The sequence below is a fragment of the Alosa pseudoharengus genome, unplaced genomic scaffold (assembly GCF_046254945.1).
Source record: "Alosa pseudoharengus isolate Yale_2024_CS ecotype anadromous, Long Island Sound unplaced genomic scaffold, YU_APseudo_1.1 YU_APseudo_1.1_scf_3, whole genome shotgun sequence".
Lineage (NCBI taxonomy): Eukaryota > Metazoa > Chordata > Actinopteri > Clupeiformes > Clupeidae > Alosa > Alosa pseudoharengus.
In genome coordinates, this window is record NW_027468718.1 from 11515437 (window position 1) to 11659615 (window position 144179).

Below are 144179 nucleotides of genomic sequence, written 5' to 3' on the forward strand. Positions count from 1 at the left end.
AACTACTGCAGATTGACTCAGAGACTCAGTAGATTGATCAAACCTGTGAAAGTGAAAGTACAGATTGTCAACCAGTCATAACCAGAGGGAAACGTTTACTTGGATTGCATTTATTCTTTGAAAATGGCCTCTAAACTAGAAGAGGAGTTCTCTTGTCCTGTGTGCACTGAGATCTACAAGGATCCTGTCATCCTGACTTGTAGTCACAGCATCTGTAAAGTCTGTCTGCAGACGTTCTGGGACACCAAAGGATCCAGAGAATGTCCAGTCTGCAGGAATACATCGCTGAAAGATTCTCCCCTCCCAAATCTGACTTTAAAGAACCTCTGTGAGGTTTACTTACAAGAGAGAGATCATACGGACGCACTCTGCAAAGAGCACAAAAGAAAACTGGAGCTCTTCTGCCAAGATGACAAACAGCTTGTGTGCCTGGTGTGTCTGTGCTCAAAATTACACAAAAATCACAACTTCAGTCCTACTGTGGAAGCAGCCTGTGAGATGAAGGTAAGGCCTTTTGTATCAGTATAGAAGCACCTACCTACACTTTACTGTTGAGCCTTAATGAAGCACTCCCAGTTTTAACATTATGGGATGTGTGCACCTCAAGCCCATACTGTACATAGAAAAGTACATGTTTGTTATGCATCTCACAGTATCCTTACAAACACGTGTGCACATACAGTATGTGATTAATAACATGCGGTTGTTGAGTTTGATAATGGAGTGAGTTTGCTAAAGTGGTTCGTTCATTTCAGGAGGAGCTCAAGAACAAGCTGCAGCCTATACAGGAGAAGATGAAGGAGTTAGAGAAAGCTAAAGTGACCTGTGATAAAACAGCTGAGTACATTAAGGTCAGTGTTCTAGTGTCATACGAGTTCACTGTTTGTAAACATCCAAGGATTCTGTCAGTCGTTTCATAATGCCATGACCTGGAGACCATATTGTCAGGTGACATATTGCTGGTGAATCATCAGGTGCTTTGTTTCCTACCTCTCTGCCATCTCCCCCAATCATATTTAAGCTGATATATTTTTATTCAGATTCAAACCCAGAACACAGAGAAACAGATCAAGGAGGAGTTTGAGAAGCTTCACCAGTTTCTACGAGATGAAGAGGCAGCCAGGATAGCTGCACTGAGGGAGGAAGAGGAGCAGAAGAGTCAGATGATGAAGGAGAAGATTGAGAAGATGAGCAGAGAGATCTCATCTCTTTCAGACACAATCAGAGACCTAGAAGAGAAGATGGGAGCTGATGACATCATATTCCTGCAGGTAGGAACCATCCACTGTCTGTAAGGGTGTTGGATCTCAAACTCTAAGTCCAGTAATAATTTAACAATAGCACATCTGGCTGTAAGGGTGTTAGATGTCAAACTCTTAAGTCCAGTGATAATTTAACAATAGCACATCTGGCTGTAAGGGTGTTAGATCTACAAGTCTAATTCCAGTGATAATTTAACAATAGCACATCTGTTTAGTTGAGGTGACCTGCCATGTTTGCCTCAATAATCTGTTATGTGCTGTTGATATGGTGTGAGGTGATGTTCTCATTTGAGGGGATTCTAGAGAAGAGAGCAGGATCACAATAAATGGTAAGAACAGTAGAGGCCTAAATGAATAGGATTTGTTATATTGTAGTGGTAGTATTGTAGAGGATGACCTTGCAGCTGTGGGAGTGGCTACATGCAGTTGTGGGAGTGGCTACTTGCAACCATAAGGAGTACACAGATAAGTAAAGAGGACAAGATAAGGACGCCAGGATGGAACACTCTTGGGAGGAGTAGATACAGACACAGAGGAACCAGAGAGAAAGAGAGAGAGAGAGAGATAGGCAGAAAGAAAGAAAGAAAGAAAGAGATTCTCACAACACATAACAGTGACACATTCAGCCTAGCACCCTATTGTGCACACAGTTACCACAAGCCCATGTTCTAACACCCCCTTCTGTGTGACACAAGGGAGTCACTGCCAGGGAGCACATTTAAGGATGCTATGACAGAAGGTGCACCAATTCTTTTTTTTTTTTTTTTTTTTTTTAAAGTATATTTTTTTGGCCTTTTATGCCTTTAATTTACAGGACAGTAGAGAATGACAGGAAGCGAGTGGGAGAGAGAGTCAGGGTGGGATCCGGAAAGGACCACGGGGCGGGAATCGAACCCGGGTCGCCGGCGTACGGTGCAAGTGCCCCAGCCAGCCGCACCACGGCTGGGGCCATAAGGTGCACCAATTCTACTGTAGCGTAGCCGTTTCCAAGCCCCTGAGTGAGTCTGGTGATATCAGGCTGCTGTAGTTCTGTAGCCCCTGAGTGAGTCTGGTGATATCAGGCTGCTGTAGTTCTGTAGCACCTGAGTGAGTCTGGTGATATCAGGCTGCTGTAGTTCTACTGTATGTAGCACCTGAGTGAGTCTGGTGATATCAGGCTGCTGTAGTTCTGTAGCACCTGAGTGAGCTGCTGTAGTTCTGTAGCACCTGAGTGAGTCTGGTGATATCAGGCTGCTGTAGTTCTACTGTAGCACCTGAGTGAGTCTGGTGATATCAGGCTGCTGTAGTTCTGTAGCACCTGAGTGAGTCTGGTGATATCAGGCTGCTGTAGTTCTGTAGCACCTGAGTGAGTCTGGTGATATCAGGCTGCTGTAGTTCTGTAGCACCTGAGTGAGTCTGGTGATATCAGGCTGCTGTATTTTCCCCTGATGGGAGCCGTGTGGAGAAGGAGTTGAGGGGGGACTGGGCTCATGTGCAGGCACTCCGTGCTCTGTGATTGGTGGAGAAGGGTTTGGGGGGGGGGGGGGGTAAGGGGAGACCAATGTGTGTGACGTATGATGTATGAGTTTGTTTTTATTGGCTGCAGTTAGCATATTGAAACAGCAGGGGGAGCAGTAGAGGAGAATGGGCAAAAGACCTTAGACCTCATTTTAAAAATAATGTTTAACCTACTTTCTCTTTTCTTATTTTCCAGAACTACAAGAGCACAGTGGAAAGGTGAGTGATCTACCTCCTGTCTCTCTCTTCTCTGTAGTTCTGAACCCAAACCCACAGCAGCACTGACTCCTGAATGTTATTCCAGAGCCCAGTGCACACTGCAGGATCCAGAGAGGGTTTCAGGAGCTCTGATCAATGTGGCAAAGCACCTGGGCAACCTGAAGTTCAGAGTCTGGGAGAAGATGCAGGAGATTGTTCAGTACAGTGAGTAGCCTACTGTTTTTAACACACATAATCAATCTTAGGAGGGTCTTTGGGGTCCTTCGCTGATAAAACCCCTCTTCCACTCAAACAAGCAAAACAGAGCAGAACCAACTTCCAGTAATCATACGCATCCTACACACTGCCCCTGTGATACAGATGTGGAAATGGGACCTTGTGTGTGTGTGTGTGTGTGTGTGTGTGTGTGTGTGTGTGTGTGTCTGTGTGCGTGTGTGCGTGTGTGTGTGTGTGTGTGTGTGTGTGTGTGTGTATGGGCTCACACTCCTAACTCTCAATTCAGTTCAATTAAGTTTTATTGATATGGAGCCAAATTAATTGAACTACCGGTACTGTAGTCTCAAGTCCCATTGCCCAAGCCCAGAGTCTAATTACATTACAATTAAAACCGCTTGAACATTTTATTAAATGTATCATAAAACATGAGTGTCATAATTAGAATATCAATTAAACTGTTGAAAATACTTACATTTGTGCGACTCGGCATTTTGTCGTTCAGCCATTTTAAAAGTTTGATGCCGGCACTTCTGAGAAACCCAGTTGTATGTTATTCCTCTCTTTCATATGTGGTCAGTGGCAAACTTCGTTTCAAGGGCTATGTAGCCCTACGCCTTGGGCCTGGCTCTTAATCGTAATCAGAATTGAGACACCCCTTCACCTCGTGTGAACGTGCAAAACCAAGGGGAAAGGGTAAGGGGAGGGGTAAGACAGAGAATTGAGATTGGCCCTAACCCTCCCAGAGCACTAAGGTGATGGGGGAAAGGAAAACGTGCCTTTGAACAAGAAGACACCTGGAGCAGGAGTGTGTGTGGGGCCATGTGCTCAGGGCCAGCAGTGTAGAGAGAGACGGGCCAGATGAGTTCATGTGTCTGGAGAAGCAGATCAGCATACGTGCTCATGATGCACACACACATACATGATGCAACGCTGATAGTGGCTACACATGGGAACCAGCACTCAAAGTAATGGATGTAGAACAGCTTAGTGAGGGCTAACCTTACAATGTGCTCACACACACACACACACACTAGAACACCACACACACACACTCAAAGTAATGGATGTAGAACAGCTTAGTGAGGGCTAACCTTACAATGTGCTCTCACACACACACACACACTAGAACACCACACACACACACACTCAAAGTAATGGATGTAGAACAGCTTAGTGAGGGCTAACCTTACAATGTGCTCACACACACACACACACACACTAGAACAACACACACACACACACTCAAAGTAATGGATGTAGAACAGCTAAGTGAGGGCTAACCTTACAACGTGCTCACACACACACACACACACACTAGAACACCACACACACACACACTCAAAGTAATGGATGTAGAACAGCTTAGTGAGGGCTAACCTTACAATGTGCTCTCACACACACACACACACACACACACACACACACACACACACACTAGAACACCACACACACACACACTCAAAGTAATGGATGTAGAACAGCTTAGTGAGGGCTAACCTTACAATGTGCTCACACACACACACACACACACTAGAACACCACACACACACACTCAAAGTAATGGATGTAGAACAGCTTAGTGAGGGCTAACCTTACAATGTGCTCTCACACACACACACACACACTAGAACACCACACACACACACACTCAAAGTAATGGATGTAGAACAGCTTAGTGAGGGCTAACCTTACAATGTGCTCGTGAGGTTACTATTACAAGACTGAGCAGATCAAACATGTAGAAAATTACAGGGTGTCAATTATGGTACTCACTTATATTACAGGTACAAATGGATGTCACGCAGCATGTAGATTTAAAAGCATGACCAAATGGATTGGTGGTGTTGTAATCAGAGGGTATCAGCAGGTAGATCAGGTGGAAAGACTGCAGCACTAACCAACTGTGGAGACAGTGAAGAAGTAGGAGTTACACCAGCATCATCAATGCCTTAGAATAGTGTGATATAGAAACACAGAGGTAGAGGGGGAGCTCAGTATGCACTCTATCAATGCCTTAGAATAGTGTGATATAGAAACACAGAGGTAGAGGGGGGGGTTGAGTATGCACTCTATCAATGCCTTAGAACAGTGTGATATAGAAACACAGAGGTAGAGGGGGAGCTCAGTATGCACTCTATCAATGCCTTAGAACAGTGTGATATAGAAACACAGAGGTAGAGGGGGAGGTTGTCCAGCATGGTGTGTTTACAGTATAGCCAAATATTTTGCCAACTAGCAACACACACACACGCACACACACACACACACACACACACACACACACACACACACACACACACACACACACACACACACACACTCAAGCACACACTCATACACACACACACACACTAGCACACCACACACATATTAGAACACAACACACACACGCACACACACACACACACATTCATAAGCATCAAGAGAGAGATGGATGGATGGACAGATGAGATAAATTGATAGAGGGATGAAGAGAGATATAAAGATGAAGAGGGATATAAATGCATGAGAATGGTCAGTGATGATCCTCCCTTCCACTAACATCCCTCTCCTGTGAGTACACTCCTGTACAGCTGTGATCCTTCATCCTGATGACTAAAGAGCATTTCACTGTTACTACTTCTCCTGCCATTACACTTGCTAACACCACTATTAATAATGACCATCATTCACATCCTCATCACTAGTGATGCACGATATATCGGCCGCCGATATAATATCGGCCGATATGGTCATTTTTTTACACATCGGTATCGGTCCGATGTCAAAATAGGGCCGATGTGAACAGGCCGATAATCATTCCTGTGTATTTGACGTGTGTAGCGATCCAAGCGTGTTATCTGTCTACACTGAATCCGTTAAATATGCCCTTCTATTGCATCATATTTCTTATTTAAAATAGCAGGGCAACAAGACTGACAGAAAGAAGACACTGGGCATCTGACAAAAGTTCTTTCAAAACGTTGCGTTGTATCGCGCTGCTCGCGTTGCTTGCAGTCAAGTTGACGGCTGGCTTGCATGTCATGTCACGCCTAGCTACATCTCTCGCGGTAGGCTAAATATAACTGTGTATCAGGCAGAATGTAGTTATATGGTCGTAATAGGCATTTAATAGGGCTGTAATGATATGCGATTCAAAACTGAAATTGCAACACTCATATCCACAAACCTGTGTCGCGGTGTGAAAAGGCAGAACCGACACACCCTTTCTAGTGTCTAGCAGTGCTTTGCAGCTTACGCGGCCGCATAAACACACATCTCCCGCTTTACTTGGCGGTAGCCTACGTTGCTTTCATTGTAGACTTTACCAAACAGTATAAACCCCCTGTTAACCTTTCCTGCTTTGTTTCAGACCGTAGTCAGAAACGCAGGGGAGATTCGTTATTCGAGGGCCGATGTTATAAGATAGAATAACGTCGGGGTCACGGTCCCATTTCTGATGAGCAAAATACACGAGCTGAACTTTATGGAGTTTTATTTCGGACAGTAACCCCGCTCACACTGTGTACAGACTCCAACTTGAACTTTCACACTCTCTGCTCCAGTCGCATACATAGCCTACACTTCCTCACTCTATCTCCCTCCTTCCCAGCTTCTTCCCACACACACACACGGAGCTCTCTTAAAGGAGCCGCAACACCATTTTACAACACCCCTCTCTTTGCCCCGCTCTCTCTCGCTCACTCAATGGACACGCGCGACTCGGCCAACGCAATCCAAATAAAACATTACAATCGTGAAAGCAAGGACTCATAGAAGACGACTAGCTAAATTACTATTAAATCTGCTTAGCAACATTAGCATGCTGCACATATTTGTTTAAAACTCTTGGTTTCAAGTTGACTGTTCATCTCAATACCAGTGTTTCCCAAAAGTGCCTGTACCAAGGAGAACAAGTATTAGGCCTACCTTTAAACTTAAACACACATGGGGAAACTGAACAGTCCAATCAGTAGACTATGATAAGCTAGCCAACTATGCTACTATGCTACTTTGTTTACAATATTTCCAGGCTTCAACCACACAGCTGAATTAAAGAGGGAGAGTTGTAATATAAATAGTAGGTGTGCCATACCTATAGGCTAATCTGCATAAAGTGCTGTCATAAATATCAGACATTCAGTATTCTCTCTTTTTATATCAGGATATAAAATAATACAGATATATTCTATTATATTGTAATCCTCTGGTGTTCTAAGGTAGGCTATTGAAACGTTATTTAAAAAAATGCATTTTGGAAAATAGCTCTTTATTTGATTATCATAAGAATGTGTTTTCTATACAGATATATCGACATCGGTAAATATCGGTATCGGCCATAACAGCAAAATTAATATCGGTTATCGGTATCGGCCACAATTTTCACATCGGTGCATCACTACTCATCACACATCACTCAGTGTTCAGCTCATGTGTGTGTTCTTTCTCTCTGCAGCTCCTGTGACTCTGGATCCCAACACTGCAGCTGACTCTCTCCTCCTGTCTGAGGATCTGAACAGTGTGAGATGTGTTGATGAGGAGCAGCAGCTTCCTGATAACCCAGAGAGATTTGATACGTGTGCCAGTGTCCTGGGCTCTGAGGGCTTTAACTCAGGGACTCACTGCTGGGATGTGGAGGTTGGAGAGAACACATGGTGGAATGTGGGTGTGAAGGCAGAGTTGACCCCGAGGAAGGGAGACATGTACTCCAGGAGTGGACTGTGGATTGTTTGGCATAAAGATGGTAAATATGGAGCACGTGCTCCCCCACAGCCCTCCACTCGTCTAACAGTGCAGCAGAAACTCCAGAGGATCAGAGTGCAGCTGGACTGGGACAGAGGAAAGGTGTCATTCTCTGACCCTGATAATAACACACAACTACACACTCTCACACACACTTTCACTGAGAGAGTGTTTCCATACTTTAATATGGGCTGTACACTCTCTCCTCTGAGTATTGTAGCAGTGAAGGCCTCTGTGTCAGTAGAGCAGCCCAGTTAGAGCAGAAACTGTCTCTGTCTGAACAAGAGCCCACATGCAGAGATGGATGGAGACATGTGGGGTTCAGTCATGAGTCACTCACACAGTAACTGCAGTCAATCTGATATCTGACCTGTGAGGCATCGTCTTCTGGCTACTTTCATTTAGTTCAGAATTGTCTGATATGTTGAATATCCTCTAAAATAATTGCTGGTGTTTTGCCATTTATTACTCTATGCCAGTGTTTCTATGTTGCAGGTTTGTTGCATGCAGGCATTTTGATGATGGTTTTGCTGTGTTGTCCATTTATGTTTTTCTACACTGCTGCCACAAGCACATTAAAATATCACCACTGCAGTGAATACAGTATAATATCTGTTCTGTTCTGTGAGGCATCATCTTCTGGGTACTTGAATTGCATTTCTGATCTTCTGTGTTTAGAATCCTCTGAAATAATTGCTGATTTTATATCATTTATTACACTATGATGGTTTGTTATCCAGGTCTGTGTTTCTACACTGCTGCCACAAGCACATCAAAATATCAGTTCAGTAAATTATGTGGAAATTTCTGAGTCTCCCCTTCTTAGAAATACTCATTTAGAGGGTCATTTGGAACCCACACGTACACACACACACACACACATACACACACACACACACAGGTGTCATGTGGAGACTTACTGCAGTGCATATTCACACACATCACCAGGAGCTGTGTGTGACTAGGCCGTTCAGGACAGATTTCTGTTGAAGATGGGGTGACCTTAATTCAAATACACAAAGGAGAAATACAGAACATGACAGTTGAGAGAACCAGCTGTTCAGCTGTTCTTATCTGGAGTCCGTAATTCACACCTGGTGTCAGTAATTCACACCTGGGGTCAGTGGGTGTTTCAGGACTTCATCACCAGATGACCTGACTGAGGTTGGTGAGGCCCCAGCCTGTGCCCATCACATGTGTTGGATCTGTCAGTGTGAGCAGTGACCAGTGTCCATACTGCACTGTGTCCAGGTGACCAGTGACCAGTGTCCATACTGCACTGTGTCCAGGTGAGCAGTGACCATACTGCGCTGTGTCCAGGTGAGCAGTGTCCAGTGTCCATACTGCACTGTGTCCAGGTGAGCAGTGACCAGTGACCATTGATTACTAGAACACATTGCTTTGTGCACCGGGGTACAAATAGCATACATTGATAGTTGTACCAGACGGGGTACTAATAGGACACATTGCTGTGTGCACTGGGGTACAAATAGCATACATTGATATTTGTACCAGACGGGGTACTAATAGGACACATTGCTGTGTGCACCGGGGTACGAATAGAATTCACTTCTAATTGCACCAGGGTACGAATAGCATACACTGCTAATTGTACCAGGGGTGCAAATAGCCTTACCCTTCTCTTTTCTGTGATTCTGAACCCCAACCACTAGCAGCTGATGATGATGATTGGTGTTTGCAGTTTGGTTTGTTGCCTCGGCTAATGTGGCCATTGACAGTTTATGAAGTTCCTCTGTCAAAGGTAGAGAGGTTGGAAAAAATGATCAACTCCTTTGTCAGAAAATGGCTTGGAGTCCCACGCTGCTTAAGCAGTGTAGCCTTGTATAGGAAGGGTATTGTAGAGTTGCCAATATCTAGTCTGACAGAGGAATTTAAGTGTGCTAAGGCTAGATTGGAATTGACTCTTACTCAGTCCAAGGACCCAGTGGTGAGGAAAGTTGCACCCTCAGTTAATGCAGGGAGGAAGTGGAACCCAGAGCAGGCAGTTAAGCAAGCTCAATCAGCATTGAAGCATAGAGATATAATGGGCCATGTGCAGCACGGGCGGGGGGGTCTAGGGGTGGGTGCAAGTAAACCCTTGTGGAGTAAGGCTTCTGCAGGAGAAAAGAGGAAAATGGTAGTGGAGGAAATGCATAGACAGGAGGAGGCTGTAAGATGTACTAAGGCAGTGTCGCAGGCAAAACAAGGGCAGTGGGTGAACTGGGAAGGGGTGGAAAAAAGACAGATTAAATGGAAAGATCTATGGGGCATGGAAGCTAGTAAGATCAGATTTATGTTAGGTGCTACATATGATGTGCTCCCATCTCCCAAGAATTTAAGTCAATGGTTTGGTGAGGATGATAAATGCATACTTTGCTCGTGTGTGGGCAGTCTCCACCATATCCTATCAGGATGCAAGGTAAGTCTCACCCAGGGGCGGTATACGTGGCGTCATAACCAGGTATTGAAATGTGTGGCAGCGGCAATAGAGGATAAAAGAAGAGAAGTCAATTCATTAGCAGCTAGTAAAGGGGTAAGGCAAATTAACTTTGTACGTCAGGGGGATAAACCTTGTTCCGCGAAGGCCAGGTGCAAAACCGGCCAGTTGAAAAATGGGGCGGGCTGGGAAATGAAGGTTGATCTTGGCCAGCAGATGGCGGTACCTCCACATATAGTGAGTACTAAGCTACGTCCTGACGTAATTCTATGGTCGGATTCAGAGAAGATAGTTTACTTCATTGAACTCACTGTTCCTTGGGAAGACAGAGTGGAAGTGGCCAATGAGCTGAAGAGAGCTAAATATACTGAAATAGCAGAGGAGGCAGCTAAGCGAGGTTGGAGTGCACGATTAAGGCCTATTGAAATCGGTGCACGTGGGTTTGTGGCCAGATCTGCTATTGGCTTGCTGTCTGAATTGGGCATTTGTGGTCGAAGTCTAAGGCAGGTGGTTAGTAACATGTCCTTAGCAGCAGAACGGGCAAGCGAATGGTTGTGGGTAAGGAGAAGTTACCCTTCCTGGGGCGCAAGCTAAGGTAAGCTAACTGGCTCATTTGTTTTGGTCATGGGTAAGGAGAAGTTACCCTTCCTGGGGCGCAAGCTAAGGTAAGCTAACTGGCTCATTTGTTTTGGTGGTGGGTAAGGAGAAGTTACCCTTCCTGGGGCGCAAGCTAAGGTAAGCTAACTGGCTCATTTGTTTTGTGTTTGTGATGGACTGTGCCTAGGTTGATGGTACTTGGCTAAGGTTCTTTATGGTTTATGGTTCAGTCCACATCAACGGGACGGACCGACCTAGCCAACTTAAACCATGCCTAGGTTGGTTAAGGGTATTTGGATGCTTGTTGTGGTAATATGGGGCAGCATGGGGTGTAAGCTAACTGCTGGCTAATTTGTTTTGTGTTTGGGATGGGGCCTAAGATAATGGGCTAAGCTAACTGGCTAATTTGTTTTGTGTTTGTGATGGGCTGTGCCTAGGGTGATGGTACTTGGCTAAGGTTCTTTATGGTTTATGGTTCAGTCCACATCAACGGGACGGACCGACCTAGCCAACTTAGACCATGCCTGGGCTGGTTAAGAGTATTTTGAGTAGTGGATATTTCAATGTGGTAATATGGTGGTAGCATGGAGGGGAGTGTCTCCAGGACGCTGGTTTCACTGTTAAGCCTTCATGAGGTGTCGTGGGCCTAACTTAACGAAACATCGGTGAATGAGGGTGCCCACTTGATAACCCCAATGACATGCCGCATACTATATAGGCTACTGCTGTTGGATAGGCCATTTGCATTGTGCTTGTGACCATTTGTTGGCGGATTTGTGGGTAGTGTACTTTTTAAAGTTAAACTTGAGCAGGGGCTTCTGAATGTGTTTTTACCTTGGATTTTGGCACAAGGGATTTTAACATCTAATCCTGTGTATTAATGTAATTGATAATAATAATAATGATGAGTTTCTGTCTAACTTTATTTCCCAGAACTACAAGAGCACAGCGAAAAGGTGAGTGCTTCAATAATAACATCACAATAAAATAGAACTGCAAGTACAAATCCACCCTGAAGCCGAATTAAAGCCACAACAGAAAAGAAATAAACAACTAAAAAACTCCAACTGAATCCAACACATAATTCCAGACTGGAGTAGAAGAGCGCAGCACAGCTGAGTAAACAATAGGGAATGCTGAGGTGTACTTCACAGCAGTTGGGAATGCTGAGGTGTAGTTCACAGCAGTGGGGAATGCTGAGGTGTAGTTCACAGCAGTTGGGAATGCTAAGGTGTAGTTCACAGCAGTAGGGAATGCTGAGGTGTAGTTCACAGCAGTTGGGAATGCTGAGGTGTAGTTCACAGCAGGTGGGAATGCTGAGGTGTAGTTCACAGCAGTTGGGAATGCTGAGGTGTAGTTCACAGCAGTAGGGAATGCTGAGGTGTAGTTCACAGCAGTTGGGAATGCTAAGGTGTAGTTCACAGCAGTAGGGAATGCTGAGGTGTAGTTCACAGCAGTTGGGAATGCTAAGGTGTAGTTCACAGCAGTAGGGAATGCTGAGGTGTAGTTCACAGCAGTTGGGAATGCTAAGGTGTAGTTCACAGCAGTAGGGAATGCTGAGGTGTAGTTCACAGCAGTTGGGTGAGGGTCTGTATGAACACTCCATCACAAGAGTACTGTGTTGACAGCAGAGTTAAACACACACACAATATTCCTGTTCTCGCCCCAGCTAGAGTTCACTCATCCTGGGACTTTGAACCTGAGTCTGAACCACATCAAGTTCAGATAGGGCTTAGATAGGCTACTGGTTCTGTGATGAAATGTTGGGACTGACCAATCAGCGTGCACCTCCTCTACATCCCGCCCTCTAACTCACCTGTCCTGAAGGAGGAAGTGAAGCTCAGTGGCAGACGGCTGCTCTATTCTCCATTACAGCTGAACAACTACTCTGGTACGTGAGGAATTTTAGTGGAAAAGTCATTTTATAAGTACATTTATAGAGCATCATTGTTTGTGAAAACAAGTTGAAGCAGTTTAAACTTTGCACAAGAAATGTAAAAACACGGAGAGTATTCAGAGACTGACTACAATTTTCACTCTCATGAAAGTGAAAGTAAAGTCAACAAATCAGCATTAAAAGGAAAGACTTAACGCACACCAGTGCTTTGGAAACCATTAAAAGGTCAGATATCTGAAGTCAAAGCAAAGTTTTCTTTTCTTTTACTGAAGGAGAGAATGGCTTCAAGTCTAGAGGAGGATCTTACCTGTCCTGTTTGCACGGATATCTTCAAGGATCCTGTTATTCTGTCGTGTAATCACAATGTGTGTAAAGAATGTCTGCAGAATTGCTGGGAGAGCAAAGAAACCAAAGAATGTCCAGTCTGCAGGAGGAGATCATCAAAGGAGGGGACACCCCCAAATCTGGCATTAAAGAACCTGTGTGAGACCTTCTTACTAGAGAGGAGTCAGACACACGTGTCTTGCATTCTTCACAAAAGAAAACTTGAGTTCTTCTGTCAAGAGGATCAGCAGCTTGTGTGTCTTATGTGTCAAGATGAATTACACAAACATCATAAGTTCAGTCCCATTGACAAAGCAGCAGTTGATGTGAAGGTAAGTAATGTACTTTTCAAGTGCTGTTTTTGTGTTGTATTTTGTTGGTATGTGCCAATGAAGATGATATTAGGCATTTTGGTGATGTTTTACGATGTGCTGAGGACATACAAAGGGGAGGTGTGGATTCTTTTGTGCATGAGAGGTTGTATGGGGAACTCTCTGATCACGTGCACACTTTATCAGGATTGTTGTCAATCAAGATCTGCTGAAGACAGAGAAGCAATCAGGGCCGTGGAGTCCTTGTATGGATTTCTTAATTTTCTGGTTACTGCTCATGAAAATAGACAGAGAACAGAGTCTGAAAATATACACATACTTATGCCACCAACTCTAATGACTGGCCGTCAAGGCAGGCATCAATACAGTATTTCAAGACCTCAAATTCTTCACCTACTATCACTTGGAATGAATTGGCAGTCCATTATTATTTAACGGTGCCCCGGTTTAACATTAAGTTAATGTAAAATAACAACATTAATTTCCTGTAAACTAAAAGGAAACAACTGGCAGGATTTCCAGGAGCTTCCCGTTGTTTAACGGCAGACTACCATAACATTAAATTCCTGTTAAGTATATAACATAATTGTGATCCTCCACGTTAGTTACACAACAGAAGACAGAAAACAAATACATTGCATTAGGCCCGTTTAAAATGTAGACACGCTATCTAGTAGTATTTTGAAAATCGTATTTCAAAAAACAAGGAATAAAAACATTGCATTAGGCTTGTGTATCACATATGTATGTAAAATGTAGACATGTTATCTACAGTAGTACTATTTCAAAATCAAATAAGATACAGAATAATTATCACAGATATTTATCAATTATCAATATCATTGCATCGCATTGGGCTTGTGTACATGTGAGAATGAATAAACTGACAGATTATGTCCAGAAGAATTTAAAGTACAGAGATGAGTATAAATGATAATCAGGGAGGAAATCAAGTAACATTCATGAGAAATCAAGTAACATTCACTTTACTTATTAGTGATTGTTCTTAGGCTTCTTCTGGTACTTTTCTCTGTGAGAGAGAGAAAGAGAGAGAGAGCAAGAGAGAGAGAGTTACAAAAACGGATAGGGTACACTAGGATTCATGTAGAGGAAAATTGTGCCAAAGTGAATAAATCGGATGTGAATTTGTAACATTAACACACTTTCTCAAAATGAAATTAACTGACATTTATTACTTACTGTAACTGCATTTATATTTGATTTAATCAGTTGTATGAAGTAGAAGTATAGTGTTCTGTGGCCCCCCTGTGGCCCCCCCAATACATACCACACATAAAACAAATTCTGGTTCGAAAGTGTGACATGAACTTACCTCTCTGGATAATTTCAAGGGTGCACGCTGCCTCCTCCTGATATTGCAGATTCAGAATGTAGAAGGTGGAGAAACATGTCGCAAGGCCTGTTAGAAATGTGGCGAGGTTGGACCCTTCACAAACGATTAAGGATTCAATGCTGACCATCCACTTTTGATGATTACCTTGTCGTTCACCTGAAAAAAATAATTTATCATATTCAATTTAAGATATAGATCCACATGTCAACTATGATTAGATTCCTTTTAGGATTTTGTCCAAACAAAATTCAAAACAGAAAAAAAACATTTAGTGTTAAAAAGTTGATTTAAATATGTATATGTGATCATTATTACTCTAGTGAATGAAAACAAACATACCTACCGGTAGTAATATCAGGCGAGGTGTCACAGATAGGCTTGGAAGACTCAACATCAGCTTCAGTCGCACATCCCTTAGCAAAAGAAAAGAAAGGCACTCAACAACTCTTCATGATGTGTGTGTGTGTGCGTGTGTGAGAAAGTGAATGTAATCTCTGTGAGTGTGTGTGTGTATGTATGTAAGGAGTGAGTGAATGTGAGAGTTGTCTGCAAGGTGAGTATGAAAGGTGTGTGTGTGTGTGTCTGCCGTTGAATGATTAAAAGTGATGAGGCGGGTGTGATAAGATGTTTGTGTGAGGAATGTGTGTGCAAAGTGAGGGTGCTTGCTTTTGAAATTGTGTCTGTCTTATCAAAACCACATTGTTTATGGTTTCTATATATGTGCGTCTTAAGACCTAGATAGATAAATAGATAGATAGATAGATACTTTATTGATCCCCAGGGGAGACCTGCATGTCTCTTACATTTCATTTGACAATCTGGAACACAGCATGGAAGGTCTATATTGGGTATATTGTCATGCAATTTAGGTATGGCTCACATAAATAGACGTAGTGGACTGATGCCCACATATCTGACATGTAAACATCTTCCTGTTGCATGCCGCTAGCTCAAATGAACTCAGGAGGAATACCATACGCGTGTCATGCAACCACCTCTGCTATGGAGAGCTAGCTAGGCTACTAACTAGCATTAGCTTTCTAAACTGTCAACTGAAGGACTTAACACAACTTTAAGTAATTACCAGCACGGGCGAAATCCATGCATACAAGTAAACACTGAAAGCAGCAGTCAACACTGATCCGTTTGTGCCATATTGTTTATTTGGCCACTGGTTTATTAAACTGATGATGCTAAGCAGACTTAGCTAGCAAGCACGTGTTATAGCAGGTAAATCACGCGAGTTAAACTTTCAAAAACTACGCATACCCTACACATACCAATACATTTAGATGGCTTCAGATTGCAATGAAGAAACGAAAAATTTGATAACGAAAACGATAACGCATGGCTTAAAAAGGGCGAAAGCGCGGTCTTGGCTAGCTGAATAGCACTGCTACTAACTTCGTTTCAGCAGGGTAACATTCAGAGATGTTGTATTATACAACTTGTATAAACATGACGAGTGTGGTTTCAAACGTTGTATTTCTGGTCAAAGATGACAGATAAACTCACCTTATTGTGTTGATGGGTTTGGGTATGATTCCAACGTATCGTCGTCTTCTCTCAGCAGACAGCTTCCAATCACCAGAACGAAGGTAACGTTAATAGATAACAGGAAGTACTTGTGTTCCAGAATAAACATTACGGTGTTACAGTGTTGGAGCCTGATTTTACACATTTGTCTTACTAATGACCAGAAAGTCCTGTTTATTAAAGGAACCCGGTGAATAATGTTGGAATCTAGGTGTAAATTTACAGAAACTTTTTACAGTGAGAACACATCGGGCCTTTTCAGCCAATCACGTCGTGCTAAATGGCTGGCCATCCGTTTCCACTATACTCCTTCCGTTTCCACTATACTTTCTCACACACACATACATACATTCTTCTCACACATACCTACATTCTTCTCTCATATGCATATATTCTCTTTAGAGTAAAAACTATGAATGTATATGAAAGGAAGAGTAAAAATACATGTATGTGAGAGGAGAATGTATGTATGTGAGAATGAGAATACATGTATGTGAGAGGAGAACGTATGTATGTGAGAATGAGAATACATGTATGTGAGAGGAGAACGTATGTATGTGAGAATGAGAATACATGTATGTGCGAGGAGAATGTATGTATGTGAGAATGAGAATACATGTATGTGCGAGGAGAATGTATGTATGTGAGAGGAGAATGTATGTATGTGAGAGTGAGAATGTATGTATGTGAGAGGGCCAGAATGAATAATGTCTTGCACGGCCCCTCATACACACACACACACACACACACACAGAGGAAGAGAGAGACATATAGGCAAGGACACACACACACACATACAGGCACAGAGAGAGACATATAGGCAAGGACACACACACACACATACAGGCACAGAGAGAGACATATAGGCAAGGACACACACACACACATACAGGCACAGAGAGTTAGACTGTTTGTTTCTGAACTACTGCTGATACAGCTATGCTTTACTTAGATGATTAATTTATTTAATGTTGCCACCTGGAAGTATGCTCATATTACTGTCTCTCTCTGTCACACACTCTCTCTCTCTTGCTCTCTCTCTCACACACAAATACACACATTTATTTATTTTTTAATATGGATTAACAAGACGGATAGGTATCATGACAAGATCCACATGTGTCTTAAAAAGAATGTAGCACGGCTCTATTCAGGTCAGTGGTCAGTGTAATCTGAAAGAGACACAGACACATTATAGTGCTATTAATTTCAGGAGGAACTCACAGTCAAACTGCAGGACAAGCTGAAGGCTTTTCAGAAGGCTAAAGACACCTGTCATGAATCAGCTCAGTATATTAAGGTGAGTGGATTACTATAATGATGCCAAACCATATCCACATATGTCCGTGAAATGTAAGTAGAATAGGAATTAATTATTGGGTGTTTATGCCATGGTCTAGGTTGAAAAGGGTGTCATTTAAAAAGTGATATACTACACCTATAAAAAGACGTTCCATTCGAATTGCCTGATGACAGTTCTAAATCACTGCGCTGGCTCAAACACTAGTTGGTAACCAAGGCAACGGAGACTAAATACATTACAACTTATGACTTATCAACATTCCATAGCGTTGCAATAAACAGCTGAAAAAACTAACGATTTTAGCTCTAAAACTCATTTAGTATTAATAATCGATTTCATATTTATTTATTTCGTAAGTGACCATGGTATAAATGGGATAATGCCCTTTGATGCGTCCATTATCAGAAATAAATTCGTCAATTTATTTCTGATAATGGACACCTCGTCGGGCATTGTTCCTTACTTATGATTTGTTAAAGGGACACCAGGCAAGCCTGAGTGCTTTTTCTCTACGAAGCTCCCCCTAGCGTCTGTACGTGTTGATACGTGTGTGAGCTCTTTTCCTTTTCTTTGCATCTTCCGTCAAGGGTTTTCACTGCTTCTTCGCTGGCTCTGCCATACCCTGGATATCCAGAGTTCTCGCGAGTGAAATTGTCTCTGCGAGACACTCTGGCAAAGAGCAATGATGCACGTTACTTTTACCCCAACATTCCGAGGAGCCAGCTAAATGGATGAAGACAGCGCTGCAACGTTGGAGGACAGTACACATTGTTGTAGTGTTATCCGATTGCGTCAAAGTATGAAAATCATTCAGAGTAAACATGGTCTAGTGTTATTCAATTGCGTGCAGTGAGATTATTAAATGCATGCTTGTTGCTGCCCCTCGAGTTGGGCCATTACATTGTTCTTTGCCAGACCCTTAATCTTTCTAGATTATCAGGGTCTGGATTTTCCAGGCTACCATTATACACACGTTTGCAACAATTGCTAGCCGGGTTTCAATAGCCTGCCTTTGTGCTGGGGATGCAGGATGTAAACTGATCCTACTTCTCGCTATGTCTGAGACTTTGTGAGACTGAAGGTCGGCGGGTAGGATACACTGAACTTGCAAGCGGGATATTCTTCCTACAGGCAGTAAGGGCGGGCGAGAGAGCCTTCATTCGCCCTGTAATGAGTCATTTAACCATATACCGACTTACGAAGATGATTAATTAACATGAAAACGTTGCCTGGTGTCCCTTTAATGATAAGTAATGGATTATGTATACTTCAGCTGAATTCAATGATTTTAGTTTAAAAAAGAAAATTATATTAAGAAATAACCTATGCCAGTATTAATTATATATTGACTTTTTACCTTTTAATTAATCCTAATGTTAGATTGTAAAGACTGTTATTATTTACTTAATATGTGTTCTTCCATTGGGTTGCTTTATTTACTGATGCTATTTCTTATGCATAATGATGAAGACCCTAATCTTACTCATGTTGACATGCACCTTGATGTTATCCAGACTCAGGCCAAATACACAGAGACACAGATCAAGAAGCAGTTTTTGGAGCTTCACCAGTTTCTACAAGATGAAGAGGCAGCCAGGATAGCTGCACTGAGGGAGGAAGAGGAGCAGAAGAGTCAGATGATGAAGGAGAAGATTGAGAAGATGAGCAGAAATATCTCATCTCTTTCAGACACAATCAGAGACATAGAAAAGGAGATGGGAGCTGATGACATCACATTCCTGCAGGTAGGAACCATCCACTGTATGTAAGGGTCTTAGATCTCGAACTCTAAGTCCAGTGGTAATTTAACAAAAGAACATCTGGCTGTAAGGGTGTTAGATGTCTAACTCTAATTCCAGTGATAATTTAACAATAGCACATCTGGCTGTAAGGGTGTTAGATCTCTAACTCTAAGTCCACTAGTCCAGTGATAATTTAACAATAGCACATCTGGCTGTAAGGGTGTTAGATCTCTAACTCTAAGTCCAGTGATAATTTAACAATAGCACATCTGGCTGTAAGGGTGTTGAATCTCTAAGTCCAGTGATAATTTAACAATATCACATCTGGCTGTTTAGTTGAGGTGACCTGCCCATGCCATCCACCCCATTCCATTATCCTGATGTGTGATGTCATCTTTGGACTCATTCTGCCGGGTTTGTGTCAGTGGTCTCTGATTGAGTGTGCTGTTGATATGGTGTGAGATGATTCTAGAGAGGAGAGCAGGAACACAATAAGATGGGAGAAGAGTGAAACGTGTGCACACACACACACACACACACACATATAAGGCACTGCCGGGGAGCATCATTTAAGTATCAGGCCACTGTATCTTCCCCTGATGGGAGCCGTGTGAAGAAGGGGTGGAGGGACAAGGCCCAGAGTGGGTATATATACTCTTTTGATCCTGTGAGGGAAATTTGGTCTCTGCATTTATCCCAATAATAAATGGGAAATCGGGAGAATTCATGTTAGTAATCAGAGGTGTTCGTGTCAAAGTAGAAAGTAGAAACAATACAGGTGATTTCACTAATGAGCTGATCCACCTGGCTTAAGAGTTGCGCTAATTAGAATCAGCTCATTAAGTGAATGGTTGGAACAAAAATGTGAGCCGGACTTTTACACCTCGAATATAACTCAAATAATCAGCAAGACGTGGTAAAATAGAAAAAAAGTTATCTCCACTTTTTTGCTATTTCATCTTGCAAACTTGTAAAATTCAGTTGGTTCAACTTAAACATTTATTTATCTGTATCAGTTCTAGAATCCCAAAGTTCACTGGAAGAATCATCAAGTCTTTCCTTAAAGGAGAAGTTCTGTAATATTGACGTAAAGCAGTGGTCCGGCCCGCCAACTCACTTTGGGTGGCCCCCCAAAACATGTCAGTGGTAGGCTATATAGCATCTGGCCCGCACGGGAGTACGACATCGTCAAACTATAACCTCCGTAATTTCCCCATTCATTCTCTATGGCAAGTCTTAACAGTACACATGTAATACTATTTTTGTCCACTGGTGGTTGTTTTGCCACTGTTTCGCGTTTGCCATCGAAAACGGAATGAAATGTAGGCCTACCTGCAAACAATGTAAGAGGCCTATGCTGACTGCATCAGAGCTCAAAGTATTCTAAAAGTTTATCAATTATTTGTTGATAACTAACTAACTTCTATTCAAGTCATATTTCTGGGACTTTCTGGGATAATTATTTATATTTTTTATTCACACATTCAAATGTTCATACAGAGTTCAAAGTTCTCATCAGGTGAGTGAAAGTTAGAATGGTGGTCATTTCAGATGTGTTTGCCAGCACTTCATAAATTTCTCATAGTTTGATAACTTTAAATTATTTGTAGGATATTGCTTGTTAACAACTTGAACTATGTATGCAAAGAAACAGTCTTTATATTAGTATTATTTCATTTGAGCTACATTTTACACTGATATGGCATGGTGGCAACATAAACACAGCTAGCAATGGTATTAAATTGCAGTGATGATTAAATGTAATGGAATATTCAACTAAGGTAGACTGCTGTTGTTCACAGCACTAAGCTATTTATGGTTGATATACTCCGAGTCTCTGGCCCTCTCTTAGAGCCAGGCATGGTGAGCTGGCCCTCGGAAGAAAAAGTTTGGGGACCACTGACGTAAAGTGAGTGTGAACTTTTGTCTCTAGCTCATCTCGGCTATGACGAGACATTGAGAACTTTGAAAAAGCACTGGTAGTTTATTTACAAGACGATTTATACAGACAGTTCCTTCAGGAAGTTTACCGTTCGCCGCCATCTTGAATTTATTCACGATAAGTCGGGCGACGAGTACGAATGAACAGGTATGATAAGGGATCAGATTCCAAAAATAATTCCATGGAAAGGCATGGATTCCAGTTGCTTTCATCTGTCAGTTTTTTAATGCAGATGTTGACAAGATTTGCCTGCTCTGCACCACTTAGGCCATCAATGAAGAAATAGGCACATGGTACCTTCCAGGGGCCATTCACAGACACCACCATCAGCACCAAAGCATCTTTTGCTACCGGGGAAGACTCATCGTCATCCCCTCCATTCCCAATGTCGACAAAGCCAGTTCCAAGTAGCGAGTTCCGAGTAGCGAGTTCCATCCCAGGACATGTGCCTTGATAACTACCTCGTCTAACCTAAGTGAGCAAATAACTTTTCTTCCCAAATGTTCTGCTTCCTTCACCTTGGCAGCAAGGGCTAGGAAGGCTGGCTCTGTAAATCTCGGTTCTGCTGGAATTTTGCTGTATCAGCTCCTAATTTGTGATTGATGTGGAAGGGTTAGGTTAAAACAAATACATAAGCTTTTGATTAATACAACTGTAGAGTTAAAGCAAATAATTTCAAATTCTTGGTGTATTGTTTTCCTTTTTTGAGTTTTTGTAGATGAGACGCGCTTCACCAGCTCCAGCTCCAGCATGACTCATTATGCAGATATGGGCTGAATCCCAAAGTGAGCCCTGAGGACTAAGGACTCACGGACCTAATTGATCTCAGGTGCTAAGTGAGTGGCCCTATTCCAAAGTCTGGACTCACAGACTCACAAACTTTGCTGCGTGTTCTTGTGAAATTCGTAAGGGCTGTCCCAATGTCTCATTTCAAAGGGTGTGAGGGTTTGAGTACACACTGAGCCCTTTCCGTGAGTCTGCGTCAGTGCAGACTTCACCAAAGGGAATTACCCACAGTTCAAAGCGGTGTGACATTTACCGCAGAGACCATAGGGAAATCCGAAAATTACAAAGGTAAACAACTGCACGACACACAACCAGCTTGTAAAACAAGAGTTTGGAAGAATGTGGAATAAGGCAGCCGGCTCCTGTGCCCAGGTTGTGTGAAAAGCAACAAACTTAAAATGAAAACTCCCAAACCAAACGCAAAAGTGTCAGCAAAATCTTTGTTATGAAACGTCACCACGGTAACATGTGATCTTGTGAAGTGCTGTCCCAAACCCATTTATACCTATCTGAGCCCATGTGGCCTCACACACTCACTCACTTAGCACCTGAGATCAATTAAATGTGTGAGTCTTTAGTCCTTAGTGCTCAGTGCTCACTTTGGGATTCAGCACCATTGTCTCTGCTCTGTGTTTGGTGGCTTTACTGTTGAGGTCTGATAGGTTGGGGGTGAGGAGGCCAGTTATCTTGGATGCAGTGTGGGTGACACGTACAGTATGAGGTGGAGGCAGTTGGATGTAGTTATCATAATGAAGCAGCAGGGGGAGCAGTAGAGTAGAATGGGTTGGATATGATCTGGTACAGCAGTAGCAGGTGATGGGGGGCAACAGAAAGGGCTTTGAGTTTGAGACAGAAGAGAGTCTCTGCTGGCAGCATTTATGGATATCAGGGGTGTGTTGAACTAGGTGGTAGTGGTACAGTTGTTAAGGAGCTGGGCTAGTGTGCAATAGCCTTCAAATTGTCGGTTTGATTCCTGGCTTCCACCGTTGTGCCCTTAAGCAAGGCGTCCATCTTTTCATAATGCCTGCTATGCACCAACTGGTCAATCAGTAACAAAACAAAAATACTTATGTGTAGGATGTGTCCACTCTACAAAAAGACCTTATTGTACCAATAATGTTCAACCTACTCTCTTTTATTTTCCAGAACTACAAGAGCACAGTGGAAAGGTGAATGATCTGCCTCCTGTCTCTCTCTCTTCTCTGTGGTTCTGAACCCAAAACCACAGCAGCACTGACTCCTGAATGTTATTCCAGAGCCCAGTGCACACTGCAGGATCCAGAAAGGGTATCAGGAGCTCTGATCAACTTGGCAAAGCATCTGGGCAACTTGAAGTTCAGAGTCTGGGAGAAGATGCAGGAGACTGTTCAGTACAGTAAGTAGTCTACTGTTTAAAAATAAATAAACACACACAATCAATCTTAGGAGTACTTGGATAGACTGTGCTACCTAAACATATAGCACAGTAGTAGGTCTATTTGTCTAGGGGTCCTTAGCAGATAAAATCCACATCTCAAACAAACAAACAGAGCAGAACCAACTTCCATTAATCAAACACATCCTACACACTGCCCCTGTGATATAGATGTGGAAATGGGACCTTGGGAGAAAAAATGGGAGAAAAAGTCCCTTTAAACAGGAAGACACCTTGAGCAGGAGACTGGGTGGGATTATGTGCTTGGGGCCAGCATTGTAGAGAGAGATGTGCCAGATAAGTTTGTTCATGTGTCTGGAGAAGCAGATAAGCATACGTGTACATGATGCACACAAACATTTGAAATTGACAGTGAAGAACTCAAATATAACTAGATGTACCGCAGAGCGGTACAAAATATGACCGCCGCCCAGTCCAGCACATTTTTTCCACAAAAAGAAATCACGCTGAAAGGCCTATATGATTCTAACTGTCTCACTAAATTGCATTATCCACACTCAATTCTCACTGGTATCTGCTAGACAACAAGTACCAAAACATGATTAGTTCATAGATTTCACATGTAAAATGAATTTTATACTACCCCACCTCCATCTTGCCTGTTCATAATTCTGAGAAATTCTTGATTGTTTGTGTTATGTTTATGTTATGTGTGTGGGTGTGGGTGTGTGTGTGTGTGTGTGTGTGTGTGTGTGTGTGTGTGTGTGTGTGTGCGTGCTTGTGTGTGTGCCTGCGTATGTGCCTGTGCATGCAAGCGTACATATGTCTACTGTGTGAGTATGTGTCATACGTATGATTACTGTGAATGTATGTGTGTGTGTGTGTGTGTGTGTGTATCTGTTTGTGCACATGTGTGCACATGAAATGGGTAACATGACCCCTGGAGGCAAACATACGGAAAAAAATGGTCATCCTAGGCCCTACAGTTCTCAAGATATTCACAGAGAACTGTGTCTGCCCTACCCTCCTTTCGGGGGGTCCAGTCCAGCGGGGGGGGCTACAGATCAAAACGAAAAATGACGGTTCCATGCTATCCATGTGGGGGTACATGCCCACCAAGTTTTGTGTACCCCAGTCTTTCAGTGTCCCGGGAATCCTTGTTGGTGTACGTCACTAAATGTACAAATAAATTATTTTATTGTAAGGCCCCCCATGAACGAAAGTACACAAAACTTGGCATGCCTTCAGAGGGTGTCATAATGATCCTACACTTTTAATTTCGTGCAGTTTTGACCTTGTCAGCCAGAGATATTGTGATGAAAACACCTAATTTTTTGCTTTTTAATTTTTAACTAGGTGGCGCTATACATGAAATAAGTGGTAATGGGATGGGTTGACATGCCCCCTTAAGACCAACATACATAAAAAAGGTGGACCTCCTAGGCCCTACGGTTCTCGAGATATTCACAGAAAACTGTCTCCGGCCACCTACATGCCAGTTGGTGTATAGTAACATAAATTAATTTATTGTGTTTTTACAATACAATTACAATACATACAATTTCTGTATGTTTGCCTCCAGGGGTCATGTTAACCCATTCCATGTGCACACATGTGCATAAACAGATACACACGCACACGCATACATTCACAGTAATCATACGTATGACACATACTCACACAGTAGACATATGTACGCATGCATGCACATGCACAAACACACATACGCAGACAAACACACAAGCACGCACACACACACACACATAAACATAAACGTGTGCACGTACACAAGCACACAATTCAAGAATTTCTCAGAATTATGAACAGGCAAGATGGGGGTGGGGTTGTATAAAATCAATTTTACATGTGAAATCTATGAACTAATCATGTTTTGGTACTTGTTGTCTAGCAGATACCAGTGAGAATTGAGTGTGGATAATGCGTGATTTCTTTTTGTGGAAAAAATGTGCTGGACTTGCCGGCGTTCATATTTTGTACTGCTCTGCGGTACGTCTAGTTTTAACTCGCGTCTTCAGCTTCTTTACTGTTGACTTACTGTATTGATGCTTTACTGTATTGATGCTAGCCTTCTCGTGATATTTAGTAGGCCTATTTGTAGAAAATATATATTTAATTAATTTTAACTGACCCACCCGCAAATGACCCGAATATCATTAAAATATTTTGTTTATGGGCCATTCTACAGAAACGCACACTTTTCTGTCCCCTGACTTTAGAGGACTATAACATTTTTAAAACATATTACTGTTGCAATTTATTTATATTTTAAAGTAAAATAATATGTTTCCTGAACAATTACACCTTTTTGAGCCATCATTATGACAGTATTTGTTTTTAAACAATTTTATGAATTCCCAGGCACCACAAAAATGCCCGTCCCAACTGTCAAGTACAAAGGCAGAGGGCAATATTTTTAAGTCAAAAACATGATTTTTATTCAGTTAAATTGCAATAATATATACATAACTATCAAATATATTATATGCATTAGATAAAAATACAAAATGGCAATTAAATATTACAAATAAAATGATAAAAATGTATGTCCCATGGAGTCATGTCACTGGTGTTACCTCATTAGAAAAGACTATCATTTTGATATAAAAAATCAGACTGATGACATCACAGGACATCTATTTACTTCCTTCCTGAAGATCAAAGAAGACAGACACATGGTAAGACCACTGACTCTTTTCATTTTTGAGAAATATTCTCATTTATCTTAAGTTTTCCTTTGAAGCTTTTAGTTGACGTCACTGGTATGACCTATTTTATTCTTTGGAAAGTTAAAAAAAAAAAGATTACAAATGGATTAATATACATAATTTAGTGAGTATACCATGAATGACAACATGTGGTTTGATTCCCTGTAGCAGCCATTTTGTAAATTTCATTTTCCTTGAGAGTTGTCACTGGTGTTACCATCACTGGTGTTACCCTCATGTGGGTAACACCAGTGACTGTCAGTTACAATGTATGAAATTCTTGTTTACAATACTTTGTTAAATACTTTCACTTATTGTCAATGTGATTTTATTAGCCTACATGTAACAATTTGGTGTCATATACTTAATTTGAGTTGAGTAGTCAAGATCTTTGGTCACTGGTGTTACATAAATGTCACTGGTGTTACTGTGTGTTTCAGGAACATTAAGACAAATGTGTCAAATTCGACATGATAATGATTTAATATTCATTTAATTTTGCTAGACTTAAGAGATGACATTTAAACAATTGCAATATTATTTGTTTATAACTGTTTTTTATGATATTTTCATTTTTATAGAGAATACATGGTTGCGCATTTGAAATAAATTAAAATTAAAATTAAAATAAATAAAATTAAAATTAAAATAAATAAATCAATAATCTCCTGTTTTTTGCCTTATCATAATTGTACTGTAGCTCTTATTACATGTGCTAAAGAGATTGAGAGATAATATTTTTAAAAAACCTATAATTATTGCCAAAATGAGTAAGGTAACACCAGTGACAAATAGACGGTGCATGAAATCTTTAAATAAATGCTCAATAAAGGTAAAAAAATATTTAAGGTGTCCCTTAAGTGTATTCTTACAGCCAATAAGTTAAGTAATAGTGTGGTCTAAGTTTGAAGTTTTGAAAATGAAAGAAATTTTCAGACATCTTGCCATGTCAAAAGTGTGCGTTTCTGTAGAATGACCCTTATGACTCATAACCGCTGATGACCTGCAAGCTTACGAGGAGAGTTGTGGGAGATTCAGGTAGGGTTGCGACTTTTTGGACTCGCCCACTCTGTCAAAGAGACGTGAATCATGTTTTGGCCTACAAACCTTTTAAAATATCGAAAACGGATCATTGATCAGGGGGAAAAAATATCATGGATCAGGAAAAAAAAAAATTCCTCGGCCCTCCCCCCAGGCCAAAACATTTCTCCTGGGCCTTCCCCTAAAGCTTAAAAAATTCTCTTAGGCCACCCCCCCCCCCCCCCCCCACCCCTAAATGGGATTTCCCAAAGTTCTAGCGGTAAGACATATAAGATATATAATTACATGAATATATCTTACCGCTAGAACTTTGGGAAATCCCATTCAAGTCAATGGAGCGTTCTACTAGCATTGTGAAGAGCCGTATAACATATCAATTTATTGTATGGCCCCCCATGAACGGAACTGACCTGTCGCTAAGCCCCGCCCCCCATTGTTACCGTGTGAAACTCGGACAAACATACCAGACTTGATTAGAAATACACTATGGAGAATGGCAGCTGACAGTATATCAAAGCAGGCTTTGAGGACGTTTTGGTTGATTAAGGATTTATTTTCGCCAGAAGCTATCAAAAGGGACTTAATTATGCTATGGAGGAGTAAAACGTTGACCATGGTTATCCGTCAGGGTTTTTTGAGGAAATAAACTCCATAAATGACCATTAAAGGAAATGAAATGGAAAACAAGCATGGGACAATGTTTTCACAATGGAAAAATGGTTCCATGCTATCCTTATGGGGCTACATGCCCATCAAGTTTCGTGCACCCCGGTCTTTCAGTGTCACGGGAATCCTTGACGGAAAATTGCTCATGCGAAAAGAAATTTCACCATTTTTTGTGAATGAATAATGTATCATAAATAATAAACCTATGTTGAATTTCCATAGAGGCAGGCAGATTTTTATTTTTAAAGGCCAGTTATTTCATGGATCCAGGGTACTTTACATCCTGATAAATTTCCCTTGGCCTTTGGAATTAAAATAACCCCAGATCATACCCTTTACCATATGTGACCCAGCGAAACCAGTCGTTTTGGTAAAATTTACAAAATTAAGTTAATGTGCTCACATGAACGGCCATTGACTAAGCTTTCAAACGATGTGTATATCGAGGGTATTGCAAAAAGTATCGCTAAGATAACCGCATCCAAAATTGGCATGGTTCTCCTGTCGCGATACGCCAAAAGGGGAGAAAATCACCTTTTAAGTAAATTGTAACGTGCGATAGTGTGAGGACACAGCTATTATCAGCCTTACGGTAGCGTGACTTTGAAGCGGATGACTTACTATGTCCAGTTTTATCAACCGAGTGAGTGTCTTTTTCTGCCCCCTAGCTGCTAGTTAATACTTGGGACTGTCATAAGGTGCCACTATAGAATATAATTAATGTATTTCGGGTATAGCTAGGCTACAGGCCCACTTTTAAAATGTGCTACTGCTTCGACAATGGAAAACTTTTCCTAGTCTGTAAAATGACGCCAGGATATTTCTAAAACTTTGTGCTTTTGACCGTTCGTGCTCTGAAAGGCAAGTCTTTCACATTGATATTCGGTTACATCTGCCAAGAACGATAGAGAGCTTACACATTGAGTAGGCTAACGAGTAGCCTAATGAGTAGGCTTAGCTCTACCGTAAAACTTTATAGCGACGTGGACAAATGGAATGACTGCTAATGTGTTTAATCTTCACCTAAATAAAGTCAGGGTTTAACAGTCAAAACATATGTTTATCCGTGAAAATTGTTCACAATATGAAAGTGTAGACTGTATACTGTCGATTTATGAAAAAACTGAAATTCGACATTTTAACCTGTAAGTTTGTTTATCGTGGATATCCTCAAAATAGCACTGTGCGCAAGACGACAGGTTTCGCCTTGCAGGGTCACATATCTCACGATTGGCATGGGGTATTTTCCATGAGATCATCTCTCAATGCAAATCAAACCAGCTATTAGGCTAACTGAAATAAAACCATCCCAATCTCTAGGTATGTTGGTACTGTTACTACTTCTCCTGCCATTACACTTGGTAACACCACTATTAGGCTGGTAACACCACTATTAGGCTAATAATGACCATCAGCATCCTCATCACACATCAGTGTTCAGCTCATGTGTGTGTTCTTTCTCTCTGCAGCTCCTGTAACTCTGGATCCCAACACTGCACACCCACGACTCATCCTGTCTGAGAATCTGACCAGTATGAAACGCGGTGATGAGAGGCAGCAGCTTCCTGATAACCCAGAGAGATTTGATAAGTATCTCAGTGTTCTGGGCTCTGAGGGCTTTAACTCAGGGACTCACTGCTGGGACGTGGAGGTTGGGGACAGTACCTGGTGGTGGGTGGGTTTGATGACAGAGTCCCTCCAGAGGAAGGGACAATATGGCAATGTGAGTGGAAAGTGGACTCTGTTTAATAATAATGGTAAATATATAGCATGGTCTCTACCACAGCCCTCCACTCTCCTCACAGTGGAGAAGAAACCCCAGAGGATCAGAGTGCAGCTGGACTGGGACAGAGGAAAGGTGTCATTCTCTGACCCTGATAATAACACTCACATACACACTCTCACACACACTTTCACTGAGAGAGTGTTTCCATACTTTAATACTGGTGAATTTCCTCTGAGTATTGTAGCAGTGAAGGCCTCTGTGTCAGTAGAGCAGCCCCGTTAGATCTGTTAGAAACTGTCTCTGTCTGAACAAGAGCCCACATGCAGAGATGGATGGAGACATGTGGGGTTCAGTCATGAGTCACTCACACAGTAACTGCAGCCAATCTGATATCTGACCTGTGAGGCATCAGCTTCTGGCTACTTTAATTTAGTTCAGAATTGTCTGATATGTTGAATATCCCCTAAAATAATTGCTGGAGCCATTTATTACTCTATGTGTTTCTATGTTGCAGATTTGTTGCATGCAGGCATTTTGATGATGGTTTTCCATCTATGTGTTTTCTACACTGCTGCAACAAGCACATTAAAATATCACCACTGCAGTGAATCTAATATCTGTTATGTTCTGTGAGGCATCGTGTTGTGGGTACTTGAATTGAATTTCTGATGTTCTGTGTTTAGAATCCTCTGAAATAATTGCTGATTTTATATAATTTATTACACTATGATAATTTATTACACTACCAGGTCTGTGTTTCTACACTGCTGCTGTGGGATCATTTTTATGTCTCTCATTGAATGTTTAGTATACCTTACATACATGTAGTGAAATATAATTACCATCCTCTTACTCTGACTCTTGTGTCATCTGAAACCCCTATGTTGGAATGTTTTGACTTAGGAAAGCTAAGATAACCCCTGTGTCACCGAACTAGGGGTGACCCTCAGGATGAGGGGTGGTAAACATTTCTTATCTCTGTTAAAAAAACATGGTTAGGTGATCACTGGTGTGTTAAGGGTATAAGAGTTGGCTTCACCCACAGATGTGGGGGCTTGTTACTTTGACATTTCATGTGGGTAACATGCTCCCGGCGTCGTGAATAAAGCTGCAGTCTCACACCATTTGTCTTGGATTAATTTTGACCACACTGCCACAAGCACATCAAAATATCAGTTCAGTAAATTATGTGGACATTTCTGCTTTTTAGAACTTAGCTCAATTAGAGGGTAATTTGGTGGCCATTGTTGGAAGACAATGAACACTGTATACACATTGCAACAGTGACGTTTGGCTATATACATTAAAATAAAATTGTATTTTAATTTTAATTATTTGCAAATTGGTAATGTATATGTAACAACTGTGCTGTGCACACTTGTAAATAATTTCATATGAGTTACATTTAATTAAAGATGTCACTGAGAGATGAAAGCCTCTGCCATCTAGTGGTGATTGTTGTGTAACTACACTCTCCTCTCTCACCTGTGAGGTTCCCAGTAGCAGAGCAGCAACACTAGCCTGACGAGCCAGACCCACATTAAAATGTAGGGTCTGGACACTCACCGTTCGCAGTGCTCAGTCCGAGGGGCAGGATAATCAGTTGTCTTTCAAATTCCCTCTGCACGCAATAGGACAGCGGCAGCGCTATGAGTCCCATGCGTTTCACCAGCGGAGCTAGTTGGCTAGTTCAAACGTTTGCCAACTTAATAAAAGCTTAACTCGTGTCACACTGTTCGCCAGCAGCAACATCCATCTTATTTGTTTTCAAGTAGCAGGGAATTCAAGCCAAACCGTTGCAACTCTGCCATCAATCATTATGTTAAGCCCACCTAACGACTCTATACACGATTTCATTGGCCTGATTAAGTTTCGATTTCTGGAGCTCACAAGCCAACGGAGAGTTGCTAGACTAGCCCTGGCAGCAAATGTAATTCGCTGCCGCTAGGGGCGCGTCTAGATTTCTAGGCTACAGCAACACAGCACAGGTGCAGCTAATTCTGCTCCTGTCTGATCTGAGGTCAGAAATGCTGGAGATTAAACAGCACTATAGAGACTGAGAGCACTGCAGTAAACACAAACTCCTGCACCACTGAACTCTGATCATCATGCACATGAAATAAAGAGTCGTTCTGATGAGATGTAAATGTATTGTGTCATTGGTGTCTCTGTCTTTATAAGATTAAAGGTCTAATTTACAGCAGTAAGTTTTGGACTACTGAAGACAAACTTGATGAGGGAGATGAATAAACAAAAAGAGGAAGAGCTTTCACAGACACATTAAACCACACTACTGAATACAACAACTCTGATCATCAGAATTACATTAAGAGATAATTTATGGACATATAAACATAATACAATAATGATGTGTTTATTCATAATATACACTCCCTTACAAAAATTAACCATGGTTTTACTATGTTTTTTGGGGTAACCATGGTAACCATGGTTTATCACTAGTTGATAATAAAAGCATCGTGCCCCGTGTGAGGATGAAACTCACGACCTTCAGATTATGAGAGTGACACCGTACAAACTATGTTAACAAGGCTTCAGCTGCAGATGTCAGTAGGGAGAATTCATGGTTTATCACTATAGTTTTATTCTAGTTTCACTGCAGTTAAACCCTAGCATTACCATGGTCATTAACCATGGTCTTCCTCAAAAGGTATACACTGTAAAAAAAAAAAAAAACTGCTTAATTTTACATAAAAAGAAAGGGACAATGTCTCCCTGGCATGTGTTTTTTTTTATGAAAGTATTTTATAAAATGTGTATGTATGTGTATATTTTATGTATATTTTCGTGTTTCTTTTCATGCTCTCTCTTTAAAATATCACACAGTCCAGACATTTTAAGTTTGGGCATCTTAGAGAACAATTTAACTTTATTATTAAACCTTTACAATGTCAATGTATTCTCATCATCGTTTTATGCACTCATAACTATACATGGATTTCTATGCAACGTCACGAAAACATGCGTGCGCAACTAAGAGGCAGAAAGCACCATAGAACAGCATAGAGCAGTGCTCTCCATAGAACAGCATAGAGCAGTGCTCTCCATGAAAATAATAAAATGAGTTTTTGTGCTGAAAACTGCACCAATTCGAAATCACGATGGTTAGAGAATGTTTAATATGTTCAAAATCCCTAACAGAATGTATGTCTTCGCCAAAAATGACAAAATACGATGTTATATTAATAATGCAAATGAACCGCAAACTCGGTGTGTGTGTGTGTGTGTGTGTGTGTGTGTGTGTGTGTGTGTCTGAACTTTGATCCAAATCTCTTTGTTATATGGTCTGTGTGAACATCAACCACACAAGATCAGTACACAGAACATCAGAACACATTAGCATGCTCTCTAATGGAGTCATGTACACCTCAAATAAATATAATATTTGTGGCCAGAAATCTGCTATCTTATATCATGCTACATATGAATGAGTATCGGCCATTAAGAGAGTCATAAATTAGACCAGGAAATGTGCCTCCATGCCCAGTTCCTTAGATCTGCTAGAGGTGTGGCGAGGTCTGTGTAGTATCCCCACTAGACGCTCTCATGAGGAATACTTTTATAATATCCTTAGAGTAATGAGAAAAACAAGGTGATAAATGTGATAGAATACCAATGTGATAAATGTGATGTGATGAAGATATACGTGGCAGGTACAGTTCACACCCACAAATGGAATTTTAGCCTGAACGTCAGTGGAACTCAGGGAACTAGTCTGGCAAGTAAGGCTGACCAATCGGAACCCTGTTCCAGAGGAGGAAACAAAGTTGTGGGACAGGTTGGTTGTCTGTTCCTTGCTACAAGGGCTGTGGGACACTTTTATTAGAATCCAGAATCATAAAATACAGTGTTTAGACCAATACGGATAATAATTTGGGTAAAACAGGAAACTTGTGAGGCTGAACTTCTTGTGGTGAGAAGAATTCTTCAGAGAAACTGACTTGAAACTGCTGACAGTGAGAGTAAACCTGCATTCAGAGAGGAGAGAGTTTAATGTAAAGACAAAATGGCTTCTAAAATTGAAGAGGATCTCACTTGTGCTGTGTGCTGTGATATCTACAAGGATCCCCTAATTTTGACCTGTGCTCATAGTGTGTGTAAAGTCTGTCTGCAGCAGTTCTGGGAGAGCAAAGGACACAGAGAATGTCCCTACTGCAGGAGAAAGTGCTCAAAGGATTTATATCCTACTAACATGGCGTTAAGGAACCTTTGTGAGACCTTCTTACAGGAGGGAAGTCAGAGAGCTTCAGCAGGGTCTGAGGTGCTCTGCAGTCTGCACAGTGAGAAACTCAAGCTCTTCTGTCTGGAGGATAAACAGCCTGTGTGTGTGGTGTGTCGAGACTCTAGGAAACATAAAAATCACAACTTCAGCCCAATAGATGAAGCAGCACTTGACCGTAAGGTAAGGATCTTACTCTGATATATGATACTGTACTGTAGTACTCTAGATTAACAACAACAAATCTTGATATTTACCCTGGACATAAAGTAATACAGTGAGCCTATCCAGTGTGGATGATTCATGGCTACTGGTACTGCAGTTCCTTTAATATAACAGTAGATGGCGGTGTCTGCTCTTTTGTGTGTTGGGCGTTGTGGGCTTTTCCCCTGTGGGCTGGTTCCTCTGTGCTCAACACTCCCACTCTGACTCTCACTGAGAATACAGCAGCAAACTTAAGGAAGCCCTCAAATCCCTCCAAATCACCACTTCCACTCTGAATGACTCTTATAGTCATAGTCAATACCAACAAAGTGATGATGATGGTTTAATAGTGAAATTGTGTACCAACATTTTATAGGAAAATATGTAAATTTCTCCATTTATCCTCTGCCAATATCTTTATTATGGGTCTCTTCACTTGTGCAGTATCTCATCTAGAGTACACTTAGTGGTAGCCTCCATGTTACATCATGCAGTATCATCTAGAGTACACTTAGTGGTAGCCTCCATGTTACATCAGTATCTACTTCATCTAGAGTACACTTAGTGGTAGCCTCCATGTTACATCAGTATCTACTTCATCTAGAGTACACTTAGTGGTAGCCTTCATGTTACATCAGTATCTACTTCATCTAGAGTACACTTAGTGGTAGCCTCCATGTTACATCGTACAGTGTCTACTTTATCTAGACTAGAGTACACTTTGTGGTAGCCCCATGTTGATTCCATGTCTCTCAACTATGCAATATACAGTATCTGCATACCCCCCCCCCCCCACACACACACACACACACATACACACCACCCCCACTCCCAGACTAAAATGAAGCAGTGCCTAGTGTGGTGTAGGCAAGTCTAAAGTAGTGTTGTTCATTCTTTCCAGGAAGAGCTCAAGATCAAACTGCAGCCCTTACAGAAGAAACTGAAGACCTTTAAAGAAGTCAAACTCATCTGTGACCAAACGGCAGCTCATGTTAAGGTGAGAAATGCAACATCATCTAATAAAGAAGCATCATTGTCTAATTATGTTATCAGTAAATTATTTAAAGTTAAGGATCATTTCAACGTAACTGAAACATCTGCCTATAGTTAAATTGAATTAATGATTTTGTCATGTAATCTTATTTAGACTCAAAGCCAGACCACAGAGAGGCAGATCAAAAAGGTGTTTTTGGAGCTTCACCAGTTTCTACAAGATGAGGAAGCAGCCAGGATAGCTGCAATGAGGGAGGAAGAGGAGCAGAAGAGTCAGATGATGAAGAAAAAGATTGAGAAGATGAGCAGAGAGATCTCATCTCTTTCAGACACCATCAGAGCCATAGAAGAGGAGATGGGAGCTGATGACATCACATTCCTGCAGGTATGAACCATCCACTCTCTGTAAGGGTGTTAGATGTCTAACTCTAAGTCCAGTGATAATTTAACAATAGCACATCTGGCTGTAAGGGTGTTAGATCTCTAACTCTAAGTCCAGTGATTAACAATTAACAATAGCACATCTTTGTCATCTTTGGTCTCATTCTGCCGGGTTTGTGTCAGTGGTCTCAGATTGAGTGTGCTGTTGATATGATGTGAGATGATTCTAGAGAGGAGAGTAGGAACACACTAAGATGGGAGAAGAGCAGTAGAGTAGAATGGGTTGGATATGATCTGGTACAGCAGTAGCAGGTGACGGGGGGCAACAGAAAGGACTTTGAGTTTAGGGACAACAGACAGTCTCTGTTGGCAGCATTTATGGATGTCAGTGGTGTCAGGGTGTGTTCATTAGTTTATTGTCCAGGGTGAGTCTGAGGTATTTGAAACACTCCAGCATTTCAGCAGATGGTTATGAATGCAGGTGGGGTTGTGGGTGATGCAGATTGGTTATGAATGCAGGTGGGGTTGTGGGTGATGCAGATTGGCAGTGGCGCAAAAAGTGGGTATGCGCTATATGCGGCGCATTGGGGCGCCAAAGCGATGGTAATATATACACTGTGTATATATATATATATATATATATATATACAGTGTTGGGAGTAATGCGTTACAAAAGTAATGTAATTACTGTAATATATTGCTGTTTGCGGTAACGCGGTAATGTAAGGCATTACAAAAAAAAAATCGGGTAATATTTACTCGGTACAAACTTCAGTAACGCGCGTTACAATGCAGTTTAACCCAAAATTAAGCGCTTGTTTTGTTTTGATACATATTCGCAAACACCACGCGAGAACAACAGAGGAGAAAAAATCCGCGCAAAATATAATAGTAGAACGTTATCTCCTGATACTGGTTGAATATGACTGTGGCTGCAGCAGACTCGCAGGCGGACTCTATTTGCGGGATGACATAAGCCTACGCTCATTATTTTCAGCTTGTCAGAGACAAGGCTATGAAGAACATAATAGTTAGTGCACTTTGTGTGCGAAACCGAAAGATCTCTCAGCTCGCGAAATAGCACAAGTAAACATCTAAAGTAGTGCCACGCTAATCTTTTTTTATTCTTGATAAAACACAAACTATGCTGTTGTGCATGTCAGCTTTGTGCTGTGAACTTAAATTGATAAAGGGATAGAAATGCAGAAAAAGATTGTGTAGCCTGGCAGTGCCACCGCTCCCACCACGCGCATCACGCACTTTGCGTTGGTCACCAAAGGACAGAGGGGGCACCCAAATGTAACCAATGAATAGTAGCTTTACTGCAAACTGCGTTTCACTCTTCATCAATAACGTTTACAATGTCAAAATGCACTAACACGATGTTACATGCAAGTTTGATACCTTTTGGGTTCTCTCAATCACCACGTAGTACTAGAATTGGTGGGTCTTCAATCATTCGTTTTCCAAGCATTTAGGCTACATGAAGCACATGATATGCTGAGTCGACTGAAACGCATTCCATTCAGATAGCTAGGTGGATACCAGGCTCATAATTCACTTGTATTCGCAAAACGAAATGTGAAGCAACATGTCATTGCATACTTCCATTTCCAAAGCAATGAAGGTTGCTTAAAACAACTTAACATTGTGCATATTTCAAACAAATAAGGCTTGTAAACAAGAGCTGGCAAAAGGGCATTATGACAACGTAAAGATCAATGCTCTTAAAGTGACAGTGCACCATTTATAAGTAAAACAGCATTTCTTCAGAAATTAATGTTTAAAATACACAGTAATGGTCTGTAAATAATAGGCCTTTTATTTTACTTTAGGTGTTTGAGTTATCATTTAAATGTCACTCACTCAAAGCCACTCACTTAGGGCACCGAAATGGCCAGCAGGCCACCATCTTGACATGTCTTTATTAAAGGAACCGTATGTAAAAATTGTATTTCAATTAATCATAAAATTGCCCTGATATGTCACTATAGACATTAAGAAATCATGTTCATTTCAAATACTTATATCACTGACAACAGTAGTCTGGCCAGGATATTCTCATTTAAAAAGTGAAGTTGCAGCCCTCAACTGATGTTGATGTTGTCATGTTGTGTTTTGGCCTAATGCGCCACCCTCCACCTATCTACTAATCACAAAGTCAGTAGTGTTTCGTCATCCGGTTGCCAACTCTGCCAGTCAGAGGGGAGGGGAAGGGGATACACCGCTCTACAGTAATTTGAAAGTGATTGTAGTACCCGTTTTGGCCACAATCTTACATACGGTTCCTTTAAGCTTTGATTTACAATATAGTAGGCTCTCTATTGGTTTTAATGAGTAGGCTTAGGCCTTAAAGTTACAGTTTTTCTATCACAATTTACCAGACTTTGACCTTTTGTCAGTTTTTAACATTCTGACTATGATTGTCCCTTGTATTGCATTATGAGCACTGCGCCTATTGCATTCTACTGTTGCCTTAAGCCTAGCTCAGTCATTATGCTATACCACATCTCCCTCCATTGGAAGAGCAAGCTGCATTGAGCGTAATAAACTGCATTTAGAATGGCAAATCCATATTTCTAGATATTTTGGTGAAAGTAACTTAAAAGTAATGCAATAGTAGTGTAATGCCTTACAATTCAGAGACAGTAATATTATAATGTAACAAATTACTTTTAAATGACAGTAATAAGTAATGCATAGTACATTACGATTTTGAAGTAACTTGCCCAACACTGTATATATATATATATATATATATATATATTTGGTATTTTCTATATGTAGCTACTGTTGTCCGTTTCTAAATCATTTCAACATTTTATCAATGTTCTATAACATTTTAGAGGACTAACAGGCTAGAGTAGGCGCCCTATCTCATAAGATTCCATCATATAATTTTGACATAGAAGAGGGAGTGGGGGCGCCGTGAGCGCTGGGCGAGCAGATAGGCCTACGAGTAGTGAGTTGCCGTCTATGGAAAAAGATGGATACAGCAAAAAAAAGCTGTTGACGACTAAAAATAGAAAAAGAAAGAGGGAAAAGGAGATGGCATGTGAAGGGATGCAACAGCAGTTAAATAAGTGGACGGTGAAAGGCAACAGGTAGGATTTAAAGTGATGACGTCTGTACTTGGAGGCTTGCAAATATAAATGTTAACAGACTAACTAGCGTTTGTTAAGCATAATGCCGATTGAAACATAGCCTATTCCATTCAGATAGCTAGGTGGCTACCATGCTCATACTGCACTTTTAATGGCCAACTGCAAACAGAAATGTCATGCTAGCAGCAACTCATTACATGTTTCCATATCCTAACAATGAAGGCTCCTTGTAATAACTTAATATTGTGTTGTCAATGTGGTGCAAACAAACAAGGCTAGAGTGCCTATCAGCCTTATCCATTGTGAGCAATAGCTAGCAAAAGGACATTATGAAAACCGTTTAGACTCTCTTAAAGTGATGCACCATTTATCAATACTTATCAAGTATAACATTAAGTTAAACATCAAATTGGCAGCATTTCTTTAAAAACATATTCAATAGACACTAATACACAGTAATAGTGTAAATTATTGGTCTTTTGTTTTGCTTTTGTAGCACCCCTCTACTCTACTTAATAAAAAATGTACTCTAAAGTAAAAGGAGGTGCTTCTATGGGTTACTGTTAAGTTTAGGCCAGTTCTAGGTTCGGCATTAAGGGGGGAGTAAATTGACAAGGACACCAGTATGTAAAATGTTATAAATAAATAATGCAGGTTTATTAAATGCAAGAATATCTTTTCTCTATGAGAAAAGAAGAGGAAATATTAGCAAATAGAAAATAAATAGTAAATAAATACAAAACCCTATAAAATAATAAAAGAGCTCTTAAAAATGCAAAGTATCAAATCAATAGTAAAAAACTCAAATGTCCAAAAGAAAAGAAATACCCGGGTAAGGTGGTGTGAGTGTACAGTGTCAGTGTATGTGTGAAGGCTTATCTGTATCCAGGGAACAGATCCAAGGGGTTGGTTATCCAGTATGAAAGGGCAGTTCAAGGGGTTGGTTATCCAGTTGGTTATCCAGTATGAAAGGGCAGTTCAAGAGGTTGGTTATCCATTATGAAAGGGTAGAACAGTTCAATCGATCCAAGGGGACTGACTCGCCATCCAGTGTTCCAGTGTACATAAAAAACCAATCTGCATACAGCAGTTTGAGAATACAATTGAGGATATATATTCAATATCAAAGTCGTAAGATATCATTAAATTCCAATTGAACTACAATTCCAATTCAATTAAGTCCTATTAACTTGGCTAGGCACAAACTACGACGTTAGCGTCGCTGGTAATGAGAGAGAAGAGGTGCCGTTCTCACTCACACACACACACACAGGCTACTACTGTGCGCGCTCCTCTAAACATTCTAATATTAACGTCTCCTATCTCTTAGGAGTTCGTTACTACCAACTATCATATATTTAAAATCATGTAATTCAATATATTCATTAACAACTTCTCTATTACTCAAAAACATACTTAAAGACAATATTATTACAATAGCAGCACTTAAAAGAACAATAAAGTAAAAGCATCTCCGATTGGTTTTTAATTAGTTAGCTCAGTTTTCTAGCATGCTAATCATCCTATTGACTTGAATGTACTATCAGCTAACGGTGCTAATCACTCGCTAGCAGAATGCTAGCGAAATATTTTAACTCACCGGAGTTCGAGGTTCAAACAACACAGGTCTTCAACAATCAGTAGAAAAATAGGTATAAGGAAAGGTAAGATGATTCAATACGATCAATAGATTTAGAAAAGGTTAGATTAGAGTTAGATAAAGTTAGTATTAATTTTCTTAAGAGGATTATCAGTAACGTCTAATCAATTTCATTCAAGTGGAGTCTCGAGAGTGAAAAACAAACCCGTCACCTAGGAGATGACTATACCACAATAAAAGTATTTTAGAATACCTGCACTTTCAAGCAGACCAAAAAGAGAATGAAAAAGAAATACATATCATCATGTAAACTCAGCTTCTTGTTCTTGCTACTTCATATTTATTCTATTTATTCATTATTGAACTCAAACTGTTTTAAAACTAAAGTTATGGTCTTAGTAACCAAACTTTTTTTTTGGGGGGGGGGGGGGGGGGGGCGCCAATATTGTTGTTGCATACCCCCCAGGGTAGGTGCGCCCCTGCAGATTGGTTATAAATGCAGGTGGGGTTGTGGGTGATGCAAATTAGTTATGAATGCAGGTGGGGTTGTGGGTGATGCAGATTGGTTATGAATGCAGGTGGGGTTGTGGGTGATGCAAAATAGTTATGAATGCAGGGGGGGTTGTGGGTGATGCAGATTGGTTATGAATGCAGGTGGGGTTGTGGGTGATGCAAATTGGTTATGGATGCAGGTGGGGTGGTGGGTGATGCAGATTGGTTATGAATGCAGGTGGGGTTAAGTATAGTATATATACTCTTTTGATCCCGTGAGGGAAATTTGGTCTCTGCATTTATCCCAATATGTGAATTAGTGAAACACACTCAGCACACAGTGAACACACAGTGAGGTGAAGCACACACTAATCCCGCCGCAGTGAGCTGCCTGCAACAACAGCGGCGCTCGAGGAGCTACCGGAGGGACTAACTACCGGAGGGACTGCCGGTTCGAACCCCGACCGGTAGGCCACGGCTGAAGTGCCCTTGAGCAAGGCACCTAACCCCTCACTGCCTCAGTGCTGCTGTTGTAGCAGGCAGCTCACTGCGCCGGGATTAGTGTGTGCTTCACCTCCAGGGTTGGGTCAGATTACTTTGAAATGTAATCCATTACTAACTACAAATTACATGGCAATTTTTGTAATCAGTAACGTTATCAGGATTACCAAAAACATGTAACGTAATCTGATTACTTTAGGATTACTTTTAGATTATTACTGGTATTTTGGTGGTAGAAATTTTCCCCAAAATTGATCACTTACAGTAGTCATCATGGATGTGATCATGGATCACTATTCTCCAAAACATGCACAACTCAGCTTAACCTTTATAAGGGCACACCTGGACAATGAATTTAGCTTTCGCTGGATTTTTTTGACCCAGGGACATGGCCTGAGATTGAATGACACCATGTCCATTTCAATTGTGGGGGTGAGAAAATTATTCCTTTGGGATGTTTTTCAACCAGGGGGACCTGGTGACTTTCTCAAAGTAAATGGTAACACTAAAACAAGGCTACATTAAGATTAGGGGGAAAAGATCAGGCAGTATGCCGAGAGACCTGCCCCAATAGTAAATAAGTTAGTAAGTAAGTATAGATACTCTTTTGATCCCGTGAGGGAAATTTGGTCTCCCAATCCGCGAATTAGTGAAGCACAGTGAACACAGGTGAAGCACACAATGAGCACACAGTGAGGTGAAGCACACACCAACCCGGAGCAGTGAGCTGTCTGCTACAATGGCGCTCGGGGATCAATGAGGGTTTAGGTGCCTTACTCAAGAGCACCTCAGTCATGGGATGTGGGCATGGGACAGCAGTGCTCAACCACTTCCCCCGTCCACATTTTTTCTACTGGTCGGGGATCGAACCGGCAAGCCCGAAGCTTGTCGAATTAAAAGATAACTAGGCTATCATTAAAAAGTTGCATTGCTTGCATGATAAAATGTAATCAGGTAATCCCCAACAATGTAACTGTAATCTGATTACACAATTTTTTTATTGTAATCTGGGCTGATTATAGTTACTTGTCAAGTCAAGTCAAGTCAAGTTTATTTATATAGCGCATTTCATACACAGAGGTCATTCAATGTGCTTTACATAAACAAAACCAAACAATAATAACAAATAAAAGCATAGAAGGGCAATATAGTCAAAGAATAGTTAAAAGGTAAAGATCATAATAAAAAGAAAACATAAAACAAGGTAAAATCATTTAAAAATAAAGAATAATTAGTAAGCAAAACAAAGGCAAAAGTAGTAAAAAAAAGTAATAAAAGACAAAGTAGAATAATTATCAAGGCAGATTCAGAATTTGTAACTCGGCACAGTTAGCAGAAAGCATCTGAGAACAGTTTGGTCTTAAGTCTAGATTTAAAACTGGCTACAGTTGGGGCCTTTTTGATGTCATCCGAAAGTTGGTTCCACAGCTGAGCCGCATAGCAGCTAAAAGCTGCTTCACCATGTTTAGTTCTAACTGTAGGTTTTACTAGCAGGTTTTTCACCTGGGACCTGAGAGGACGAGAAGGTGTGTACTGCTGAAGCATGTCTGACAAGTATTTAGGTCCTGCTCCATTTACTGATTTATAAACAAGCAATAGTGCTTTAAAGTCAATTCTGTGACTTACTGGAAGCCAGTGCAAGGACTTAAGAATTGGAGTAATGTGGTCAGTTCTTTTAGTTTTTGTTAGAATCCTAGCTGCTGCATTTTGTATCACCTGAAGCTGTTTAATAGTCTTTTTAGGAAGGCCTGTGAACAGTCCATTGCCGTAATCAACCCTGCTGGAGATAAATGCATGAATGAGTTTTTCTAAGTCATATTTTGACATCAGCCCTCTGAGTTTGGCAATATTTTTGAGGTGGTAAAAAGCTTATTTAGTTACCGCTTTCATGTGGCTGTTGAAATTTAGATCACTGTCAATTAATACACCAAGATTTTTAACAGTATCCTTTGCCTTCAACCCTTTTGTGCCAAGGAGAGTGGCAACCCTAAGTCTTTCCTCATTTTTACCAAATATAATTACTTCAGTTTTTTCTTTGTTCAGCTGAAGAAAATTTTGAGACATCCAGGTGTTGATTTGTTCTATACACTGACACATAGATTCAAGAGGACCATAGTCGTTTGGTGATAGAGCTAAGTAAATTTGTGTGTCATCTGCATAGCTATGATATGAAATCAAATTATTTTGAATGATTTGTCCAAGTGGGAGCATATAGAGGCTGAATAATAGTGGCCCCAAGATTGACCCCTGGGGAACACCACAGGTAAAGGACGTTGGTGTTGAGGTACAGTTTCCTGTAGATATGATTTTAGCCAGCTGTTAACTATGCCTGTAAATCCAACCCAGTGTTCTAGTCTGTGTAGTAAAATATTGTGATCAACAGTGTCAAATGCTGCACTAAGGTCCAGTAGCAATAGGACTGATGTTTTACCTGAATCTGTGTTGAGGCGTATGTCATTGGAAACTTTAATGAGAGCTGTTTCAGTGCTGTGATTTGCCCGAAAACCAGACTGAAAGTAATCAAAATACCCATTTGATGTTAGGAAGGTGGTTAATTGATTAAAGACTACTTTTTCAATAATTTTGCCAATAAAAGGTAGATTGGATATGGGCCTGTAATTGGTTAGCATGGAGGCATCCAGGTTATTCTTCTTGAGAAGTGGCTTTACAACAGCTGTTTTCAGTGACTTAGGAAAAGTGCCAGACAGCAGTGATACATTTACAATTTGAAGGACATCCGCTGCTATGAGGTGAAAAACAGTTTTGAAGAAATTGGTAGGCAGAGTGTCTAAGACACATGTGGAAGAGCTGAGAGACTTGATTTTTGTAATCTGATTACGTAATCCAGATTACATGTAATCCGTTACTACCCAACCCTGTTCACCTCACAGTGTGTCAACTGGTCAACTGGTCAGTCACTAACAAAACGCAAATACTTGTGCAATTCAGTTTAAAACACTCAACATTAATCATGAACCATTTTTATGAAATATCAATGAGATGTTAGTGTCCACCGTACAAAAATACCTTTGTACCAATAATGTTTAATCTAATGTCTCTTTTGTTATTTTCCAGAACTACAAGAGCACAGTGGAAAGGTGAGTGATCTGCCTCCTGTCTCTCTCTTCTCTGTGGTTCTGAACCCAAACCCACAGCAGCACTGACTCCTGAATGTTATTCCAGAGCCCAGTGCACACTGCAGGATCCAGAGAGTGTTTCAGGAGCTCTGATCAATGTGGCAAAGCACCTGGGCAACCTGAAGTTCAGAGTCTGGGAGAAGATGCAAGAGATTATTCAGTACAGTGAGTAGCCTACTGTTTTTAACACACACATCTTGCAATCATGGAAATGGGACCGACTCTGTGTGTGTGTGTGTGTGTGTGTGTGTGTATACGTATACGCAGGGTGCGATTTGTGTAAAAACCAGAGGGGGGGATGATTTTGAATAAGTTTGTACCCCCCCCCCCCCCCAAAAAAAAAAAAAAAATGAACGAACGAACAATTCATAGCCTATAATGTCATGGCTAATAAGATATTAATTTTGCCACCTTTGTAACATTTTAGTTTTAGTGTACCGTGGTGTATGACTTTAAACAGCGAGTGTGCTTGGTACTGTATGATGATCAGCTCCTCTATAATGCAGGGTAGGACTATGTTTTGACAAGCATACAAATTCACCTTGTTCTTGCCCCATCTGAAATGACTCCTCTACTTTTGCTGCCTCCATCCTTTCTGTATTTGTTGTGTAAAAAAACGTTGTATATGATGGCACTGAAGTCTTAAGTTAGTGAATTGGCTAACAGTGTTAGTTGGTAACCAAATAGCCTACACATTGCGCTACACGCTGCGTAGGCTACGTGCATTCTCTCTCCTGCTGATTTGCGTTCAGTAGCCAAGTGCGTAATATTGCAGAAGTTGAAAAAATAAATGTGTTTATTAGCCTACAGAAAATAAATAGCCTACTATCATACTGTCAGTTAATCGGCTACAGTGCAGTGAAGAGTTTGGAGAGTAAAGTTATAGGGCAACTTGAAGTTTTATGAAAATAATTTACGAACCAGAACATAAAGACCATATGGAGCTTCTATTTCTTGCAGCTGTTAAAACACCCGCTAGATAGTTTAAATACCCACCAACATTCGTTTTTGCAGTAGCCTACAGATTATTTCTGAAAGTTATTTGTCTAGTAGGCCTAGCGTACTGGCTGATTTATCAAACGAGTGCTTTCTCGTTCGTCCTCAGCAAACTACAGGTGTTTCGGTAGAGAGCCATTGAATAAGCGATGCCAAGCAATTTCTGTAACACTTTTTGTGACATTCAGCAAATATCTCCTCATTAGACAATAGGCCTACGTTCTACTCTACGTGCAGTTGTCCTCCATCTCAGTTGCATCAGTTTTCTACTAGGGGTGGGCGATATATATCGTCTGCGATAATATCGTGATTGTTGTTTTAATGATGTGCAATTTGACATTATCGAGTATTTAAATTACTTATGGGGAAAAAACACTCGAAATCACGCATTGAAGACTCATTCCCAGGAGGTGTATGCGGGAGAAGCCCCTGGCTGCAGCAGAGCAAGTGTCACGTGATCACTAGTGGGTCACAACATAGACCTCTCCAGAATATATCCCGCCTTCTAACATCCGTATCCATCCAACTTCCGGGCGTGGATTGTCTATGGGAAATAACATGGCGTTTTGAAAGATCGTACCTGTCAAACTCTGTAGGTGACAAAGTAGAAAAAGCTGGTGGGCAGATTGGCCTACACACTTCTGCCATCTAGTTTCCACTGGATTTTTTTTATTTTCGGTGCCATTTGAGTAGTATAGTCTATAGTATACTACTTAAACGGCACCGACAATCAAAAAATCCAGTGGAAACTATATGGCAGAAGTGTGTAGACCAATCTGCCCACCAGCTTTATCAACTTCGCTACCTACAGATGTTTTACCGGTATGATATTTCGAAACGCCATGTTATTCCCCATAGACAATCCACGCCCGGAAGTTGGATGGATACGGAAGTTACGGAGGCGGGACTTATTCTGGAGAGGTCTATTGTCCCACGCACACCTAATGTTTATTTTGTGCAGCGAGAGTAGCCTACTTGGGATTTTATGCCGCTACTTTTGTCAAGTATCTGTTCAAGTAGCATTGATGAGACAGTCACGTTTTTTCCTACACTGTATTATATGGAGAGAAAACATTAGCCTTTGAGTATTTTAATAGTCAGTTGTAAACAAAGAACTATTCTCAAGTAACTCTTTTGTAAATGGACTGAAGTTCGCTGTAAATATCTACGTTTACCGATTATGCTAACGTTAGCATCTCTATGGGATTTCTTATATACATTAGCCATAAGCTAACGCATTAGTTTCTATTCTGTAACTTGGAATGGTAGCCTCTTGGAAGGCTAGTGCTCATCAAAACATAGAAGGAAATAACTGATATGTACTCTGTTGGTCTGCTTAGTTTTACAGTGAATCCTAAGTAAAGGTTTGAAAGAAACTTCAGAGGCCTCAGACTTTCTCTTGGGAAACTGTTAGGCCTATTATTGTAATGATGCTATTCATAAATAATTAGCGGTAAAGTAACTCAGACTTTAACAAAACATTTTTTTAAAGGATATCGACTAATTATCGTTATCGTAAAAATCACAAAAAATATTGAATTTTGAAGGTTCTAAAATATGACGATATGCTTCACTGAATCCTTCTCGTTTTCTTTCATTTGTCCAGCTAACTTTTCCTTTGAAACTAGCCATTTATGATGGATTACACACTCGACATTCTGAAATTTCCTGCACGATCAAGGCCAAATTAAGTTATCAAGCAGCCACTCTGTCAGCAGCATGAGTGCTGACGGTGATGGTGCGTTTCTGATGTCAGATTATTATGTAGGCTAGCCTACTAGACTGTTCTCACATTGCAGTGCTTTACTTATATGAAGTAGCATTAATCAATATAAGGGGCAGAGGGGGATAAATGTTGTCCCCACCGGGGATAAAAATAATTTAGCAGAGGTAGGGATAGGAAAACCAGAGGGGGGGGAAATCCTCACCATCCCCCCCTACAAATCGCACCCTGCGTATACGTATACGTGTATGCATGCGTGCGTGTCGCATCATGTAAACTGTCTGTGACGGAGCACCGTCACTACGGTTGAGTATGAACTCTGAGTCTGACTGCCATACTAAGGAACCTGGCTCTGGGGTTGTGGTCAGTCTGCAGGTTTAGTACCCTGGACACCCGGGTTTGCTACACATGGTGTCAGAAGTGGGGGGGACTGGCTGTGAGGTCATCGGAGGTTGAGTATGCACTCTATCAATGCCTTAGAATAGTGTGATATAGAAACACAGAGGTAGAGGGGGAGGTTGAGTATGCACTCTATCAATGCCTTAGAATAGTGTGATATAGAAACACAGAGGTAGAGGGGGAGGTTGAGTATGCACTCTTATCACACACACACACACACACACACACACACACAGACACACACACAGGCATACTCTTTCACACACACACACAACACACACACACACACACACACAGGCATACTCTCTCTCACACACACACAACACACACACACACTCACACACACACACATACACACACACACACACACTAGCACACCACAAACACATACTCTCTTTCACACACACACAACACACACACACATTCACACACACACTAGCACACCACACACACACACACACACCAGAACACCACACACACACTAGAACACCACACGCGCGCACACACAGACACACACAGACACATACACACACACACACACACACACACTCAAGCACACACACACTAGAACACCACACGCAAACACACACACACAGACACACACACACACACACACACACACACACACACACTCAAGCACACACACACATACACACACACACACACACTAGAACACCACACGCGAACACAGACACACACACAGACACAGACACAGACACACACACACACACACACACACAGTATCATAAGCATCAAGAGAGAGATGGATGGATAGAGGGATGAAGAGAGATATAAAGAGGAAGAGGGATATAAATGCATGAGAATGGTCAGTGATGATCCTCCCTTCCACTAACATCCCTCTCCTGTGAGTACACTCCTGTACAGCTGTGATCCTTCATCCTGATGACTAAAGAGCATTTCACTGTTACTACTTCTCCTGCCATTACACTTGCTAACACCACTATTAATAATGACCATCATTCACATCCTCATCACACACCACTCAGTGTTCAGCTCATGTGTGTGTTCTTTCTCTCTGCAGCTCCTGTGACTCTGGATCCCAACACTGCACACCAACAACTCATCCTGTCTGAGGATCTGACCAGTGTGAGACGTGGTGATGTGAGACAGCAGCTTCCTGATAACCCAGAGAGATTTGATAAGGCTGCCAGTGTCCTGGGCTCTGAGGGCTTTAACTCAGGGACTCACTGCTGGGATGTGGAGGTTGGAGAGAACACACGGTGGAGTGTGGGTGTGATGACAGAGTCTCTCCAGAGAAAGGGAGACTTTACCTCCATGATTGGACGGTGGTTTGTGTGGTATAACGATGGTGAATATGGAGCACGTGCTGCACCACAGCCCTCCACTCCCCTCACAGTGCAGCAGAAACTCCAGAGGATCAGAGTGCAGCTGGACTGGGACAGAGGAGAGCTGTCATTCTCTGACCCTGATAATAACACACACCTACACACTCTCACACACACTTTCACTGAGAGAGTGTTTCCATACTTTAATGGCTGTAAACTCTCTCCTCTGAGTATTGTAGCAGTGAAGGCCTCTGTGTCAGTAGAGCAGCCCAGTTAGAGCAGAAACTGTCTCTGTCTGAACAAGAGTCCACATGCAGAGATGGATGGAGACATGTGGGGTTCAGTCATGAGTCACTCACACAGTAACTGCAGTCAATCTGATGTCTGACCTGTGAGGCATCATCTTCTGGCTACTTTAATTTAGTTCAGAATTGAATTGTCTGATGTTCTATGTTGAGTATACTCTAAAATAAGATGTCATTTATTACACTATCCTGGTATTTCTACATTGCCCATGTCTCTATACAAGCACATCAAAAAAAAAAAAAAAAAAATCAGTTCAATAAATCATGTGGACATTTCTGAGGGTCTCTCCTTTTTAGAATTTAGCTCATTTAGAGGGCCATCTGGTGGCCATTGTTGGAACGCAAACTACAAACTGTGACAGTGCTGACTATTTGGCTATATGCATTAAAGTAAAATATATTTGTTATGTTTTTGATTGGTGTATTAGGCCTATTCTGTGCACACCTGTATATAATATTTGTATGAATTATGTTTAGGGATGTCACTTTCCTATAGGGGCTTGTGAAAGTCTCGGTATGAATACTGCCATCTAGTGGTGGTTATTGTGTAACTACATGCTCCTCACCTGTGAGGTTTCCAGTAGCAGAGCAGCAACACAGCGCAGTCTCAATGTGAATACTGCCATCTAGTGGTGGTTATTGTGTAACTACACTCTCCTCTCACCTGTGAGGTTTCCAGTAGCAGAGCAGCAACACAGCACAGGTGCAGCTGGATCTATTTCGACCTCCCTCAGACCTAACCTGACTCCGCCAGATGGATTTGCTCCGCATATCCATCTGGGAACTTTTCATTGAAAAACTTTTGGGAAGGGGCGGACATACTGGTTAGCTGATTGGATGTACCATCTGTCTATCACCGCCTTTGTTGGTTATCGACGGGCCAAATCAACCAATTAGATGAACAAAGTATTCTTCTAATGCCGTTTAACATACAATTAAGTTAGGTAACGTGACAAACGTTAAGATGTTTTAACTTACCATTTATGAACCTAATCAACGACAATTCCCATCAAGTTTTCACGGTAGGCCCTACACTTCTGAAGATAGTATATTCCTCCATTATGAACTGGAATCAGCCGTGGAGGATGTCTGTGTCGTTCATTCCTCCCAGCTGCATGGCTGAGACTCATAGCTTCACAGTTTACCCAGTAATACTTTCTAATTTGAATAAAACTTGCGCGATAGCTATGCTCATCTCTGTGGATGCCGTCATGTTGTTCGTTGCGTCACACCTAAACCCGCCTCAAAGCCAACGCTGATTGGACGTTCGTTTTGTGAACTGCTCCAAATTTTCTTTAACGGAAAGTATCCACAAAGATTGTTAAGGCGGAGCAAGATACTTCATCAGGAGCCACTTCCGGGAACCCGGATCGCACGAGGGGGGGCTCAAAATCCCCCTTTATGCAGAGCAGAGGCAGCGACTGCTCCATTGAAGTCTATAGGCATAGCTCAGAATTTTACCACATATGCTAAGGTCTTAGTTCTATAGAGTTAGGAATGTGAATTTCGGGCACGTTTTCATGATCCTCAAACCCTTGTGAACATTTCAGGTACATTTGTAGCATTTTTGAGCATTCCAGTCTGGAGAAAATCGACTTTATATCAGGTGTGCGCCGGTTATTTATGCCGCTGCTGTTGGCGGTTTGCAACGTGCTCATCAATACGTCATCGACACGCCTCTTTATGCAGACAGCATTCGATCCCCATTTCGCGCCCATAGACATGAACTACGACGAAGTATCTTGCTCCGCCTTAACAATCTTTGGTATCAGGATGGTCTCACGAGGCTACCTCAGACCGTCACCACGGTCTACACCTTGAATGATGCCATCCTTCTACCTTTTCTCGAGACCATTATATCAACAATGTCATGTGACTGACCTGGAGGCTGTCCCGCAGTAATATAATGCATTCAGGGACATGCCTCTTCCTCTTTGCCTTTCTCGCCTCAATTCTGAGACCGGTGAGTATGATTTCATTAGAAGCCAGTAATCCGCCACGTTATCGTGCAGGTGCCTTTGGTCCCTGAGGATTCAAACTGGTTTTCCCTTTGATATTCGTTCTAGTGAGGCGTTTACTTTCGCCTTCACGGTAGAACGTTACCGGCGGCTTGTTGAATGCAGTGTAGCCGGTTTAATTGTTGACACCTGTTGTGTTTCTCTCCGCGCTTTTTGATCTTACAAGCTGCGTGAATGATGCTTTGTTTAGAAAACAAAGGCTGATAATTGGCAGGGTGGTCAAGACTAACTTTCGTCCTGTTAAGGATTTACACGCAGGTGTGCAGGGATTGTAATCAGCCTAAATTCATTACGAAACGTAAGGGCTTTTGGAGTTGTATAGCTAAAGCAGTGTGTTCGCGCACAGTGAGTCTTTTAATTTACTAGCTTACCGTGTGTTCATGCAGTAGGTTAGGAGAAAAGGCTTGTTCTCCAAGCGGTGCGTTCGCGCACAATCAATGGTCGTGCATGCACTTCTGGTCTTCCGACCTAAATCAACAGTATATGGGAAAAGATGTTCTCCTGTCTAAGCAGTGCGTTCGCGCACAGTTAGTCTTTCTGTTCCTTCAGCCTAAACGGCGTGTTCACATGCAGTATGAGATAAGTTGTTTTGTCTAAGCAGTGCATTCGTGCACAGTGAGTCTTTCGGTTTGCTGGCCTAAACTGCGCATTTGTGCGCAGTGGGTATACATATTCTGTCTGAGTAATGTGTTTGCGCATAGTAAGGATGCAGTGGGAGAAAAGTTTGTTATCCAATCTAAGCGGTGCATTGTCCCACCTTTGAAGGTTTAAGAATTTCTGACTAGTATAAAATATTTAAGCTTCTATAACACACAATGATCTGGCCATTAAATAGCCTTAGTTGCTGAAATGGCCTTAAATAAAAAAAAAATAGCCTAAGCGGTGCATTGTGCACAGTGAGGCTTTCTGCTCATCCAGCCTAAACGGGGGTGTTCACAGGCAGTAGGAGGAGAGCTGTCCCCCTGCCTAAGCAGTGCGTTCGCGCACAGTAACCCTTTTCGGTCCTGCAGCCTAAAATAACTCAGGATACATGACATACAGCAGTAATAAAAAGGAAGCAGTGTGTTCGCGCACAGTAAGTCTCTCAGTTTACTGGCCTATACGGCGTGTTCGCACGCGGTGGGTTGCAGCTTGTCTTTGTCGTTTCTAGTCTGCTAACCTTAACATTTCCCAGTTTAAGCAGTGCGTTCGCGCACGGTAAGCCTTTTTGGTCCGGCGGCCTGAACCGTCGGCTCAAATACAGCAGGAGTAAAGAAAGCAGTGTGTTCGCGCACAGCAAGTCTTTTTTGTTTACTGGGCAGTATGTATCACTGACTGAGCAGTGTGTTCGCGCACAGTAAGTCTCTCAGTTTACTGGCCTATACGACGTGTTCGTGCGTGTTGGGCTGCAGCTTGTCTTCGGTTCTAGTCTGCTAACCTTAACATTTCCCAGTTTAAGCAGTGCGTTCGCGCACGATAAGCCTTTTTGGTCCGGTGGCCTGAACCATCGGCTCAAATACAGCAGGAGTAAAGAAAGCAGTGTGTTCGCGCACAGTAAGTCTTTTTTGTTTACTGGGCAGTATGTATCACTGACTGAGCAGTGTGTTCGCGCACAGTAAGTCTCTCAGTTTACTGGCCTATACGGCGTGTTCGCACGCGGTGGGTTGCAGCTTGTCTTTCATTCTAGTCGGCTAACCTTAACATTTCCCTATTTAAGCAGTGCGTTCGCGCACAATAAGCCTTTTTGGTCCGGTGGCCTGAACCATCGGCTCAAATACAGCAGGAGTAGGGATGTAACGGTATGAAAATTTCACCTCACGGTTATAGTGACCAAAATGATCACGGTTTTCGGTATTATCACGGTATTTTTAAAAGTGTGTTCAATATGTTCAGAAAGCACCGATAGGCCTACACAAGCTGAAATAGTTTCAAAAAGTGTCCCGTTCAGTTTTTCATGTTTAATTGGCTATGTGCTTATCGCTTAACTTACCCTACCATGACTTGGAGGTTGCTATTACTGTTATTTGGATCGATCCAATGAGTGAGACCAGGCTTGGAATTTCACCATTCTGGGGGCAAGGCCACTTAGCCTTCAGTTGGGCATATTTGGTGGAGGGCACAAAGGCCACATAGGCTATATCAAAGTTGTATAGCCTATTCACTGCAGTAGACCTGCATCACTGTATGAAACATTACAAAAACATGAAACATGACATATCATATAGAACTGCAAATCATCTGAACATCTAATATTTACAGATATCTAGTCTATATTTAACATTTATTTTATATTTGGCCTGTTATGAAATCATGTATTGAACAATTTAAGCACAGTTCAGCTTTAAGAAACTCAAATAGCCTAGATGCATGCTTAGCATTTTGTGATCGATCTACTTTCACAAACTCGTAGTCAGCTGTCCTCTGATTTACCGATATATAGGCGATATTTGTAACATTTATTTTGTATTTGGCCCGTTATGAAATCATGTGGAACAATTTAAACACATTGTAAAACTTAAAGCCCAAATTTGGAGACATCCATGCATGTCGAAATGTACTGCAAATTCAAAAGTGGATTACTCTGGAACGGCTAACTGTACAGGCGACTGCTTTACACCTTTATGTTCGGTAAGGTCTGCTGTTTATTCTGATATATGGTTTGTCATGTGTTAAACGAAAGGTTCGTGAAGTTTTGCACCGAGAGGAATGGGTAGGGTGATGGACGAAAACCTTCAGTAGAATTTATGATTAAATTTAATTATATTATTTACGTTTCTCGCGAACCGTTCACCACAGCGATTCGCGGCTAACATCGTTTAAAAGCTGAGAAAAAGCTCTTTCATGTGATACTTGTGATGTCTTTGTGATGAGTAGGCTACTTCGCGAGTAGTTCAACTGAGAAGAATAGGTGAATTTAGACGCACTTTCTTTCTTGCGCTGTCACTTTCTCCACTGCGTAAAATAAATTAATTTGCGCTGTGAATGCTAAGATTATTTTGACAGGCCATAGGCTAAATAAAATTCGCTATTAGTAGGATGCAAAGCAGAATATTGAAAGAAGGGCACCAAGGCCTGTAAACCTCTGATTTTCAAAGGGACATCACGGCCAACGCAAGGGGCAAAAACGTGGCCGCCGTGAAATTCCTACCCTGAGTGAGACCAAAGTAAGTGTTCGAAATTAAACTTTAGGCTACTGTGTTCTTCTGATAACGTGAGTGGAATGGATTTAATGTGCACGCGAACATAAAAAGACGCAGATTGCAAATGATACAGTGCAAGTTTTGCGGTGAAAATGTTCCGCCTTTTAAAATCAGGTGTAGCCTAATCCAATTCGCAGTTAAAACCATCAATTAGACAACAGAATCAGTAGGGTACCAATTTTGCTTCATTGTACCAGGCCTACTGTATGTCAAAAGCAGGCTCGGATGAAGCTGGGAAGGATTAAACACACGGTTTCAACACCGTGATAATCAACCGTGATAATTATGATATTTCAAAAGAAAGCGGTAATTGTTATCGTCAACATTTTTATCACGGTTTATCATTATACCGGTAATCGTTACATCCCTAAGCAGGAGTAAAGAAAGCAGTGTGTTCGCGCACAGTAAGTCTTTTTTGTTTACTGGGCAGTATGTATCACTGACTGAGCAGTGTGTTCGCGCACAGTAAGTCTCTCAGTTTACTGGCCTATACGATGTGGTAGCGCGCGTTGGGTTGCAGCTTGTCTTCAGTTCTAGTCCGCTATTTCCCAGTGTAAGCAGTGCGTTCGCGCACGATAATCCTTTTTGGTCCTGCGGCCTAAACAGCCTTTTCAAATGCAGCAGGAGTAGCTAGAGCTGTGTGTTCTCGCATAGTAAGTCTCTCTGTGTACTAGCCTAAACAGGGCGTTTAGACGCAGTGGGGATGTTTGTCTGCCTAGGCAGTGTGTTCACGCATGGTGAGTGTTTCTGTTTTCTCGGCCTAAATGGCGCGCAGGCCAAGTGTTCACATGTAGTGGGAAGTCTTTGTTCTCCTGTCTAGCAGTACGTCCGCGTACTGAGAGTCTTTCTGTTCTCCCATCCTAGACGGTGTGTTCACATGGGGTGGGAGAAGATTCACTTTACTTCGTTTTCCAGCGTTAGGGCCCAAGCACCGGAGGTGCAAAGCCCTTTTGTTTGGTTAAATTACTATCTCCCTTAACTGTTGTGCGCAACTGGTGAGATTGTTGCTATATTCCCCTCGCACATCCGTGTGCAGGAGTGGACGTCTATTGCCCCTTTGTATGATCACATACAAGAGTGAAGGTGTGTGTGGTCTCATGATGACATGAAGTCGCATGACTGCGTGACAATCACACGATGGCAGTCACATGACCGCTGAAAAGAAGTCACACAATGACAGTCAGGTGGCTGCTGGGATGTAATCCATGTGGGATTAAGTTTACAATATTTTAATGTTACACTTAATATTCTAACGTTAATACTCTAACATCTCCCGTCTCTAACATCTCCCGTAACCTCTGTTCTTGTGGGCCAGTGACTCAGTGTCAAATTACTGTGTGCAGCTGGGCTAGGTTATGTTTGAAACCATTCACAGCAATGGTGCAGTGGTAAAAGGGTTCTGTTACCATCTGACAATACTATGGCACCAAATACTTAACCCATTTGCGGCACAATCATGGACAGACAGGAAGTGTTAACCATGTTTGGGCAAAGTGCATCTCACAGAAGATGTGGAATGCCCATGTCCGGCTGGTATCGACCATTTGAGGAACATCCCCATGCAGTGACTGTTCCTCCTCCCACCTGTGATGGAGAGCAGGACAGTATCCATGATCGTCACTCACGCAGACAGCATTGTGTGCACTCCTATAGGTATAGGAGGAAAAGAGCCATAGAGGATCGTAGCTTAATTCCCCCCCCTCTAGGCAATTAGTAGGGGAAGAGGACATGCAGTTAAAGATTCCGGCCTCTATTTGGGGCCTGATTGACTGAGTGGCCAGGGGACGCTCACTCCCAAGGGCCAGCTCCATCCATGGCAGGTTAGGCAGCAGGAACTTTCCCTGTCCACCTGCCACCTTTCCAGGAACCACATATGGCTGATACAGAGTCCATATTCCTCTGTACACTGGATCTCCTATTGAGAAGAGAGGCCGGATGTACTTAACTTTGGTTCCTTCCCGCTTCAGAGCTCTGGGTCTGCTAGTGACTGTGTATAGTGAAGCCTGGGCTGAGACTGCTTTGGCTGTTTTGTTAGCAGCTATCAGAAAGTCTGGTAGCGCTAGTGGTCCAGACACCAAGAACTTGTTGGATGCTGCTGTCTACCCATTCCTAACTCACCCGTGATATTGGAAGGGTCATGTCCTCATATTGGCTAGGTGGCTCGTTGGGCAGGGGGCTGCTGCTGGCTGGCCCAGCTCTTTGGCCACTACGTTGCCACTCCCCCACCCATTGGAGTTTCCAATTTTGGCCTCCATCTTGTTTTAGGGTCCCTATAACAGTAAGGGGCCTCAGTCCAGGCAAATGCTTTGGCAGAGGTAATAGCCATGCCATTTCAGAGGGGCACCATTGTCACAGTAAAGTCTAAGCGAACAGCAGGCTGCCTTTTACTCAGCATATTTCCTTGTTTCCAAAACAGGAGGGGCGGGCTCAGACCCTTCTTAGTCCTCCGGCGCTTCAACACGTACATCAAATCTTACCCGTCAAAATACTAAGGAAGTGGTTCACCACTACCAACTTGATACACTTTTTGGGTACAGGTCATGTAGTACACAGACACTGTGCTGTACCATGTTCAGTCCCTAAGCTAAAACTCAACTGAAGGAAAGAAACCTTCAACCAATTCAGGAGGCAGTCTTTTAGGGCTCCACCTGAACCCACTCACAATGAGGGCCACTCTTACCCCTTAAAGGATAGCAAGAGTTCTGGCAGTCCTACATGAAATTTGCCTCAGCAAACATTAGATTCGATTGGCTTTTAGAGAACCCAGGGGATGATCTCTGCAGCAGTGATGGTGTTCCCACACAGTCTCTTCAGAGCCAGATCTCTGCAGCACTGGCTGACTGCCTCAAACCGGCGTTCATGGGAAAAACAGGCATGTTAAGATTCCACATGGGATGGTCATGTCTGCAAGCTCTGCCCCCATGACTGGGCAGCAGGATGTGTGTACAAGAACTTGGGCAGTCTAGTACATTTGTGTCAATAGATACCTCCCAGACAGGCTGGGGAGCAGTTTGGGAGGGCAGAACCGTGAGTGGTCTCTGCGAGCCCCCATGGAACATGGGGCACATCAGTCTTCTGGAGCTGGGGGCAGTGCATTTCACCCTGAGAGCTCTCTTCTCTTGTATACAGGGCAAGCATGTCTTTGTGCAGACAGACAGCTCTGCTGCCATGTACCATATCGACCACAAAGCGGGCTTAAGGGCTCAGCGTGGCTGCTAAGTTACTCAGAAACCTCGGCTGTGGACATTTCCATGCCTGGCCTCACTCAAAGCAGTGCCAGAAGCTCGGAATCTCGAATTCCTGTCAAGCTGTCATCTGGTCCCACTATCCTCAGCCCTTCTCAGGGTTAAAACTGACTGTAACTGAGCCCATGAGTATTGCCAAGCATTTCCAGCAGAAATGGGAATTGTTCTCCTCATGGTGGCAGGGCCTGGAGTTAGATCCAGTGACATCCAATGCTTGGTGCTACACTTTCTTCACTCCCTTTGGGATGTGGGAAGGGCAGCTGATCCAGTATCCTGTAAGTCTATGCCTTGGGGTCCCATGGCACTGTAGAAGGTTTGTCTGTTGGAGAAGACCTTATGGGCTCGCAGTTCCTGAAATAGCTGACTACCTGCATCCAGGCAGATTTTTGAGAGCTCAATCCTGCAACCTCCCCTGGGTGGTAAGGCCTTTGAGTGCAACCCCAGGTGGACCCCTGGGGCATCAAGTTTGTGTTGCATAAAACTGCATGTTTGGCCACCTGCAAAAATAAAACTGCATCTTTGGCCACATGCTCTGCCAAGATGGCAAGTGAGCTATGTGCACCCTCCATGAGTACTACATGCTTGAGGTGGAAACCATTATTCTTTCCTTAAGGGATGAACCCTCAGTCAGTTAACCATGTTATTGAACTGGAGCTATTTTGCCCTGAGCCAGCTTGCCAAGCTGAGGGGGCTTTTAATGCTCTATGCCCAGTCAAGGCATTGGGAGCTTGTGTTGATCACACGTGGCTGCGTTGACAGGCGCACACACAGCTTTCGGTGCTATGGGGGTAAGTTGCTGGTTCACCCAGTGTCTACACACCGTTTGACCCACCAATTGGTGGAGACAATTTTTCAGGCCTTCTCTGGGCAGTGTTTCCTAATCCCTTAAAGCCTGGCGGCTCATTCCACACGGAGTACGGCCATCTCATGGGTACCATTGAAAGGGGTTGCTCTTGGTGGCATGTGCAGCGGCATCCTGGAGTACTCCATGGATCCCTGCCAGACTTTAACGAGTCAATGTGACATCCGCCACTATCGGCTCCACTGTTATGTTGGTGGCCGACCTGACTGGTGATGAGTAGTCTTCTGTCCTCGCGACACTGTTGGGACTAGTCATCCAAGGTGTAGACCGTGGTGACGGTCTGAGGGAGGTCGAAATAGATCGTAAGTTATGTCCATAACTATGGATCTATGAGACCGACCGATGACCGTCACCATCTCTTGTCGCTCGGAACGAGCTGAGGCGTTCCAGGCAAGAGGAAGAGGCATGTCCCTGAATGCATTATATTACTGCGGGACAGCCTCCAGGTCAGTCACATGACATTGTTGATATAATGGTCTCGAGAAAAGGTAGAAGGATGGCATCATTCAAGGTGTAGACCGTGGTGACGGTCATCGGTCGGTCTCATAGATCCATAGTTATGGACATAACTTACGTTCTGCTGCTGTCTGCTCTGAGGTCAGAAATGCTGGAGATTACAGTTTTTTTCAAATGCTTACACACTAAATCTTTGCTTATCACACAATTTTCTAAACATGTCTTCGAAACATCATAACCCCACACCAAATCTGCAAAACCATACACTAATTCTCAGTGTTTGACTCAGTTTTCAATTGACTAAAACACATTTTGCAAAACACCACACACAATTTTCTACTTAACACACAAAAATCGAACAGGAAGTAACTTGATTTCATTTTTCAAACACAACCCATCAAAATGCCACACTACATCACCAGTGCTTCACTCTCTCTCCTCACTTGTGTAAACACTCATTACTTTACTGAACACCATCCAATCATTGCCTTAGTATAGGCCTATGAGTAAACATACTGTACTCTCTATGTAGGTATGGACCCTCTCAATCTGCTCCTAGAGGATTTACGGTTGAAATGTTCAGAACCAATGCAGATACTTTGAAAGGAATGTTCTACAAAAAGTCAACTTTATGTACAGTAAAACTTGTCTTTTTTACTATTTTTTCTATAGACCTATGAATACAGTACATACACACACACACACACACACACACACAAACACAGACACACACACACTTTTCTTTGGAAAAAGCAAAGTAATTTGATAGTAGTCAGTCATTTCCGTCTTAGGCAAAATCAGCTTTTTCAGAACTCCATGTACATCTGGTGGTCATTGTATTTTGCTTTGCTTTGTTCTTGTTGGCTGTAAAATACTGTATTTGCAACAGCAAATTATTTGCGAAAAATCACTATTTTTGGTTTCAATAATACTGTGTATTTCAACTTCTCTCCGTACCGTAACTTTCACTCTTGTATGGAAATACATAAAGCCTATGAAAGACAGAAGAGCATTAGGTTTTGAGTAACAGTGTGTACATGATGTATCCAAAATGTCATATTATGACAAAAGTGTTTGTAATGTGAGGCGGATGTTTGCTTTAAATATGTGTTTTTGACATTTTGAATGTTGTGTGTCATTTTGCTGGAGATTTGAGGCATTTTGCATTTTGTGTGAGCAATTGTGGGTTTTGTGTGTGGAGTTTTGAAAAATAGACACAGAGTGTGTAAACAATTGTAAAAAACTGTAAACAGCACTATAGAGACTGAGAGCACTGCAGTAAACACAAACTCCTGCACTAGTCAACACTAGGGTTGGGTATCGTTTCAATTTGAACGATTCCGATTCCAATTCCGATTTCTTATTTCGATTCCGGTTCCTAACGATTCTCGATTCCGATTTTTTTTAAAGGCAGGGTCAAAAAAAGTTTAGGATATTTTAAATGAGCTAGCTAACCAACGGTCTTTCTCAGGGTATCTGCACATTTTCCAAGTGCAAATTTAAAGACTTTTAAAGACCTTTTCAAGACATCTAAATGAAAATTAAGACTATACCACGGCAAAAAGATATATAAGACTGTTTAATGCAATGGTTTTTTTTTCCTACTAATTTTAACCCCCACCCCATTTTGGATGTCTACAGAAGTTACCAAAAATATTTTGGCGAAAGAAAATAATTGTGTGTGAATTACCTTCACAGCTATAAATGCCCAATTTTAGGGTCTGGACTGCTTGCTTTTGAAGCTGGCTGTACTGTACATATTTGGTTTTGCTTACTGCTGAGGCTGTTCTTCACCTGTGTCTGTAGTAGCCTAGGGCTACTTGCCAAAGACATGTGCACTGGACTGGATTCCCTTAAATATTTTTTTCAAAGTTAACTAAGCTATTTACATATTTTAATAAGCCTACTTTATATAATTTACTATGTGCATCTATTGTCCATATGCAGCACAGCAAATTAAAGTTAATCCACTACTTTACATTTTGCATACCAGTTGTATCTAAACCAACCAAAGCTTGACTGAAACATTGTAAAACCATTGACTTGTTTTAAATTAATTAAGAGACAGGTCCTCTTCGCATGATCCTGCTGGAAACTGCTGGTTTCATCTCAAGCACGCACGTTATGAACGCACGTATTTTTATAGCAGTCGCCGACATTCAAAGCATATGCGGTTATATTTCACAACTTTTGCTAAGTAGGCCTAGCCTACTGGGAAACGCTGGCAAGCAAGCTGCTGGCAGATATTACAGGTAGGCTATTATAACTTAAGACAGATATTTTCTTCCCTAGGCTAGGCCAGCAACACACGCTGGAAAGATGCAAACAGATCAACTTAACATACCGGTATACAGTATTTCCTCCTGATTGCGAAGCACTGCACATAATTTCACCAGCAGTCTTCGCGTCCATAGTTTGTGAAACGATGCTGCGTCCGAGCAAAGACTTTAGATGCCAAGCGCAACTCCAAAAAGGAGAACAAATAAACGTCCGGCTTGAGGCTGCGCCGGACGCCGGACAGGGCTTTTAAAATCCATATGTCCGGCCTAAATTCGAACATATGGCCAACCTATCGCTAACTGGCTTACCAACTCTTTCTCCCGCTCATTCTACCGTAGGCTCCCTCATTCCACGTAGGATACCCTGTCTATCTCTCAGGCCTCAGCTACACCACGAAAACGCCAGGCATATTATTTTGTACATAGGCCTACTGTATTATTACCGTTTTCACACCTTTAACCAAACCCGTGAAAAACATCTTCACTCTGCAACCACTACACTTCCTCCCGTAGCCTAATAGCCTATCACGTATACAATTGCGTTTTAAATACACGAAACTGGATGGAGACATCACTCGCTCTCTTGCACTCGCTGGCGGTCCCATACGCACATTTAATACCTCTCTTTCGAAAATTCAGTTGTAGCCTATTTAAGACTTTTTAAGGATCCTCGGGAACCCTGCTTTCTGAATGAAATAGTCTGACCTTCTCCATGAATTTTAATTCTATTAACTATGCGCTTCTTCGTTGGTGTTCAGACGTTTCTTCTTCCTGTCGGCAGACTGGGAATCGAAAGTAGGAATCGAAATTTAAACTTTTGAACGATTCCGGGAAAATCGCAAAGATAGTCCCGGTTCCAACCAATACTCGATATTCGATACCCAAGCCTAGTCAACACTGATTATTACATAAATCAAATCAAATGGCATGTATGTGTTGTCGTTGTAAGTGTCTGTCTTTATAACTAGATGAAAGCTGTAATTTAGAGCAGTAAGGTTTGGACTACTGAAGACAAACTTGATGTGAGGGATGAATAACCAAAAAGAACTGTGAGTTTTCCACAGAGACTTTGAGACCTTGAATTTCCCCTGGGGATCAATAAAGTGTCTATCTATCTATCTATCTATCTATGTAGTGACAGCTTTGCGGCGGTCACTTCTGAGAGCGGATAACTCCGGACAACGCGCGTCTTAGTATATAGAGTAATTTTATTAATCCACTTTTCGTCAAAATACAAACAAAAGCCTCTATCGCATTCACGCGGTTGAAAAATTGTTTGCCACTTCCGCTCTACCTGGCCACAGGTGTCCCAGCCCTATAATAGCTATCTGTCAATCAGACGGCCAGACGTCATTCTTAATTGGCCAGACAGTTTTAACACGTTAAATGATATACATTTAAACCATATTCATCATAATTATAAACCATATTACATGAACATAAATATTATCTTAATGTCATTGGCATTTCATCAATATTAATAATTTAAATGATTTTACAAACATAAATATCAAAATGGCTCCAACACTCCAGCCCCTAATTGACCATAATGTGGCAATTCATAACATAAACATTCATAAGGAGCCGCACAGTTCAAAGTCCATTATAACAGCATTTACATTCAAAGTTCTTTTTCTTTTTTTTCTTTTTTTCACATATTAGTTTCAATAGTTCATAGAAAGTCCATCAAAAATGTTTTCCTTTCAAAAAATATTGCCCCTTGTAAAAAGAAAAAAGGTCAAGGGGACTTCAAAGTCTTTTCTCAAAAGGTTTTGCAAAATCAAAGTCCATTCAATAGTCCTTGTCAAAATCACATTATCTCACATTTACACATTATTTTCATCTCTTTTTTCATAAACATCAACAGGTAAGTGTTCAACAGATTCATAGTTTATACTCACACCCATTCAATAATGTCAAAATATATATTACTTCGGTGAATGGCAAAGATTTCAGTAGGTATCAGGATATTATTGAAACAAACACCATGTTGTGTGCAGGGTAGTGTGTGTAGTGTATCAGTGTGTCAGTCTGGTCAGTTGATCGGTCAGGACATGTCTTTAAGAAGACACAGCTTGGTAATCGGTCTCTCCAAGATTCCTGTCTGAGTTTTTACTCTGACACGACGTACAAAGCCCTTTCTATCTGGAAAAGTTTCCATGATTCGTCCCATAGGCCAGGAGTTTCGTGGAGAGGTTTCATCTATAATCATTACTATGTCTCCAGGTTTTAGATTTCTTTTGACCTCATTCCATTTTTGTCTTTCCTGCATTAAGGGAAGGTACTCCCGTGTCCATCTCTTCCAGAAGAGGTCTGATAGGTACTGAACCTGCTTCCACCTTCTTCTGGAGTAGCAGTCCTGCTTGGTGAAGAGCCCAGGTGGAAGTATGGGTTTCCCTTTTAAGAGAAGCAGGTGATTTGGAGTTAAGGGTTCAGGATCTTTAAAGTCTCCAGATGTTTCTGTAATGGGGCAGGCATTGAGAATTGCCTCCACTTCGCACAGAGTAGTTTGAAGACATTCATCATCTAAAGTCTGTTCCTTTGTGATGGAGTAAAGGATTTTCTTTATTATTCGAATAAGACGTTCCCACACGCCTCCATGGTGAGAACCATAAGGCGGATTGAACGTCCATTTGATGCCCTTTTCACGTATGGAATTCTGGATCGATCTTATTCATGTTTAAGTGAGCAAGTGCTTGTTTTAATTCTCGCTCTGCGCCCACAAAATTCGTTCCGTTGTCTGAAATTATTTCTTTTACCTGACCACGTCTACTGATGAATCTTCGTAATACTGAAATACATGAGTCGGTATCCATAGAGTAAGCCATCTCTAGGTGTACAGCTCTACTTGCAAGGCACGTAAACAAGGCTCCGTATCTCTTTACCCGATTACGGCCAGATTTGACTTCTATGGGCCCGAAATAGTCCAAGCCAGTGTGTGTAAACGGGGGAAGATCTGGTGTTATGCGCATGAGGGGTAAGTCAGCCATTTTCTGTTTCATAGAAGTACCATGCCATCGTCTGCAGAGTATGCAATCACGGGTTATTTTCCTTGCAGCCTGATTTGCCTTGAGTATCCAGTATTTCATCCTGAGTTTCGAAAGCATTTGATTTTTTCCACAGTGACCTACCAGATGGTGGGTATGGCTCAGAAGAAGTCTTGAGAGGTGGTCATCATTAGGCAGAATAGCCGGGTGTTTTATCTCCTCCGTCATGGCCAGCTTACTCAGTCTGCCTCCCACTCTTAATATTCCATCATGAAGCATGGGATCCAATTTGTAGAGTCTGCTATTCCTTCTTACAGCTTGGCCTGTTTGTAAGGCTTTCACTTCATCCCTAAAGGCTTGCCGTTGAACATAAGCTACAAGCGATTCCTCAGCATCTGCGAGATCCTGCATAGATAGCTGCTGGTCTGCAGGTTCTGATTTTATTGATTCAGTCTGTGAGGTACCTGCTCGTTTCAATTGGATTAAGTGTCTCAGAGTCATTTTAAACTTCAAGAGCCAGGCTGTAGATCTGATGAGTTTGTCCCATGATGAAAAGTATTCAATAAAGTGAGTCAGAGGATCTTCATGGGCTGCTGTTGCAAAAGCTACAACAGTTTTCTTTACCTCGGAGTCACTGTCTGAAAGCATCAATGGTTCTGTGGACAGTTTTGGCCAATCAGCTTCACATTTGGCCAGAAAGTCTGGACCCTTAAGCCAACTACCTCCTTTCAGAAAAGACTCAGCTCGCATTCCCCTAGACGCATTGTCTGCTGGGTTGAGATCAGTCTTAATGTGACGCCACTGAGATTTCTGTGTCAGATCGCGAATCACAGTTACCCTGTTCGCCACGAAAGTTTTGAATCTCTGTGTGTCATTCAGGATGTACTTCAGGACCTAAGTACTATCTGTCCAGAAGAAGGAGTCTGAGATCGGAAGTTCCAGTTCTTTCTTGAGCATATTATCCATCCGAGCAGCCAAAACTGCTGAAGTGAGCTCCAGTCTGGGAATTGTCACTACTTTCAAGGGTGCAACCCTTGCTTTCCCCATCACAAACGCAATGTGAGGTGGTCTACTTCTGCAGGTAAGTCTTAAGTAACTGACTGTCCCATAGCCCCTCTCACTGGCATCGCAGAAGTGGTGTAATTGGGCTTCAGTGACATCAAAATCCGCTGGTTTGTAACATCTTTCTATTCTGAAGTTAGAGATCATGTGAAGATCGTTCTGCCACTCGCTCCATTTTGACGCAAGGGCAATTGGGATTTCATCGTCCCATCCGCAGTTGATCTTACACAACTCCTGCTGTATCAGTTTTCCTGTGAGCATAACTGGTGATAAAAATCCCAGAGGATCATAGACAGAATTGAGCATGGACAAGATTCCCCTTCGACTAACCGGTCGTTGTTTCAGTGTGCTGTCAAAGAAGAATGTGTCTGGCTCAACATCCCACCGCATGCCAAGGGCTCGCTCCACAGGAAGCCTGTCCTTCTCAAGGTCTATGTTCTTAACTTCCTTTGCTCTTTCTCCTACAGGTAAAGATGCGAGGACAGAACGGCTGTTGCTGGTCCATTTGGTAAGTTTAAATCCTCCGGTTGCACATATAGTCTTCAGGTTCTGAACCAAACTGATGGCTTGCTTTTCATCTGAAACAGATTTCAGACAATCGTCCACATAAAAATTGTGACAAATGGTGTTGAGTACCGAGGCATCGGCTTTCCCTTCATTATCCTTGGCTGTCTGCTTGAGAGCAAAATTTGCGCAGCTGGGAGATAAAACTGCACCAAAAAGATGCACAGTCATTCTGCACTCTCTTAGTGCTTGTTTAGTGTCACCACCTGGCCACCACAAGAACCTCAGGAAGTCCACATCCTTTTCAGGAATCCTCACTTGGTGGAACATTCCCTCAATGTCCCCCATCACTGCTACTGGTTCCTGTCTGAACTTCATAAGTACACCTAACAAGGTGTTCGTAAGGTCTGGGCCTTGTAGTAGCTCAGTGTTCAAAGATATACCTTGGTAGGCTGAAGTACAGTCGAAAACCACCCGGATTGACTTTTTCCTCTTGTGATACACTCCGTGGTGGGGAATATACCAGAGTCTCCCATCAGTCCGGCAGAGCTGTTCTTCAGGTACCATTTCCGCATGCCGTTTCTCCAAGATATCATTCATAAAGCACACATAATCATTTTTAAAAGACTCATCCTTCGCAAATCTTTTCTTAAGGCTCTGTGTTCTTTGTTCAGCCACTTGCCTATTATTAGGCATATAGATGTCATCCTTACGGAAAGGAAGTCGGATTTCATAATGACCATCCTTTTTTCTGATGGATTCATTCATGATTTTCAGAAACTTCTTGTCCTCAAATGAGTGTTCTGCTTTCTCTCTGTAGGTCAATTCTGGAAAGTCTTGTTTGTACTGTTGGACCAAAAGATCCTCCAGACGAGCCACTGATATCCTATTGGTTGTTATCTGTGGTCGGCCATGTCTGTTAACGAAAGAGTTGATTCCCAGTGGTCCATTTACTATCCACCCCAGATGTGTCAGGACAGCATATGGGCCATTGTCTTGACTGTTGATGACCTTCAGTGGTTCCATGGCTTTCGGTATATTCACACCAATCAACAGACTGACATCAGCTTCGATGGACTTCAACTTGACCGCATTCAGGTAAGGCCATCGTTTTAAGTTCTGATGGTTCACAGGAATGGCTTGTTGTGTGAAAACCTCTGGAAGTTCTATGAAATCATTGCCTTCAAGGCTGCATACTTCCAGTCCACTCAATTTATATGTTTTCACAGGCTTTTCATAACTCATTGTTTGAAGCAGAATTTCTGTTTTCCTCCCTCTGACGGACAGTTGTTCCATTAATTTCTCCGTACAGAAAGTTGCAGAACTCCCGGGATCCAGGAACGCATATGTTTTGATAGACTGACTACCCTTAGCCGTCTTCACTCTTACAGGTACAATAGCCAGTTTGTGGTCAGTATTGCCAGCCCCTGTTTGATCAGTTGGTGCCATGGTGACAGTGACAGAGTTGGCCTGAACAGCTGTGCCACAGGTGGTATTGTTCGTGGTTACTACAGATGTTTTAGTATATGTGGCGCCACCTGGTTGCCAGTTTCCAATGTGCAAGATGGTAGGGTGTTTCTTATCGCATGAGCGACATGTTAGACGTTTTTACATGTTTTACTGAGATGTCCTCTAATCAAACAGCCAAAACAAAATCCATGTTTCTTGAGAAACTCCACTTTCTCCTTATGAGCAAGTTTTAATATCATTTTACATGTTTCCAATGCATGCTCTCCTTGACAGAAAACACAGGGTTCGGAAAAAGCATCCTTTGCATTAACGGGAGTAAAATTTTTGAAAGTTTGATTTCCATTTTCTTTGATGTCGGCATTAGCAACAACCGCATTAGAGATAACTGGAGAAACGGCAGTGACGAAGCTCTGCTTGCTGCTAGATTTCCCGTAGGTCGAGCTCACTGTAGGTGCTCTCACCACCTTTATTTCTCTGCGAGCATCTTGAATATTGCCAAAGACCGGATCCTGCATTATTCTGGCCTGCTTTTCAACGAATCTGACAAGGTCATTGAATTTAGGTCTCTGTTGGATCTGTTCCATAATGTCGCATGCCACCGCTCTCCATCTCTCTCGGAGTTTATAGGGGAGTTTTGAAACAATTTGTTTCATATTGGATGGTAAATCAAGTTCTGACATGTAGCGAAAGTTTTGGGCAGCATTATTACAACTTCTTAGGTATAAAGCATAACTATGAAGCGCCTTTCCATCGTCTGGTCTGATTACACTCCAGTTTAAGGCTTTCTCCATATAGGCAGTCGTGATCGATCCTAAAGTCATTGCCAAAGTGGCGCTTGAGCAGGCGCTTTGCTTCAGCATAACCAGCTGCTGCATCCATGTACAAACAACTTCTAACTAGTTCTTTTGGCTGTCCAATTGTATACTGTTCTAAAAAGTACAGTCGGTCCTCATTACTGTCAGTCTTATCCTCTATATTGTGTTTAAATGCTTGCATAAATAACTGAAAGTCCAGAGGGTCACCATTGAACACAGGCACCTCCTTCTTTGGAAGAGATGATTGGCATAGAACAGATACAAGCAGATTTGTCAACTCTGTGCCATCAGGGGGATCTGCTGGTTCCCTTCCAGGAGTAGATTGTGTTCTTCTCGGCTTAGTCACAGTAGTTCGGTAAGTTCCTTGGCTTGGTACATTTCGCCTTGTTGCTGCAGTAGTGGTTGGTTCTGGTGCCGCTACCAACTTCTGATGTACACGCATAGCTTTCTGAAATGGTGTTTTAGGTATTGGTCCCAATTCCACAAAATCCAGATGAGACATGCCAGTAACTCTGCTGCTTTCCACTGATTTGGACTCCACTGGCTCTTCTGTTCGGTGTGATCTTTTGTCCATATATTTCTCCAGGTAAGCATTCATGTCATCCTCAGACCTCAGACCTGATTCTGTTGGTTCAATTTCCTCCAGGGCCTGCAGTTTTGCATTAGTGACAGAAATTTCCTCTCTTAATTGTAACGCTTCCATTTTAGCTTGTAACCTAACCTTGTCCATTTCCATTTCATGTTTCTCTCTCAAGGATTTGGCTCGGGCCATTAAACCAGCTTTATCCACAGCAATTTTAATGCGTGCTGTGTGGGCAGATGATGCCTTTGAGTCAGCCTTAGATACTCTTGACACACTATCAGTCACATCAACAAGTGATTGTTCATTTGATTGACGTTCCAACCAGATCTCAGTTTGAGAAATAAATTCATTAAACTTTGCCATCTTTGGTTCATACCAGTCAATATTTTCATTTTCTTTCACATCATCAGTTAACAACATTTGAACAGATTCATGAGATATTTTAAATTTGTTCAGAATTTCATGAAATGCATTCAATTGTGTTGTCACCTTATCAGCATCACCAGTGCTAAACATTATCATTTCATTAATTTCATTCATTTTGCGAGTGCAATGACCAAGTTTGCCGCGACGCGTTGCGCTAAGCTCTTTAAAAACAGGTTTTCTCTGATCGTCTTTATTTGTTTCTGGGCCTTCGGGCTCATCTTCAGTTTGTTCAGGTTGTTCCGTTTCTTCCTCAGACATGATCACAATTATTTTATTTCGTTTTAGTACAATTAATATTATTCCCGCTTATTCAGTCACATGCATACAAACAGCGTTTTCATTTAATCATTGTTTAATTTTCTGCCGCCTGTTCGTTCGTTCTGTGTTGCGTGCAGGCTCGTAATTATTGTATTGCTTTATTACAGGTAATGCTTAGTCGTAGTTTGTTATTAGAAGTTCCCTTACAACAATGTCCACTTTTAATCAAGAAGTCGGGATCTCAATGATCAGACTCAGTTCGAATTGTCAACAATTGCGCAATTGTATTGTCCCATCAAACAAGTCTCTCTCGTAATGTCTGATCGTACCTGGGTCTGAAGACAATGCAAATCGCCAGGTTACTCACAAAAGAAGATACTGAGTGATCGTAGTTCCAGGTATTTCCAGGTATATAATCCACGGAATAATCCACAAGTTTCCCGGCTTGTCCGACGTTTCATGAGCAATTTTTCAACTTGATGTAGTGACAGCTTTGCGGCGGTCACTTCTGAGAGCGGATAACTCCGGACAACGCGCGTCTTAGTATATAGAGTAATTTTATTAATCCACTTTTCGTCAAAATACAAACAAAAGCCTCTATCGCATTCACGCGGTTGAAAAATTGTTTGCCACTTCCGCTCTACCTGGCCACAGGTGTCCCAGCCCTATAATAGCTATCTGTCAATCAGACGGCCAGACGTCACTCTTAATTGGCCAGACAGTTTTAACACGTTAAATGATATACATTTAAACCATATTCATCATAATTATAAACCATATTACATGAACATAAATATTATCTTAATGTCATTGGCATTTCATCAATATTAATAATTTAAATGATTTTACAAACATAAATATCAAAATGGCTCCAACAATCTATCTATCTATCTATCTATCTAAACAACATTGCTGATACCACAACCCAGATCATCACCATTGCACAAAGAGATCATTTATGGACATATCAACAGAATACAATAATGATGTTTTTATTCATAATACACTGATACAATGTCAGATTGACTACTTTTCTTCATTACTTTAATATGTCTTCATAAGGAATTCATCAGTGATTAAAACCAAATCAGTATTTGTAAGAGTCCCATAAGTCATGTGTTCATACTCTGTGATACATTTATCTCTGTGAGACATTTGCAAGCTCTGTCATACAGAGGTTGCAAATGTCTAAACTCCTTGGATGATATTTCAAAAGGATTGAGAGGGTGAGGGAATGTGTCTGGTGGCAACTTCCACAGTGTTTCCACTCAGAACACAAAACAAATTATGTTCTTGCAAAAAATGTTGTTGAGAATCTTCACACCCAGTGATCAGAGGAAATGTACTGAGTGAGTCTTCACAACCACAACACAGTTGTAGCAGAATAATAAAGGAATTGAATCTATGAATGAAGTGTAGTAATGTGTGTTCAAAAGAGTGTGTGCCGTATAGGATCTGTGATGTGATCAGGGATGTAGTTCACTAGATGGACACTCAGTGATGTAGTTCTTTAGATGTACACTCAGTTATGTAGTTCACTAGATGGACACTCAGTGATGTAGTTCGTTAGATGGACACTCAGTGATGTAGTTCGTTAGATGGACACTCAGTTATGTAGTTAGATGGACACTCAGTGATGTAGTTCACTAGATGGACACTCAGTGATGTAGTTCATTAGATGGACACTCAGTGATGTAGTTCACTAGATGGACACTCAGTGATGTAGTTCATTAGATGGACACTCAGTGATGTAGTTCTTTAGATGGACACTCAGTGATGTAGTTCACTAGATGGACACTCAGTGATGTAGTTCATTAGATGGACACTCAGTGATGTAGTTCACTAGATGGACACTCAGAGATGACAGTTACAAGATGACAGTGTGGTTATGTGTGACTTATAGACACCTTGTTCTATTTTAGATTATTTGTTCACATTAAGGCGAGACACGGCAGGTGAAAACATCATTTTTTCATGCACTGGTCAATTTCGAGATTTTGGGCTAATTTGCTACCTTAGCTTGTATTCTTTCACACTACTACAACAACAAAGCCCGATTTACACATTTAGGTGTTTATTTCATTACATTTTGTCTACTCGCGCCTGTATATTTCTCCTAAATTCACCAAAAGTTAGTCTTCTAACGTTTCATGCTCTACCGCGACCGTGATACAAAACATAACATGTGTAGTACCGTTGGAAAGCTCTGTTTTTCCTGCATGACGTTGTGCTATCCAAATATGGACACTTCCTTTGTAACCGCAACCAATCGCGAAAGTTCAAAGGCGAGTCTAGGCTGAGAACGGAATCTCTTGGCTGTGTTCCAAGGCTGTTTCCTCAAATTGAGTTTTTATCATTTTCCAGTAGAAACATCTCAGCCTATGTAGCACCTATGTACACCAAACTTTCCAGATATACACTTAGCAGTATTCTGAAGATATTTACAGAGGGATTTGTTAATAAATCATTCCTGGCCTGATTTATGTGACATTTTAATCAAAAATATAAGGCAAAAATCGATTTTTTAAGGCTATGGACAGTATATTCTGATTTCCTAGGTAATGAAAGCAGATATCCTGAAATCCCTCTGTAATTTTATTTTTATCTTGTATGCAAACAAAATGAAAGAATAATTTTGTACCAGGCTTTATCATATGTTCAGATCTATCTACCGAAAATATATGCAAATTTGTGCATATTTAATGAGATAATGCCTAATTTGCATTATTAAACATTGGAATTTCAAAAACTTGTAATACATTTTTTGTTCATACTTGTGTAAGTAATCAACTGAGTAAGTTTCATGGTGATGTCTATTATTTAAAAATTTTACCCTATTCACCTGTAGTGTCTCGCCTTAATAATAAATTGTAATGTGTACATGTATCCCAAAGAAGTTTATTACAGGTAGTTTTATCATGTTAAGAAGTTATTTGCACACATCACGCATGGAGCCTTTCCTGCCTACTGCTTATTTTGAACCTGAATTTCAGAATCAAAGTCTGTGTGGGGAGAGAGTCTGTGTGTAATCCACTGATCTGGGTTCAGCATGTGTCTCTGGAAGGAGACACCCACAACTGGAACTTTGAACTGAAGTCCAGTTAGTTGCAGCAGTGAACAAGGAACTGGTCTAGCAACTAAAGTTGACCAATCAGAATGCATCTTTACCATAGTCCCTCTCTCCGACTGTCTGTCACCAGATCAGGAAGTGAAGTTGTGTGACAGGTTGATTCTCTTGTCCTCCACTAAACGCTCTCCTGTGGAATACTTTTGAAAGAGAGAGGAATCTGAGTTTGGGACACGTCTGCTCTGACTGCTGAAAGTGAAAGTGAAGCTGGTGAAACAGAGGACAGACAGAGCAGCAGACATCCCAACCTGCAAAAAGTCATATCAGGGAGGTATCACGACCACCCCCCCCCCCCCCCCCCCTCCAAAAAAAAAAAAAACTTTAGCCTAGTCAGTCGGCCTACACCAAATAAGGAAGGCCTATAGACCCTTTCAACAATAAAAACAAAAACAATGCTTGGACGTTCTATTTGGGCCCCAATCTACTTCCTCTGCATTAAGATAACATATGGAATGTTAAAAAGGAAGCCTTGTGGGGCCAACTATGATGCTGATAATGGAACTCTCTTGAAAGGGTCCATACAGAGCCTTATAGATAGAGAGTTGCGACAATGGGTGTTCAAAATTCCGTTGGTCACGTGGTTTGTGTAAACCTCAACTAGTTCCCGGAAGTGATTGACAATGGATTAGAATGCATTAAATAGGCTAGCCTATCGTCGCGGGAGAATAAAAAAGTTTAAACGTTTTTTAACATCTCCAGTGTAATGGTGGGCATTCTAAGTTAACCGTAGCATTAGGCCTATCTATTAAGAAACCCCATGGTAATGCGAGTGATCATAATAAAATATAAAACGTGGCATGTAAGTCCTTCGATAAATAACCAGGCTATGAACTCATAAACATGAACAGCATTTTGTCATCGTTTGTCATTCACCGTGCTGTGAACAGCATTAAGATGCTAGGCTAAATAGCTTGAGATTCAGACAGGTGAGCACCTGGGAATGGTGTGCATCGTGTCAGAATATAGCAATTTGATCAGTGATCATGCATCATCAGTGCAAGCTTGGTTTGAAACTTTCTGGGGATGGGGATTTTACACGATCCTTCATCACTGGGCTAGCCATCACTGGGCTAGTGTGCCCTGCTGTGTTAATATGACCGTGCTGATGCTAACAGCTGCAGCTCTCTCAAATCTAGGTTCTCTCATGCATATTAGGCCAGCTTTTGCCAATGAAAATGAATGCAAAATAAAAATAAAAAAAACAGTCCTGCTCCTAACTGAAGAAACGTTTACGTTACCAACAATGTTAACAACAAACTCAAGTTTCACTGTTGCAAGTACAAAGTTGGCTGTAAATATGCTTAGCCATATTAAATTTTAACGAACCAGCTAGCTTTGTGATAACAAAATCTTACCTTTTATGTGTTTAGTCCACTGAAAGTTATCCACATATCAAACGATTAAATCCACAGTTATGGAGGGATTGTTTTGGGGAAGCAGTTGCACTTTATCCCACTTTCGCTGCCCTTTTTAAAATTAAACCACTTAAATCCATAGCCTAGATGAACATTGCTCATAACGTTACAACTATGTTGACATGATGGTAAAGCTAAATGCCCAAGACACGTCACGTCATAAAAGTTGTAGGCTACAGTACAAACGCAAAAACTTAATGACAGGTCGTTCGTGGTGTTGCCTAGTGCTGCCTAATTGAAATGGTATAGGCAAGGTTTATCTTATATTAGGTTATTATCTGTGGCACATTTATTGGGCTTTAGCCTCTTTTAATTTATTTGATAAGGAACTGATAAAAACTGAGCAGCAGAAAAGCTGTCAAAGTATACATAAATAGTTTATTATTATAATTAGGTTATTAATACTATTACTTTACTACTATTACTGTTGTTAATGTTATTATTATTATTCGGATGAGCCAATAATGTAAATCTGAGTCTGAAATGTTGGCTACAAACAGTCTGTACTGCTGTAAATGCACTGCTGCTATTATTAATTGTTAACTTCTGGGAACTATTTGAGGCTTCCGTTAGCCGCCATTGTTGGAAAAAAATGGAACATTAGCGTCAATGGAGATGTCGCAACTCTCTATCTATATGGCTCTGGGTCCATAGATAGAAAATATTTAGATTTTGGTAGTTTGGTGTTTTCATGTAGCCTTGGCAACTAGCCATCTAGGCTATAGGCCTGAATAATATGCACATTAGGGCATTTCTCAGATTTCGGGCCTATTTGGGTAACTGAAATTTTGAAAAATAAAATTCTAAATTTTACTAATTAGTATGCATCAAGTTATCAGTCATTTTGATAGGAGTAACCTTGTGAGCTTGGTTGAGACCACAATATAAGGGAATTTATGATTTTTTGTCATTTTTCAGGTAAATGTCATTACCATCACATCATCTAATATGTACATTTTAAACTCACCTCAACATGTCTTTTGCAATCATTTCACCTGGCATGGGCAATCGAGGCTTCTGATTAGGTGGCAATGACGTCAATGGTAATGCGTCTCTATTCATTCCAATTCCATGCCGTGTTAAATGTGTTGGCATTGTGTGATTGATTGCGCCTCTATCAGCTTTAGAAACTGGAGACAATAACAGCTATAGTCGATACTAACACAAGCTCCATTTCAGTTTTTGAAGTAACATACAAAATGTTTGCAGTCACTTGATTTAGATCCACTCAAATGATTGGTCTTATAAAATCTAAGTAAGGTAAACATCATATCAAGATAATATTTATTTTAGGCTAATATAAATTTTACTAAATAAAAAATATATACTTTTGTGCTTTTTTTACGTATTAGGTGAACTTTAAACAAAAATCTATCAATAGAACACTTTTCACAACTAAGAAAATTCACTTCTTTCATTTCACAATTCACTTCAGTTCAATCAGACAGGCTCTCCCTTACACGTAGGCCTACCCCCACGCCAGTAGGGGGAAGACAGCGCCTCTGCTTTCAGGTGATCGATTGAAGTCTTGTCCTGACTTCCGTTAACGGGCTCTGTTTGAATTCCGTGATTCTTGAACGCCGCTGGAAGAAGTCTTGGAATGGATTACACTCGTCTTGAATACGATCTCACGAAAGTAAGTGAATTATGTTACAGTTTCATGATGTAGGCCTAGTGGTTGTAATGCAAGAGTTTGAGGTTTAACCTTAAGTCCTTTCACTTGTAGGGCTTTGTTATATTCCGATTCTGCCAAGTTTGTAATTTACCAGAGCACATTGCTCGTTTGTCTTTGTTTGAGCTGTTCTCAACGTGTTATGTTTTGCAGCATTGTATGTTTTGTGTCATCGTGTTAACCTGCTCACGTTGATGTTACAAATAATAGCACTAGGCTACCGTTTCTTTTAATTAGTTTTAGTGTACAGTCAGTCCTTTTAGGCAAGTCACTCGGCAGCAGTGGTGTAGGCTAGTGGATATAGGCCTACTGTATGTAGCTGGATCTAGGCTACTGTGATGTAGGCTAGTTAGCTGTAGTGGGTAGGCTATACTGTGATCAACCCCAAATGTATCCTAGTCTATTTTAAGTGGGTATACTAAGATGGTGATGCTTTTTAAGTTGGTATAACCTACTGAACAGTCCTGCATATGTAGGCTACACTAGAGCCATAGAGATGGCTAACCTATAGATAATGTCAGAGAATGTCTAATAATCCTTAGAAGGGCTCTGATGTATAGTCTACACTGTCGGCGGCCATTTTGTAACACAGTTGATCGGATAGACGATTCAAGTGAATAGATCTCTGAATTTTGCCTTCAAAAAGCTGAGTAGCCTATCTTGCAATTTTTGCTATGGGAAAATAACATGGGGAGAGAATTATTGCACTCTCCCGGGGACGAAGAAGTCTGAAATGCAGACATTTTGCTCAACACACGTTTGTCCTCTGCCTTCGAGTGGTAGGCTAACTGTGATCTTCAACAGGCCTACGTTAAGACAGCAACTTAGATTTTTGCTACCCCAGACCTAACTTGCAATGTAACTTGTCATAGGTAGTTAGGTTAAATTAACACCCTGATCTCCTTATAGGCAAAGATGGCAGTTTTGGTTCCTTTTTGTAGGCGAACTTCAGAGGTCTGTTGGGAAGCATACAGGAAGGGGCGGAATGTGTGTAGTAGGCTATACACAGCTGCCATACTGGCTTTACAAACTAAGCCCATGCATTTCTATGGATGCTGTGTCTCCCCATTAGAAATTCTCTGGGCTACAATACAAAAATCAAGTCAAAAGCTGGGCCAAATATCCAGTCAAGAAAATCTGGTTGTGTACAGATGACTGATTGCTGCAATACTATCAATAATAGTTTTCTCTATATGGAAATACGGCTTTGCTCTACTACTGGCTCACAAAAACGTTGTTCTCTTAACGTAGATTCATACACCAAAGCTATGGAAAAATGGCAGCGGCTGATGGACACTTCTAGCATTGAGGCGGAAGAAGATGCGAGTGTCCACAAAAGGCAGTGCATGGTCACGTGATGGTAAGACCTCTTAAATACAGACTACATTATTTGCACAATTAAAATATTCTTTTTGCAATCAGTGCAGATTGTATGGTCTTTTATTTCAGATGAATCCGTTCCGCAAGCAAGAAAGCATTCCAGGATGGTGCGTGTGCCTGGAAACCCTGTCTGTAAGTTAACATTTATACATGTATTATTTAAGAAAACCAGTTGAGTCATATTTCCTACCATGGAACTACTGACATTCATGTTTATTAACCTAGTGCATATCATGTTACTGTTCTGATGTATTTGTCTCTTCCTGCCTTTTATTAGGTCAGCAGATGTCACTGCCTCCACCACCTGCATGCAAGTTTTTCTTTTTAGCGATTGTTTAATGTAACAGCATAGGTTTATCTTTTGCAAATGTCATGTGCAAGAAACCTACCATAAATTAACTGACCAATATTCATATTTACTTTCTTTTTAGATGAGTCAACACCACACAGGCAACCAGCTCATTGCCCAGAGCTGGATGGGTCTATTATAACGCCTGCCACTTCATCTTGGGACCCAGTTGAAGGTACAGTGTCTTTGAATTTTCCATTTCCAAGTAAATACAATTTCATGACAAGGAACTTGAGAGTAAGTAACTTTTTTTGTTGTTGTAAACAGCACAAGTGACTCATCACACAGAGGGAGGTGGCTTGGCCATGGAGACGGAAATAAGAGGTAAGAACACTCACTTAATTTGTTCACATATGCAGGTATATAATGTATTTAACAACTAAAACTAACACCATCCATTTTCCATAGCAATAAGGACAACCATTACCGCATGGCACAGCGAATGGACGCATTTGAGGAGAAGATGGATGAGCTGCTCATGCTCTTAAGGAGCTCCCAGTCACCTCCCTCTGCTCCAGTCGATGACAGCAATATGTCGTCCTGCTCGACAGTCACTGAGCTGCAGGAGAGGAGGAACAAAATGCCCTCCCTCCAGGACTTGGGTGCCAGTTGAAGGTACAGCGGCTTTGAATTTTCCATTTCCAATTAAATGCAATTTCATGACAAGGGATTTGAGTGTAACTTAACTTTTTTGGTTGTAAATAGCAGAACTCGTCACACAGAGGGAGGTGACTCCTCGCCCAGTAGGTCGCCCAGTGCTGGATGGGTCAACTTTGACTCGCCCTTCTTCATCTTGGGTGCCAGTTGAAGGTACAGCGGCTTTGAATTTTCCATTTCCAATTAAATGCAATTTCATGACAAGGGATTTGAGTGTAACTTAACTTTTTTGGTTGTAAATAGCAGAACACGTCGCACAGAGGGAGGTGACTCCTCGCACAGAGGGAGGTGACTCAGCCATCGAGATGGAAATGAGAGGTAAGAAGACTCGCTTAATTTGTTTACATATGTAATTTTATAATGTATAACAACTAACACTATCAACTTTTCCATAGCTGTGAGGACATCCATGGTCCGCATGGCACAGCGAATCGACTTGATTGAGGGCAAGATCGAGGAGGTGCTCAGCCTCTTAAGGGGCTCACAGTCACTTCCCTCTGCTCCGGTTGAAGACCTTTTGCTGTCCCCCTGCTCGACAGTCACCGAGCTGCAAGACTTGGACCAGAGTCTTGGTAACCAGGAGAGGAGGAACAAAATGGTAATTAAATGGCCATAGTCCTGCCCTTAAGATAAACACTATGTAATTGCATAAATTCAAATCATTATAACTGAACTGACTTACAATATGAGATTGTATAAGCTCTCCACTTTCTATGTGTTGTTCTATATAATTTGTATTTCTGTGTTTTACAGCTACTTTTCTTGGCGTCCCTTGGAGGGTTGACTCCAGGTGCTGCCATCCGTCGTATGCTACGGCGGGTGGCAACCAACAACGTTCTAAAGGAGTACAGCCTGCGGGGCAGGAAGGCCAAGAAATCCTTTCAGGACCTAACCCTCTGCAGGGTTTTAACAGGCAGGTGTTATTTTATTGTTCACATCAGTATTATGCTTAACTTGGCTGATAAGAAGTTTTAATTTGACTTAACTTTTCTCATTTGTTGATTTCTACTATAGCTGCGGCCCAGAAAAACTTCCCTGCGCTAAATGCTGCAGAGGCGGAGGACCTGATTGGGCTAGCACTGAAGTTTGCCCCACACAGACGGTAAATTGAAATTTGTTCATAACAATCAAAGTAATGGGAAAACTACTTTTTTTGTGATCAGAAAAAAAAGGGTTGTTAGTAAGGCACTTTGTCTTGTTTTTTTCAACATGTTCATTCTTAGTATGACATCAAACTTTTTTTTTTTCTTTTTAGGCAAGCTGAGGACTGATCTTGTTGAGACTCGACTCGGACTTGAAGGACTGGAGCTCTATTTTTTTTTTTTTTTTTTTAAAGCTTTTGTATTTTTTTTTGTTGTATTAAACCTTTTGTATTTTTCTTTAATTAAAGCTATAGTATTTTTTTGTATTACAGCAATTGTAATTTTTACACACAAAAACAACCACACACAGGAGCAGCTTCTTTCGCACTGTTATCACTCTGTGGATAAGTACTTACTTTATCATTCCAATATACGTCTTGCACTCTACATTTGCACTATTACTTTGCACTCAACAGCCCACTCCATGTGTACTTGTATTGGTATTATGTCTTTGTATATTGTGTTGGTATCTGCCACAATGTATATTGTTGTCTATTGTACAGTGTGTCTATTTGTTGAATGTAGCACCTACCAAAGTCAAATGCCTTATGTTAATATACTTAGCTAACACTAAGTCTAATTTTTATATATATATATATATATATATATATATACAGTGAGGCCTTTTAAAATTGTTTTTTTTTTGTCTTTTGATAATTTTATATTAAAGTTATAAGTTCCATCGATTTTGCCTGTTCATTCTTTCCTGCTAATATATAATAATGCATTCCTGCTCGTGCTGTTTAAAGTAATTGGTATGCAAAGGTTGCAATGTTAGGGGAGGGTTCCCTAAAGGTTGCAATATTTAGGGAAGGGAACGTTCCCTAAATGTTAGGGAACGTTATGGGAACAGTTAGGGAACGTTAGGGGAAGGTTTTTAAAGTTTGCAACGGTTAGGGAACGTTAGGGGAAGGTTTTTTAAAGTTTGCAACGGTTGGGGAACGTTAGGGGAAGGTTCTCTAAAGTTTGCAACCTTTAGATAACGTTAGGGGAACGTTCAGGGAACGTTTTATATAACCAAGAACTAACGTTTCCGGAACGTTCAGCAAACTTTCCATGGGAACCAAAACTTGCTCAAAAACTAACCTTAGGGTAACGTTTGGGAACCAAAAACTAACGTTTCCGAAACCAAAAACTATGGTTCCCAGAACGTTTTGGAAACCATAAATTGTTAGCTGGGACGGACCCGTTTATCAGATATCAGCTGGCTTTATTTGACATGTGAAATGTGATTGGTAATTAGGCTAATTATCCTGAAAATCTGTTTGCTACACTACACATTAGCTAACAGGTTCGTTATCGGTTAACCCAGGCTAAAGTTCGTAACGTTTTCCCAACAGCTCAACTAATAAACATAAGCTAGGCTACAAACACAATAGGGGGGTAAAAAAAAACTTTACAAATAAGTGTCCTATTATTTTTTTTATTCAACAACCTGGCTGTAGAAGTGCAATCCCATGTTTAAATCGTGTTAATTCCACTGTTCCCATCGATATTCAGGCTATCTTCCAGTCATCTCCATGGTCAATCTGAAACAACACAAAATAAACATTAGCCATTTATTCCTTTTTGAAAATAGGCTAAGACAATTACACTCGTTTTTTATCATCAGTGATCCTGTTAGCGTTATCACTGTTTTTTCCAAAATAGGCTAGTTATTGTGAGTTATTTTGCTCAAGCTAAGCTAGCCTATATTGCTGGAAAATAATAGTATAAACTTACAGTAGGCCTAAAGTTATCAATCGCTCGGCTGCTTGTTGTTGTCTCTGAATAAACCAACAGAGATAAAAAGCAGATAGCCTACCTTGAAAAGTTGAGCTGTGTCCTAGTCCAACCCCAGGCTGGCAAATCATGTCAAAAGGCAAACCAAAGATCCTTGATTAACGTTACTGCTTGGACTTCTGCATGCGTGGCAAGAATATGGGGTTGTCTCATAGCACTGTTTGATCTGACACAAACAGCAATTGACTACTTTTACCACTGCTAGGTAATAATAAAAATAATGAAACGAGCGATCAATATTGAGCCAACTATATCTTCTTTTCCAGCCTTACTGTAGAAATGAAGTGGCCAAGGGAACATAGTGCACCCCCATGGCTTCTAAATTTGTGCCATTCCAAAATACCTTTTTTTTCTTTAGCAGCCAGTTCACAATAAAGTAGGGAAAGGACAGTCAATTTAGCAGAATCCACACCTTAATTAATATCATTACCACCTGGGTCTGCTGTGAAAAAATGGTCATTCGGCTCATATCCGTATCACAGGTTTGGGCCAAATCAGTGTTTTGTATTTTAAACGCATTTCCTGACTTCCAGTTGAGTTGCGGAAATCGGACCTGGGACAAATCTGTAAACCGGTGATAAAACAGCATTACTAGCAGAGCTGAAACCTCTATCAGGAGCAGATCTGGTCCACAGCCAGATACCGTATGTCCGCTACAGGCGGATCTAAAGGCTTTTATGCGGATCCGGCCCAAAGGAAATTGCTATCTGGGTATTCATACACTGAACTGATTAATTAAGTTCGGGAGAAAAGAGATCAATTAAAGCCCGCCTACACTGAAAACTGATTGGTTGATTTAGCGAAACAGGACAATCAGGATGCTCTCTCTCTCTTGGATGCGCTCAGGCACACACGCACCACGCCTCTCTCTCTCTCTCTCTCTCTCTCTCTCTCTCTCTCTCCCGTCGTGTGCGCGCTACACTCAGATGCACACGCGGTCTCGCATGCGCGCTCTTGATCGCTCACTCTAGATTCCGGGAGATTGTATCTAATTTGCGGGCGTCAGGGAGCCGCTATCAATATACGGGAGACTCCCGGAACTTCCGGGAGACTTGGGATGTCTGGAGCAGAGAGTTTACGGTGAAGACAAAATGGCTTCTAAACTGGAGGAAGATCTCACCTGCCCTGTGTGCTGTGACATCTTCAAGAATCTCGTCATTTTAACCTGCACTCACAGCATCTGTAAAGCCTGTCTGCAGCAGTTCTGGGAGAGCAAAGGATCCAGAGAATGTCCCTACTGCAGAAGGAAGTGCTCAAAAGCAATGTATCAACATGGCGTTAAGGAACCTGTGTGAGACCTTCTTACAGGAGAGAAGTCAGAGAGCTTCAGCAGGGTCTGAGGTGCTCTGCAGTGCACAGTGAGAAACTCAAGCTCTTCTGTCTGGAGGATAAACAGCCTGTGTGTGTGGTGTGTCGAGACTCAAAGAAACATAAAAATCACAACTTCAGCCCAATAGATGAAGCAGCACTTGACCGTAAGGTAAGAATCTTATTCTGACATATGATACTGTACTGTAGTACTCTAGATTAACAACAACAAATCTTGATATTTACCCTGGACATAAAGTAATACAGTGAGCCTATCCAGTGTGGATGATTCATGGCAGGAGGTACTGCAGTTCCTTTAATATAACAGTAGATGGCGGTGTCTGCTCTTTTGTGTGTTGGGCGTTGTGGGCTTTTCCCCTGTGGGCTGGTTCCTCTGTGCTCAACACTCCCACTCTGACTCTCACTGAGAATACAGCAGCAAACTTAAGGAAGCCCTCAAATCCCTCCAAATCACCACTTCCAATGTCTCTTAGTCATTACCAACAACAAAGTGATGATGATGGTTTAATTGTGACCCAATGCTTTTTTTGGTACACTTTGTAGAACAGTGACACCTTCACTTGAATGACCTTGCAGCTATGGGAGTACCTGCAACCATAAAGGGGGCTTTACGGCATGCACTTCACTCGACCACTAGGTTGCTCAGCGCAGCGGCAGACCAGTTCTTGTGTACGCAAGCCTTTGAAAATAATATGTTCCATAGCACAGCGCTGCCGTTTGCGCATGCAATGTGAATCCTGCTTGAAGAGTACACAGATAAGTACAGATAAGTAAGATGAGGCCTCCAGGATGGAGTGCTTTAAGGAGGAGTATAGACACAGAGGAACCAATGAGAGAGAGAGACAACGAAAGAAAGAGAGAGAGAACGAGAAAGATTCTCACAGCACATAACAGGGACACATTCACCCTAACATCCTATAGTGCACACAGTTACCCACAAGCCCATGTTGTAACATTTAATCCCATGAGCACATTTAAGGATGCTATGACAGAAAGTGCACCAATTCTACTGCAGTGTAGCTGTTTCCAAGCCCCTGAGTGAGTCTGGTGATATCAGGCTGCTGTAGTTCTACTGTAGCCCCTGAGTGAGTCTGGTGATATCAGGCTGCTGTAGTTCTACTGTAGCCCCTGAGTGAGTCTGGTGATATCAGGCTGCTGTAGTTCTACTGTAGCACCTGAGTGAGTCTGGTGATATCAGGCTGCTGTATCTTCCCCTGATGGGTGTTCTGTGATTGGTGGCTTTACTGTTGAGGTCTGATAGCTTGGGGGTGGTGAGGCCAGTTATTTTTGCAATGTGGGTTGGCTGCAGTTACCATATTGTAGCAGCAGGGAGAGCAGTAGAGGAGAATGGGTTGGATATGCTCTGGTACAGCAGTAGCAGGTGACGGGGGGCAACAGAAAGGGCTTTGAGTTTGAGACGGAAGAGAGTCACTGTGGGCAGCGTTTATGGATGTCAGTGAGGAGTTGATCAAAACTCAGTTTATTGTCCAGGGTGAGTCTGGGGTATTTGAAACACCATTTCAACAGATTCGTTATGAATGCAGGTGGGGTTGTGGGTGATGCAGATTGGTTATGAATGCAGGTGGAGTTGTGGGTGATGCAGATTCATTATGAGTGCAGGTGGGGTTGTGGGTGATGCAGATTGGTTATGAATGCAGGTGAGGATGTGGGTGATGCAGATTAGTTATGAATGCAGGTGGGGTTGTGGGTGATGCAGATTGGTTATGAATGCAGATGGGGTTGTGGGTGGTGCAGATTGGTTATGAATGCAGGTGGGGTTGTGGGTGATGCAGATTGGCTATGAATGCAGGTGGGGTTGTGGGTGATGTTATGGGCTGGTCTGTGTGTTCTGGGGGTGTTGATTAGGAGTTATGTGATTTGGTTGGAGTTGGACAAGTGAGAGTCATGACACACATCCAAACCCCCTCATCATATGCACACTGACCCTTCTTCACTACAGGTAGAGTGTGTTTGATACCACATCATTAGTTCATGCCATTGGCATGCATGCTACATGTAGCCATAATCAATAAAGGGATCATCAAGGAACAAGATAGATAGATCTGATCAACATTGGTGCAGTGCTATATAAAGACATACTACATTGTGTGTGTGTGTGTGTGTGTCTCAAGTCAAGTCAAGTCAAGTCAAGTTTATTTATATAGCGCATTTCATACACAGAGGTCATTCAATGTGCTTTACATAAACAAAACCAAACAATGATAACAAATAAAAAGCATAGAAAGGCAATATAGTCAAAGAATAGTTAAAAGGTAAAGATCATAATAAAAAGAAAACATAAAACACAAGGTAAAATAATTTAAAAATAAAGGATAATTAGTAAGCAAAAAACAAAGGCAAAAGTAGTAAAACAAGTAATAAAAGATAAAGTAGAATAATTATCAAGGCAGATTCAGAATTTGTAACTCGGCACAGTTAGCAGAAAGCATCTGAGAACAGTTTGGTCTTAAGTCTAGATTTAAAACTGGCTACAGTTGGGGCCTTTTTGATGTCATCCGAAAGTTGATTCCACAGCTGAGCCGCATAGCAGCTAAAAGCTGCTTCACCATGTTTAGTTCTAACAGCAGGTTTTACACCTGGGACCTGAGAGGACGAAAAGGTGTGTACTGCTGAAGCATGTCTGACAGGTATTTAGGTCCTGCTCCATTTACTGATTTATAAACAAGCAATAGAGCTTTAAAGTCAATTCTGTGACTTACTGGAAGCCAGTGCAAGGACTTTTAGTTTTTGTTAGAATCCTAGCTGCTGCATTTTGTATCATCTGAAGCTGTTTAATAGTCTTTTTAGGAAGGCCTGTGAACAGTCCATTGCAGTAATCAACCCTGCTGGAGATAAATGCATGAATGAGTTTTTCTAAGTCATATTTTGACATCAGCCCCCTGAGTCTGGCAATATTTTTGAGGTGGTAAAAAGCTGATTTAGTTGTCGCTTTCATGTGGCTGTTGAAATTTAGGTCACTGTCAATTAATACACCAACATTTTTAACTGTATCCTTTGCCTTCAACCCTTTTGTGTCAAGGAGAGTGTCAACCCTAAGTCTTTCCTCCTTTTTACCAAATATAATTACTTATCATCCAGGTGTTGATTTGTTCTATACACTGACACATAGATTCAAGAGGACCATAGTCGTTTGGTGACAGAGCTAAGTAAATTTGTGTGGCATCTGCATAGCTATGATATGAAATCAAGTTATTTTGGATGATTTGTCCAAGTGGGAGCATATAGAGGTTGAATAATAGTGGCCCCAAGATCGACCCCTGGGGAACACCACAGGTCAAGGACGTTGGTGTTGAGGTACAGTACAGTCAATTTAATATGACATTTTCCCTGGAGCAACTTGGGGTTAGGTGCCTTGCTCAATGGCAGAACAGCGGAGGCCAAGAAGTGAACTACATGCAACTATGCTAGCCCATCTCCTTAGCCACTACGCTACCCACCCACCCCCCCCCCCCCCCTCATGGTATTGAGACAAATGTAGAAAACACATAAAAACTGTATATGTATATGTGCGTGTGTGTGTGTGTCTGCGTGTCAGTGAGTGCTAGTGTATGTGATGACACCCCCATTATTCCAGTAACATCCTCCTCTCCTGTGAGTACACTCCTGTACAGCTGTGATCCCTTCATACTGATGACTAAAGAACATTTCACTGTTACTACTTCTCCTGCCATTACACCTGGTAACACCCAGTAGCGTGCGGTGACCATACATTTTGGTAGGGCAAAAAGCTTGTCTGACTTTCTTTTTTTTTTTTTTTTAAATGCAAAGTTTAAAAAAAATGAGAATGAAAGAGTCAAAATGTTCCTAGGTTATGATGATTTACCTGAAATGCATTTGATCAGAAAAGAGATCAATGGGATGATGACAAAACCAATTTAATATCAAGATTTACACAAGAGGTAGAATAGGCTGTTGTTCCAGTTACAGTGGCTAAGATTCAGACATCCACGCAGCCAAGTTAACCACTGGCTCATGGGTAACATAGTCAGTTTCAATGTCATATCTTGTGGACGTTTTCTTTAATTAAACCACAATCACACAATGAAGTGTTCTGATGATGTACTTTACCAGACAGCTCACATATAATAGTCTTTACCCATTGGCAACTCTGATTAAAGCCCCCCTTAGTAGGATGATTTCCCCCTCTGCTGGAGAAGTTGTGCATTATGCTTTTTCAAACTGTGGAAAAAAAGTAACAATAAAGCACAAGGATTTGTTTACAAGCTAGCGAAACTGATAGCATAAGTTCGGCAGAACAATGTGGATGTTACAAGGTAAGAAACACGATTTAAAACAAGTTTCTTATTTCTCACTTCTCTTAACGGGACGGTAGTCAGATGTCCCAATGTTGCAATTTTGGTTTTCCGCCTGGGATACTAGGGGAAGCGGGGAAAGTCACCATTTTTACCGGAACAGGTCATTTAACCATCCAAATGATTTCTGAACGGGTTTGTTAAGTTGAAATAGTTGCCAAGTTCCACAACTACTAAAGTATAGTTGGACTTTCCCATAGAGTTTCACTTTCAAATATATTTTTTTGATAATACATCAGGCTGCATTAAGGCGATTAGGTGGTGTTAACCTGTAAATAAGTCTGTTTCCTCTGCCAGTGCTATTCTACGTTAGAAATTGCATTCACATCACAAAAAAAAAAAATCAGGTTATCTTATGACATATTATCTCATAATTACGAGATAATTATCTCATAATAACGAGATAATTATCTCGTAATTACGAGATAATTATGATGACACATTTCCAATTCTGCCCCCACTTGTGTGTGGCAATGACATGGTCTAGCTAGCTACATTAGAGAAGATAGACCTAACAGCATCCCAAGAGAAAGTCTGAAGCTGAAGTTCCTTTCAAACCTTTACTTAGGATTCACTGTAAAACTAAGCAGACCAACAGAGTATATCTCAGTTAATTCCTTCGATGTTTTGTTTAAGAGCAATCATGTTGACTAGAATTTCAAGTTACAGAAACTAATGTGTTAGCTTATGGCTAATGTATATGAGAAATCCCATAGATCATGCTAACGGTTAGCATAATCGATAAAAGTAAATATTTAGAGCCAACTTCAGTCCATTTACGAAAGGGTAACATAAGACGAATTCTTTGTTTACAACTGACTATTTTCTCTCAATATAATACGTGTAGGAAAATATGTGACTGTTTAACTCATCAATGCCACTTGAACAAGTAGCCTAGCTGCACAAAATAAACAATAGGCGTGTGTGTGACAACGTGGATGGAGGTAGCCCTATGCATAGTAGGCCTAGTACCTCCTGTCAACGTGCAACATTGTATTGCCTTTGGCCGTTGTTGGCGATTTGACAGGCTTATTTTTCATGCCACTTAAAGACATGTTAATCTCTCAAAGTACTAAAGTCATTCAAAGCAGGAAATCAGTAGGAAATATGTGCTTGTTTTTATTGAAAGGCTGTTTAGATCCTCAGCACTGATCCTATCCTTATCTCGTAATTATGAGATAGCCTGATTTTTTTTTGTGTGTGATGTGAATGCAATGCGCCACCATACTATTCACCTTCAAGTAAAACAAACAAACAAAACTACTTCTCAACTATGCTCTCTTATTTTTGTGTTGTTTCCCCTTTCCTGTGCACTTCCTAAAGCAGAACATACAAGATTTAATGGTGACAAGAACAACAGTGAGTATGGCAGTTGTAAGCAACGCGATCACATCAAGGCTGTGGTACTGGACCCAGTTCAGCTCGTGGGCAGTGGACCGCAAGTGGTCCGCTCCTTTGTGTCTCATTACAAACTCGGTCCAGAAGACGGCCAGGTCAAGAGGTTCAATCGGACGGTCCTTGTGCACAGCAGACAGCTTCATCATATTTGCCTTGTAACTAGAGAATTCAGGGAAATAGTGCTTTTTATACAATGTCATATTCAATCCATCAAACGGAGAATTAAGATGCTTCAGCAAATGCCAATTTACAATCAAACGCATCATACTGTACCTCTTGTCACCAATGACTTTGTTGAGTGCTTCCAACACTTTGGCTGTGGTCACGTCAGCAATGGTCAAAGACTCCGCAACACCGCGCGCAACCATGCGCTGGGCGTTGTCACCCTGGTCCCCAAACAGTGGGATCGTCACCATGGGAACACCGCTATATATACCCTCGTAGATGCCATGGGACCCTCCATGTGTGATGAAAGCCTTCACCTTCGGGTGACCTGAATTCACAGACACAAAATGGTTGCTCAACAAGCAAAATAGAATATGACACCATAGACTAACATTGTACGGGTCAAAATAACACATTGTTTTATTTATTTATTTATTTCAACAGCAAAGCTTTTTCATCAAACAGACAGAACTGCATTGCATAGAACAAACCTAAAAGGTCATTTTGAGGCAACCACTTCATGAGTTTGACATTCTTGGGGGCATTCTCAGGCACGGGTCCAGTGTACCTCCACAAAACCTGGAAGGAAGACGACAGAACTCAAACCATCTAAAGACACAAACGCCCTCTTTAGGGAACAGTTTGTGCTGTTTGATTGTCATACAACACATCTCTATTCTTAAATAAACATAACATTGTGACACAAATGAACACCAAAGACATTTCCTGTCATTAGTGGGGACAGAATATCTTCAACAAACTTGTGTTCTGGATAAATTAAAAAATGTTCAAGTTGCAGCATGTTTAGATGTGTGCTTACAAATAACTGTGTTCCCCATGTGTGACCTGCGTGTGTCAAACTTGTGTTTTGGATAAATTAAAAAATGTTCAAGTTGCAGCATGTTTAGAACTGTGTGTTTACAAATAACTATGTGTTCCCCATGTGTGACCTGCGTGTGTCAAACTTGTGTTCTGGATAAATTAAAAAATGTTCAAGTTGCAGCATGTTTAGAACTGTGTGTTTACAAATAACTATGTGTTCCCCATGTGTGACCTACCTGTGTCTGCATTGTGAGCCGAGTTTCAGTGAATGTCCTTTTGTTGCATTCCTGATGTATGTACCCTTCAGGCGGGCCTGCAGGTGTACGTCCGTACGCACTGTGCGTACCATCAGGCTACTCAACAGCAAGAGGAAATTTCTCTTGTGTGTGCATTCACACCAAATTGGCCCACCATACCTTCCTAACTATGGACCGTATCCCATTAGCTGCATGCCATCAGGCTGCAATTTACAATTTTCTATTACATAAAGTTAGTGAAAACGTTGTCAAAATTAACGCGCACACATTTTGTTTGAGCAGGAGAGAGAGAATACGCACGCAGGCATGCAACTAGGCAACTTGTTGTTTTCTTTTACTCGGCTATATATATATGGTTATCAGCACACAATGTTGAGCTCCATCATGGATATCACAAGTTTAAACAACGAAAACAGAAAGGATGGATGCAGCAAAGCTAGAGGAGTTATTCCAGATGGGCAAGAACAGGCAATTGCTTGTCAGAACGTTAGACTGCATTAGACAGCTGTTTAAAGTCAGACGTCACGATAAGCTAGAACAAAACTAAAGGTAACTTTAGCCTGTATAGGGCTTTATCAAGTTGTCCAAACGAATAGGTCATTGTATACGTTGTTGTATTATTACATGTGAATGTTGCTGTGCTATGTAGGCTACTATTTTGCTGACCAATGCACGGACCTAAAACCGGGAAACGGACAAATATTGTCCACGCGTTTTTGTGATGGGTGTGCGTACAATACCATTAATTCCTGCAGGCGCCCCTGGTACCCTTTATCCCATCCTGTGCCAACCTACAGCCAGTCGGTGTCAGCGTGTGTTTGAATGTTTGTGTACGTCAATAAACACAAACTACAGTACATTAAAGCTAGCAGACTAGGTGAACCCAAAACAATGATCAAAAGTAAATCTGCTAAATGCCCCTCACCCTCTGTGGAATCTGCCGGAATGCCTCGAAGAACACTCGGGCCTTCTCTTCTGGCATCTGGGACACCATTGAGCCCAGGGTGAAGATCACAAAGCCGTGCTCTCCAGATCCATTCACAAACTCCTCCACCTCCTGAGATGAAAACACAACACAGATACTGTTCACAAAACCCAGATCCATTCACAAACCCCACAAATTCCTCCACCTCCTGAAATTAAAACACAATACATATACTCTTCTCCAGACCCATTCACAATGTTCTGCACCTCCTGAAATGAAAACACAACACAGATATTTTTCACGAGCCACAGGTTGCATTGGGGAATAGAATGACCCGTTTACCAACAATTCCACACAATGTCCTAGATATAGCACAACATGCATTGACAAGATATGCACATTTAACACTACAATACATTAAGAAAGTTGGCCTTCTTGGACATTTGATAATGCAAATATCTAATACTGTACTGCGAGTCAAACATACCAGCCCAAAAGAAAAATATTTCTCTGCAACGTGTAGGGTTGTGCTGGATTATACAACGGCATTGAGCGTGATTCAGCCAATCATAATCAAGGATCGGAACTGTCTGTTTTAGAACTTTTGTTTGGCTCTATGGTTAAAAACCACTTGTCAAAGGCAAGGCTGAGCATTTCTCTTGGCACTGTTAATCCCTCTATTTAGACCATGTTGGACATCAGTGGATACTCAATGTTAAAGTCCCTCATGACCTAACAGCTCCCTGTAGCTGAGCTCTTTCTCCAGATAACAATTCAACAACTCGTCAAGGGCGTACACAAATATACACAAAAACATGCATGCTCATTAATGAAGGAAGCTTTATTACTCAAGTCCATGAATACACACATAAGACAAGACAGATAACATACACAGAATATATATAGACTTTCTTCAAAAAAATCCTGAAGACCCAGCTCTTCAGAGAACATCTCCACCCGTCTAGAACTGACACTTAACTGTTTAAAATCAGCACTCACTGATGCACTTATTCTTACTGTACTTTTCTTAAAATTGTCCTATAATTGTTGAGAGAATTGCTGTATAGACTTAAACTGTTTACCATGTTGTTAGTCGCTTTGGTTAAAAATGTGTGCTCGATGGTGTTTTATGCCCCCAATGTCGTCTTCCAGGCAGCGCTGCCACTGCTGGCTTAAAGGCACCTAACCTTAACCCATGCCCATCCCTAATGCCTTCCAGGCAGCGCTGCTTTGAAGACAACGTTGGGGGCATAAAATACCAAGAAACAAAATGTGTCAGCCAAATGTAATGTAATGTACTAAAAATAAAAAAAAACAGTTCACATATTTCAGCCAGTACACCCTCTGGATGAGTAGCTCAAAATGGGATTCGAGAGAGCCACAATACCATTTACAGATCCCTCCAGACGTTGCATAAATGTAAACATTACATTTCTTAAAAGCGGTTTGAATGTGCTCACTCCTGCAGTGGCAAACATTTGACTGGGCCTCACCTCTATGGAAACTTTTAGGAGGATTCTCATGGCATCATTGTACGCAACTTGCAGATTCTGCATGCTGTTTTTGTAGATTGACTACAGATGGGCCGTGTTAAGTGGTGTGTAGTAGGCCCTATGCTTTAAATGAAGCCAGAAACAGAAGCTGAAATTGCGTGCTATCGTGTTGGCCTGAACATATAACTTACAACGTTGTCTGTATACATATATTCATCATCCATTTGATCGGTTTTAAGATGACCAAGGTATTTAATATTTTTTACAGTCCTCAAAACTGTTGCCAAATACAGGAATACAGGAAAATTGAGGCATTCTTCCTGCTTGATTCTACATATTTACTGTGAACAGGTAGCCTGGGTTTTCCCATGCTGCCTTACGGGCGTGATTTTATTCACGCTGCTAGGCAGCCTGGATTCTATGGACTTCGTTTTCACCTCAACGAAGGAACCAATCACAGAACGGAGGGAGGGCAGCAAGACGATGACGACACACCAAAGCCGTTATGAGCTACGTACAGACGCATTTGATAGACATTCGTAGCGCCCAACAAACGGCTCTGGGCATTCGTAAACCACGTTTCAAATACGAGAAAATGAATGCCTAGTTCCCAGACGCCATCTCAATGAGATGAGGTCTGACGTTAGCCAGGCTAGTAAACAGGCATTATAAATCATATTTTATGTGACCTGTACAAAATTCCTGTGGGAAATTAGTCCTCTGCATTTGATCCATCCGGTAGTGTACACACGTACATACACACAGTTGGAGCAGTGAGCTCACCAGGAGCGCGCACACACACATACACACACGTACACACACACCTGGAGCAGTAGGCATCACTTCATCCGTCACCCGGGGAACATTTGGGGGTTAGGGGCCTTGCTCAAAGGCACCTCATGTGGCTATTCACTCTCCTCTCCCATATGAGATGGTGGTGGATTTCCGCAGGTCTAAGCCCACTCTGCTTCCAGTCTCCATTAATGGGGTCAATGTGGAGGTGGTAAGCACCTACAAGTATCTGGGTCTCCACCTGGACAATAAACTGGACTGGTCAGCCAACACTGATGCACTCTACACGAAAGGACAGAGCAGGCTGTACTTCCTGAGGAGGCTGCGGTCCTTCAATGTGTGCAGCAAGCTCCTCAGGATGTTCTACCAGGCTGTTGTGGCCAGCGCCCTCTTCTATGCAGTGGTATGCTGGGGAGGAAGCACAAAGAAGAAGGATGCTGGGCGAATTGACAGGCTGGTAAGGAAGGCTGGCTCTGTAGTGGGAGCTGAACTGGAGTGCATCACTTCAATATCTGACAAAAGGACCCTAAACAAACTGATAAACATCTTGGACAATGAATGTCATCCGCTCTACAGCACTATCAAAAACCAAAAGAGCTTGATCAGCTGGAGACTTCGCTCACTGCCATGCACAACTGAAAGGCTGAGGAAGTCATTTGTTCCTAGGGCGATTGAACTGTTCAATGCCTCACTAAAGGGAAGAGGAGAGATAGACTTCTCTGCTTAGTCTGTCTGCCTCTCCACCCTCTCCATGTCCATGTTTTTTTGAGTACTGACTGCCCACTACTGCTTACTACTGTTTTACTACTGTTTTGTACACAGCCTAATGTTTTCACTACTGTTTTACTGCTACACTGTTACCTCAACCTGTTCTTGCACTGAAATAGTTTTTTATTTTACCTTGTCTACATTACACTTTACTCTCCTATTTGTATATATTATTTATGCTGGTCTCTAGACCTTACTGTTGCATTGCTGGACTAATGTTGGACTACTTTTTGCACCTTCACCATGACACCCACTCTCTTGAGCACCTTGCCAGGCACACACAACTAAGGACTATGGTTGGACTACTGTTTGCACCTTCACCATGACACTCACTCACTTTAGCACCTCACCAGTCCTGGCCCTGTCAGTACGCGTCTTATGCTTGATCACCCTCAAGCACATTGGACTTTCTTAATTTAACTTATATAGTGTATTTAGTATTTAGTTTTGTTAGCTTCTTATCTTATCTTCTACTGTCTTTATTGTACAGTGGAGTTTAGTTATATGTTTATACTTATACTAATGTTTACCATTTCTGTTGTAAGTGCATGTTGTGTGTTATGTCTGTATGCTACTGAGACCCTTGCATTTCCCCTTGAGGATCAATAAAGTATCTATCTATCTATCTATCTCTATCTAATGAGGGCAGCAGACAACTAGCAACTTTGTTAGCAAAACCACCGCTAGTTAGCTAAATCCCATTCAATCTCAATGGAGCAATGGTACTTGTAGTCGCAAACAGCTTGCAAATTAAGGGAACGTTTACCCTTTCTGTTGATGTACTCCATGGAGTTGCATGTTGTTGTTGTTCTGACAAGGGTCGACTCGTGTCAGGTGAGGTCAAGTGCGGAGGCTGGATTAAAGGAGCATTTCACCGCTGGGAAGATGAATGTGTAGGCTATTTTATTTGGGTCATTTATGTAGTAGAAATGTGGAGTCATCATTGAAGTGCCTTCTTGACCAACAAAAAGGCAAAAAGGTGTTTTTGGCTCATGTGGGTGAAAGCCAACAACTCCCATAAATCCCTGCCTTTCACCGCTCTTCGCTGCTCTACCAAGCCACTACCCCAGGCAGCCTAAAAAAAATAAATAATTGTTTTATGTTACACTCAATCTTGTGGCTATTGAAGGTCCTGTTCTTTATATGGAAATTTTCCCATGCCAGTCACCTCTGAGACAACGAAATGCATTGTGTCTCAGAAGTGCAAAAAAGCAGAAAAAGTGCAATGTGATATACAAAGTAGGTGGTGCATAGACAGGACAAATGATATAGTGCAGTGTAGACAGTAGTATACAGTTGTTTTCAGAAGGTGGTTTAGAGTAATATAAATTAAATATAAGCATGTGCAGTGTTTTAGCAGTAACCTTATAAGAGCAGAATAAATATGCCTATGTAATATGAACAATGTATGAACAACATGTACAGATATGTGCAATGTAGTGGCAGTACCATAATAAGAGCAATATAGATGGTGCATGCACCGGTATGCAGTGTGTTAACAGAGTATATTACAGAAAAACGGAATAAATATGGATATTTAGAATGAACCATATAAACAGATATGTACAGTATGTACAGCTACTGTATGTGCAGTGTGGTAACAGCACCATTGTAGTGCAGTACAACAGTAAAATTATAGTATTAAGAACTACATGTACCGCAGATCGGTACAACATATGACCGCCCAGTCCAGCACATTTTTTCCACAAAAATAAGTCACGCTTGTCAAATTGTGTTCATTTCCTACTTTGTTCCTTTTTTGTGTGTTTGTAATTAAGTGCGTGCAGAGTGTGTGGTTGTTTTAGTGTACATGTGTTTTGTGTGTTTTTGTGTGTGTGTGTGTGTGTGAGTTTGCCAAAAAGCAAAAAACTCTGACATACACCATCAACTGTGAGACCTTATATAAAGAGATGTCTGCCTGTCCTAATAATGGATTAAAGGAATGATTTGTAGGATTGTTACCGAACGTTCTGTAGGCCAAAATCAAAACACTGGTGAACATTCTCAAGACTATCAGACGCGAGCCTCTTCTGGGTTGCCAGATGTAATCAGTGGTGTAATGGGGATTTTTTTAGTGGGGGGACGCTATTTTATGACGTCATCACAAATAATAGACCAAGCCTGTTGCACGTATCCAACACACACAGTCTGAAAATAATTGCTAGATGCCGAAATTGTAGCTATTCCAATAACAGAAATCATCACCGACAACAATCTTAATATGTGCTGCTTTATTATCTCATTCTCATAACTGCACACACATTCATTCAGGCTAGGCTATGGCTCTCGCCAATCCTAAAACACATGAAACACACATTCATTCAGGCTAGGCTATGGCTCTCGCCAATCCGAAAACACATGAAACACGGCTTACAGCGCTGCTAAAAAAAACACCAGTAGGCTTACATTTGATTAGCTTTTCATTAAGGTTAAAATATTAAACTGGAAATGACAATATGACTAATTCCACAACAGTCATTGCAAATCCGGTATGAAACATATTCCTAAACATGACAGACGGCACTGCCTCAATAAAAAAACACCAGTGTAGCCTAACGTAGGCCTAGGCCTATAGCCTATTTGATTAGCTTTTCATTAAAGGGACACCAGGCAAGCCTAATGCTTTTTCTCTACGAAACTCCCCCTCGCTCGGTCTGAAGCTCTTTTCCTCTTCTTTGCATCTTCCATCAAGGGTTTTCGCTGCTCTGCCATTATACACACGTTTGCAACAATCGCTAGCGTTTCTTTAGCCTGCCTCTGTACTGTGGATGCAGGATGTAAACTGATCCTGCTTCGGTCGGCAGGTAACTTGCAAGCGGGATATTCTTCCTACAGGCAGTAGGGGCGGGCGAGAGAGTCTTCATTCGCCCTGTAATGAGTCATTTAACCATATACCGACTTACGAAGATGAGTAATTAACACAAAAACGTTGCCTGGTGTCCCTTTAAAGTTAAAATATTAAACTGGAAATTACAATATGACTAATTCCACAACAGTCATTAATTTAAAAAACTCAGATAATGATATATACTTAGGCAATATCATGGCTCTCCCGTATGAAACACATAAAACACGACAGACGGCGCTGCATCAAGAAAAACCACCAGTGTAACTTACAGTTGTAGCTTTTCATTACACTTAGCTAACTGCTACTAAACAAACAGTCAAATGAAGCGCCACAATAGGTCAGGAGAGTCATTGCGGGATTTGGTTGCAAGTCTCGTTCTCCTATCCCCAGCTGAGTGATGACATCTCAGCCAAGTTGTCACATATCCTGTCGGATCCCATTGGCGTAGTGGTGGCCCATGTAGCTTGACGAACATCAAGGCGGATACCCTTTCGATCAGTAACTTAGTGCGGGTCGGGGTGATGATAAGATTCATCTGGCTGAATCCCCTTTCGCACTCTGCAGTGCTGCATGGGATGACTTTAGTGCAGTTTGTTAAAGGCCTGAGCTCATCAGGCGTAACCTCCCCATTGCTCTCAATAAAGTCTCTGAATCCATTAATTGCACTGAGAGATGGTAGCCTGAATCGTTTGCAGAGTGCAGTAATTTCCACCTCTCCAAAACCAGGGGGTATACTCTGTGCAGGTGGCCAACTCTCCCTTTGCAGAACCTTGAGTTGGGAAATCAAGCGGGCATAGTCGGACTCGGTCTGGGAGGTTGCTGCCCCTGCAGAGGTGAACATCCGATGGCTGAGATTGTTGCTGAGACTTCTGAGAAACTGGGGCCGATTGATGGAAATTATTTTGGGGTTGTCAGTCAGCAGAACTGAGCCAAATCTGCCTTCTGATATTGCAATTTCAGCTCCAAGGACTCTGGTCCCGGGTCGTTCTCCCATTCCATCAATGAACCGAATGGTACGGTTGATCAGTTTGTCTGCATAGACCATGGACGTGGTGCGTTTTTGTAAGCATTCTGACAGCAGGGCTAATTCATGCAGCGTGTCATACATGAGAGCTAAATCTAACACAAACTGCTTTGAGGTCAGCCGCTTTAACAGACCTCCATACAGTGCCCTATCAGAGGCCGATCGCCTCTGATCTGTTTTTGCAAAGCTGAAGTGAGCACACAACGACTCAAAGTTGTTCCAAACAGCAGATACTGTGCGAAAAGAACTAGCCACCCATCTTGTACTCAACACACGGCCGATTTTTCCCACTTGTTGTTCCAATTCGTTAGCACACTCAGTCAGTTCTCTTTGGTTTTGGGGTGATCTGCTGTACACAGTGTATAGTTTGTCCATAAATGCTTGAAAGTGGTTCACACCACTGATGTCAGACACAGTGTTCCCCACAGCGAGCTCTAGCCAGTGATTTAGGCAATGCTAAGTCAATATATTGGGATAATGTTCAGCCAGTTGCTTTGCTACGCCAGATTTTCGCCCCAACATGACACTGGTTCCATCACTTGCAAATGCAACTAAATGTCTCTTCAAATATTTGTCATCGAAGCCGTGTGCTTGGAGGCACTTCAGCAGATGATGCATGATTGTGTTTGCTGTTTGGTTAGGAAGTTCAATTAAATCAAGAAACATAAAATGTGGATCACAGCTTTTGTCCGTTTCACATTTAAGGTATACAATAAGTGCAGTTCCCTATCGCAGAGACTGCGATCTAACACATGGGACGTGACGTAGGCACGGATCCAATCGAAGCACTTTTCACTCACGCCGATAGGCTGAGAAGGCGTCAGTCAATCCCTGAGCCCGCCCCCAGGGCTACAAATATCCATGACGGACGCCGCCTCCGCCTCTTTCTATACTTCGCTTCGAAGTGATCTATCCGAGTACTTCACTATTCGTATCACGTCCTCAGATTGGAGATTGCTCTCAGACTCGAGAGCCCATTCTTTTTCGACTCCGTGAGCCTTACTCACTTAAGCCGGTGAGTGGATTTTCGCTGGTCACTGGCTTTGAGTGCCACGAGTTGAATCAAACTAAAGAAGTTAACGTTAACGTTAGCTGGCAAGCCTGTTAGCCAACTAGCTTGCTAGTTTCTATCAGGCCTGAGTTTGTAGTTAACGTGAACTATTGCTTCGGTCGCTTTACCGTCTCGGTGAAGTGAACCGAGCTTGTATTTGTTGACTAAACTTTTCTTCTCTTTCTCAGAATGTCGAGACAGTTGTACCCTGAGTGTGGGCACAGCAGGGATAAGGGGGACCGGCACCGACGGTGCATTGTTTGCCTTGGCAGAGAGCACGCCGAGGCAGCTTTATCTGGCGGCCCCCCCTGCGACTTTTGTGCCACCTTAACACTTGTGAAGGCAAACAAACTTCTCGCTTACTGGATTCGCAGGGAGGCGAGGGAGTCACCGGAGGATCAGCCTACATAACAGAGATTCCTGAGGCTGACTGGAGCGCACCTCTCCATCAGGAGTTTAGGGAGCCTGGCGGCTACGCTCCCGCCACAGCTGCCCACTCCCCCACGCACTCCTGGAGCAGCACGCCACAAGGTTGCAGTGGAGTTGCCTCCAGAATTCTCCGACCAGCCGTTGCCGGATTTGGACTTCGGGCTGGATTCGGGTAGCCTACCAGATGTCTACAGCGACGGGGAGGTGTCAGAGCTAGACACCGACCCGGATGTTGACATGGAAGAACCGCGGGCACCCTCTCCCCCAGTGTCTTCCAGGACCTTTGGCACACAGCTACACGAGGTAGCCCTGAGGGCGGCTAGCAAGCTAGGCCTTCCCCTCCCCACCCACCACAGAGAGCTCGCTGCTGGATGGGGAGTACTACAGTGGACCCAAGGTGCCTCCTCCCAGCCCCATTCCCCTCTTCCCGGAGGTTCATAGGGAGCTGGTGAAATCATGGACCAACCCCTTCTCAGCCCGCTCTCCAGTCCCGGGCTTCGCAGCCTACATGCACCTAGACCAGGCGAAGGAGTGTGGATACCTCTCCTTCCCACCGGTGGAGGATGCTGTAGCGGGCTACCTGTCCCCATCTTCACCCACTATGCGCCTGGGCTGTAGGCCCCTCCTCCCCACCCCGTTGGGAAGACACCAAGCCGCCCTGGTGGAGAAGGGCTACCTGGTGGCTGGGCAAGCAGCATTCTCCATCAACACAGCGGCACTGCTGCAGAGATACCAGGCAAAACTGCTCACTGAGCTGTCATCTGCCCTGGGCGACGACAGTGAAGTGGTGGAAAGTGTGTGGAGGCGGCCATCGCCCGCTGCAGGGGGTGCGTCTGTTCAATTTCATCGACGACTGGCTGCTATGTAGCAGCTCTCAGGAGCTGGCAGTTCAGGAGACCCACTTAGTGTTGTCACATCTGCATCGTCTGGGCTTTGCGGTCAACATGAAAAAGAGTGTTCTCAGACCCAGTCAGACGTCACGCTATCTAGGCATGGTGTTGAACTCTGTGACCATGACAGCCACCCTCTCTCAGAAGAGGAGGAAAGCCATAATGTTGTGCGCTGCCCAATTCAGGCTTGGTCAGAGGTCACTTCTCTTCTCTGCCAGAGGCTTTTGGGCATGATGGCATCTGCAGCAGTCGCCCTGCCGCTGGGGCCGCTACGCATGCGGCCTTTTCAAAGGTGGTTCCTGTCACAAAAACTCAACCCCACCAGAGACAGGCACCGCAGAGCGGTGGTGAACTCGGAATGCAGGAAAGCCCTGGCGATATGGAGGTCCCCTCGGTTCCTCAGTGCTGGCGATATGGAGGTCCCCTCGGTTCCTCAGTGCTGGCGATATGGAGCTCCCCTCGGTTCCTCAGTACCGGGGCCCACCTGGGCTTAGTGACGCACCGCATGGTGGTCATGACAGATGCCTCATTGACAGGATGGGGAGCTCTATGCAATGGGAGGTCAGTGAACGGGTGCTGGTCAGCTGCACAGGCCAAATTGCAAATAAATGTATTAGAGCTACAGACGGTTTTGCTGGCGCTGCGCCATTTTCTTCCCATGTTGAGGGGTCACCATGTGCTGGTCAGGACAGACAACACAATGGCCATGGCATATATAAATCGCCAGGGAGGTGTGCGCTCCCTGTCTCTACATCTCCTATCGAACCGCTTACTGTTATGGGCTGCGGAACACCTCCTCTCTCTCAGAGCGATGCATATTCCGGGCCATCTCAACTATGGCGCGGACCTGTTGTCCAGGGGGAATCCTCGAGCGGTGGACTGGCGTCTCCACCCGCAAGTGGTCGGTTAGATATAGCTGCGTTTTTACAAAGCTCAGGTGGACCTGTTCGCCAGGGGGCGACGATCCCCCGCTGGGCGTGGACGCATTGGCTCACCCATGGCCAGACATGCGTCTTTATGCCTTCCCACCAGTGCCTCTCATTCCACATGTGCTGAACAAGGTTGTGGAGGAGAGGAGAGAACTGTTGCTGATAGCACCCTTCTGGCCCAGCAAGCCGTGGGTTGCAGATTTGAACAGGATGTCGGTGCAGCCGCCCTGGGAGCTGCCTCTCAGGAGAGACCTCCTGTCACAGGCCAACGGGACTGTGTGGCACCCCCGTCCAGAACTGTGGCAGCTCAGAGCCTGGCACCTGAACGGAGCAGGTTGCTAGCCTCAGGTCTGTCTGACGCAGTGGTCAATACGATTCAAAGTGCGAGAGCACCTTCAACCCGCTCTCTTTATACTGTAAAGTGGCGTTTGTTTGAACGGTGGTGTGCCCCACGGGGGCATGACCCCATCACATGTACACTGGGTACCATATTAGAATTTCTACAGCAGATGTTTAATGAAGGCAAAGCCGCTTCGACTTTATGGCTGGTGTGAGGCGCCTTAGGGTGCCTCATAAATCTCTGGTGCCCATGTGGGATCTGTTGGTGGTCTTGCGTGCGCTTACAGGGCCTCCCTTTGAGCCCCTGGGAGAAGTGGACATAAAATGTGTTTCATTAAAAGCAGCGCTCCTACTGGCGCTGGTGTCAGCAAAGTGTGTAAGTGACATGTAAGCCCTGTCTATCAGCCCTTTATGTCTTCAGTTCTCTGGGGATGGAGATAGGGTGATTTTGCGCCCCAATGCTGCTTATACACTAGGGGTGTAACGGTTCATGTATTCGTATTGAACCGAAACGGTACGGGCGTCACGGTTCGGTGCATGAATTTACACGGAGAATACACGGTATAAAAATACATAAAACTCGTGTGCGCATTAATTAATGTAATGCGCAATTACTGTTAAGTAGCGAGAGTTACGGGAGTTCTTTAGCGACACCTAACGCTAATCTGTAGCCTCGCCTTAGCTCTGATTGGCGCCTATGTTTTTTTTGTCAGGTCGTCGGTCGAGTCCGTCAGTCATTAGCAGCACTAAGGTTAGACCCACAAGAGTTAGAGGATCCGCTGGTCTCTTTAATATCGCAAGTTTGAAAACTTCAGTTACAGTAACGTTAGTACAGGCGAAAGAGTGGTGGATAAGATGAAACTGTGTGTCGGCGTTGTTCAGCAGTTGTTGGGTATGTGAGTGGAAAAAATGCTACACATATTCGAAGCCATCACCCAGATTATGTAGGCTACCAATCACTGAAACGAGGGGAAAAAACTTCGCCTGCGCATCAGCAGCCTTTGGATACACATACAAATAGGGCCAAAACCCATGGCTTAAATTAAATGATTTCGTAATGACAGAAAGCTATGTAAATCGCGTGGTAATTACCTTTAAGTTGGGGTAACTTGTAACTTCTCACATGAGGAGCTGGTAGTGTTAAGTGCATAGACAGTAAAATAAAGTGACAACGCTAACCAGGCTAATAAACAAACCATGCTACGGTGAGTTAACGTCAAAGGGCAGTCACGTGACTTCTAGTTGTAGTCTTTATGAAATGAAAGGAGCAATTTCGTTTTTTTTTTTTAAAGGCAAAATAGTGTGATATTTTCACAGTTAGTAGACTAGATTATTACTTTACACACAATAAAAAAAAATATTGAGGCAACTTGTAGACCCTTCCATATACAACTAAACACAGATGTTGAAGGTCTTGCTTAAGTGGATTTTTAAAAATCATTTTCTATGTAATTTGCACTTTCAGAAATAAGAGATGCTGTAGGCCTATTTTCAGTTTCATAGCTGATTGTCTTATTTTGTTTACAAGTTACAGATGGAGTCTGGGTACTTATTGTACTGTTTAGCCTACATCTTACACACTTCAGGCTGTTGCAGATAACTCAGGGAAGAGACTGTATGACACTAGGTGGTACAGCCTGAGACATGTACAAAAAAAAAAATGCTTTCTGCATTTTTGTTTTGCTTTTCCCTCCATTGTACCGAACTCGTACCGAACCGTGATGTCCGAACCGAGGTATGAACCGAACCGTGACTTCTGTGTACCGTTACACCCCTATTATACACCCAAGGTGATCACGACACCTTTCCGTAATCAGGTGATTTCAGCTTTCTCACCGCCCCCCTTTGCATCAGCGGAAGATGAGCAGATGAGTAAACTGTGCCCAGTGCGGGCCATCCGGTTTTACATGGAGTGCACAAAGGGCTTCAGACAGTCAGATCAGCTGTTTGTGTGCTTTGGCTCACAGGCCTTTAGGGCAGAGCTTTGACCAAACCAAGTCTATCACGTTGGATTGTTGAAGCTATTGTATTATCCTACAGGAGTCTGTCTTTAGAACCTCCTGAGGGGCTGCGTGCTCACTCTACTCGGGGGGTGTCTTCCTCCTGGGCTCTCTTAAAGGGAGTCACAGTGGAAGAAATTTGCCGTTCTGCATGCTGGTATTCTCACCACACATTCATTCGTTATTACATGTTGGATGTGGCTGGGCCTAGTTTTTTACAGGAGGTATTGGGGGCGGGGACTGAAACGTCATCTGGAACCCTGTAAAAAAAAAAGAAAAAAAGAGAGATATCTCACACTGTGCATAAGCGAACCACACTGTGTATAATAATCTCGCCAGGCATGTTGCCAGAGGAGGGCTAGCCCTGTGGGTTAGTGCTCTTGGTCTCCACTGTAATCCACGCGTGAGGGAATACGGTCCCATGTGTTAGATCGCAGTCTCTGCGATAGGGAACGTCTGGGTTACATATGTAACCTCGGTTCCCTTAGCAGGGACCAGATCTAACACAATGTGGCGTTTACAGTGTCTTCCTGAGCATCTGCGCTCAGTATTGCAAGAGGCAGAGGCGGCGTCCGTCATGGATATTTGTAGCCCTGGGGGCGGGCTCAGGGATTGACTGACGCCTTCTCAGCCTATCGGCGTGAGTGAAAAGTGCTTCGATTGGATCCGTGCCTACATCACGTCCCATGTGTTATATCTGGTCCCTGCTAAGGGAACCGAGGTAACCCAGACGTTTTAGATGTTAGATTAGTCGATTCATCAATGAGGATTGAAATTTTACCTTCTATGGCTTGGATTTGTTGGCATCTGTGAAGCTATATGGTCCGTTATCTGTGCTGCGCTATAGCGGGAGTGCAAACCTATACCAGTTTCGACCCCGTTCTCACACTGTAACTCCAACAGTCCATGATGATCTGAAAATGGCCTGTCGTTCTGTGCCAAGTAGTAAACACTGCGGAACACTGCACAAGAAGCCTTCATATAGGAAGCGTTCATGTCGTCACAAACTGTTTCCAGTATCCCTCTTCTGGCATTCTCCTGAATGCGTTGAGCGGTAATGTGGCCATTAGACGGTAGGTGTTTCAGAATCTTTTTCCTAAGAGAGGATAGCATCGTACTCTCTTTGTTCCACTGTGGGTGACAGTATAGGACCGCCATTCATCTCCCATTCTGGAGCCTTGGGTTTTAAAAACCGACAAATCAGCAATGGAAGAACATACTTTACAGCCGAGTTTTCCATGTCTGGCATCTAACCAGGGGTATGCCATCTTTTTTTTCGCCCACATCTCCTCAGTCCATATGAGGAAAGGTGAGCTGCTGTCCACGGAGCTTCCCGCGACGACCTCTAGCATGCTAGCATTAGCAAAAGTTGGAGGAGAAGGGACAACAATGTTAGCAGAAGTTGGAGGGACGTTGCTGTTGGTGCTGCTGGCTGTGTGTTCAGAATCAGACGACGGAACATCATTACGGAAATAAAACAGTGAAATTAAAAAATACCTCTCTAACCAACGTAACATATTTAGCTGAAGTTAGCGATGCAGATGAAGTTTAGCCTAGGCTACCTGTCGTGGAGAAATATGGCCAGCTCTGCGTCAGACTTGATATTCTTCGTTTGACGCAGACGTTGCCATCTCAGGAAGCTCCTCCGATGTCCACTTAATTTGTTTCTTGTTTTAATTTTGGAAATTTGCCTGCCTCTCATAGGCGTTCATGACTTTGCTAACATGGCAACACAAATAGGAGGACACGCCAGCCCATTATTAATACGCTATTCTAGAATTAATCGTTCAAAACATTTTTGAAAAAAATTCCAAGAGATTCCGCCCCGTAATTCTTTTTTTTTTCATGGGTTTTACGGGTTATAGTAATATTGTCAAATAAGCCATTACTTCAATTCAGCGTGTTTCCTTACTCTCTGACAACATATGGTGATAATTTTTGGAATGGTTACAATTTCTTTTCCATTATTTCCTACATATTGGTAGCCCGGTTGAAACCAGACCCTTCTCAGTCGTAACTGAGAGTGGGTCTGGGGAAGGTTCGTTCACAGTCCATTTCCAAAGGGCGTTCCCAAACAGACACCGATCAAAATGCCTCGGACGCAATAGGAGAGGACAAAAACCAATCAGAGCAACGAAAGAGACAGACACAATTTGCAAGACACAATTTGCAACACTGTCTGGTTGTAGGGAGAAGCAGGAAGAATTAACCACTTTTTAATTAAACGTAGGCTAATTTACAAAGACATCGTGCTATACTGAAAGCTAATATTTTGTCACTAGCAATTTACATCTGCCCTGTGTCAAACACAATTGCATTTTCAGCTCTGAACAAAACCGTTCACGTTCAAACGAGCATTTTGTTTCAATGTCCTTTCTGGCTGACCGGGACATATTAAGCAGGAATGGGGGACGAGAGACTGAAACGTTCAAAGAAATTATGCCGGAATTGTTTCAAGGCAAACACTGAAGTGTAGCATTCGGGTTATGCTCGCATAGCACACCAATTCAAAAGTAGCATATGTGTTTTCTGTCGGCTATGTGTCCAGCTACTGTAGGCCTATAAATGAACAGAATATCAAACCGTTTTCAGTAGCCTACCACTGTTGCAGATATCACATAGGTACCCCTTACATCAGGGGTGGGCAACTAATTTCCCCAAGGGGCCACATGACAAACTGGGACTGTTGATGAGGGCTGGACCCAAAATACCGAACTCAAGTCTGAACTCAATTCTGTTCAATTCTATTCTGTTATTGTATAACATTAAGTAAATCATATGGTTTTGTTTACTAGTCGTAAGAACAGATGAAAATGTGAGGGAGACAAAGGAAAAACAGCAATATTTAATCTATGTCCAGTATTTAATCCTCATTCTCCAAAATTATTTTTTGACATTGACATTTTTTTTTCAGTTTTCAAAGACTGATATAAAAAAGTACTACAATATCTATATAATTAGACTAGGTCATGAAAATGTGAAGGAGTCAGTACAACCGATAGGCCTGTGCCACCATTTCATCAACACTTAGCAATATTTCATCATTAAATCATTACCATCATTAAAATAACTCTATGCAGAATTAGACTACGAAAATGTGGAGCAGACAATAGTAGGCTGTCATTAGTTAATCAACATGCACAAAGAAAACTATTTTAAAAATGTAGGCTATTCTTTTGCTTTAACTTTATGCACATAACTGTGATTGGTCAACTCGCTCTGTGTGTTGAGCCGGCTGCTTCAAGCAACCTGTGGGTAGTAGCATCATACTAGTTCGCTAACATAAGCTTTGCAAATAAACTCAGACATATTTTGGTTACAATTACGGGGTTATCCGATTGTAAACTGTCTATCTGCCAGTAACGTTTTGAAATGAACACTTCGTATCGCCAACGAGCAGCAGTAGGAATTCCAGTCGTTCTAACAACCTTTGCGGTGGTGAGCGACGCAGACAAGAGACACAAAACTTTGAAAGGTTTACGCCGACGTAAAGGCAACTGCATTGTGTCGACGCAGAAGCATAAATTCTGTTCACCAGCACATCAGTGAGGGTGTTTATGTCGTATGCATCCACGCACAAATGTATGGGCGTACAAATAGCAGTCGCTTTCAAAATAAAAACAACGATATTGATTTGCATGCATTATCTCTATGCTAGGCTCTTTTTTGACTATTGTTCTTTCACGGACCTTACGCGGGCCGGTCAGGGAAAGCCCACGGGCCGGATGTGGCCCGCGGGCCGTATGTTGCCCATGTATGCCTTACATGTTTGTACAATGTTGCATATTCCAACATAAGGAAGCAGTTAAGAAACTTCTTACTCCCTGTCTTAAACCAACGTGATAGCAGCTTCAAACAAGCGGCAGCAGCAATCGTTGATGTTTTTAAAAAAAAACCCGGCTTCTTCAACAGGGTGTGCTATTGTCATCGTGTAAAGCCCGCCTCAAGGGTTCTGATTGGTGCCTAGATCTAGGAAAATTGGAAATGGGCTAGAATGGGTTCTTGGAATTGGTCCTTTAATTTAGGCACAGGTGGGCTCTAATCAAGTTGTAGAAGCATCTCAAGGACCATTGATAGAAGTAGGATGCACCAGAGCTCAATTTCAAGTGTTCAACAAAGGGTCTGTATACTTATTTTTAATACATTTACACTCCAGTGTTGGAGCATTGTGTGTAGATTGATGAGAAAAAAAAAATTGAATCCATTTCAAGATGAGTCTGAAATATAACAAAATGTGGAAAACTTGAAAGGGTCTGAATACTTTCCGGTTGCACTGTATGGATGGATGGATGGAGCCTAGTTGTAGGCTTCGGCCTAATGTTTAATGTGAAATAAAATAAGTAGCCTAAAAGGCAACATTTGAAATGAGGAGAAATCAGGGAATTGGGGAGAAAAACTGAGTAGCCTTGACTAATTTTAAGATCTTAACATGTACTTAAAATACAATTTCAGCTGAGACAAGGATGGATATTCCACAGCTGGTTCCTTGAACCCATCAATCAGCAAGTTCAATTTAATTTTTTTTATGTTGACCCGAAATCCTGGAAACCCAGGAACATCACATTGTTGGACGTAGGCCTAACTAGATTGTGGTGGATTATAATTATATTATATAATACGTTTCTTGTACAAAATTCTGTTTTTACCTGGGTAAGGCCACTGCACATCCAAATGCATAGTAGCCTACTGCCGTTTCCTCAGCCGATTTCGCAAGGCCCACCAGTCCGCCCCAGCTCAAGCCGGTCCGGGCTTTCTACTAACTGACAGGCAGGTCTTGCTGCAGGCCTCCTAGTTCCTCAATCATCCTCAACTGTTCAGCGCCAGGTAGTTACATGCATCGTATTCGCACACAAGATTTTCAGAATCCCCATTTCAAAATTACCACCCGCCATCGTTGTTACTTATCAGCTTTGGCCTATAGGACACTGACTGGATCTGCTCCTAGTTATTTTAATTCAATAATCAAGCCTTACATCCCCAACCGCCCACTGCGGTCTTCTGATGAGCGTCTGTTATGTAGACCAGTCATAAAAACTAGGTCTAATTCCAGACTCTATTCCTCAGAGGTTCCATGTTGGTGGAATGAGTTGCCCAGTGCTCTCCGTTCCTGTGGTAGTTTTGGGTCGTTTAAGAGGGGTCTAAAGACATTCCTATTCAACATGTACTTGTATAATATTGTTTTATTTTCATTAGGCTGTTAATTAATTTGACATTATTGTTTATTATTGATATTCTCCTTAATGTAGTCTTACCATGTCATTGTTTTTATATTATTGATTGAATGAACATTATTGTTTTATTATTGCCTTTCCCCTCATTTTCATTGCTTATTTTTATCAGGCTATTGATTGAATTGATATTGTTGTTTATTATTACTATTCTCCTTATTATATTTGACCAACATTCTAATCGGTTCCCTGTTCAATTTTAAATATTATGTTGTTTTGTATACTGTATGTGTCACTTTGGACAAAGGCGTCTGCCAAATCCATAACCATCAGCTTTCTCCACAAAGCGAGAGCCTAGCCTGTTAGCTTAGCTTAAAAAAAAGATGGTAGTCATATCTTTTAGTATCTACAAGTTAAGTCCCACCCACTTATCTGTAATAGGTCTGTAGCATGAGTAGGTCCCACCCCCTGGAAATATGAGGAAGGAGTGTTTGTGTCTCACCCCCTCTACAAAGATATGGGACTTCCTGCTTTCAATGATGCAAAATGATGATTTTTACATCATTGAAAGCTGGACCTGCAACATTGAAATCCGTATTTCTCCCGTCTCAGGGGAAAATGAGGGAATGATGCACGACCATTCAAAAGCATGACTGGGCTCCTAACGATATAAAGCTTAATGCAAATGGGTGAAGTGTCCCTTTAAGGTCAGAGGTTAGGGGTGGGGCTATGTCATCATAAAATTGTCAGTGAGGCACCCAATTTAACATAGTTATTTACCCAGAAGCTCTAGTCGGTTACCGTAGCTGAACCGCTGAAAACGCGGAAAAACGCAGTACTGTGAAAACACACTGTAATCTAGTCACAACGCAAGAACTTCAATACAGTGGCATAATGGAAACAGGAATTCTGGCAGAGGTAAATTGGGTGCTTTACCGACTCTACGTCTACATGACAAAAGTTAGCCAGCATCACTTTGGGATTTCGCCCTTCCCAATCCGATGGCTGCCATTACTACAGTTGATGTAAACCCTCTGGGCAGAAATAAAGGTCTACACTTAACCATGAGATACGTAAGGGATAATGTATAGAACGCCGGTCATTACTGGGAAAATAAGTCCCGACAGGGCGAACCGGACCCCGACGCGCAGCGGAGGGGTCTTGTTCCGCCCTGAAGGGACTTATTTTCACAGTAATGACCGGTGTTCTATACATTATCCCGCATATTATACGGCTACTTGCCAAAACGAAATAATAAACTCCCCACGATATGACTTTAGCCTACATAACCTAGCCTATTTGTTACCGTTCATCGTGGCATTTGCTGAGAAACAAATAGTTCGCAACACACGCTGCTGAACTTGAATCAAACATTCTTTAGAACACAGCTGATCAACCGTCTGCTTTCACGTTTGAATGAAGTTCCAGTCCTTGCGTAGTGATATGAAAGACGTATCGTAAGCACAAAACCTGTTGCCATTGACAGCGGTAATTATATGTTTGCAGCGGTAATTACATGATATATCTTACCGCTAGAACTTTGGGAAATCAATGGAGCGTTCTACTAGCATTGTGAAGAGCCGTATAATAATCTAGGTTAGCTGACGAGTGACTCTCAGTGATGGTGATGTCCGTGCACCACGTTTGGTTAACATAAATGCACAAGTCCCCATCTATTGGTCTTACCGGAGTCAGCAGCTGCTTTAATGCATCTCTGATACAATAAATTATGTACACATAAAAATGACCTGAAACTAATGGGCCATCACCAGACCAAGTCAAACTTACCTGTGGTAGCGGTTTTGGCTTTGTAGACATAATCCCACCAATCATGATCATGTTGGGCATCAGAGGCATGGGGAACTCATAGGTAAAGTCAAACCGAACGAGCCACAGTGCTGCGTTGCTCGCCAGCTCCACAATGGACGTGTCCCTCTGCAGGATATCAGACGCCACCTTGTTTGCGTGAACGTGGAGACGACTGCAGGCCGCAGGCTCCAGTAAGGACCTCAGCAGGTTGACGGTCCTCTCCCACAAGGTCATGCGATTGCTGTAGTGTGTGTAGCGTAGTGGCAGGTATGAAACAGGGTGAGGACATCTTGTAGCAATAATGTCAAGGGGACAAGGATAAGGACCACTCATGTAGATAGACGGAATGTCCAGATAAGCCCCAACGATGATTCCAACAGGCAAAAAAGGGTCAATGAGGAGAGCATCAAACTCATAGTCCCGTAAGGTCTGCATCAGCTCCTTGTTGTACAGCATACTTTCACAAGCCATCATGGTGTAATTACTCAGCATGTACAGGGTGTCCCAGTAATTCCTAAACCTTGCCACAGCAGTGGAGACATCAGTGTTTATTAATTGGAGCAGATCTTCGTCTAAGCCTGTGTCAAAGCTTTCCTGGGTGTATGGTACGGGAAAGGTCAGGGTGGTGGTGTGCTCAGAGGGGCCCAAGCTGACACTGACCTCTGGGATCACGACCACCACCTGGTTACCTCTCCTCCCCAGTTCCTCCACCAGGGGCTTCATGCCTCTCCAGGGACTGTTGTCCGTTGGGATCACTAACAGCTTCCCACCCTGAGCAGAGCCCAGGCACAGGAGAGCGATCAGAAGCGCGATGACAGCCCGCATCATGGATGTCTGCACAGCAGCCATGGAGGAGTCTCAAATGAAATACAAATGCCATTTGCTCCCCTTTCAGTGAGCTGGACTTTGTATCTTTTCTGGTTAAACATTACACAACAGTGTTGACAGCCAGCCATTTGCGGGTCCAAATTGATATGAACCCATCCAAATATTAAATTAAATAATTTATTATGTCTAATTGTGGAGGCAGAATGCCCAAACTAATGACAGGGCTAACATTCAACAGTAGTTGTTGTGTCTAATTTGGATTAATTGATTCAAACTCAGAAGAATTTCGACAAAGCACAAGGATACTGCAGAAGGTGTAGGCTTTAATGCATTCCTGTACCCTGGAAATACAGAGTTCTCGCGAGAGCACAATGGAATTGTCTCTCCGAGACACTCTGGCAATGAGCAATGATGCAAGTTACTTTTCCCCCTTGCATTCCGGGGAACCAGCTAAACTGATGACAAGACAGCGCTGCAACGTTGGAGGACAGTACACATTGGTAGTAGTGTCACCCGATTGTGTCAAAGTCCGAAATCATTCAGAGTAAACATTGTCTAGTGTTATCCAATTGTGTGCAGTGAGATTTTTAAATGCATGCTTGTTGCCACCCAAGGGCGTAGGTTTGGTCCCCCCCCCCACGCAAAGAAAAGCCACTCAGCTCTTTCACCAGCCACTATAGATACATAAAATGATTAAAATGTGCTACTGTCCAACTACTATCCATGATTAAAATGTGCTACTGTCCAACTTGATCTAACTATAGCCTACATAATCTGATTTTAATATGTACAGATATATAGGCTATATTTAACATTTAACCTTTATTTTCTATTTGGTCTGTTATGAAATCATGCATTGACCCATTTAAGCACAGCTCAGTTTTAAGAAACTTAAATACATGCATGCTTAGCATTTTGTGAAAAGAAATCATTAAGGCTACATTGACAAACTCTTATCCGTGAGCTGCCGGTATATTCTCTGATTCTAATAATTACAGATATCTAGGCGATGTAAGCACAGCTCAGTTTTAAGAAATGCTTAAAGCCGAAAGACCATGTTGAATTTTGCTACAATTTATTTAAAAACCGGATTACTCTGGAACAGCTAACTATACACGGGAATGCATTACACCTCTGTGTTCGGTAAGGTCTGCTGTTTATTCTGATATATGGTTTGCCATGTGTTGCGTGAAGAGTGTGTAGGTCTACGATATTCCACCGAGACAAATGGATGTGGAGATGGGCGCAGAGAATAATTATTAAATTAAGTTATTTTTCTCGCAAACTGTTGATCACAGAAAATAGTGGCTAGCTCCGTTTAAAAGCTGAGAAAAGGCTCTATCATGTGACACATTGGATGAGTAGCCTACTTCTCGAAGAGTTCAAAAGAGAAGAATGGGTGAATTTGGACGCACTTCATATGCCTTAGTGAAGTGAAGCTGAAACGCTGCGCCATGCTGTGCAGAAGACTGCGGCTCAGTGGTAGTTATGTAACATAAGCGTAATTTACACTTAGGCTACTGCACATTACAAGATGTACGAGATGATCCGCAGCACTGAAGTGAGAAATTATTTAACTCTTTGTGTAGCGCATGTGAGCGCTTTTTTCCCCATTTCAACCTGAATATTGGTGGGGACATTTCAGTCGTAATTTGACATTGGTGTGGACACGTCCTTCGGTCCCCACGCAAATCTACGCCACCCCTCGAGTTGGACCATTACATTGTTCGTGGCCAGACCCTAATATTTCTAGATTACCAGGGTCTGGATTTTCCAGGCTACCATTCCTAAGCATTGGTTCATGAAGCACGCTAGCTGTACCCTGTTCAGTGTTGGGGAGTAACGGAATACATATACTGGCGTTACTTATTCAGAATACAAATTATGAGTAACTGTAGTCTGTTATAGTTACATTTTAAATAGTTTGTATTTAAAATACAGTTACATTGTTGAAATCAATGGATTACATGAAGATACTTCTCTGTTTCACAACTTTATTCACTCTCTAAATAAATGAAGGCAACTCCATGCATTCCCCAGAAGCCCCTGAAAGCAATCTATGATGAAATTGTTTCGCATGTTTAAATCCAAGCCCTGCTGTCTTGCACTAGTCTCACATTGCACCCGTCAAAACGCAGCCAGCACGCATTATGGACGCGCCATCGGAGACCCCGAAATGAAATTATGTTTGCACAGCTAATTAGGAGTAAAGTAAGTGCAGGTAACTCCTGTTCCTCACTGATCATGGTTGTTGATGTCTGTTCAAAGGATATTTTCCCAAGTATTAATAGCTTACTTCGGCCAATCAGTTACACAGTTTGCTAATTAATAAACAAAGCCTAGTGTGTTAGACCTACAATAAAACCCATCTCTAAAATAGGCACTGCATTCTGAATTTTTCATTCTAACTTAAAACATTTTTTTTATAATTAGATCTACATTTAAGTTTCAAAATGAATTATGCTTAGGCTTTCATTTTATTTAATCCCTGCTGAGCAGCTGCTCCTATGGGCCACCCATGTCTTGGCTCCGAGCCTATTTGTGTCAGTTAGGCCAGTCTTCAGTTTTTGTCATATAATAAAGACACTACATATTGGAGGAAGTTACAGTTTTTTTTCACTCGCTAACAAGCGTTTGTCCCACCAGTTGTCATATTTTCAAAACTCTAAACACAATTATCACAGCATCGGCCTTTTGTGGCCATACCATTCACACATTTCATGTTGTTTTCACACAATATGCAGTCAGTGAACACATGCTTACATTTACTTACAGTTTTTTACAACTGTTTAAACACGTTTTCAAAACTCTGTGTCTATTTTTCAAAACTCCACACACAAAACCAACAATTGCTCACACAAAATGCAAAATGCCTCAAATCTCCAGCAAAATGACAGGTCTATAGAAAAATGTTTTACTGTACATAAAGTCGACTTTTTGTAGAACATTCCTTTCAAAGTATTTGCATTGGTTCTGAAATCCTCTAGGGCCAGATTGAAAGGCTCCATACCTACTCTGTACATAGAGTATCTATTTATAGGCCTATACTAAGGCAATGACTAGATGGTGTTCCGTAGAGTAATGAGTGTTTACACATGTGATTTAGTGTGGCATTTTGATTGGTTGTGTTTGAAATCAAGTTGCTTCCTGTTCGATTTTTGTGTGTTACTGTAAGTAGAAAATTGTGTGTGGTGTTTTGCAAAATGTGTTTTAGTCAATTGAAAACTGAGTCAAAAACTGAGAATTAGTGTATGGTTTTGCAGATTTGGTGTGGGGTTATGATGTTTGGAAGACATGTTTAGAAAATTGTGTGACAAGCAAAGATTTAGTGTGTAAGCATTTGAAAAAAACTGTAACAGACAAGCTATCGGACAAACGTGCCATAATGGTCAAAAGCACACACGCATGCACGGATTACTGGGAAACAGTAGGGCGGAGGCCTACTAAAATTTGGAAAAAAATCAATTAAAAATAAACTCAAAACAAAACTCACCTGTGGTAGGGGTTTAGGCTTTTCTGCTTTCATCCCACCAATTGGAATCATGTTGGGCATCAGAGGCAAGGCGAACTCAAAGGTGAAGTCAAAGGTCATCAGCCACAGTGCTGCGTTACTCGCCAGCTCCACAATGGACGTGTTCCTCTGCAGGATATCAGAGGCCACCTTGTCTGCATGACTGTAAAGACCACTGCAGGCCACAGGCTCCAGTAAGGACCTCAGCAGGTTGACGGCCCTCTCCCACAAGGTCATGCGATTGCTGTAGTGTGTTAAATGCCGTGGCAGGTATGAAACAGGGTGAGGACATCTCGTGGATGTAATGTCGAGGTGACAATGGAGAGATGATTGGATGTAGATTGACGGAATGTCCAGATACGCCCCAACGATTACTCCAACAGGCCAAAACGGGTCGGTGAGGAGAGCATCAAAGTCATAGTCCCGTAAGGTCAGCATCAGCTCCTTGTTGTACAGCATGCTTTCACAGGTCCTCATGGCAACATGACTCAGACTCAGTTATGGTGATCCAGTAGTTCTTTAACTTTGCCACAGCAGTGGAGACATCTGTGGTCATTAAACGGTTCAGGGATTTTTCCTGCTCCTTAGTCATATTCTCCTTGGTATAGGGTACAGGAAAGGTCAGGGTGGTGGTGTGGTCAGAAGGGCCCATGCTGAGACTGGCCTCTGGGATCACGACCACCACCTGGTTGCCTCTCCTCCCCAGTTCCTCCACCAGGGGCTTCATGCCGGTCCAATGGCTGCCATCTGCTGGTATCACTAACAGCCTACCACCCTTAGCAGAGCCCAGGCACAGGAGGGCAATTAGCAGCCCAGGGAGGGCACTCCAGACGGACTTCAGTGCAGTAGTCATGGCTAAGTCAGAGTGGCATGCAACTGTGGCAGGTCAAGAAGACTTTCTATGCTAGGCTTCAGGGGAGAGACTCACGGTGACTCAGGAGTTCCTCACTGACTCACAATCATACTTACTGTGAGGTGTGTTTACCTTTCACCAGACTGGACTGGGCGTCTTATCAGATTAATCACCAGGTAACAAGGGCACAAGAAGCACGTTGGGCAAATGGAACAAAGGCTGTATTGCTATTTAATTTCTACTTCTGAAAGGGGAGGGCAGTGTGGTGGATTTCTATGACTTAACGAATGCATGTATGGTTTTTATAAACTTTGATATTACTGCAATTATTATGAGACTTCAAGGCCTGTACACATCTTAAACAGACCAGACCAGCAGTCAAGGAGTGGGGTGAAGGAGTTCACAGTGACAGCTGGCTAGATAGTCGAGGAGGTGAAGGAGTTCACAGTGACACCTGGCTAGATGGTCGAGAGCGAGAGGATGATGTAATGCTGGTAACAGCAAGGCCAAGTAACAGGTGGCAAGATAAGAAGCCCTGTTACACCCAACTGGAAAAAACAGAATCTGGGAAAAACCCAGAAGAAGACAGTTTTGCATATAATTTTATGCATGATGAGACAATGGGTTCCACCAATAGTCGTAACCCTGGTGGATGCTGATTGGCCAACAGGTGTCTTTCGAGAGTGGCGAGAGGAGAGGGCCCAAGGTTAAGGAGTATAAAAGATAGGCCGCAGCCACCTGTTAGTCAGATGTCATCGGGGCGCCAGCTGATGACATCTCACATCACCCTATTGCTTGACACTTGGTCTGGACATCGTTTAGGCTGGATTATCACTGCAATATGGTGAATAAAGATCAACAGTCTTCAGAGATCTCCTGTCTGCATTGTCTCCTTCGGACGCAAGCATTGGATTCGCACACCAGATCTTCAGAATCCCCATTTGCCATATTAGTTTCAAAATTACCATCCGCCATCGTTGTTACTTATCAGCGTTCTCCACAAAGCGAGAGCTTAGCCTGTTAGCTCAGCTTAAAAAAAAGATGGTGGTCAATCTTTTAGTATCTACAAGTTAAGTCCCACCCACTGATCTGTAATAGGTCTGTAGCATGAGGAGGTCCCACCGCCTGGAAATATGAGGAAGGAGTGTTTGTGTCTCACCCCCTCTACAAAGATATAGGACTTCCTGCTTTCAATGACGCAAAATTACGTTTTTTACATCATTGAAAGCTGGAACTGCAACATTGAAATCCGTATTTCTCCCGTTTCAGGGGAAAATGAGGGAATGATGCACGACCATTCAAAAGCATGACTGGGCTCCTAACGATATAAAGCTTAATGCAAATGGGTGAAGTGTCCCTTTATGGTCAGAGGTGGGGCTATGTCATCATAAGATTGTCGGTGAGGCACCCAATTTGGTTTACCATGGAATTTGTGTTTCAAGTAGGTATTTACCATAGTTATTTACCCAGATGCTCTAGTCGGTTACCGTAACTCAGTGTTTCTCAAACTTTTTTTCTGGGGACCCACTTTTTAAAAATGATAGACTATCGCGACCCAACTCGTGACTGTGGTAGTTAACAAACTAAATCAGTGGTTCTCAAACTTTTTTTTTCATTCCCCACTTTGATCAAGGGGGCATTCTCGAGCCCCACCTGTCCCTCATCGCTCTAAGAAAGTGGTAGGTCAAGCTTAAAATTGTAAAATTTATTGAAATAGTTCTAAATATATCCTCTTCAACAGAGTTAAAATCAGCTGGTGCTGCAGATATAATAATAAATAAATACATAACACACATATTTCTGTTTTCCAGCAACATATTAGGAAGCATAGGCCATTTTACAGCATTGTACAATATATTCAATGAAATACCAACATGCTGCATTAAATGCCTGCATTAAATCCCAGCCTGCGCAGTGAAACCACTTCAGATGATCCAGAACGCGGCGGCGCGCCTGGTCTACAACCAACCCAAGAGGGCACATGTTACCCCGCTACTCATCCAGCTACATTGGCTACCTATGGCGGCCCGCATCAAATTCAAGGCTCTAACGCTTGCCTACAAAGTAGTCTCCGGTTCTGCTCCCACCTACTTGAATGCCTTCATACAGACATACGCTACCTCCAGACCGCTGCGCTCCTCAGACGAACAACGTCTAGCTCTACCTCCGGTACGCTCAGGCCAATCCAAACTTTTCTCATCTGTTGTTCCTCGCTGGTGGAACACACTGCCAGTTCCTACAAGGGCAGGGACATCCCTCTCCATTTTCAAAAAACTCCTGAAGACCCAGCTCTTTAGAGAACATCTCTCATAGCAACACTTACAACAAGTCTTGCTGATCCTAGCACTCATCAGCCGTCTTAAACTGACACGTAACTGTTAAAAACAGCACTCACTGATGCACTTATTCTTACTGTACTCTAATGTTTTTTAAATTGTCCTAATATTGTTGAGAATTGCTCTAAAACTTAAACTGTTTACCATGTTGTTAGTCGCTTTGGCTAAAAATGCGTCAGCCAAATGTAATGTAATGTAATGTAATGTAATGTAATGTAATGTAAATGGATCTATAATCCAGTCATACTGAGCACTGCTGGTTGGGAAATATTTTTGAAATAAACTTTGCAGGGATGTGATGTAGGCCTACTGTTTAATACATGGGATCACAAGAGTGCCTCCCAATCAGACGTTTCAGCAATTTCGCTCAGAAATCTCAAAGGCATAATACTGTCGCGATCGAGGCGCCTGTCCCATACTCAAGTTTTTTTGGTGAATGCAGTAGCCTAATCTTATTTGCTAGGTGAGGTAGGTGTTTGTCTTTGCCTTGTAACTGGACATTTAACTCAAATGTATCGCTAAGATAGGCCTATATCAAATATATCGCTAAGATAGGCCAGCTTCGTCAAGAAATGTGCTTTGTGTGAACGTAGTGAACGTGCTTGCAGATTCAAACATGCGCCCTTCTTCCAAGAAGAGGCGACTCGGAGCTCAAACACGCGCGACAGCACTTTACCTCGGGAAAGCCACCTTGCCTCGCTGTGAAACAGTAGGCTACAGCCTTTTGTTCAGCTACCATCTCTTCGCAAAGTGCGGAGAATAGACGCGCTTTTAAGGGCCGGGTTTTGATGAAATTCACCACTCTCACAACAACGTTCAAAATCTCATGTAGGTCGGGACTAACTAAGCTGCCTTGACACGAGCGCTTCCCAGTAGTGGGTCGCGACCCACAGTTTGAGAAACGCGGAAAAACGCAGTACTGTGAAAACACACTGTAACCTAGTCACAACGCAAGAACTTCAATACAGTGGCGTAAAGGAAACAGGAATTCTGGCGGAACTAAATTGGGTGCTTCACCGACTCTACGTCTAAACTGCAAAAGTTAACCAGCGGCTTAAAAAAATCCCACTTCGGGATTTCCCACTTCCCAATCCGATGGCTGCCATTACTACAGTTGATGTAAACCCTCTGGGCAGAAATAAAGGTCTACACTTAACCATGAGATACTAGATTAGCTGAGGAGTGACTCTCAGTGATGATGGTGTCCCTGCACCACGTTTTGTTAACATAAATGCACAAGTCCCCATCTATTGGTCTTACCGGAGTCAGCAGCTATTCTAATGCATCTTTGATACATTAAATTATGTACACATAAAAATGGCCTGAAACTAATGGGCAGACCAAGTCAAACTTACCTGTGGTAGCGGTTTTGGCTTTGTAGACATAATCCCACCAACCATGATCATGTTGGGCATCAGAGGCATGGGGAACTCATAGGTAAAGTCAAACCGAACGAGCCACAGTGCTGCGTTGCTCGCCAGCTCCACAATGGATGTGTCCCTCTGCAGGATATCAGAAGCCACCTTGTTTGCATGAACGTGGAGACGACTGCAGGCCGCAGGCTCCAGTAAGGACCTCAGCAGGTTGACGGTCCTCTCCCACAAGGTCATGCGATTGCTGTAGAGTGTGTAGCGTAGTGGCAGGTATGAAACAGGGTGAGGACATCTTGTGGATATAATGTCAAGGGGACAAGGATAAGGACCACTCATGTAGACGGAAGGAATGTCCAGATAAGCCCCAACGATGATTCCAACAGGCCAAAAAGGGTCAATGAGGAGAGCATCAAACTCATAGTCCCTTAAGGTCTGCATCAGCTCCTTGTTGTACAGCATACTTTCACAAGCCATCATGGTGTAATTACTCAGCATGTACAGGGTGTCCCAGTAATTCCTAAACCTTGCCACAGCAGTGGAGACATCAGTGTTCATTAATTGGAGCAGATCTTCGTCTAAGCCTGTGTCAAAGCTTTCCTGGGTGTATGGTACGGGAAAGGTCAGGGTGGTGGTGAGCTCAGAGGGGCCCAAGCTGAGACGGACCTCTGGGATCACGACCACCACCTGGTTACCTCTCCTCCCCAGTTCCTCCACCAGGGGTTTCATGCCTCTCCAGGGACTGCCGTCCGTTGGGATCACTAACAGCTTCCCACCCTGAGCAGAGCCCAGGCACAGGAGAGCGATCAGCAGCGCGATGACAGCACGCATCATGGATGTCTGCACAGCAGCCATGGAGGAGTCTCAAATGAAATACAAATGCCATTTGCTCCCCTTTCAGTGAGCTGGACTTTGTATCTTTTCTGGTTAAACATTACACAACAGTGTTGACAGCCAGCCTCAAAGGGCTATACATCAGGGCATTGTACAACAGGGCAATGTGTTATCTGATCAAAAACCACATACATTCTGAGCCATCTGCCAAGAATGTCCAAATTGATATGAACCCATCCAAATATTAAATTAAACTAGATGTACCGCAGAGCGGTACAAAATATGACCGCCGCCCAGTCCAGCAAATTTTTTCCACAAAAATAAATCACGCTGAAAGGCCTATATGATTCTAACTGTATCACTAAATTGCATTATCCACACTCAATTCTCACTGATATCTGCGAGACAACAAGTACCAAAACATGATTAGTTCATAGATTTCACATGTAAAATTCATTTTATACAACCCCACCTCCATCTTGCCTGTTCATAATTCTGAGAAATTCTTGAATTGTGTGCATGTACTAGCCTGGCGAGCCAGACCCACATTAACATGTAGGGTCTGGACACTCACCGTTCGCAGTGCTCAGTCCGAGGGGCGGGATAATCAGTTGTCTTTCAAATTCCCTCTGCACGCAATAGGACAGCGGCAGCGCTATGAGTCCCATGCGTTTCCCACCAGCGGAGCTAGTTGGCTAGTTCAAACGTTTGCCAACTTAATAAAAGCTTAACTCGTGTCACACTGTTCGCCAACAGCAACATACATCTTATTTGTTTTCAAGTAGCAGGGAATTCAAGCCAAACCGTTGCAACTCTGCCATCAATCATTATATTAAGCCCACCTAACGACTCTATACACGATTTAATTGGCCCGGAGAAGTTTCGATATCTGGAGCTCACAAGCCAACGGAGAGTTGCTAGACTAGCCCTGGGGCGCGTCTAGATTTCTAGGCTATGCATGTACATGTTTATGTTATGTGTGTGTGTGTGTGTGTGTGTGTGTGTGTGTGTGTGTGTGTGTGTGTGTGTGCGTGCGTGCTTGTGTGTGTGCCTGTGCATGCAAGCGTACATATGTCTACTGGGTGAGTATGTGTCATACGTATGATTACTGTGAATGTATGTGTGTGTGTGTGTGTGTATCTGTTTGTGCACATGGGTGCACATGAAATGGGTTAACATGACCCCTGGAGGCAAACGTACGGAAAAAAATGGTCATCCTAGTCCCTACGGATATTCACAGAGAACTGTGTCTGCCCTACCCTCCTTTCGGGGGGTCCAGTCCAGCGGGGGGGCTACAGATCAAAACGAAAAACGACGGTTCCATGCTATCCATGTGGGGTTACATGCCCACCAAGTTTTGTGTACCCCGGTCTTTCAGTGTCCCGGGAATCCTTGTTGGTGTACGTCACTAAATGTACACATACATTATTTTATTGTAAGGCCCCCCATGAACGAAAGTACACAAAACTTGGCATGCATTCGGAGGGTGTCATAATGATCCTAGACTTTTAATTTCGTGCAGTTTTGACCTTGTCAGCCAGAGATATTGTGATGAAAACACCTAATTTTTTGCTTTTTAATTTTTAACTAGGTGGCGCTATACATGAAATAAGTGGTAATGGGATGGGTTGACATGCCCCCTTAAGACCAACATACATAAAAAAGGTGGACCTCCTAGGCCTTACGGTTCTCGAGATATTCACAGAAAACTGTCTCCGGCCAGTTGGTGTATAGTAACATAAATTAATTTATTGTGTGCCCCCCCATGAACGGAATTCCACGAAACTTGGCGTGCATACAGAGGGTGTCATAATGATCCTACACTTCCAATTTTGTGCAGTTTTGACTATGTTAGGTCACAGATACCTGCGATTACAACACCTCATTTTTACTTTTTTGTGTTTAACTAGGTGGCGCTATAAATGAAATGAGTGGTTATGGAATGGGTTGACATGGCCCCTTGAGATCAACATACAAAAAAAATGGTCCTCCTAAACCCTACGGTTCTCGAGATATTCACAGAAAACTGTGTCTGCCCTACCCTCCTTTCGGGGTGTCCAGTCCAGCGGGGGGGCTACAGATCAAAACAAAAAACGATGGTTCCATGATATCCATGTGGGGTTACATGCCCACCAAGCTTCGTGTACCCCGGTCTTTCAGTGTCCCGGGAATCATTGACGGAAATTTGGGCATGCGAAAAAGAAAAAAGAAAAAAATCTGACTAAACCTATATGACCGCCGCTTCGCCATTTTTATGTGTACATAATTTAATGTATCAAAGATGCGTTAGAACAGCTGCTGACTCTCAAGGGGCCATGTCAACCCATTCCATAACCACTCATTTCATGTATAGCACCACCTAGTTAAACACAAAAAAGTAAAAATGAGGTGTTGTAATTGCAGGTATCTGTGACCTAACAAAGTAAAAACTGCACGAAATTGGAAGTGTAGGATCATTATGACACCCTCTGAATGCACGCCAAGTTTCGTGGAATTCCGTTCATGGGGGGCCACACAATAAATTCATTTATGTTACTATACACCAACTGGCCTGTAGGTGGCCGGAGACAGTTTTCTGTGAATATCTCGAGAACCGTAGGGCCTAGGAGGACCACCTTTTTTTTGTATGTTGGTCTTAAGGGGCCATGTCAACCCATCCCATTACCACTTGTTTAATGTATAGCGCCACCTAGTTAAAAATTAAAAAGCAAAAAATTAGGTGTTTTCATCACAATATCTCTGGCTGACATGGTCAAAACTGCACGAAATTGAAAGTGTAGGATCATTATGACACCCTCCGAATGCATGCCAAGTTTTGTGAACTTTCGTTCATGGGGGGCCTTACAATAAAATAATTTATGTGTACATTTAGTGACCGTACACCAACAGAGTTTTCTGTGAATATCTTGAGAACCGTAGGGCCTAGTATGACCAATTTTTTTGTATGTTTGCCTCCAGGGGTCTTGTTAACCCATTCCATATGCACACATGTGCATAAACAAATACACACGCACACACATACATTCACAGTAATCATGTGTATGACATACTCACACAGTAGACATGTACGCATGCATGCACATGCACACACACAGGCACACACACACACATAAACATGTACACGCAGATATGCACACAATTCAAGAATTTCTCAGAATTATGAACAGGCAAGATGGGGGTGGGGTTGTATAAAATTAGTTTTACATGTGAAATCTATGAACTAATCATGTTTTGGTACTTGTTATCTAGCAGATACCAGTGAGAATTGAGTGTGCATAATGCAATTTAGTGAGACAGTTAGAATCATATATGTCTTTCAACGTGATTTATTTTTGTGGAAAAAATGTGCTGGACTGGGCGGCGGTCATATTTTGTACATCTAGTTCAAGTACTAATGAGGCCTGCTTAGCTTCAGTAATTCAGCAAAGTCAGGGTATCTGCTGGTCTGGCTGCTGGATAAAAACAAAAGGTGAAAGGCATATATGATTCTAACTGTCTCACTGAATTGCATTATTCACACTCAATTCTTACTGGTATCTGCTAGACAACAAGTACCAAAACATGATTAGTTCATAGATTTCACATGTAAAATACATTTTATACAAGCCCCCACCCCCATCTTGCCTCTTCATAATTCTGAGAAATTCTTGAATTGTGCGCATGTGTAGATGTACGTGTTTATGTTAGTGTGTGTGTGTGTCTGTGTGTCTGCATGTGCATGAATGCGTACATGTCTACTGTGTGTGTATGTGTCATATGTATGGTTGCTGTGAATGTATGTGTGTGTGTATCTGTTTATGCACATGGGCTACAGATCACAACGAAAAACAATGGTTCCATGCTATCCTTGTGGGGCTACATGCCCACCAAGTTTCGTGCACCCCGGTCTTTCAGTGTCCCGGGAATCCTTGACGGAAAATTACTCATGCGAAAAAGAAAAAAAAATCTGACTAAACCTATAGATATGACCGCCACTTCGCTGTGCGGTGGTCATAATAATTACGAAGTAGGCTAGTTTATTGAATAATTCCCAAGTAGGCTAGTTTATCAAGAGTATTGACATGGCATACGAGATGAGAGATATAATTGGTCGGTAAATTAACAATTTATTAAACCAAGCTTAAAGGTAAATGTAACCAATATCATTTAAGTTGAATGTAAGTAACACTCAGGTAGGTAAACATACTGTAACAAAGGGTCAAAGTAAGCTTAACCAAACAACAAACTTAAACTTAACAAGTTAGAATGTCAAATACACCAGATCAAACAATTCATAAAACAAACATAAAATACAGACCAACCCCAAAATATAAGGGGAGAGAAAGGGAAAGATCAAGGTAAGGAAAGGGAGAAAGAGAGAGGGGGGGGGGTTGTGTCATCTCAATATGCATGACCCTCCTATCCGGCCTACAGTTAATTGGTTATTTGGTGTGAAAAGATGGGTGTGAGGTTCTGATATAGACATACAGTGTATGACAAATAATTCTAGCCTGGCCTTGCCTTCCTACGTACCTCCGCTTGATTTTCATCTCCCTCCATGACTTGTCCGTCTGGGATTCCGGCCATTGGCCTCGCTTGCAATGAACAATTCGACCCCGAGCCAATCAGCGAGCAGGAGGCAGGAGTTGTGAGAGACGACGTCGAGATTATGCGCTGTGTTTGAATTGTTGTCCTCGAGGAGTTGGCAATGGCGGAAGTTAATGAAGCAATTCAATGATCTAGCTTTGACAACTGTGATGATATGTTATCTTCAACCTTACTGTCGAATAGTAATCTGCTATTTGCTATTATTCCACTAACTCTTAAATTTGTATCGCAAAGCCGGCATCAGTCATTTACATCCATCTTGTTTGCTATGTCTTGGTAGTGGGGTTATTGTATACAGCACACGCAATTTCCGGTGAGCGACGTAGTGTAGCTTACTTCACGATCGAGCTGGCGCATAACATACGTCAAGGCCAAACGTTAGCGATTAGGTGAAATCAGATCCAATCGTTTCAAACTTCTACAGAGTCTACGCCTCCAGCTTGCACAATGTTGCCTGTGCTGAGGTAGTAAGGTTACCAAAATTATATTTGCGCACATGTATAAAATCCCAATAACACACCCAATTGGATAATCAAAATTCTGTATAATCCAAATTAAAACATATTTTTGTAGCTATTTCATGTATTCATATAGCTATTTATTACCTCTGAACTTATAAGTTTGTAATTTTTGTGTGTGTATACGGGTAGGAGTTCGGGTAGGGGGCCCTCGCTTGGACACAGGCAAGGGGGCCTTCAAGGAAAAAAGGTTGGGAAACACTGCTCTAGATCACTTGTAGATCTACGAGTGTTTTCACAAAGTTCTTAAAGGGCAAATGTCAGGTTGTCAAAATGTTTAATTAATGTCAGTCAATATGTGGATAAATCAGTGAAGACATACATTTTTAAAATGATTACTCTAAATGCACTATGACAACATTTACAGCCATTTCTATGACAACATTTACAGCCAGCAGTGATGACCATAAAAGGGAGTCGTGCCAAGAAAGCACTATGTAAATATATAAAAGTATATGGAAATATGGAGGGTTTTTTGAGGCCGAGGACATCCAAAAAAGTATTTAATTACAAATGTAGCCTGACAATTGCTCTTTTAACTTTTATGATGTCAGATGTTATTCAGTTGTGTTTTGAAATGAGATCTTGACAGAAATGGCTTTAAATGTTGTCGTAGTGCATATAGAGTAATCATTTAAAAATATGTATATCTTCACTAATGTATCTACACATTAATTAACATTACTTAAAAAAAATCATTAACCTGACATTTGTCCTTTCACCTACACTCACAAAAAAACTAGGCCTACTTCTCAACTATGCTCTCTTATTTTTGTGTTGTTTCCCCTTTCCTGTGCACTTCCTAAAGCAGAACATACAAGATTTAATGGTGACAACAACAACAGTGAGTATGGCGGTTGTAAGCAACGCGATCACATCAAGACTGTGGTACTGGACCCAGTTCAGCTCGTGGGCAGTGTACCGCAAGTGGTCCGCTCCTTTGTGTCTCATTACAAACTCGGTCCAGAAGACGGCCAGGTCAAGAGGTTCAATCGGACGGTCCTTGTGCACAGCTGACAGCTTCATCATATTTGCCTTGTAACTAGAGAATTCAGGAAAAAAGTGCTGTTTATGCAGTGTCATATTCACTCCACCAAACGGATAATTAAGATGCTTCTGCAAATGCCAATTTACAATCAAACGCATCATACCTCTTGTCACCAATGACTTTGTTGAGTGCTTCCAACACTTTGGCTGTGGTCACGTCAGCAATGGTCAAAGACTCAGCAACACCACGCGCAACCATGCGCTGGGCGTTGTCTCCCTGGTCTACAAACAGTGGAATCGTCACCATGGGAACACCGCTATACCCTCGTAGATGCCATGGGACCCTCCATGTGTGATGAAAGCCTTCACCTTCGGGTGACCTGAATTCACAAACACAAAATGGTTGCTCAACAAGCAAAATAGAATATAACACCATAGAGTAACGTTGTACGGGTCAAAATAACACATTGTTTTGTTTATTTATTTCAACAGCAACAACAACATTTTTCATCAAACAGACATGAAATGCTTTGCTTAGAACAAACCTAAAAGGTCAATTTGAGGTAACCACTTCATGAGTTTGACATTCTTTGGGGCATTCTCAGGCACAGGTCCAGTGTACCTCCACAAAACCTGGAGGGAAGACAATAAAACTTAAACCATCTAAAGACACAAGCGCACTCTTTAGGGAACAGTTTGTTCTGTTTGATTGTTATACAGCACATCTCTATTCTTATAAATAACATCAGACCCGGCGGCAAACACAAATTCACGGACGGGCATTACACCTTTCTAGGGGGGGCACAGGAACTTAAATTGATCACGGTAGTTTAAGCTTACACTTGACAAAACATTCTAATATAAAAATATAGATGCAATTGTTGTAGAATGGTTCAGCTCATTTAAGAGAGCCCCGTGCGCAGGGATGGAGAGAGAGAAAGCGAGAGGGGATATGCATGTTAGAACTGAGATGCGTGTGGAAAAAGTAGACGTGCTGTTGAGACTGGAGCTAGTCATATTCAAAATAATTCAAAAAATAAATCCGTAGATAAAACCAAAATCCTCGTTCATTTGCTAACCACTTTCAGATAGAGTGTTAGGGAGTTAGCCCCGAAGTTAAGGATAACTTCGGACCTGGAGTGGTAACAAGCTCCCTGTTCTCCGACTAGGTCAGAAGAAAAAACAGTAAAGGTTAACGCTATCAAACAAACCCAGAAACTACTAGGCCTACTTCTACTAACTATCGATATGAGATAGGCCTATGGCCTACCTGCGAGCCGATAAGCCATATTTGTCATCGGATGACAGGGGTTAGTGCAGAAGTGAAGTAGACTGTGCCACGTAACCTCCTCTCCATTTAGGTGATGGGGTTACCTAATGTTCCTGATTGATTAGCTACGGAATAATACAGATTTTACAAGTTTTATTTGCTACTTGCTAGATTGACAAACGTATATTATAGGCCTACATTTAATAAGTGTTCGAAATCAATCTATGGGATTGGGGTTGGTTGGTGCAGCCAAGCTCGTCCAGGGCGGGCACAGATGACGGGCCTGGCCCCCCAAAGCCCCCCCATGACGCCGGGACTGAATAACATATTGACACTGTCAGAACCCAGATTCGGAATCAAGCGCAGATCCAAACTCGTAGGAAACAACTTTTAATTGGTAACAGTTCAGACTGTAGGCAAAACACAATCCAGGGACAGGCAATGCCATCCTGTGCCAACCTACACCTAGTCAACCAGTCAGTGTTAGCGTGTGTTTGAAAGTGCACGTCAATAAACTACAAACAAACTCTAAGACAATAAAGACCTTCTTGATTACTACAGTAAAGCAAGCAGGCCAGGTGAAACCAAAATAATGACCAAAAGCATATCTGCTAAATGCCCCCTCACCCTCTGTGGAATCTTCCGGAATGCCTCGAAGAACACTCGGGCCTTCTCTTCTGGCATCTGGGACACCATTGAGCCCAGGGTGAAGATCACAAAGCCGTGCTCTCCAGATCCATTCACAAACTCCTCCACCTCCTGAGAGGAAAACACAACACAGATACTGTTCACAAAACCCAGATCCATTCACAAACTCACAAACCCCACATATTCCTCCACCTCCTGAAATTAAAACACAACACCATTGAACTCAGGGTGAAGACCACAAAGCTGTGCTCTCCAGATCCATTCACAAATTCCTCCACCTCCTGAAATGAAAACACAATACATATACTCTTCTACAGATCCATTCACAAACTCCTCCACCTGAAATGAAAACACAACACAGATGCTGTTCATAAGCAACAGGTTGCATTAGGGAACAGAATGACCCCGTTTACCACCAATTCCACTCGATGTCCTAGATATAGCACAACATGCAATGACAAGATAGAACACACATCTAATGCTACAATTACATTAAGAAAGCAGGCCATCTTGGACATTTGATAATGCAAATATCTACTGTAAAACTGACTTTGTAGCCCATCAGGCAGAGTGCAACCAGTCTGTTGTCAGTAAAACATACCAGCCCATAAGAAAAATATTTATCTGACTTTAGTATTTATTAACTCAAAGACACTATGCTACGCCCTGGGATTATCTAGAGGGCAACAGGACAACAGCCCTCAAATTCACTGGTGTGCATTAGCAGGATTAGCTTACTCTGTTAAAACACTAAATATTTACATTGTAAAATGTAACGCAAATGTAACACACAACATTAAAATCACACACATCATAAACATAACAAGCACACTACTCTAAAAACAACATACTTTGGTATTTTCATACTGTATATTGTCCTCACAATTAATTTAAGAACTCTAAGAAATAAGCTCATTCCCTGGACAACATACAAACTGATGAGTTTAACGTTAGTCCTAGGTGATAGGATAAACATTAGCTAGGATACTAATAATAGTGTGTACTGTATGTATGACAGCTATTGATACAGATATTATTTCATGTTCTGATAGGAAATACTTAACATTTTGACTATGTTACAACTGATAAGAGCATGACAAATAAAGTGACCAAATCGCTTTGCAATATTCTAGCCCAGAAATAGCCTACTAATGGGTGTTAAATGTACAGTATGTTGACAGTATGATCTAGCTGTCCTAACAATATTAGTGCTGTTATCACCAGTTTTAATAGGATAATAATTTCAAATGCATACATTTAGCATAATAATAATAATAATAATAATAATAATAATAATAATAATAATAATAATAATAAAATGTAATTCCAGGGATTTACCAGTGCATGAAAATGCAAAAGTTGTGATAATGTGAAAATATCATGTACAGTTAAAATAGATGGTTGCATAGCTTAATAAAAGTTGATAGTTTAAAAATAGACAGATTAGAAGTTGTTGATAGACTGATAGTTTAATGCATGTTGATTGGCAGATAGTTTAATGAATTATAAACTAATGTGTTCATATACTGTAAGGTCACTAGGGCCAAATACCATAAACACAAACATAAAACTGAGCAAATCCAACTCACCTGTGGTAGGGGTTTTGGCTTTCCTGCTTTCATTCCACCAATCATGATCATGTTGGGCATCAGAGGCATGGGGAACTCATAGGTAAAGTCAAACCGAACGAGCCACAGTGCTGCGTTGCTCGCCAGCTCCACAATGGATGTGTCTCTCTGCAGGATATCAGAGGCCACCTTGTTTGCATGAACGTAAAGACGACTGCAGGCCGCAGGCTCCAGTAAGGACCTCAGCAGGTTGACGGTCCTCTCCCACAAGGTCATGCGATTGCTGTAGTGTGTGTAGCGCTGTGGCAGGTATGAAACAGGGTGAGGACATCTTGTGGATATAATGTCAAGGGGGCAAGGATAAGGACCACTCATGTAGACGGAAGGAATGTCCAGATAAGCCCCAACGATGATTCCAACAGTCCAAAAAGGGTGAATGAGGAGAGCATCAAACTCATAGTCCCTTAAGGTCTGCATCAGCTCCTTGTTGTACAGCATGCTTTCACAGGTCACCGTCATGTAATAACTCAGCATGTCCAGGGTGTCCCGGTAATTCCTTAACCTTGCCACAGTAGTGGAGACATCAGTGTTCATTAATCGGAGCAGGTCTTCGTCTAAGCCCTTGCCATAGCTTTCCTTGGTATAGGGCACAGGAAAGGTCAGGGTGGTGGTGTGCTCTGAGGGGCCCAAGCTGTGACTGGCCTCTGGGATCACGACCACCACCTGGTTGCCTCTCCTCCCCAGTTCCTCCACCAGTGGCTTTGTTTCTCTCCAGGGGCTGCCGTCTGAGGGTATTACTAACAGCTTTCCACCCTGAACCGAGCCCAGGCACAGGAGAGCGATCAGCAGCACGATGACAGCCTGCCTCATGGATGTATGCACAGCAGCCATGGAGAAGTCCCCAGTGACATAGAAATACTGTGTGCTTACTGCCTGCTGTGAGCTGGACTTTGCAGTGTCTCTTACCTACATATGTCAACATCAACATTGCAATTAACTTGCAATGATGCTGTCCCCGTTGCTGTCCCCTTGCCCCGATTCCTGCGCCGTGCACCCTAGCGACCCACTACTTGGCCTATGACAATTCCTAATCCCTATGGACAATTCATTCCCTAATCCCTACACTGGACTATTTGAACTTCCTGACACTGCATGGGATTCATGCATTATCATACTGGTTATGTAACCATCCTACCTCTTTGTAACACAACTAACCTATTCACTTATGTACAGACCTTACTACCCTGTAACTGACCCAAGGCAGATGGCCCTTAAGTCGTTGATCTGCCCAAGGTTTCTTTGTATATGTATCTCCAATTCTAGGGAGTTTTTCCTCGCCCCTGTTACTCATGGGCTCTCTTTGAATGTTTAATACTCATGGATGTCTGTGCAGCATTTCAAGTCCACGATGAAATACAAATGCCATGTGCTTACCTCTCAGTGAGCTAGACTTTGTATCTTTTCTTGTTAATCATCATGCAAGTGTGATGGCAGCCAGCCAGATAGACAAGACTATACAAAACAGGGCTGAACAACTGAAGGACAAAACAACTGAAATAATATCTATATGGATGTATTGAAATGTATTGCAGAATTAGACACAATATATTTAGTAGCATCATGCTGCACAGGTTACTAGTGGGAATGATGGGTCTTTATGCCCACATAAAATTACCATACACTGAAATTAAGTCAACAACACAATGCACACTAACTACTTACAGAAACATATCAAATGTACAAAACTATAATGTTGCATAATTCAGTTGAACTGAAAGTACTGGCAATTTGTAAAAAACATTTGAAACTCCATTGAAGTAGAATTGATTTAAAGCCTAGTCTTTTGTGTACTATAATATTTGACTGCCCAAACTCACACTAATGTCAACATCAACACTGATTAACTTCAGCTCAGCATTGCAAGTCATGATGGTCAAGCAAAACGGCTGATTATTTTAACTCATGCAGACTTGTACAGTATTTTGTTTTACATAGTTTGAAAAAGATCAATAATAGCCTTGTATATAAAATACAAATACAAAGGTCATCAGCCACAGTGCTGCGTTACTCGCCAGCTCCACAATGGATGTGTCCCTCTGCAGGATATCAGACGCCATCTTGTCTGCGTGAACGTAAAGACGACTGCAGGCCACAGGCTCCAGTAAGGACCTCAGCAGGTTGACGGTCCTCTCCCACAAGGTCATGCGATTGCTGTAGTGTGTGTAGCGTAGTGGCAGGTATGAAACAGGGTGAGGACATCTTGTAGCAATAATGTCGTGGGGACTTTGGAGAGATCAAAGTCATAGTCCCGTAAGGTCAGCATCAGCTCCTTGTTGTACAGCATGCTTTCACAGGTCCTCATGGCAACATGACTCAGCATGGTTATGGTGGTCCAGTAGGTTATGGTGGTCCAGTAGGATAAGTATAAGTATATATACTCTTTTGATCCCGTGAGAAGAAATTTGGTCTCTTTTGGTTGCATTTATCCCAATCACACAGTGAGGTGAACCACACACTAATCCCGGCGCATTGAGCTGCCTGCAACAACAGCGGCGCTCGGGGAGCAGTGAGGGGTTAGGTGCCTTGCTCAAGGGCACTTCAGCCGTGCCTACTGGTCGGGGTTCGAACCGGCAACCCTCCGGTTACAAGTCCGAAGCGCTAACCAGTAGGCCACGGCTGCCCCTAGTGCTTTAACTTTGCCACAGCAGTGGCCATTAAACGGTTCAGGGATTTTTCCTGCTCCTTAGTCATATTCTCCTTGGTATAGGGCACAGGAAAGGTCAGGGTGGTGGTGTGGTCAGAAGGGCCCATGCTGAGACTGGCCTCTGGGATCACGACCACCATATGGTTGCCTCTCCTCCCCAGTTCCTCCACAGTTCCTCCACCAGAGGCTTTATGCTTGTCTAATGGCTGCCATCTGCTGGTATCACTAACAGCCTCCCACCCTTAGTAGAGCCCAAGGAAGGAAGTCCAGACGGACTTCTGTGCAGCAGGCATGGCTAAGTCAGAGTTGCATGCAGCTTTAGTCAGAAAAGAGTCGGAAAAACAGGCATATTCAATGTCCAAAAGCAGGTTCAGTAAAACACTCGTCAAACAAACAGGAAAAACTCAAAAACTCAGAAGTTTCACTAGCTGGCAATGGACAAAGAACTAGGACGTGACAACACACAGAGAAAGACCATTAATGAGCCCCATATAGGGCAGGGTATAAATAGGGCAGGCAATACAAACATAAGGAACAGCTGAGAGCAAAAGATGGGGGGGGGGGGTTTGCAAAGGCAGGAAGTAGGGGCGTGGTGGACCAAAATAAATGCCGGCAGTGAAAAAATACAGAAGCAGGCCAGCAGAGGGCTACAAGTAAATAGAGTCTGAAAATACTAAGGTTACTGACAATAATATTTTCTAGAATAATTCCAAAACTCACACGTTCTAGTGGTAGTTAGCCATATAAGTATGATTTGTTTGATAGCTACATAGATCCCAAAGATGGATTTTACTTTCAGAGGAAAATTGATCTCTGTTGTCAGCTCCTCACAAAGAGATGCTAACCACCGTCCAGCAGTATGTATAGAATATGATTGAGTTTGGGGTTGGAGTCCCAAACAATTGTCTTTCTTTCAGTTTCAGGTTACTCTTGTACTACTGACAACCTTGTGTATAATCTGTAAACAAATTTTGGAATACAAATTTGAATTCCATTCTCCCTATTGCCCGGGCTCCTTTGCTTCTCCCCTCTCCTCCTGTGTTGAATTGGTGGAGCTGCAATTACATTAACTATGGAGTGGACCCAGGCAGATCCAGGTAACTGCTACCTGAATGGGCTACCTCCTATCTCTCCTGTCTTCCGGGGCACATGTGGTAAGTTTGGTGGTGTGGATCACAAATTGGCTGGTGTAGCCAGCGTCAGATGAATGCTCCCGCAAGTAAAGTATGCTTTGCGTATGTTTGCGTATGTTGCGTTCACCATGTGCTGTCTGGTCAAAGCATGTATAAATGCTATTATACACAGTATTGACAGGTGTGTTGACTCACCTGTGAACATAACGTTCACATTGTGGGACAGCAGCTTCTGTGCATGTGTGTGTGTGTGTGTGTGTTTGTTGGGAGTGTGTGTGTACATGTGTGTGCAGTGAAGGTAATCTTCCATTACCGTGATCAGGGTGGTTGCACGCCTCTGGCTTGGCCCTTGGTGTCCCCAGCGATCGGCAGAAAGGTAACTCCAGCCTCCAGTCCCACTGCGAAAAAGCTAAGTATCCATTGTAGCATAACAATACTGGTTAATGCAAAGTGATTCACCCTGATGAGATTGTGCCAACCACAGTTCTCTCTCTCTGTTTCTCTCTCTATTTCTCTCTTTTGTGTACAACATTTGCAAATACACGTCTATTTGTGCATATCTTTTTGAGTATGTACAAACCTTTTAGAGACAATTCTACCCCCATGGCAGGCCTGTGATGTTTCACAAGACAGATGCAGGCAGACAGGTGGCATGATAAGCGATACTCACGAGTTCTGGGTAAGGAGGAAGTGTAGTAACCTTCGTCCCTTTAAAGTGTGTAATCTAAGGTGATCTAATCTAAGTTTACGATCTTACCGGACTATACTACTACGAGACAAGTGTGACTTTCTGACTTGTGACTTAAATGTGCTTTGGTCGTGATGTGGAAAGACAACATGATGATCGTTGTTGGATTGGCTTTTCTGATTCTGTGCATGCAGAACATAGACTGCACCTCAAACAAGTGAGCCACCGTGCTAATATTCAATGTGTTTTTTTTCCCAGAAGGCATTGATTTTGCATTAATGTAAAAGTATTGACCTTTTGTCCCTCTTAGGTATGGTGTATAGGAGTTCTTCAGACTTGAAACCTTATGTTGTTGTTTATGATGACGATGATGTTCTTGAGGAGGTTGACAATGTTTTATGTGGTATGACTGTTGCTTTGGTCAGTACAAACACATTCACAGCATTCCAATATAACTTTGTGGATTATATTAGAAATATGTAACCCATTTATTATTTATACCAGGGGCTTTTGTCATTTTGTGTATGGAATGGTATACTGTACATGGCATTAATGTTGTGTAGCCTAAACACTTTTTTTAAATTGAGAACTGCTAAAAAATAGACAGCTGTGCAACACTGTTGTATTCAGCGCCCTTTGCCCTGGGTTACTGCCTTTTGTCCTTTGTCTCATGTTTGTTTTTCTTTGTCTGTGTCTATGTTGCCTTGCTGTCAAATCAATTGCTCTCTGGGGAAAATGTAAAGTTGAGTTGACAATGGTTGTCTGTGTGTGGACATTTTTTTCATGTCATATTGTATTCTATAGGCTTACACAGGATGGAATCACTTGGAATTATAACTACACCAGATACCATCCAATGTCAGAGGTGAGTGGATATTATAATCTTGAAAGCCTTTTCCACAGCTGTCTTCACGGCTTTACACCTTTTTAACTGAGAATTGCATAGACTAGTAAACTCAGGCACAATATTTAGAATATATTTTTATTCCATTCCTGCAGAAATAAGGGAAGTCAAATTTCTCAAAATTACCTATTACACATACATACAACCAAGCACTGGTATCAATATGCTTCTAAAGATGCCTTGAGTTAGGCCGTGTCCATGTTAGTGGGTATTTTAAATAACAGATTTTTCCTCCTTGGCATTGCAAAATAACTACATCCAAACGGATACATAGAAACAGCCGTTGAAGGCTGTCAAGAACACGTCAACCAAACAGAAAAGGGAAAACATCACATCACAATCCAAAATCTCTGTTTTCCCCCCGTCTACACGCACTGAACACTGAAACCAAAATGCATAAATAAATATCAGTTTTTTAAAATGCCCAGCTACATGTGGACATGGCCTTAGTCATAGATGTTCTATTGGTCACACCCACAAGTCATGAGAAAGTTGTGAAGTTAAGGGTGCAGTCAGCGATTGCGCATAATGTCGCAACTTGTTTATGTTTATATATAAATTTCTTAGCGGACTCTTTTGTCCAAAACTTACATTATAATTTAATCAACTCCCAAACAAAACCCACCAGGGAGGTAGCTCACCCCTCCCTTCAATATTCCTATAGAAACTCCACAAGTGTTTACTTTTGTTTGGGGGACATCTGCCCCGAATGTGTTTGTTTCCGGTTTTCAGAGCTTGGGCTGCCTACAGCGACCATTTTTTTTTTACTGTTTACTCATGGGATGGCAAGGGAGGGCTATGGGCTCTAAACTGCGTACAATCGCTGACCTCACCTTTAAAATCCCCCCCCCTCTTCGTCCCCTCAGATCTCTGATTGGATGGAACGTGTGGCGTCAGAGAATCCAGAGCTGGTGTCCTCCTCTGTGTGCGGAGAGACCTTTGAGGGCAGCAACATCACATTCCTCAAGGTGAGATATTTGTTCCTGTTCCAGACATCCCTCCTGTATCTGATTAATTTCCCCTCATGGTTTTCCATCTCGGCTTGGGATATTCCCAGTATTCAGAGGTGTAAAATCAAAGTCCTGTTAGACAAGCACCCCCACTTGGCGGCCATCTTGCAATCCACTTTGGGAAGTTATCGGGCAGTTATTTTCCTTTTCAAGTGAATGGAGAGGCGTACAGGAAGGGGCAGGATATATGTAGGCTACAGTAGACAAGGGGGTCCCAAATGTTTCCACGGCAAGGCCCCCCAAATACCACTAGGTTCTGGCTAAGGTCCCCCCCCCCCCTTTTTGCAAGATGTCTTATTAAACCTATCGGCAATACTATGGCAAATGTAAAAAATAAATTAAGCTCATCCTCTATCCATTTAGCCACACGTACTTCAGCTTGATGAAAGCTGTCACTACACTGTTATTCCCATTTATAGCCACGGCCCCGTTTAAACTCACTCCCGCACAACAAGACCAATCAAGTCCATTTGCCTCAGTGTACTCATCCAAAACTTGAAAAATATTTCTCCCTTTGGCTATACTTTCAAAAAGGTGTCAATTTTAGCAGAACTAGCCAGTTAAGGGACTGTTTGTTATTTATTGAAGGGGCCACCAGAGGAAAATAGGGGAGGGTCATGTCTTTTTATTCTTTGTTGTGGGGAGGGCCATCCAACGTTAATGGAGACGAATGTTGACATTTTCCCGTATTTTGAGTGAGAAACCCGGGAAATCTCCCTTATTTTCAATGTTCAATGTTGACAGCTATGGAACGAAAGAGTTATATGGCGACCTATATAACGCCTATATTTATTAACGCCTATATTCATATAACAGCCTATATTCATTTGGTCAACTTTATACAGCCCTAAAAAGGCTAAATTTACCTTTGGTTTACTTTTAGTTTACCGTATAGCCTAACTTTAAACAGTGTGCATGCTTAACATAGTAAAGCACTTGTGCTTCATTCATCCACACATCCAGCTCCTTTTGACGTTTTGACAAGCATTTCTACCAATTGACCTTGTTCCTGCCCATCTCTAGGCTAACTTGGAGTGAATATACAAACAGGGGAAATTCTTTGTCTACTCGTAGCTGAGTAGCCTGATGGTAGGCAGGTGTGCACATAGACATACGGCCGAACACTGCAAGTGTCAATGAATCATGCTCTCACGACAACCACGCTGTTAACATCACGCTGATGACTGGTGATGATATACCTCACAAGTGTGGTAAGGGGGGGAAAAAGAGATATAGAGTGGGTTAGTATTACTGAAAATCAAAATGGTTAATGTCAATAAGTATTCAGTGGTACTATATATTGTTACAGTATGTACCATAGTGAGAATAGGGAAGAGAGGGAGAGTTTAGAGAGAGAGAGAGAGAAGGGGAGAGGGGGGGGGGTTGTACGGCGTGGCACATGAAAAGTCCATGACAGCACTATGCTATAGCAGCATAACTAAGGCATGGTGAGGGGTAGTCGACACCAGCGCAGGTATGATCAGTGACCACCATCGCACACGTGCCTGGGGTGCCAGTCACACGAGGACTCAGCAGGGTGGTCCATTCCAAAAATCCCTGAGGTGGGTGAAGTTCCACACCGCAACATACCTAACATAAATACATCGTAAATATGTGGCAGGACTTTTACTACTTAATGGTAAATAGGCTTGGTTGTTAATTGGCCGCTCTGGGAAATCACCTGACTGTAGCACTAAGAGTTTAACATCTCTCATGTGTATCTGACATTGAAAGTATAATGCTTGCTGTGTCAGATTGGCCTAGGCTCAGAGGGAAAGGAGAAGAAAGCCATCTGGATGGACTGTGGCATCCACGCTAGAGAGTGGATCGCTCCTGCCTTCTGCCAGTGGTTCGTTAAAGAGGTAAAACATTGCTACAATGTGGAGATCCTAAGGGAAATTAACAAAAAATGTATTTCTAGATATTCAAAAATACACAAAAAAAGTTGAAGTGTCTGGCGTGAACCAGCAATTTTTGGCCCTATTTATAATGTCAGTGCTGCTGTTTCTTTTTCTTCCAAAGCCAAGACAGAGTTTCTTTTTTGACATGTTCAGATCTTACAACGGTACCAGACAGATGAGAAGCTGAATGAGATGCTGAAGAACATGGACTTCTACGTGACTCCCGTTCTGAACATTGATGGCTACATGTTCAGCTGGTTTAATGAGAGTGTGAGTGTGAATTCATAATTTTTATGTTCACATTGTGTTTTCACCATTCTCTGTTATATACTGTATGTTTTAGTCCAAACCAGCAATGACTGGAAGGTAAAGTTTTGAGCCCTGTAACTTGAAGCACCTGTTGGCTGTTCGAAGACCATACGTATATCGTAAGCCTATTGTAAACAAAAATACACTTGTAAAATGATTTGTAAGTCTACATGTAACATAACTCAAGACAAAAATTACAACTGCTTCAGAATACACGTAACGTAGCAGCACTATGCTAGCCTAGAAATCTAGAGGCACCCTAGCGGCAGCAAATTACATTTGCTGCCAGGGCTAGTCTAGCAACTCTCAGTTGGCTTGTGAGCTCGAAAAATTAAACTTCTATCAGGCCAATCAAGTTGTGTATGGAGTCGTTAGGCGGGCTTAACATAATGAGTTACAGAGAACTTTCTAGAATCTTTAGTTGCAACGGTTTGGCTTGAATTCCCTGCTACTTGAAAACAAAGAAGATGGATGTTGCTGTTGGCGAATAGTGTGACACGAGTTAAGCTTTTTTTAAGTTGGCAAAAGTTTGAACTAGCCAACTAGCTCCGCTGGTGGGAAAACGCATGGGACTCATAACGCTGTCCTATTGCGTGCAGAGGGAATTTGAAAGACAACCGATTATCCCGCCCCTCGGACTGAGCACTGCGAACGGTGAGTGCCCAGACCCTACATTTTAATGTCGGTCTGGCTCGTCAGGCTAGCACTATGCAAGTTCTGGTTTAAAACTGTTAGCTCTGTACAGGCAACTTGCTAACATGAAAACTGGTGAGAGAGAGAAAGAGAAAGAATAATCTCTAATCAGGAAAATAGGATTTTTTTTCATGTTCCTACCCAAAAAACAGAAATGAATGGTGTCATGCATATCCGGATGACTTTGAAAGGGTATTTGACTATTGATTAGACTCGACTGTGGAGGAAGTCCAGGTCAATTCCACCAGAGGGCTGTTCGTGCCATGGCGTGGATCTCAACAGGAACTTCAATGCAAACTGGGGCAGTGAGTTTCAGCATGACTTAGAGAGAAAAGGACACCCCCATATGCCCATTCTGCCATTACATTAAAACAATTCTGCCAGAAATGCACTGATTAGAAGTTCCCTTGTCATACAATGCGTTTATGTCATTATGTCAGAGAATGTTGTCCATCATTCGTCTCCATGGTTTAAAAAAAATGCCCCATGTAGGGACTAGAGACAGTGTACTGACTAATCTCGTAAATAGGTTCAACAGGAATAACGGACAAACAAAATGACTGCATTTTTATTTTAAGTTAAGCTGTCCATGGTAACACTTTACAAAAAGGGTACACAATTTAGCATTAGTTAAATATAAGTTAAGCATTAACAAACACGTAAGTCATCATTATTAAGTATGTTTTCAGCATTACTTAAGGATTAACAATGCACACATTAGAAATTCATAATTTATAACAAACTAAAACACACTAATACCCAGGGCACCTGCAAGAATAAATGCTATGGTATCCACACCTATCTACAGACACCTGCTGGCACGCCCGCTGATAACACCTACTAAATAATGTGGAAAAGCACATTTGTTAATCCTTAAGTAATGTTGAAAACATAATGATGAATGATGAATGTTAATGCTTAACTAATACTTAACTAATGCTAAATTGTGTACCCTTATTGTAAAGTGTCATTCTAAATGTGAATATCCATTCCTGTGTTGCTTCCCCGTGCCCCAGCTGTGGGGGTGTCCAGAGACTGCTGTCAGAACACGTACTGTGGTTCTGGAGCCGTGTCGGAGAAAGAGGCCGAGGCTGTGACCCAGTTTGTGGGCAGCAGGGTGGACCAGATCCTCTGCTTCCTCACCATCCACTCTGCAGGGCAGCTGCTGCTTATGCCTTATGGACACCCACAAATCTCAGCACCCAACTATGACGAGCTGGTGAGACAACTACACACACACACACACACACCCACCAACTTAACCGGACAGTTGGAACTCCGAACCTAGCCAGCTCTTACACTTCTCCCCTCCTAGTATTTTGCACGGACATTATGCAAATGAGCTCATGTCTCAACAAAGTGAAGAACATGCAGAGATTCTGTTCATGTGTGTGTTCAACCATGTTCAACCCCACAGAGATTCTGTTCATGAGCGTCAATGTCGTTCACACATACTGTAATGTCCACATAATGTCCACATGTAAGCATCATATCTAATGCATAGTGCGGAGGACATGTCTGAAAACACAAACATACACACACACACACACACACACACACACACACACACATACACACACACACACACACATGCACATACAGTACACAGACATACACACACACACACACACACACACACACATGCACATATACAGACATACACTCACATATACACTATAGTGTAAGTGCAGTGTGTGCACACACACACACACTCACATGCACACACACAGACATACACTCACATATACACTATAGTGTAAGTGCAGTGTGTGTGCTTCCCCCACAGAAGGCTGTGGGTCAGGCTGCTGCTGCAGCCATGAAGGCCGTACATGGGATGGTCTACCGAGTGGGAACCTCTCCTGAGATACTCTGTAAGGGACTGGCCTCATGTCTGTCTGTTGGTCAAACTGTCTGAATTCATGTCTGACAGTAATTGTGTATGTTAAGCATGTTTTCAATCTGACTATGTGTTACTCTATGTCTGTCTGTGTGTGTGTCTCTGTCTCCATGTTGTTTGTCTGTCTGTCTATTAAAATATCATTTTTTGATTGTCTCTCTATCTGTCAATCTTTTGTACAACTATTCACTCTACATCTATCTATGATCTCCTATATCCCTGTGTGTGTGTGTGTGTGTGTGTGTGTGTGTGTGTGTGTGTGTGTGAGAAAGCCCACAGCATTCACCACATCTCTCTCCACCACCTCCTCCTCTGTCCTGGTCTCCAGACGCTGTCTGTCTGTATCCTCCCTCCCCTGTCTCCCTGTCTGTCTGCCTGTCTGTCTGTGTGTCTGTCTGCCTGCCTGTCTGCCTGCCTGTCTGTCTGTGTGTCTGTCTGTCTGTGTGTCTGCTTGCCCATGCTGTTGTCTGTGCGTCTGTCTATCTCTGTGTTTATCTCTCTGTCTGTCTGTCTGTGTGCCTCTCTGTCTGTCTGTCGGTCTGTGTGCCTCTCTGTCTGTCTGTGTGCCTCTCTGTCTGTCTGTCGGTCTGTGTGCCTCTCTGTCTGTCGGTCTGTGTGCCTCTCTGTCTGTGTGCCTCTGTCTCTGTGTTTATTTCTCTGTCTGTCTGTCTGTGTGCCTCTGTCTGTCTCTGTGTTTATCTCTCTGTCTGTCTGTCTATCATAATGCCTGTCTGTCTGTCTGTGTGTCTTAATGCCTGTCTGTCTCTCTGTCTGTCTTAATGGCTGTCTGTCTGTCTGTCTATCTATCATAATAGTCAGGGGGCCAATTCTGAAAGGGCTTCCGTTAAGACTTTTGCGGACATGTTTTGGTACAAGCTGTCACCTTATTTTTTTTAGGTAGAAGACACCCATAGGTAAGATATTAGGGTGGTTGTCAAGCTGAATTTTTTTTTGTGTGACTTGTACAAGCAATTTCAGGCCAATCTTTTGGTTTAATGCTCAACACGACATGCCAGCAATAAATGTTGAATATCTCCACAACCACAATGACCATATACATAAAAAAGGTATCAAATGAAAGCTAACACTCATGGGCTCTCAGCAGAAGTGTCAGAATTGACATTTATTGTACAGTGTAAGAGATAACAGAACTAGAACATGAAAAAAAACAATCTCCGCCTAAAGAGAACCAGTTTTCAAAGTGAATATCAGCTTGGAAACATAACATAGTATCCCAAAACCTCTATCAATCAGTACCCCTATCTATGGGAATGAGTCAAGCCAAGTTTAAAGCTTGTAGGGAGAGACAGTGCAATACTGCACAAGTTGACTCCAATTAGTGGCCAACAGGCCTTGTAGGTCACAGCTCATTCAGATCACATAATTGAACAATTACATCACAATTTCATTCAATAAGTCTACCTTATAGGGCATAGTGATCAGACATATAGACCCTTTCAACAATAAAAACAAAAACAATGCTTGAACATTCTATTTGGTTCCCAATCTACTTCCTCTGCATTATGACTTTATTTTCTGTCATGCCTCTGACTGAATGTGCAAGCTGTACAAACTCTGCTGTCATCATATCCCAGGTAAGAAATACAGTACTTTTGTATGCCAATTGAAAACGTGAATTTATTTGAAATATATTGTTTTCATAATGGAATGTTAATCAAACCCGTTATTCATGTTTAGAATTAGCTAGTGAGCTAACGCTAGCGATGTTAGCTGTTTACGTCCAACTCATCTAAAATGTGGTGTCTTGAAATACTTTGGGTTCTACACCATAGATGGTAAAGTAACCGTTAAATATAATGTTAAAGAATGTATCTGTGGATTGTGGCTTTACATCGGTCGAAGTTGACTAAAGTATGCGTTTATTCAAATATCTAGATACGTGTAAACAGGCCCTCCATGTCGTGATGTATGAATGGAGAGAGACAGTACAGGCAAAACACAGAGACAGTGGTCAGTCAAACAGCATCATCGCTATCTGATCAGTCAGTCCAGCTATCTGTATAATACACAGTACACTTTCTCTTCATCTGCACCCAGGCTGTCCCCATCTTTGTGTTTCCCTCATAACAGGTACATGGTGGCAAGGCAGGATGCCAGTACGGTGGCCCAGAAGGCCCTGGTTGAACCGACGGCTCCGATCTCAGTGCGGTTGTGGAAGGCCTTGTCGTGAACGTAGGTGATGATGGTGCGGGCTCCCTCAAAGGCCTCCTCGCAGGCCGGCTGGATCTGGTCCTCGGGGAGGAGGTGGCCGAACTGGCCCGTGTCCCTCAGCTCAAAGGTGTAGGAGAAGGGGATCCCTATCAGACGAGCCCAGTTGCGCGAGGAGCCCGAGTTAGCGTCTGGACACCAGGAGAAGGGAGGAGAAAGACATTAAGGCATTACGATAGACAGATGGACAGACAGACAAAGAGGAGACAGACAGACATTATGATAGATAGACACACAGCCAGACAGAGAGGAGACAGACAGCCATTATAGTCAGGGGGCCAAAACTGATATTAAAACTCTGTCGGACACTTTTTGGTACAAGCATACAACCTATCCAGTATTAATATTTAACCCCTTAACATGTGTTCTAGCCAGGTTGTCAGCTTAGAAAATGTTTTTTTGTCCATTTTAACACCATATTCTTATAAGTGGTAAAAGCGGATTTTTTCCCCCCAAAGTGCTTTCATTTTCTTCCATGTTACCTACTGTAATTTTGGGCAAATGTGCAATATAATCCAATTTATGTGCAAGGATGATCATTAGGGTGGTTGTCAAGCTGATTTTTTTTTTTGTGTTTTTGTTCATACATCAAATAAGTATGAACAAATGCTGAGAGATGTTATGGATGAGATTATAACGTGGTGCATATGCTGAATAAAATTGTAAAACATTTCATTCACATTCTGATCCTGATTGGATTGTTTTAACCCTAAAAGAATTGTAAGAATTGTATAGTATTTCGGGACATACAATACATACTATAAGCCTACTATATAGGCATTAAAATCATAGATGTATCATACCATATATAACTACTAGAAATCCTATAATTATTTTAAGAGAAAGTGGGAACACAATAATCATCATATTTATTGTTATTTTCCTTGTCAACAAAATGTTCCATTGTCAACAAATATGGATGAAAGTGTAATAGATCCCAGCCCAACAGCACCTCTCAGTGGACAGCCTGTGGAACCATTCGTGTCTACGAGACCGTCTTGTAGTGTTGCCAAAAACAACGTGGTTATTGCCATGATTAGGGACGTGTTCATTTTGCGGGACAGGGGTAAAAAAGGGCACTTCTCGTAATTGTGGATGGGTAATGTGGCAGGAAGGAGGGCGGCAGATAGGGCACCGGAACGCACAACAACAAAGTCTAATCTCCCAACCTCATTTAGCGTAGTTCTAATATATATTTTTTACAGGAAGCTGTGTGCGTACAGGAATATATATTTCCTATTTTAGCACCCTAGAAAAAGGGGCACTTTCTCTCCTGGAAAAAAGAGGCAGGGCCTCAGTTCCCCTTTGATGTCTGTGTACACGTGCTTGTAGTAATCTTAGACAGCTGGGGAATACTATACTTTAAGTGCGTTGTTAGTTCTACAGGTAGACTTTTGGGATATAGTTGTGAATGTATGTATTGTAACAATTTGATAGCGACACACACAATTGTCCAATCAAAAGGTTTATTAGCTGAGAACGAGAGCAGGGACACAGACACAGAACACAATACACACGGGGCTGGTCAAGTACACGCACACACTACACATACAGGGGAGGACGCAGCCCCCCACACAAAAAGGATCACACACGAGGGAGAACTAAAAGGGGGAAACATGTCACAATAAAGACGCTAACATTACACTCAAAACTAAGGAGAAATACAGACATAAACCCCCCAAATGTTCGCTCTCGTATCCCAGGATGCCCTGCGCGGGAGAATGCTAAAGCCTATGGTCAAAGTGACGCATAGACTGCGCATGTGTAAAACGGAACTGCTGTAAACACTCCCCTCCAGTAGGTGGACCACAAAGAAGAACAACACTTACACCTAGAAACAAACCTAGACAGAAGAAGACTTGTTTGGTTACCATAACGATG

The 144179-nt window shown here is 42.2% G+C and overlaps 6 protein-coding genes, 2 long non-coding RNA genes and 4 pseudogenes across 10 annotated transcripts in view; 5 read left to right on the forward strand and 7 right to left on the reverse strand.

Annotated features, from left to right (window-relative positions):
• The window catches only part of LOC143100189 (zinc-binding protein A33-like), an 8690-nt gene extending 175 nt beyond the window's left edge, over positions 1–8515 (forward strand). Inside the window, exons 1-6 of the mRNA XM_076263160.1 lie at positions 1–504; positions 756–851; positions 1041–1271; positions 2956–2978; positions 3064–3182; positions 7630–8515. The exon at positions 1–504 is cut by the window's left edge and continues 175 nt beyond it. Of these exons, the coding sequence (XP_076119275.1) occupies positions 124–504; positions 756–851; positions 1041–1271; positions 2956–2978; positions 3064–3182; positions 7630–8174 (1395 nt within the window). The 5' untranslated portion in view covers positions 1–123 and the 3' untranslated portion in view covers positions 8175–8515. The remainder of the gene's footprint in view (positions 505–755; positions 852–1040; positions 1272–2955; positions 2979–3063; positions 3183–7629) is intronic.
• A 3330-nt stretch (positions 8516–11845) lies between these two features.
• Positions 11846–30309, forward strand: LOC143100192 (zinc-binding protein A33-like). Its single transcript, XM_076263162.1, has 6 exons — positions 11846–13503; positions 17607–17693; positions 19211–19441; positions 23313–23335; positions 23423–23541; positions 29444–30309. Exons 1-6 carry the CDS (start codon positions 13126–13128, stop codon positions 29980–29982), a joined length of 1377 nt encoding a protein of 458 aa, XP_076119277.1. The 5' UTR covers positions 11846–13125; the 3' UTR covers positions 29983–30309.
• LOC143100199 (uncharacterized) lies at positions 14146–15584 on the reverse strand. The gene is made up of 3 exons (XR_012981866.1): positions 15201–15584; positions 14837–15013; positions 14146–14533 (listed from the first exon to the last, which is right to left on the reverse strand). It is a non-coding gene; the product is annotated as an uncharacterized LOC143100199 (long non-coding RNA).
• Positions 30310–33485: 3176 nt separating the features above from the next.
• On the forward strand, positions 33486–49789 carry LOC143100188 (zinc-binding protein A33-like). The gene is made up of 6 exons (XM_076263159.1): positions 33486–34123; positions 35046–35141; positions 35292–35522; positions 44291–44313; positions 44399–44517; positions 48513–49789. The coding sequence occupies exons 1-6, from the start codon at positions 33728–33730 to the stop codon at positions 49052–49054; spliced, it is 1407 nt and encodes a 468-aa protein (XP_076119274.1). The 5' UTR covers positions 33486–33727; the 3' UTR covers positions 49055–49789.
• A 26903-nt stretch (positions 49790–76692) lies between these two features.
• LOC143099614 (uncharacterized) lies at positions 76693–77690 on the forward strand. The gene is made up of 5 exons (XR_012981690.1): positions 76693–76800; positions 76890–76952; positions 77252–77344; positions 77437–77493; positions 77578–77690. It is a non-coding gene; the product is annotated as an uncharacterized LOC143099614 (long non-coding RNA).
• Positions 77691–87619: 9929 nt separating this feature from the next.
• On the reverse strand, positions 87620–110354 carry LOC143100200 (UDP-glucuronosyltransferase 1A5-like). The gene is made up of 5 exons (XM_076263169.1): positions 109500–110354; positions 89981–90112; positions 88468–88555; positions 88085–88304; positions 87620–87970 (listed from the first exon to the last, which is right to left on the reverse strand). Exons 1-5 carry the CDS (start codon positions 110346–110348, stop codon positions 87685–87687), a joined length of 1575 nt encoding a protein of 524 aa, XP_076119284.1. The 5' UTR covers positions 110349–110354; the 3' UTR covers positions 87620–87684.
• Positions 96198–97523, reverse strand: LOC143100928 (E3 SUMO-protein ligase KIAA1586-like). The gene is given in 1 exon segment (XM_076264520.1): positions 96198–97523. A coding segment is annotated over 1 exon segment (1326 nt).
• A 3358-nt stretch (positions 110355–113712) lies between the features above and the next one.
• Positions 113713–114712, reverse strand: LOC143099831 (UDP-glucuronosyltransferase 1A1-like; annotated as a pseudogene).
• Positions 114713–118199: 3487 nt separating this feature from the next.
• LOC143100201 (UDP-glucuronosyltransferase 1A5 pseudogene) lies at positions 118200–119428 on the reverse strand (annotated as a pseudogene).
• A 5643-nt stretch (positions 119429–125071) lies between these two features.
• On the reverse strand, positions 125072–129726 carry LOC143100202 (UDP-glucuronosyltransferase 1A6-like; annotated as a pseudogene).
• A 1110-nt stretch (positions 129727–130836) lies between these two features.
• LOC143099832 (UDP-glucuronosyltransferase 1A6-like) lies at positions 130837–133272 on the reverse strand (annotated as a pseudogene).
• Positions 132827–140311, forward strand: LOC143100203 (carboxypeptidase O-like). 3 transcript variants are annotated; one of them, XM_076263172.1, is made up of 8 exons: positions 132827–133572; positions 134160–134220; positions 135126–135227; positions 137024–137131; positions 137324–137440; positions 138384–138477; positions 139189–139391; positions 139959–140311. In XM_076263172.1, the coding sequence occupies exons 1-8, from the start codon at positions 133490–133492 to the stop codon at positions 140085–140087; spliced, it is 897 nt and encodes a 298-aa protein (XP_076119287.1). In that variant the 5' UTR covers positions 132827–133489; the 3' UTR covers positions 140088–140311. The 3 variants fall into 3 exon arrangements, with proteins under 3 accessions (XP_076119287.1, XP_076119288.1, XP_076119286.1); XM_076263173.1 differs by having other exon boundaries at positions 132827–133346; XM_076263171.1 differs by having other exon boundaries at positions 133483–134220.
• Positions 140312–144179: the final 3868 nt, after the last annotated feature.

Bases quoted from the DNA above. Each gene is read 5' to 3' on its own strand.
- LOC143100192 (XM_076263162.1), top strand. From the start codon at position 13,126: ATGGCTTCAAGTCTAGAGGAGGATCTTACCTGTCCTGTTTGCACGGAT. The intron at 13,504-17,606 runs GTAAGTAATGTA...TATTAATTTCAG, and splicing joins AAGCAGCAGTTGATGTGAAG to GAGGAACTCACAGTCAAACT. The intron at 17,694-19,210 runs GTGAGTGGATTA...GATGTTATCCAG, and splicing joins AATCAGCTCAGTATATTAAG to ACTCAGGCCAAATACACAGA.
- LOC143100188 (XM_076263159.1), top strand. From the start codon at position 33,728: ATGGCTTCTAAAATTGAAGAGGATCTCACTTGTGCTGTGTGCTGTGAT. The intron at 34,124-35,045 runs GTAAGGATCTTA...CATTCTTTCCAG, and splicing joins AAGCAGCACTTGACCGTAAG to GAAGAGCTCAAGATCAAACT. The intron at 44,314-44,398 runs GTGAGTGATCTG...ATGTTATTCCAG, and splicing joins TACAAGAGCACAGTGGAAAG to AGCCCAGTGCACACTGCAGG.
- LOC143100200 (XM_076263169.1), bottom strand. From the start codon at position 110,348: ATGATGCGGGCTGTCATCGCGCTTCTGATCGCTCTCCTGTGCCTGGGC. The intron at 88,305-88,467 runs GTTTGTTCTATG...CTGTGAATTCAG, and splicing joins GCCTCAAAATGACCTTTTAG to GTCACCCGAAGGTGAAGGCT. The intron at 87,971-88,084 runs GTACAGTATGAT...TGAATTCTCTAG, and splicing joins AAAGTCATTGGTGACAAGAG to TTACAAGGCAAATATGATGA.
- LOC143100203 (XM_076263171.1), top strand. From the start codon at position 134,026: ATGTTTGTTTTTCTTTGTCTGTGTCTATGTTGCCTTGCTGTCAAATCA. The intron at 135,228-137,023 runs GTGAGATATTTG...TTGCTGTGTCAG, and splicing joins GCAACATCACATTCCTCAAG to ATTGGCCTAGGCTCAGAGGG. The intron at 139,392-139,958 runs GTGAGACAACTA...CTTCCCCCACAG, and splicing joins CACCCAACTATGACGAGCTG to AAGGCTGTGGGTCAGGCTGC.